This window comes from Hemiscyllium ocellatum (assembly GCF_020745735.1).
Source record: "Hemiscyllium ocellatum isolate sHemOce1 chromosome 50 unlocalized genomic scaffold, sHemOce1.pat.X.cur. SUPER_50_unloc_2, whole genome shotgun sequence".
Taxonomy (NCBI): Eukaryota; Metazoa; Chordata; class Chondrichthyes; order Orectolobiformes; family Hemiscylliidae; genus Hemiscyllium; species Hemiscyllium ocellatum.
In genome coordinates, this window is record NW_026867585.1 from 1,241 (window position 1) to 145,419 (window position 144,179).

Sequence of the window (144,179 nt, forward strand, 5' to 3'; positions counted from 1 at the left end):
GGCAGTCAGTGCGAACACCATCAGGACATTTAATAAAGACAAGCATGCACGAAAAACAGACACACACACACGCACATGTGCCGACTATATACACATACACAAACATGCACCGAATACATACACACAAACCTAGTATAAGTGCATACAAATGCACATACATGTATACACACGCGCACAAACACACACGATTCACCATGCTTCATCCTCATGGGTGCTGCAAGTGGGAGTTCGCTAATAGTTTTGAGTGTGAGCCTGACGTCAGTAATGGGAAATATGCTGGAGAATGTACTGAGGGATAAAATCTATTCATATTTGGAAAATCATGGTCTGATCAATGATAGGCAACATGGTTTACTGTGGGGAGATCGAGCCTTACCAACTTAAGAGAGTTATTTGTGGAAATACTCAAGTTGGTAGATTGAGGAACGGCTGCAGACGTGATATACATGGACTTTAGTAAGACGTTTGATGATGTTCCTCATGGAAAACTAATGGATAAAGTGAAGTGCAGGGTGTTCTCGCGAGTGGGTGAAGAACTGGTTGACCAACAGGAGACAGAGAGTAGCAGTTGAAGTGCGTTTCTCGAAATGGAGAAAGGTGACCAGTGGAGTTCCACAGGGATCAGTGCTGGGGCCAAAATTCTTTTGTAATATACGTAAATGATATGGAAGAGAGTATTGTTTGTCTGATCAGTAAGTTTGCATATGACATGAAAATTGGTGGAGTATCAGAAAGCGTAGGAACTGTCAAAAATACAGGAGAATGTTGATAGATTGGAGAATTGGGCGGGGAAGTGGCAGATGAAGTTCAATCCAGGCAAATGTGAGGTGATGCATTTTTGGAAGTCCAATTCTAGAGCAACTTATACTGTAAGCGGAAGATCTTGGGAAAATTTGATTAGCAGAGAGATCTGGGAATTCAGGTTTTTTGTACTCTGACGGTTGCTGAAAAGATGGATAGAGTGGTCAAGAAGGCATTTGGTCTGCTTGCCTTCATTGGATGCGGTACTGAGCATAAGAGCTTGCATGTCATGTTAAAATTGTACAAGACGTTGGTTCGGTCGCATTTAAAATACTGCGCACAGTTCTGGTCATCACATTACCAAAAGGATGTGGACACTTTGGTGAGGGTGCAGAGAAGGCTTGCGAGGATGTTGCCTTGTATGGAAGGTGCGAGCTATGAAGAAAGGTTGAGAAGGATAGGATTGTTTTTATTAGAAAAAAGGGGATTGAGGTCTCCAAAATCATGAAGGGTATAGACAGGATGGGAAGATATAAGCTTGTTCCCAGGGCAAAGGATTCAATAATGACAGGTTACGAGATCAAGGAAAGAGATGAAAAAATTAAGGGGATACGAGTGGCATGTACTTCACACAGATGGTGGTAGGTGCCTGAAACGCGCTGCCAGCCGAGATAGTAGCGGCAGGCACGGTGGATTCATTTTAAGTGCACCTGGACAGATGCATGCGTATGTGGGGAGCAAAGGGATACAGATGCTAAGGAATTGGGCAATAGGTTTAGGCAGTGAAGTTGGATCGGCTCATGCGTGAAGGGACAATCGGCCTTTTCCTGGGCTACAAATTATCTTTGTTCTTTGTGTGAAACTTGTGAATGAAGTGTACCTTACCTGTTGATACTGCGGAGCCTTTTCTGTTCATTGTCCTATTTGCATCATTGCGTGAATGGTCTATTTTGCCTCCTGCCATCTGTTTCAGCGAGTTTCTCAGGAGCTTGACACATAGGCCCGATAGTTGCTGAGAGTGAGAGAGACCTCTGGTTACTAGTCCTGTAGAAACATGAATTTAGATATAAAGACAAGGGAGATAACTTTACAACAAGTATTTGTGGGCATAAGAGAGGGTCAGGTATATCCTGGCTCCAAAGTTACGAATGGCATTCTCTGAGCTGAATCGTTTCGAATCTTTCCAGGTAGGTTTATCCCGATACTTGTGCGTTTTTTTCCAAAAAAACAACAACAGAACACGGGTGTCCGTGCCCCCCTGGAACTCTCTTCAACTCAGTGTCCTTGAAATTTAACCATGCAGGGCAATAATTGAGGTTTTCAAATTTGAATGCTGATTGTCCAGTATGATCTGTGTGTATCTAAACCAACCTGATTGCTGTGCGCTCCATGTCAGGTTGCTCAGGACGATCAGGTTCCTGATGAAGGGCTTATGCCCGAAATGTCGATTTTCCTGGTCCTCGGATGCTGCTTGACTTTCTGTGCTTTTCCAGCACCACACTCTCAACTTTGATCTCCAGCATCTGCAGTCCTCACTTTCTAATGTTTAGAATGTCCCATAATCACCCAAGAAAGCTGTCTGAAATAGGACTTAGCTGAAAATGTGTTGCTGGAAAAGCGAAGCAGGTCAGGCAGCATACAAGGAGCAGGAGAATCGATGTTTCAGGCATAAGCCCTTTTTCAGGAATGAGGAAAGTGTGTCCAGCAGGCTAAGATAAAAGGTAGGGAGGAGGGACTTGGGGGAAGGGCGATGGAGATGCGATAGGTGGAAGGAGGTCAAGGTGAGGGTGATAGGCCAGAGTGCGGTGGGAGCGGAGAGACAGGAAGAAGATTGCAGGTTAGGAAGGCGGTGCTGAGTTCGAGGGATTTGACTGAGACAAGGTGGGGGGAGGGGAAATGAGGAAACTGGAGAACTCTGAGTTCATCCCTGGTGGTTGGAGGGTTCCGAGGCGGAAGATGAGGCGCTCTTCCTCCAACCGTTGTGTTGCTATGGTCTGGCGATGGAGGAGTCCAAGTACCTGCATGACCTTGGTGGAGTGGGAGGGGGAGTTGAAGTGTTGAGCCACGGGTGGTTGGGTTGGTTGGTCTAGGTGTCCCATAGGTGTTCTCTGAAACATTCTGCAAGTTGGCGGCCTGTCTCCCCAATATGGAGGAGGCCACATCGGGTGCAGTGGATGCAATAAATGATGTGTGTGGGGGTGCAGGTGAATTTGTGGCGGATATGGGAGAATCCCTTGGGGCCTTGGAGGGAAGTAAGGGGTGAGGTGTGGGCGCAAGTTTTGCATTTCTTGCGGTTGCAGGGGAAGGTGCCGGGAGTGGAGGTTGGATTGGTGGGGGATGTGAATCTGACGAGGGAGTCACGGAGGGAGTGGTCTTTTCGGAACTCTGAAAGGAGAGTGGAGGGAAATATATGCCTGGTGTTGGGGTCCGTTTGGATATGACGGAAATGACGGCGTATGATACGCTGTATATGGAGGTTGGTGGGGTGGTTGGTGAGAACCTGTGGGGTTCTGTCCTGGTGGCGTTTGGGGGCTGTCATGCTTAGGCCTGTGTCCTTGCAAAATGGCACGTGAGTCCTGTTTCAACTTCTCAAATAGATTGGGAGTAACTACAGTAGAGAGTGGGCATTCGGTTAGTTGCATCACTGCCAGATTAATAATGTTTAACGGAGCTGCTGGAGAGTGTGGTGATTGACAGCTAGCTGGATTTCGACAAATATGAGTTCCCTGGTTGGAACTATTAATCTGCTTGTACCAGCAAAGTGGAAGTTTGTGACAACAGAGGTGTTATATAAAAGTAAGTTGTTGGTTGATGTAGTTTGTTTACTACATTGATAGATCGATTAACTGTATAAGTGGAGTGTTCTTCAGGAATGGAAGATCTGTGAGACAACAATAGTCTCAATCAGTCCTGGTTAGTTTGATTAATACATTTCTCGAAGAAAAACATTCCTGCAAAAGTAGTTCTCACTGTTTTCATTCTATTCAAGAAACAGAAGCTGGGTAATGTGAAGCTAAGTTTCAACACTATTCTGCCCCCTGAGCATGCTGTCTCATTCATGGCTGGTTGAACTGTGGATCTTGGAGCTGAGGAGGTTACCGAAGTTCTGAAGAGGAGACGTATTGGACGTGAAATGTTATTTCTATTTCTCACTCCACAGATGCTGCCCAACGTACTGGATCTCTCCACCAATTCCTGTGTTTGTTTTAGATTTCCAGCATCCATACTGCTGAAGAGCTTATGCCTGAAACGTCGATTCTCCTGCTCCTTGAGTGGTGCCCGACTTGTACTTTTCGACAACATCCATAATATGTTGCTTTCCTTTTTACGTTCTAAAGAGGGTTGCACAAAGACATGAAATAAATAAAGGACAATACAGAAAGTGCAAGGATGCTATCTGTCAGACCACAAATTTATGCCCATGTGCCAAGACAGAGTGGCGGGGGCGCGGGGGCTGCTGGGTGCGGGTGTGGTTTCTCTGGCAGTCTTGCTTGGAAAGTGCTGGTCGCTGAGCATAATGGTTTAATGCCAGTGAGGAGAGGCAGAGAAGAACAAAATGGTCTCCCAGTCCGCAGTCATGCCGCAGCTGTACAAAACTGGTGTTGCTGCACATGGAGTATTGAATACAATTCTGGTCTCCACATTACAGAATGGATGTGGAAACTTTGGAAAGCGTTCAGAGTAGATTTACTAGAATGCTGCCTGGCATGGATGGAAAGTCTTATGAGGAAAGGCTGGGAGACCTGAGGCTATTTTCGTTAGATAGAAAATGTTTGAGAGGTGACTTAATTGAGACATATAAGATAATCAGAGGGTTAGATAGGGTGGACAGTGATACCCCTTTTCCTCGGATGGTGATGCCTAGCACAAGGGGACTTAGCTTTAAAGTAAGGGGTGATAGATGTATGAAAGTGAAGAGGAATCAGAGTTAATGTTTCAGGTCGGGTGACCCTTCCTCAGAACTTACGATAGCTCAGAAAATGTTGTCTTTTATACAGAAGATAGAGTGTGGGGAGGGGGTAAGGACAAAAAGATAGATGGAGATACACTCCAAAGCGAGAGCAGAACACAGGAGAAAATGCTGGAATATCACAGCAGGTTTGGCAGGATCTGTAAGGAGAGAAAAGAGCTGACGTTTCGAGTCTAACAGACCCTTTGTCAGTTGGAAAGGCAAAGGAGTGCATAACATTTAGCCGAGGAGAACGCATTGCTGCTAATGGTAACTATTCGTGGCTAATAATGGGTTGAGTGTAATTGCAGATTGTGATAGCAAGGTCTGGAGTGTGGGGGGAGGACTTGATTAGATTGTCCTCACACAGCCAGCTCAAGAACAAACATCACATCTCTCCGATCCGAAAAGAAAACGGCAGTAGCATCTGGTAATTATGTATTAGGATGTAACATCAAATAAGTTCAAGCAATTTCACTGTTTATTTTTAATATTTATTGTTTTTTTTTGTTGTTAACCATGGCTCAAATGGGTAGTATGTTCTGATTCATAAGGCTGTTAGTTTAAGTTCCACTCCAGAAAATTGAGTAGTAGTCTAAGTTAGCGCCTGAAATAACACAGTGTAAGGTCTGCCTATCAGGATATGAAGGACTGATGCTGGGAGGAGGTAAAGAGTGTGTTTGTGTATTCTCTAAATAGTTATTCCAATGCTAAGTCCATGCAGCTAATGGTAATGCGAAACTGATATCGCGCCAGGGAAAATAACTCAAATGCAACATAACTAGACATCAAGTGTTTTATATTAAGCTTATTCTGTTTCTCAAGATTGAGCCGTCCTTCTGTGCCTTCCCGCCCCCACTCGGTATCAATACCATAGACTAACAATAATCAGAACAATTGGTCGCAGCAAACCACCACAAAGCATTTCAGATAGTTCCAGTGACCACAACCACAGCATATGTCCAGTTCAGCCTGGGCAGATTTCACCGTTTCCATTTACCTAGGCTGTCAGTCCAGTTTTGAGCAAGAGTTATAATGTTAGAGCCCTCATGTCATTTCAACAAGATATTAAACCGAGTATCTGTTAACCTTATCAGAGTGATATAATCGATTCCAATGTACTATTTTGAAGAGCTGGGGACTTCTGCCTGATAATCTGCATCAACAGCACCAAAGGACAAACTATCAGCTCACTAACTCATTGCTGAGAGAATCCATTTTCTATGGGGCTTTTACTGTGTGGACTGGGTGCCCAATATTACTTTGCTTCACAGCTACAAGAACCTTCTCAGCTCCAAGTAGAGCAAGACTTGGCTCTCTTAATGAATGAAACAATTCTGGGGAAAGCAGGAAAGGCCACATTTCACTCAGCAATATCGAATGAGAGTCGATGGTACATATTGAAATGGGATTTTATGAGTTGGGTTCTCTGTGGTACAGTGATAGTCTTCCTGTCTCTGAGGTAAGAGGACAGGGTTCAAGTTCCAACTACTCCAGAAGAGTATAGTAGCGTCTAAACAGATTGATTAATGTAAATAATCTCACTTCAGTTTGTTGGCCTCATTCCTGACGAAGGGCTTATGCCCGAAATGATGATTATCCTGCTCCCCGGGTGCTGCCAGAAAAGCACCACATGCTCAACAACTAAATTCAGATTGTGCCCAAATGTCATTTGAGACAGACCATGTGGTACCCACGAATATTCTTAACTGGGATTATGTGACACTCTGGTAGTTACCCGATCTTTGAGCCGGAATGTCTGTGTTCAGAGGCCCAACAGTTTCAGAGGTGGGTTCAAATATATCTGTCACAATACCTTATTCATTTTCCATTTGATCTGAGGAAATACATTGCGTTATTCTTTTCACAGCTCACAAAATAAGCACAGTATTACTATAAATGGCAATAAACGAGCAGTAATGAATCCTATAAACTAGCTATCCGTGTTATTCCAACCCTCTAGTAAACAGCCTTTACAAAGCCTCTACTTTTGCGCATTTAAGATCAATCCCTGTTGCCAGTCTCTTCCATTTCCTAACTTTCCAATTTAATAAACATAATAACACTATTGTTACAAGTACAACAAATTGTGTTATAACAATCATGTGAGATCGAACCCTGATCCATGGGTGGACCCGAATGTTCAGTCCATAGTTCCACATTTCACGATTTTCCACAATCCACCCTGACCTTAAATTTAACTGGACCACCTCTGACACCTTCCTCCCCTTCCTGGACCTCTGCATCTCCATTAATGATGACCGACTTGACACCGATATTTTTTACAAACCCACCGACTCCCACAGCTACCTGGATTACACCACTTCCCACCCTTCCTCCTGGATAAATGCCAACCCGGAAACCCAATTCCTCTGCCTCCGCGGTATCTGCTCCCAGGAGGACCAGTTCCACCACAGAACACACCAGATTGCCTCCTTCTTTAGAGATCGCAATTTCCCTTCCCACGTGGTTAAAGATGCCCTCCAACGCACCTCATCCACATCCTGAACCTCCGCCCTCTGACCCCACCACTTCAACTGTAACAAGGACAGAACGCCCCTCGTGCTCACCTTCCACCCCACCAACCTTCGCATAAACCAAATCATCCGCTGACATTTCCTCCACCTCCAAACAGACCCCACCACCAGGGATATATTTCCCTCCCCACCTCTTTCCGCCTTCTGCAAAGACTGTTCCCTTCCTGACTACCTGGTCAGGTCCACGCCCCCCTTCAACCCACTCTCCCATCCTTGACCCTTCCCATGCCACCACAGGAATGTAAAAACTGCGCCCACACCTCCTCCCTCACCACCATCCTAGGCCCTAATGGAGCCTTTCACATTCATCAACGTTTCATTTCCAATACCATTTATTGTATCCGTTGCTCCCTGTGCGGTCTCCTCTACATTGGGGAGACTGGACGCCTCCGAGCTGACTGCTTTAGGCAACATCTCCATGACACCCGCACTAATCAACCACACCGGCCTGTGGCCCAACATTTCAACTCTCCCTCCCACACTGCCAAGGACATGGAGGTCCTGGGCCTCCTGCACCTCTGCTCCCTCACCACAAGGAGGAAGAACGCCTCATCTTCTGCCACGGAACACTTCAACCCCAGGGCATCAATGTGGACTTCAACAGTTTCCTCATTTCCCCTTCCTCCACCTCACACCAGTTCCAAACTTCCAGCTCAGCACTGTCCCCATGACTTGTCCTGACTTGTCCTACTTGCTTATTTTCTTTTCCACCTCTCTACTCCACCCGCTTTTCCCCCGACCTATCACCTTCATCCCCTCTTCCACTTACCTATTGTACTCTATGCTACTTTCGGCCCACACCCACCCTCCTCTCACTTATCTCTCCACCCTTCAGGCGCTCTGCCTGTATTCCTGATGAAGGGCTTTTGCCCGTAACATCGATTTTACTGCTCCTCGGATGCTGCCGAAACTGCTGTGCTCTTCCAGCATCACTAATCTAAAATCTTGTTTCCAGCAACTGCAGCCATTGTTTTTACATAGTTGATATTAACCCTACTTTGAATCCTCTTGCAAGGATTCCTGCCTTGAAGAAGTTTTCCTCCTCTCTCTAAAAGCATCTCAGGGAGTCCCTCTAGCACTGCAACTTCCAGGTCATTTCCTCTGCCCTGAAGCTCTTCAACCATGTCCTGAAACAAACTCGCTACCACAGCCACATTTGCTTCCTCAGTGCCTGCCTCTGGAACATCTTTCAACCAGCAGAGTCCTGACCCGAACAGGACAAACAGTTCAGACCTCAGATTCATAAACACCAACAATGGTTCTACTTCAAGATCCTACGCTCCACGCTCGCAGCAATGTGCCAGCAGCCAAACTCTCTAAAGTCAGCCCTTCCTCAGCTGACAGCCACACTCTCAGAATTGCGAACGATCCACTCTATGCTACATCCTCAGGAGAATTCATACTCTCAACAAACAGTATTTCAACTCCATCTCAATCATCAAAAACTGTAAGTACAACAAACTTTTATCTACCCACCACCATAACCAGCGCTCCTCAAACATTCCAGTAGGTTCCCCTGGCCTCTTGAACTGCTCGGATGCCATGATCCATGCTGCTGCTACAGTCACCATCACCATTCTGATTAACAAAATCACTTCCGCCCCAATCATGGCCCCTCCCACAGCCACTTCCGCCCCTCACATTTCCTCTTGCACCACAATTGACATCACTTCCGCACCTCACATCATCGCTGATTTCACACGCTCAGTGACTTCTGCTCCCGCCACTGCCGTGTTTTCGCCACAACTTCTGCCCACACAAACGCCACTCACCTGCATTTTGCTGACACGCCCCCCACAGATACCACAGCCACCATCCCAGCCTACCAGAACGCTGAGTGGAACACTACCCCTGCTCATGACTCCACCCCTTTACCCCCACCACCACACTCACTCCTGTTAAAGGCTCCGCCACCACTCCCAGCTCGACACCCACCCCAGATCCCAGTTCTCGACCCTGCCGAGTTTTCACCATCCCTCCAGACCTTCCCCTCACTGAGGACGAACGATCAGTGCTCAGCAAAGAACTCATTGACATCCCTCTCCGTACATGCATCAATGAATTTAGTAAATACCGTGACGTCGAGAAATTCTCCCACCGCCTCCGCCTCCGAACTTACTTTCACAATCAGGACTCCCCCTCCTTCCGATGACCCCCTTCACCCGCCTCCAACTCACTGCATCCACATGGACACACCACGCTGGCTTATTACCGCCCTCGACCTCTTCATTCCAACAGCCTCCGGGACATTAACCGCTTCAACCTTTCTACCTCCCTCCCACACTCCAACCTCTCATCCTCGCAACGCGCAGCCCTCCAATCCCTCTGCTCCAATCCTGACCTCACCATCAAACCAGCAGATAAAGGGGGCACAGTGCTTGTCTGGCGCACTGGACTCTGCAACGCTGAAGCCAAATGCCAACTCGAGGACACCTCTTCCTACTGCCCCCTCGACCATGACCCACTCCCCATCACCAAACCATCATCTTCCAGACCATGCAGAACCTCATCAGCTCAGGAGATCTCTCACCCACAACTTCCAACCTCATAGTCCAGGAACCCCGTACTGCCCTGTTCTATCTCCTTCCCAAGATCAATAAGCCTGACCACCCATTCGACCCATTGTCTCAGCATGCTCCTGCCCCACTAAACTCCTTCTTACCTACCTTGAACTATCCTATCTCCGCTAGTCCATTAACTCCCCACAAATTTTCGAGACACCACCCATGTCCTCCACTTCCTGCAACACTTTCTTTTCCCCAGCCTGCAATGCCTCATTTCACCATGGATATCCAAACCCTCGACATCTCCACCACCATGACCAGAACCTCCAAGCACTCCGTTACTTCCTCTACTAATATCCCCAACAGTACCCTTCCTCCGATACTCTCATTAGTTTGGCGGAACTGGCTCCACCTTTGGTAATTTATCCTTCGAATCCTCCCAATTCCACCAGACCAACGAGGTAGCCATGGGCACACGTATGGGCCCCAGCTATGCCTGGCTCTTTGTTGGCTACGTAGAACAGTCGATCTTCCATAATTACACCGGCACCATTCTCCACCTCTTCCACCGCTACATTGATGACTGCATTGGCGCCACCTCGTGCTCTCGCGAGTAGGTTGAGCAATTCATCAACTTCACCAACACATTCCACCCTGACCTTAAATTTACCTGTACCATCTCTGACACCCCCTCCCCTTCCTGGACCTCTGCATCTCCATTAATGACGACTGACTTGATACCGACATATTGTGTTATAACAATCATGTGAGATAGAATCCTTATCCATGGGTGAACCTGAATGTTCAGTTCTCTATTCCACATTTCAAGGTTTTTCACATTCCACCCTGACCTTAAATTTAACTGTACCACGTCTGACACCTTCCTCCCCTTCCTGTACCTCTTCATCACCATTAATGATGACCGACTTGATACCGATATATTTTACAACCCTAGCGACTCCCACAGATGAAGGGCTTATGCTCGAAACGTCGAATTCTCTATTCCTGAGATGCTGCCTAACCTGCTGTGCTTTGACCAGCAACACATTTGAAGCTGTGATCTCCAGCATCTGCAGACCTCATTTTTTACTCTTACAACTCTTCCAACCCTACCTCCTGCAAAAATGCCATCCCGTGTTCCCAATTCCTCCACCTCCGCCTTATCTGCTCCCAGGAGGACCAGTTTCACCACAGAACACACCATATGGCCTCCTTCATTAGAGATCGCAACTTCCCTTCCCACGTGTTTAAAGATGCCCTCCAACGAACATTGTCCACATCCCGCACCTCCGCCCTTTGTCCCCACCACTTCAACGTAACAAGGACAGAACGCTCTTGGTGCTCACCTTCCACCCCACCAACATTCGGATAAACCAAATCATCCAACGACATTTCCTCCGCCTCCAAACAGGTCCCACCCGCAGGGATATATTTCCCTCCCCACCCCTTTCTGACTTCTGCAAAGACTGTTCCCTCCGTGACTACCTGGTCAGGTCCAAGTCCCCTTCAACCCACTCTCCCGTCCTTGACCCTTCCCCTGCCACCCGAGGAACTGTAAAACCTGCGCCCACACCTCCTCCCTCACCACCATCCAAGGCCCTAATGGAGCCTTCCACATCCATCAAAATTTTAACTGCACATCCACCAATATCATTTGTTGTATCCGTTGCTGCCGATGCGGTCTCCTCTATATTGGGGAGACTGGACGCCTTCTCGCAGAGCGCTTTAGTGAAAATCTCCCGGACACCCGCACTAATCAACCACACCATCCTGTGGCCCAACATTTCAACACTCCCTCCCACAGTGCCGAGGACACGGAGGTCCTGAGCCTGCTTCAACACCGCTCCCTCATCACCAGACGCCTGGAGGAAGAACGCCTCATCTTCTGCCTCGAAACACTTCAACCCCAGGGCATCAATGTGGACTTCAACATTTTCCTTATTTCCCCTTCACCCACCTCACCCCAGTTCCAAACTTCCAACTCAACACTGTCCCCATGACTTGTCCTGACTTGTCCTATCTGCGCATTTCTTTTGCAACTATCCACTCCACCCCTTCACACCCGGGCTATCACCTTCATCGCCCCCAACTCACCTATTGTGCTCTATGCTACATTCTCCCCAACCCCACCCTCCTCTCACTTACGTCTCCACCCTCCAGGCTCTCTGCCTGTATTTCTGGTGAAGGGCTTTTGCCCGAAACATCGATTTTACTGCTCCTCCGATGCTGCCTGAACTGCTCTGCTCTTTCAGCACCACTAATCCAGAATCTTGTTTCCAGCATCTGCGGTCATTGTTTTTACCAACATTTCAAGATGTCAAACATAGGCCCTGTTTACCTTATTACTGTGAAGTACTCTTTTTGAAGATGAACTGGGGACTTCTCTCTGATAATCTGCATCAACCAACATCACCCAAGGACAGGCTATCAGTGCATTAACCTGTTGCTGACAGAGTACACTTTCTGTGTAGTTTCCACTGTGTGGACCTGGAGAAACCTGTACTTGCAAGTCCCTATTCCCTGTGACGTTTGATTTCCTTCATATGCATCGCCCATTCATGGATAATATTCTTTGCTTCGAGAATGATTTCCACCCAGTTTACAGAAAATCATGAAATAGTTGGAAATTCAGAACCGTTGACCCACAGTAGATACTTGTTCTTTGGGTGGACGGGGAGAGTTATGTGGAGTTCCGCATTGGGTTCTGGCTTCAACAGGACTTGGTGACTAATGGTCAAGTAAGAGGAAATATTGTGATAGCCACACTGTGCCCGTCCTGTTTTGCATCTTGAGATTGCCATGGTGACACAGTAGGTGTCTCCTCCTGAGGTTTTGTTTATTCACCAGCAGGGTAGACAATGAGCAGCTCTCATACGAGAAAACTTCACGCTGATTTAGCCCTTCGCTGTCATTTCCTCTGGACCGTCCCAGTGATTTCGCCTTGTTGATGCAGGAACAAATATCGATTCATCTAGAACCATGGCATGGGGAGGGGAGTTTGTTCAGTGATATCCAGGTACCTTTATGGTATTTACTCACATTACAGACTTGCATTAGGGAGTGTGTCAGATTATACCCACGCTTCGGTATGTGGAGCAGTACACCAATGTAATACCAGCCCATATCGTCATCACAGTTACTCAATACCTGATCGGACTGATTGAGGTTTCTGAAGTGGCATAGGGGTATCGTCTCCTCCACGCATGTATTCAATTGCTCATCTGACACCGGAACTCTATGGGCGCCTCATTGCTACATATTCATGCTAAACCAAGACAGAAGCTAGCTAGGACATGTGCTGCAAAATGCTACGTTCTTATTGCATGCCATGCTCTGAGCAATTCTGTCTATGACCTGGCTTATGGTATTCTAGAGGGACCTCAACATTTTGATGGTGATCAGAGACACCTGCGCTGTCCATTATTACAAGACCGATCCTGATCCTGATACCTCTGTTCTATAATTACCCTCAACTGTTTCCTGGAAGGATTGTAGCTGATGATCTCCGATTTCTGCTTTATCGAGGGTGTTAAAATTTGCCATTCCTGCACAGCTAGTTCCTGGTATTAGTCTGCACCGACTCCTCCTTTTCTGTACCGATGTAAAGTCACTACGACTGAGTGGTCTCTGGAGCAAATCATCAAAGAACTGCCGGGTTTTTGGAGACACCAGACTGCCCCCATATGTCTGGCAGGTTAAACACTACTTGGTCCTGCTGATACCTAGGCACCAGTGTAACTTATTTTTCTTGTAAAACAATACAACCCCACACCGGGTTTCTCTGAGATTCACTACCCTGTGGCCTGGAGTAGTTCCTGGGATCATAGTAGTGGCCTTTAGTGGGTCAGCTCTGTACAGTATGGAAGGTCATGCACCCACTCGTTCACCCTGAGTAGAAATGACTCTGTGACCGAAATGTCAGGTTCAATCTTCCACTCTTGTCTTGTCCACTCGACCAAGCCATCATATTTCACAGAGGATGTGCACCACCCACCAAATGAGAGTCTACGGCCTACTACTCCCACAGACCAGGTAAGGAATGGATTCGCCATCATGGGCACGTCCCTTCGGTATTAACCTGCTGGAGGACTCGCTGGCTGCGTTTCTCATCTCATAGGCTAGATTGTACCTCACACAAAAATGTGGTATTTGTCAAAATGCTTAAGGATTTCTGCTCCCACATGATCATCGCCAACTAATTTCCCTCACAATACAAATCCCGGGGCCTAATCATTATGAGCCCTTCTCTTTACATGACACACCTCTGCTGATGCATTGCCAGAATTCTATTGGAGGAGGGTGATGGTAATCTCCTATCATACCTCCTTAATCAATAGTGTTCCCATTATTTCTAACTCATGAACTTGACCCCCTGCAGAACAAGTGTAACTTCTGCTCCATTTTCCAGTTTTATTCCAGACTGTGTATGTCCACGTCATTGGTCAGTTCATGTACATCTGGCTCTGGCTCCAGCCATTCATCCCTCCCCTTCAGTTGGGAGATGGGTGTTTTATCCGTTAGATTCCCCTTTTTCTTTTTCCGTCATTTTAATTTCGGATTGTGAGCCTGAGGAGTCCATCTGATCCCTTCGGGCTTCAGACTGCTGGATCTATCTTTTGTTCTGGTCGGTCTGTTCGAATAGTTCCCCGGTCTGGGTTCCAAAACCATTCCCACTGCCAATCTCCTATCTCCAGGACATCATACTCTCCTTTCATTATGTGTCTATTACGATAGTCATTTTGCACCCCGTGCTGAATGATTTTAACGGAGAAATGCGATCCCTGTCTCTCTTACTGGGGGCTGTTAACACCTGGTATATTGATGGGTTGACTTTATCGATAATGTCATATGGACTGGCAAATTGAGGGGTCAAAAATGATGTGGTTCGATGTATGGATATCAAGACTGGCTGACCGACCTGAATCAAAATAGGCTTTGTTCTGTTGCATTTCATGTTCCATATTATTAACCACTACATAATTTGCTTCTTTCATGCTCTCAACTAACTATTGTACCTATTTGTCTTTTAGTATACCGTCCACTTATGGTCCTGTTACTTTGACGACCATCAGTGGTTCTGAGCCATGCATTTTTCAAGAACGAAGCCATAGCGTTTCTCAATATCATCAGGATATAAAGGAGAACCATCAGCCAAGTGGTCTGGTGTTGCTGCACCATTATGGCCAGCATATTGTTCAAAAGATCGATTCATCCTTTTGATTATCCCACTAGGTAGGGTGTGCAGAGTATGTGCAACCTTTGTATAACCCCGAGCAGTGTCATGACATTCTGGTGCATCCCTTCATCTGGTTCAATACGCTTTGGTAAACCCCAATGAGTAAAGACCTTTCCTAACAGAATTTTCGATGTGATTTTATTGGTATCCATTTGAGTGGCAATCCCCTGTACCCATTTACTGAAGGAATTTCTTATCATCAGGATCTCCTGATATCCTCTCATGGGAGAAGGGGATCCACAAATTAATTTGTAAATTTTTCCAGGGCACCTCCACTGGGCTTATGCGCCTGATGGCTCCCTTCTTCACATATGGAGAATGCAAAGTTGCAGCCTTTCCAGTGAAACACCACAGTGAAGTAGAAACTAACAGGTTGGTGACACTGCTCAGGGTCAGAGAGGACGCGAACCTCTTATCCCCACCCATAATGTTTCATTCCCTCTCTCCATTTCTCATCCCTCCTTCTCTTCAGTACTCACCTGTTGCTTTCTCAGCTCCCACTCCCGTACACCCACCAAGTTCTCTTGTTTCTTAATGATTGGTGTTTGTCATGAGGTAAATGGACTTTTCCAGACAGAAGGACCAAGGTCAATTGAGATTTCTTCCTGCCACACTGGTTCTCCCTTGGCACCATTGTAATGGAATGGTGTACAAATCTAACAGTCCCAGTTAATTGATAGTACACAGGGAAAACAACAGGAATGTTTCAGTGGCAGTGAGAGCTTTTCAAAACAATATTTAAAAGAAACATCTACCTTACAAGTGTGACGATATCGTGGCATTGTGAGGTGTGTTTGTCTTGGCTTCTTTCGGAGACAGAGATTATGAAACAAGTGCCGAGCAGCTCGTGAGAAATTAAACAACTTGTGAAGCCTTGTTTTTTTGAAATTGAAGTTGGAACATGAGAGGCACCCTGAATGGGTAATGTCAAACTCCCACCCAAAGAACCAGGATATTTAGTTTCGCTTTCAGCAGAAGCTGCTAGATTGGTGAAAAGCTGCCACATCTGTCTTTGCTATAGCTGAAAGCTAGAGTTCTTCCCCTCTCAGTATTGTCTTTTGGTTGCTTCCTTGAATGAAGTTTTACCATTCTCCGTCTGTCTCCGTGGGTGTCCCCTAATGATCTGAGGATGTGTACATCTGGAGAAGTGAATGCGCAAAGTTGTCCATTGTTGCCAGGAATGTGTCGGTTGATTGTCGGTTGAGGGGCATGGGTTTGGGTGGGTTATTCGTTGGAGGTTCGGTGTTGACTAAGTGGGCCGAAGGAAACTGCTCTGTTCTAATATTAGCTGAGCACGTTTGTTTCTGACGTAAGATCTAGATTAGATTAGATTAGATTAGATTAGATTACTTACAGTGTGGAAACAGGCCATTCGGCCCAACAAGTCCACACCGACCCGCCGAAGCGCAACCCACCCATACCTCTTACCTAACACTATGGGCAATTTAGCATGGCCAATTCACCTGAATCGCACATCTTTGGAACCTCTCAACGGATTGCTATAATTTTGAAATTCCAAGTCAATCTTTCAGTCTGTCACCATGTATTAAATCTGACTAATTGAACATTACCTGATCCAATACATCAGAATTCTAGGTTGGATCCACAACATATTGTTCGAGGAAGCTATATGAAATCTTATTTGTGACCACCTTTGCTAAACTGACTGTCAATTGATCTGAAGGTTAATTTGCCATTGATTAATATGCTGCCTTTCTTTACATGCACCATTATCCGCTGATCTCTGTCATGCTTTATAAATCATTCCATGATCTTAAAATTTATTCCAGCACCCTCATCCTTCCTTTAGTATTTCTGGCCTCTGTCTGTATGAACTCTACATCTATTAATGATGAAGCCTATGTCTGAGTAATAGTGAAGCTTACTTACATTTTGCCATGTCTACCAACAACATGTTATGCTGTTATGGGCAATAGTACTGACCTTACTAAGAGAACTGGGAATTAAGTCGCAATTTTTCTCGCAGTGTTTCACAACAGTCTTGAATATGTTGATAGAAGGATCGACTATCAGTTCTCATTACCACCTCCTGGAGAAGCACTGCTATTACATTTACGATGAAAATGTCAACAACTCATATCGGACGCCCATCTCTTGAGAAAGCAATTCCACACTTATTTCATCTCATCATATTAAGGTGGCAGCTGCAGTATTATGAAAAAAACTCATTGGATGCGGATAAGAACAATTAACTTCAACTCAACATCATCTTTATTGTAAAATGTGTCAACTGCTGGTCATGTATTTTTGTTCATATCTTTTTGGGAGATCAGCTCTGAAAATATGCAGTCGATATGGTTAGAGTTAAGAAAAAACAAGGGACTAAAATATAAGTGGGACTAATATGCAGACCCCCACAATGCAGCAGTGATGTCGGCAATGGCACTAAAAAGGAAATTAGAGATGCAGGTGAGATAGGAATATCGGTGACGATGCGTGATTTTAATCTGCTAAACAATTAATCATAATGGCGTAGAGGAGGAATTCCTGGATTGTATGTGGGATGGTTTCCTTGAGCTCTACGTGGTGAAACCAACTAAAGAGCAGGCCATCTTGGATTGGATTCTCTGTAATGAGAAGCGAATAATTTCCAAACTAGCTGTGCAAGATCCCCTGGGGATGAGCAACCATGACATGATGGAACTTTTTAAAATCAAGATAGAGATTGAGGGAGTTGATTCTGAGACAAGGGTGTCGAATCTCAATGAATGAAATTGTGACGATATGAGGCATGAATTGGACTTGATGGATGGGTGAGAGTTACTTTAAGGGATGACAGGGCGCAGACAATGGGGAAAAAAATCAAGGAACGCATGTGAAAATTGCAACAAATGTTCCACTTGGTGTATTGCGTTCATTTTTGAATGCATCGCAATAGAAAATATGTTATTCGACTGAAAAGAGTGCTGAAGAAAATTAATTGGTTAATGCCACGATTTGTCGGAGTGTTTGTACGAGCCAGGAACTTACCATTTAATGGTTTGAAGACTGAAATGGGATCTGTGAAAGGTGTAGTAGACGATGAGAGGCATGCACTCAGCAGTTTCCCAGCGTTGAGGAATTGAGGAGGAGAGGGCTTCAGTTTAAGATGGCAGGGGAAAATGTCAACAATTCATATCTGACGTCCATCTACGGAGAAAATAATTCCACGCTTGTTCTGCCATCACCTTAAATGATCAATCAGTTCAGAATGGATTGCCATTTTCGTGCACATGGACCAATTTGGGAAAAGGCCTGTGGGAATCTCTCTAGTATACAAATCAGATACCAGAAATATTGTGGAATGCAATTTTTAGTGAGAAGGAAGAACAGGGAGCGATCAACATTGGTCCAGAAATGGTGCATGGAAAATTGATGTGAGTGAAGGTGGAGAAACCCCCAGGGCCTGATATTCTATGTGCCAGAGTAATTCATGAAGTGATTCTTGAACGGGGGGATACATTGGTTGTCAGGGTTCTGTACATTCCGGTGCAATCCCTGCGAAGTTAAGGAAAGGAAATGTCCCTCCATTATTCAAAAAAGGAGACAGACAAAAACACGGGAATTATAGACCAGTACACCTGACATCGGTTGTGGTGAAACAATTTCAAATCCACTCTCAAGGACTTTATAGCGAAACATTTAGAACAGCAGAATCAGAGAGAATGGACATGGACTAATGAAGGGGAAGTCATGTTTGACGAATCAGTTGGAATTCTATGAAGATGTACCTCGTAGAGCTGGCAAGGGGGAGTCAGTTGATATGGTATATTTGGATTTTCAGCAAGCATTTGATAAACTCCCACATAAGAGATTAGACTTAGAATCCCGACAATGTGGATAAAGCCCTTCGGCTCAACATGTCCACACTCAACTACTTCAAAGTAACCTAACTAGATTCATTCCCCAACATGTCATCCTATATTTACAACCTCAATAATGTAAATAACCTGCCCAACCCCTGAACAATCTGAACCATTTAGCATGGCCAATCCACCTAACCTGCACATCTTTAGATTGAAGGGGAAACAGGTGCACCCAGAGGAAACCCACTGAGACACGAGGAGAACATGCAAACTCCACATAGACAGTTGCCAGAGGCTGTAATCGAACCCGGGTTCTTGGTGGTTTGGGAAACAGCACCAACCACTGAGCCACCGTGCTACCTATTTTGCTGTACAAATTTAAACTCCATTGGAATGCGGGAAGTGTAATAAGATGGATAGAAACTGATTGTTAGAGAGGAAAAAAAGAGGAGGAATTTATGAGTCCTTTTCAAATTGATAGGCAGTTCACAAATGCGTGCCATAGGGATCATTGCTGGGACCCCCAGCTCTTCACAATATATATTGACGATTTAGATGAAGGGACTTAATGTAACATCATAGCGTTTTCAGATCATATCAAGTTAGATGGGAGGGTGAACTGCAAAGTGCATGCGAACATTCTTCAGCATGATCTCTACAGGTTTGGTAACTGCGCAAAACATTGGCAGATACAATTTGGAATAAATATTCGCTTTGGAAGGAAAAGCAAGACGTTAGAGTACTATCTGAATGGCTGTGTATTGGGAGAGAATTGTCTACGGTGGGATCTGGGTGGCTTTGTGCACCTATCGCTGGAGGAAGAATGCAAGTGCAGGTGATGGTAAAGAAGGCAAATGACATCTTAGCCTTCATTGAGTGAGCTGTCGAGCATATGAGTAGGAATGTGCTTTGTTTAAAATCTAATTGAAGATTTGTAGCTCGGGTATCCGTTGTTGTGGTTCTGCTCGCCGAGCTGGAAGTTTTGCAGCAAAAACTTCCAGCTCGGCGAGCAGAACCACAACAATGTGCTTTGTGTTATTCAGAGCCTTGATGAAGCCATACCTCGAATATTGCGTGCAGTTTAGTCTCCTTTTCTGAAGAAGAATGTTTTTGCTCTCGAGGAAATACAGTGAAGGTTTACCAGGCTGATTCCAGGGATGGAGGGATTGTCATATGAGGAGATTGAGTGCTTTGGAATTGTTTCCACTGGACTTCAGACTAATGGAGGGTGGACGAGTTTCAAAGAGGTTATATAATTTTAACAGGACAAGAAAGTGTAGATTAACGGAAATATTCCCGATGGCGGTTATGTACAGAACCAGTGGTCACTGTCTAAGAAATCAAGGTAGACCATTTAGGACAAAGACGAGGAGACATTTATTCACCTCAAAGACTTTTGAGCATGTGGTATCCATTACCAGAGGAAGTAGTTGGTGCCAAAATTGGAATGTACACAAGAAGCGGCAAGCTATAGCATTTGGGAAAATGGTATCAAAGGTTATGTTGATAAAGCAGGATTAGAATACTGAGCTGGATGGTCAGCCATAATGATGATGAATGGCGGAGCAGACTTGAAAGGCTGATTAGTCTCTTCGTGCTCCTATCTTTTACAATTTATGTTCAAAGAAGTCATTGTACAGAGAACTGTTGTCCAAAAGCAGTGTTTTCCGATTTCCCTCAGAATAGAACCCACTTGAAAGATAAAGTGGAGACATGCTCTCTCAAATCTCCATTACACAGCAACTCCACGATTCAAGATGTAATAGTAGAAGTGCTGATTTGCTTATTCTAAAACACATGATGCCATCCTGTTCAGCGATTGTTTGTTTATGCGTGTATGTGTGTGTTCATTTGTGTACATGCATATATTTTTCCGTGGCCACGTGAAGCACATCGTATTTCCTTGAAACCACGTTGGTTCTCAGAGGTCACCAGCGTGATTTGTCGGTAAAGATTTTGCAAATGTAGACTAGATTATGTATTCTCAAGCAATGTAACATTAGTACTTGACCACAGGATGGTATATTGGCATTCATTGTGAGAGGTTGAGGACAGGAGCAGGAATGCGTTGTGCCTTGTTCAAGTGACATTTTAAATGCTGTGTGCAGTATTCTTCTCATTATCTGAGAAATTTGTCACCGACTCTGTCTATTCCTGTTAGAATTTTTTAAGGTGAAATTTGATTCCCCCCCACCCCACATCATTTTTCTGAACTCCGGTGCAACAATCCTCACCAAGTCAATCTTTCTGCATATATTCGTCCCGACATCCCCTGAATCTGCCAGGTAAACCTTGGTGTACTCCCTTAAGAGCAAGAGCATATTCCCTAAAGAGCAAGAGCATATAATTCTTAAGCATTCTTGAAGCGGATCCTTTGATCCATCACTTGTTGCCTGGCTGAAGGAATCGAGAGTGCTGTGCTGGAAAAAGCACAACAGGTCAGGCAACATCCGAGGAGCAGATTAAAACCCTTGCCCGAAATGTCGATTTTACTGAGTTTGATTAGGTCTCATAATTTCCGTGTATCTAAATGTGGTGATGACATCATGATAGGCAAGGAGTTACATTAGCAAGAACAAATGGAGTGTCTGTAAATTAATGCAGACGTGTGAACAATTTAATGAATTGAACAGAATGTTGAAAAATTTAAACACGAATGGAACGCAGTCAGCATATCACACAAAAGGAGAGTGATTATAGGCCATCATGATGCAGTGTGTACTGGGGGGTTCACTGACCGCTTCAGACATTGTAAGTGTTGCTCGTGCTCCCTGATGTTCTCAGTGGACCCATTGCTGTCAATACACATCGGTTATTTGAAATGTTTCTTTTTAGAGGGGTGTGTTGTGAGGGGGAGGGTGATTTGAGCTATGTATCACAAAGATCGCCATTATCCAGGAAGCCATATCTTCTTTTTAATTTTGACCCGAATACGATGGGAAAGGTTGATTGTTTCTGAATGGGGAGGCTGTGGCTGCTACCGGGAAAATGTGTATTCACTAAATGCCTTGTGCATGTAAACACTGCAAAATTGGTGTAGTGAGATTTCATTCAGTTTGGCCAGCTCTCCCGCTTGACATGGGGACTTCGCCGAGGCACGCAAAGAAGAAGCTAGAAAAGGAAATGAAACTGTTTGAATTACGTTTAAAAGCAAAGGAACACTGAATAGGGATGTCTGCGTATTATCAAAAGAGAAAGAGACAGAAGAAATGAGAACTACACAGAAGAAAAGTAGAAAGAGTTTGATATTCAGAAGTTAACATCGAAGTCGAGTTTAAAGGACACGTAAGACTGTCACCTTAGTGAGCAGGATAGTGATGACGAGCAAATCTATCATAGCCTAAGCCCCAGGGATGTCTGTTTAAATTTGTGCAAGCATTGCAAAGTTCGATGAGAAGCAGGTAAATGTTTTTTCACGTGATTTCAGAAAGTGGCTAAACAAATTACGTGAATGGTAACCATATGGGATTTGTTGATCCAAACAAAGATTGTGGATACAATTCGTGAGTTACTTGCATCACTGTCAGAGGATGTATGTGGGGAAAATGAGGAGGCAAAGAATTCCATCTTAAGTGCATATGATTTAGCACCACAAGCGTACAGATGAGGTTTTGATAATCTAAGGAGGGACCCTGATCAACCATACACTGATTTTGAAAGAATCAAAGTAACATTGGTACGTGGATAACGGCATTGAAAATAGATCGAGCAGCTGAAACTCTGACAAAACCGATTATTTTGGAGGATTTCAAAGTTCTCTTCGTGATATAATGATACATTTTATAAGACTAGAGAGGGCAAAGTGTCACCGTTGTCGTTGAAAAAGCTGTTGATAACGAGTTGTTTCATCCATCAAAGTCCAACTTCCGACATCAATTTCAATCTGTGGGAGATATAACTCGTGGAAGAGAGAACTCGTTATTTGGTAAGGGAAAGTTTACATTGGGGTAAAAGGGAAAGCAATGAAGGGATACTGAAGGGCAAACGTTCAAGTGTTCTTACTGCATATTTTGACAGCGTTGGCACTTTAGAAAAAGCACTGGAAAGATGGATGTGGGTCGAAGAAGAAACCAGTGATTTCCGTTGATGTGTTGTATGACAGCACAATGGGAGCTAAAAGGTTGAACCCGAATGTACACGCTAGTTGGACCATGGTTGAGAAAGATCTCTCCTAATAATTTATTTGTGAGGGTAATGTTTACTCACATAGGCTAAGAGGAGACACATCAGGAACTTACAATTTTACGGGATACAGGAACACATCAATCTTTGGTCATGAGAACTGTTTTTTGCACAGATCTTTGCGCTCTCCCCGAAAACCACTCCTGGGGAACATAAGGGAACACTGCCAATCCTGACGTTCTCACAATGCACACTCATGGCTGCTGATGGATATAACAGAGCTGCCGCCTGTGAAGAGTCACAATGGGAGCTCCGCTAGTGGGACATAAGCTGAAAGTTGCAGTTTTGTCGGGCTCTGTCGTTTTGGAGGTTGGGAAGAAGATCTGGGGAAAGAATAAGCACCGGCGGACCTTACGCATGCATGTGTCCCCTTGTGCTCCTAATTAGTGGCTGTCCAAATGGCGCCCAATGCCCCGGCGACGGCACCTCGGCCCATTGCACCTCAGTGTGAAAGTGTCCTTCGAGTGAACCTCGCGTTGGCCCGGTGCTAGATGACCAACCACTGACATACAACGCTATTCCTGTAATTCCCCATGCTGAATTGCCCACCGTCTGAGAGTCCAGTCCTAAGCCTCATCCCACAACATTTTTTCCTGTCCAAGAGCAGTGGTAGACAGAGCAGAGTTGACGCTGGAGACCAGGAGGTTAACGGGAAGTTAATGACTTAATGCAAATTTGGGCAGTGGCTCAACCCGAGATACGATATGTGTAGTATCTCCCTCTCGCCCACCGTCTCCTAATTCGAAGAAAAATTACTCTTTCAGGTCAGGGTTATTTTTTTCTTTCTTTCTCCCTACATATTGAAGTGCATTGTATGGTTTTAGTGAGTTGAGATAAAACTAAGGCTTACAATGATAGGGGCCGTCAGACCTGATATGGAAGCTCAGGGGAGTGCCTGACATCACTAACTCTTACACTAGTAAGAAGTGTGTCCAGCTGCAGCTCTTCTTTGACAACATGGCAGCTCTGCAGCTGCGGATGGACTCACTGTAGAGCAACTGCAATGCTCTGGAGCTCGTGGATAACACGTTTCGTGAAGTGGTCATACCACAGGTGAGAATTGCTGAGGGAGAAAGTGATTGGGTGACTAAAAGGCAGAGAAAGAGTAGGAAGGCAGTTCAGATGTCCCCTGCGGTCATCTCCTTCCAAAACAGGTGTACCATTTTGGATGTTGTTGGGAGAGATGGCTCGCGAGGGAGGGAATTATTTGCCAGGATCATGGCACCGAAATGGACACTGAAGTTCGGAACTGCGGGAAAAAGACTTGTTAGGCCGGAATCATACGTGATTCTCTTGTAAGGGGATTATACATGCGGTTCTGTGGTCGACAACGAGACCCCGGATGGTATGTTACTTCCCAGGTGGTTGGGTCAGTGATGACACTGATCGGCTGCAGAGTATTGAAAGAGGAGGGTAAAGGCCATATGCTCAAATGACTGAGTAGAAGTTGCTCTGATCTCAAGTCCTTAAAGCAATCCTTCTCTTCAGTAACTCAGTGGATGAGTTGTAGATTAAACACTAGTGGGAGCGTCTTCTCCACACATACCTTCAAGCTTCTTCTAATCAGTCTTGATGTTTAACGGCCTCCTTCTTTTCGTATAAAAGAGAGTCGAGTGGCTGAATGACCTCCTCCTGTTCCTGGTGGCATATTAGAGCGGGAAATAGTACCTCCCCTTTGCTTCTGTTACAAACACGAGGCAGAAAATGGTGTCCTGCTGTTCTATGTCACAGCCGAAGGATGCTCAAATACTTCCTGAAGAATATCTGTCGCAGCTGCAAGAAGGCGAATGGCTTCCTCCTCTTCCCATGCAACAGTCTTGAGAGTCTGATGGCCTCCTCCTTTTAGTCTAACAAATGTAGAAGGATGAATGGTCTCCTCCTCTTCCTCTGTTACTGACCCATGAGTCGAATTGGACTACTCTTGATCCTGTGTAATAGGCCACACAGTTGGAACGGTATTTTACTGTTCCTCTCTACCAGACTCAAAAACCTGACTGGCCTCCTCCTCTTCCTGTAAAACAGAGTCAACAGGCCGGTTGATTTCCTCCAGTGATACATAGAAACATAGAACAAAGAAGACAGGAGCGGGAGGAGGCCTTCTGACACTTCGAGGCTGTTCCACCAATCATCACTTCCTATTCAATATCCTAAATCCTGCTTTCTCCCCATCACCTTTCATCCAATCTTCCCCAACTGTTATTTCTAGCTGTCCCAAATATATTCAATATTTTGACATCAACGTCTCCCTGTGATCTGAAATCCACAGGTTCACCACTCTTTCCGTGAAGAAATGTTTCTTCATCTCCAACTCAAATGGTTAAACCGAATCCTCAGACTGTCACTCATATTTCATCATTGGGAGCATTCTCCTTGTGTCTGGCCTGTATAGTTCTACAAGAATTATATGAGTCTCCATGAGATTCCCCCTTCATTCGTCTGAATCCCAGCGAAATCAATCCTAACCGCGTCAATGTCTTCTCGTCTGTATTTCCCGTCATACCTGGATTCAATCTGATAAACATTTGCTACACTCAGTTGAACGCAAGAGCTGTCTTCCTCAAAAAACGAGTACAAAACTGCACACGGTATTCGAGTTGTGGCCTCATCAAGGCCCTGTACAAGTGCAATAACACATCCGTAATATTCTTCTCGAAATCTCTCGCAATGAAGGCCTTAATATTATTTGCCTTTTTTACCGCCTGCTGCATCTGCATTTTTACCTTTCGCGACTGGTGCACAAAGACTCCCAGGTGCCTACCGATTGCACACATTCATGTTGCAATCTACGTTCGTATTTGTGCTTCCAAAATCAATAACCTCACGTTTTTTTAAGTTATGCTGCATCTGCCATTGGTTTGCCCACTCACCCAACTTGGCCAGATAATGCTGGAGGATCACATTTCATACACCTACGCAGATTTTGTGATGCCAATTTGTATCCTAGCCATCTCAATGCGTTTCCCCCAATTCCGTGCACTTTAATCTTGAAAAGTAATCTCTTTTGAAGGACTTCATCAAACGTATTCTGAAATTCCAAATATACAACGTCGAATACCTCCCCTTTATCAAGACTACGAGCTGTTTCTTCCGAGCATTCCGACAGACTTTTCAAACATGACTTCCCCATCATAAATACGCGCGAACTCTGTCTGATCCAGCCATCCTTTCGAAATGTGTATCCATTAATTCCCTGATAATGTTTCAGGAATTTTCCCCACTACCAATATTAGAGTTATTAGTATATATTTCGCTGGTATCTTTGTATCTCCGTCTTGGAATGTTGGAGGAACATTAGGCATCCTCCAATCTGCTGGGATTTCCCAAAGACTATAGAATCCTGGAAGATGACCTCCAGTGCATCCGTTTTTTCTAAAGCCAATTCCTTATGTACTGTGGAATGTAGATTCCAGGCCCTGCGGATTTAGCCTCCTTCAGTGCCCTCAATTTTCCCAGCACCATTTAAGTACTAATATTAATCTCCTTCTGTTCATTCTCCTGAATGAACCTTGCATTCGGCCATATGTTTGGTATCTGATTTGTGTCCCCCTTGTGAAGAGACACTAAAGTATGCCCTCAGTTTCTCGGCCATTTTTTTTCCTTATTGTACTTTTTCCTGTTTCTGTCTGTGGGGACCTGTATTGGCCATCACAAATCATTTTCTTTCCGCGTCTCCATAGAAATTATTCGTGCCAGTTTTTATGTTCCCTGCAAGCTTATTTTTGTTCTGTATTTTCCCCTTCTTAATCAATCTCTTGATTCTTCCTTGTTGGATTTTGAACTACTCTCCACACTGAGACCTTTTTTTTTCCTGGCCAAATTGTGTATTTCTTCTTTGGCTCAGATACTCTCTTTAAGTTCCTTTGTAATCCATGGATTTGCACTCTTATCAATTTTGCCATTATCGAGTCACATGGATACACCTCACGGACAGAGTTCCTTCGATCGTCTTCGTCTAAGCCAAACAAACACCCTTGATTTATGTAGACGCATTTGCCAATATTTGACCGTCGATCCGCTGTACCCTTCCTGTTCGTCTTCCCATCAAGTTCCTTTTAAATGTTGCATTGCACCAGCCTCCGCTAGTACCTCTCCCAGCTCATTCCAGACATGCAAAATCATTGCGTTAAAAGTTGCACCTTTTGTCACTTCAATATCTTTCCCCTCTCAACGTAAACCTATGCCCTCTAGTTTTGGATTCCTCTACTCCGGGAAACATTTGGTAACTCACCCTATCCATGTGTATCATGGTTTTATTCACGTTTATCAGGTCTTGCCATGATGACCCAGGTTAAATTAAACCACGGTCTGTCTAGCCTCTGACTGTAGATCAAATCTTTCAGCTCCAGAAACAGACTTAGAAACCTTTTCTACACCCTTTTACAGTTTAACAACATCCTTCATCGAGCAACGAGACTAGAATTGAACGCAATATTCCAAACGTGGCTTGAATAATGGTCAAACTAAAGACCTGCACAGCCTCAATATGTCATCCAAAGTCGACACTCAATCGACTGATCAACAAAAGCAAACGTAGAACATGTGTTCGTCAACACCCTGTCTACTTGTGACTTCACCTTCGAGGAACTGTGAACTTCCACACAGGCGACATGGTTTGTCAGTGGTTAGCACTGCTATCTTACAGTGCCAGGGGTGAGGGTTTGTTTCCAGCTTTGAATGACTGAGCGTGGAGTTTGCACATTCGCCCTGTTTATGGGTATGTTTGCTCCCAGTGCTGTAGTTTTTTTCCCGGAATCCAAAGATGTGCAGGCTAGGTTGATTATGGTAACAGAATACAATTGTGTCTGCTGGAATGGTCTTTGGAGAGTCATTGTGGACTCGATTTGGAGTATGGCCTGTTTCCACACTGCTGAGATTCAACGATTTTTAAAACGTCTATTCGTTTTGCAATATTTTTTAGGACGCTACCATTAAGTCTTAAAGTTCTGCCTTGATTTGTGTTTCGAAAATGCAAAACCTGACATTTCTCTAAAACGAACTCCATCTGTTCCTCCCCGGCCCATTGGACCTTGTGAAAAATATACCGTTGTACTTTGTGACAATTAATGTCATTGTCAACTTTCCCACAAATTTTCGTGTTATTTGAGAACGTACCAACTTTTCCATAAATATTAAAATCCAAATCAGTTATACCATTGACAAAACAAAAGTACAGTGGATCTCGCACCAAACTTTGCAGCACACCGCTGGTCACCGGCTTTCAACCCATAAATCAACCCTTCACCAACACACACTGGCTCCTATCTTCAAGTCTATTTCATGTTGAAAAGGCTTGGTCTCCCCGGATTCCATGTGATCTAAAATTACTAATCAGCCTACTGTGCAAAACAATATTTAAATCTTAGCTGGAGCTCACATCGGCAATATCCACTGCTCTGTCCTCACCAACCTTCTTCATCATTTCTTCAAACAATACTAGCAAGATAGTGAGACACGATTTCACATGCACAAGGCCATGTTGGTCATTGCTGGTCATTTCTTACCTTTGCAAAGACATGTAAACCTTTGCCTCAAAATTCCCTCGAGCATCTTGACCACTACTAGTTTAAGTTCAACGAGCAATCTTTCCCTGTTTTTTTGCCGTACTATGTTAATTAAATAATGGCACCACTTTAGCCTCTACTCAGATTTCCGGCATCTCATCCGTGGCTTGCAATGGCACAATTACCCCAGCATTTCCTCACAGATTCGCAAAAACGTCAATTAAAGATTATTTATGAAGCTGTCAATTCAGCGAGTAATATATGAGAATTGATTAAAACTCAAAACAAGTCCACACTGGCTCTCCAAAGAGCAAACCAACCCGGACTCACTTCACTACCCTATTACTCTGCATTTACCCGGACTAAACCTCATAACCTTGTGCACCTGGAAGACCCTGAGCAAATTAGCATCGCCAATTCACCTAATCTGCGCATCTTTGAATTGTGGAGGACACAGCGAGAATGTGCAATCTCCACACAGATCGTCTGTCTGAGACTGGACTGAACGTGAGCCCTTGGTTCTGTGTGACAGCAGTGCTCACCCCTGAGCCACATAGAGCACTGCCTTTGTTATAACTGGAATGATTTCGGTAAGACGGAACCCGCAATACTGTGCACAATTTTGATGCTTTTTGTAAGTGGCTACGACGGCAGCACAGTGGTTAGCATTGCTGTATCAATCACAGCTCTGCAGGACTGGGTTCGATTTCAATTTCGATTGACTGCCTGTATGGATATTATGGATTCTCTCTGTGTTTGCATGGGTTTCAGAGAATTGTTAAATTATCCTCCCACAGCCAAAAAGGTGAGTAGTTGGCCTTGCTAAATTGCCACTCGTTTTCAGATGCGTTAGCAATGGGCAAAACTGGGAAAGTTTTGGATGTAATGCTCTTCTAAGCTTTTGTCTGGAGTTTTTGCGCCAAATGGCCTGCTTTCACGCTCTGTGGATTCATAAAGAGAGTGTGTTTCCGGTGTTGAAGGCAGTTTAATCGAGTTCCATGAGGCAAATTTCGAGGGGAACGGTTTCAATTCTTCAGTAGTAACAGTTCAAATCGTGATGCATTAAAGTTTGGAATACGAATGGGTAATCTTATTTTCAAAATCATGATCTGGAAGTAACGGTGTTGGACTGGTGTGGACAAACTTGAATGTCACACAACACCAGGCGATAGTCCAACAGTTTGATATGGACGCACTGGCTTTCGGAATATCTGATGAAAGAGCACCCCTCCAAAAACGAATGTTTCTAAAGAAACCTGTTGGACTATGACATGGTGTTTTGCGATTTTTAACTTCATTTAAAGCCGTGATTTAGAAGAGGCTTCTAGGAAGGTATGGTAAAGATGCTCCCACTTGTGTTTGAATCTAGTACTCAGCTACTCAGTTAGTGAAGGGAAGGATTGCTTTCAGGGCTTGAGATCAGAGCAAGTTCTATCCGGTCAGGAATTGGTTTAGGAGAGTGCGCAAAGACGAGTGCAAAAAGCATTTCCTGCTTGATACAATTACTTGATGTTAGGAATTTAACAGTAGATTTCCTTTATCCTGTGAACTGTGCATGGGCCAGCATTGCTGCCTCTTTCAGCACTTTCTGTTGTGCCTCTGAAAAGGGATACATTGGCGTATACTATTGACAAAGCATGTCCTTTGGCAAACAAAAGCAAACGAACTGGACATAAATGCAGTCCATATCTCTGAATCTCCTATTTAGTTTTTACTGTCTCACGTACAGCTTACAATTCAGAGACCTGCAGACTGTTCCTTCAGTCACCTTCTTTTTGCCTTTGCGGTTGCTCAACTCCGTCCACACGGATTATATGCTTTCTGACCATGTATCTTTTTGACATTTAGTTTTATTTTTTCATAATTTCATATCACGGACGTCTCTGCCAATCTGCCTTTCCTTTAAATAGGTCGTATCTCCTTAGAAATTTATTTCCCACCCCTAATCCCCTTGCAGCCACATCTCTGAAATACTCATAACATTATTCATGCCAAATTCAATCTGAGCTACAAGCTCTTTTACCTTGTTTCAAGTACTGCGTGTATTTCACGACAAACGTCTCAGTGCTGTTTTAAATGTCTCCTTTCCCACATTTGTTCCTTATCTGCTGTGCCTGAAGTTAGATTTGTGACCCGCTCCAGACTCTGTCTCTCTCTATCTTGTTCCTGAAATGGTAAACATCTCTCCTGAACCCTCTATCATTTAATTAGCTTATAGTGCTTGTGACAGTATATAACTATTCTGCACACGTAGAGCCCTTTACAGTGGTCCAGTTACTTCCAGTCACAGTAGATATGAGTGGCTCATTAAATGGAACAGCTATTTCGTGCATCATTCCTGTCGTGATATGTTTACTTCACAGTTTCGTTCTTTCTGTGTTAATTTACTCGTGGTTGAGAAATAATCTACGTAGCATAAAATTTCATACCATTTTCTTTAATTTTGTTCCGAATTCCTGTTTTTCACCAAAATGCAGTACTTTTTAAAATCTATTTTATAATGAGACAAAGCATAAATACATTCATTACTTAAACAGAATAAGGTAAGCCCAATGAAATTACCACATCTACTAATTGCAAGTGAACATCGATACCGATAAAAGGTTTGAAATAACATAAAGTTTAAACCAATGAAAAAAAATTCTTTCGAGCGTTCACCATTTAATAAATGTCTCCTGAGCACATGTTTGAAGGTACTTGATGTAATCGCCCGAGTGTCGTCCTATCAGTGACAGTCAGCCGGTGGACTGAATAACTGAAAGCTCCAGTATCATGGAGCTCAGAATATATCAGATCAGCGCCGATTTTCTTGAATTGTGGCGCAGGTTTGAAGGACTGAATGACCACATGACGCACATGAATAGTGTTTCCTTGCGCATTTGAAAAGAAATGTGACTATACAGATCTTCATATCTCACAAACTGGAGGAAACTGACCTTTTTCTGATCATTGAAGTGCTTAAAAAAGTACTTAATAAGATACATATGCATTTGGAAAAGAAAACGTGTTTGACTGAGAATAGTCACCATTGCCTTGTGCATGAGAGATCACGCCTCACCAATTTGTTAGAGATGTCTGATGAAGTTGCCAGGAAGGGCAGGGCGGTAAATGTAAGCTATAAGACTTTTACCAAGGCAGATGATAAGGTTCTGCATTGTAGACTGCGCTGGAAGATTAGATCTCATGGAATACGGGGGAACTGGCAAATTGGATACACCGTGGCTTGATGGTAGAACAATAAGCGTAACTGTGGAATGATCCCTGTCGGACTGGACGCCTGTGACTGGTGAGCTTGCCCTGTTCACATTGCGTTTTGTTTAAATATATCAATAATTTTGAGGAGAATATTCAAGACATGATTAGTAAATTTTCAGATGACACTTAAATAGGAGGCATCGTGGTCAGAGAAAAAGTTGTCAGAAATTGCAGCAGGACTTTCATCAGCTTCGGAAGTGGGCCAAAAACGGTAAATAAAACTTAATAAAGATAAGTGTGAGGCGATGAATTTTGGAAATCCTAAACAAGATAGAATATTCATAATGAATAGCAATGCCGTGAGAGGTGTGCTGGAACAGACGGACTTTGGCATTCAGGTGCAAAGTCCTCAGAAAGTGGAGTTACAGCTATACAGGGCAGTGAAGAATGCTGTTGGACCACTGGCATTTACCTGTTAGGACATTTTGGAGAGAAGTTTGGAAGTTACGTTGTAGGGTGGGGAAATTGAGAACTGCAGATGCTGGATGTCACAGTCGAGTGTGTCGTGCTGGAAAAGAACAGCAGGTTAGGCAGTATCCGAGGAGTACGTGAATACTCGTTTTAGGCATATGTCCAAAGCGTCAATTCTGCTGCATGTCTGAAGTTATGTTGCAGAAGTACAAGATGTTGGGAGGAGTGCACTTGGATAATTGTATTTAGTTCTGGTCACAATGTGATACCAACGAGGTTGTTAAATTGCAAATAGTGCACAAGAACCTTACACGCATGTTTCCAGGACTCGAGCAGCCGAGTGACATTATTGGGATAGTTTGGACAAGCAAGGCCTTTTTTCATTTTTTTAGCGTGCAGGAGGCTGAGACCTATTTCAGATGATGAGAGCGATCAATACGGTGAATGCATTAATCATTTTCCTTATGTTTGTGGAATCAAGGACAAGAGGGCACCAGTTTAAACTGTGGGGGGAAAGAATAAAAGGAAACTTGATGGGCGACTTTTATACACATAGAGTGGCATGTATTTGGAATGTGATACCAGCAAAAGAGGTTAAGGCGGGTACATTAACAACAATTAACAGACATTTGGACAACTATATGGATTGGAAAAGTTTAATAGGATATTGACCAAGTGTATGGAAATAGAGTCAGAGTGGATGGAAAATTTGCTCAGTATGGATCACTTTGTGACAAAGGGTAAGTTTCCGTGCTGGAGGATTCCATGATTGCATCTCCCTCAACCAAACCCATCGACTCCCACCACCCCAAAATTCAGCGATGATTAAAAACCAAATAATGCTGATTATTTGGAAGCTAGGTGGAAGCTAGGAATTAGGAGCAGGAGTAGGGAAATTAGCTCTTCAGGTTCACGCCACCATTAGTTTAATCATGGCTGAAGTTTTTACTGTCTCACTTTATGTTTACTTTCTGCTTTTCATCAGAAACATTAATATTTATTTCTTTAATCTGTTGACTGATTCTGCCTCGGCTGCACTCTTGGGAAGTGAATTGCACAGACTCACAACAATCTGAGAGAAATAGTTTCAACTCATCCTTGTTTCGAACACACCGCCTCTTAAACGATATCTATGATCTGAACGTCCTCAACCGGGTGTTTCGATTTATTTCGCATGCCAGGTGACTCAACGACGCTCTGAAAGTTCACACAAACACACTCACAAGCACGCACAATCGTATACAAGATCACAGTCACAGTCATGTGGAAACGTTGGAATGCACTCACTCTCTCACAAACACATTCGCCAGCACGACCGCTCACATGCGTATACTTCGTCACACTCACACACATTCTATCAAGTTTACATGCGAGCACTCACACACACAGACACACACACACACACACACAAACACAGACACACACGATCACAGACTTTCCCTCACATGCATGCTCACACACATATATGTCCATTGGGTGAATTCACATTTGCAGATTTTTGTTTGCAGATAGATTGCATTTTTTTTAAAAATTCCACAAAATGTACGCAGCCAGTCTATGTTATATTTTGTATATTATATTAGAAATAATATCAGTTTGACACAAGGTTGGGAAACAGGAATTCTCTGACCGCACAAATTTAATGCATTCAAATGTTATCTTTTTTAAGCTGCTAAACCCTTCAGTAATCTCGGGAATGTGACTTGAAAGAGCTCTTGGCTTTCTATATTACTCGAAACCTGCATCCCAATTCAATGTGATTAAAGGCTTAAGAGAAATCTAGGATTATTAAATATATTGCAACAGTTGTACGATATTTTGATCTTTTGCGAAAATTCTGTGTCCTGTGGTCCTGTTACATCAGCTACCTGTCGAAGGACCTTCGCTCCAAAAGCTTGTACTTTCAAATAAACCTGTTGAACTCTGACCTGATGTTGTTTGATTCACAACTACATCTCTGACAACCTGTTCGAGATTGTCACACAAAGTGACCTCTTTCCTCGGTTCAAGTTATCAATCACCTTTAGTATGTGTATATCTCAATGTGATCCTCACTCTGCATTCTGAACTTCAATGAGACTAAGCTCAATGCATTCAATGGGTCCGCGTACCATGACCATTCCATTCCGGGAATCAACATGGAGTCTGTAGAACTGGCCTGTATCCAACTTACAGTTTCCTATTGTCATAGAAATTTGTATGTGGGGAGGCGGGGCGGAGAGTGGAAGTGAAGGACAAGCTGTTGGTATAATCCCAAATCCCCTGCAACTCTCGGGGCATGTATCTGTGTGACTCCGTCTCTGGGTGTAAACGAGGATCGCTTTGTCAAGGGAGGTTCACCTCAGAATGACGATGAATAATTCAATCTCATTGTTGTGTCATGTAAGATCACAAGGGTAACCTCTTTGACTTTTGCATTGCAAACATCAAAAAACACAAGGTTATGGTCTGAATCTGGAAACTGGGACAAAAATAGATGGATGTCTCATGAGACGGACTGCACGATGGGCTGAATGTTTCGTTCCCCATCCATAAATAACTCGAAGACAGCTAGAAAATGTTCCGAAATGAAGTGGTTTCGTTGAGAATAAATACGACAGTTTCTGTGACCTTCACTTGTAATCTCGTGGTTAGGAATGTGTGCCCCGTGTTGCAAACATATCGTGATCACAGTATTTAGATCCGATTTTCCGAAGCTGGCAGGCCATTGGAATTTTCCCAAACGTTCTTAAGGTTAACATAGAACAAAAAGATGCAGGTGCTTGAAATTTGAACCAAAGTCAACAATTGAGAGATAAACTCTGTTGACATAGCAACATTTGTCAACAGAAGCAGAATTAATGTTTCATGTCAGCAGAATCAGGAGCGATGTGCATTTTTACATGATATTACTGCAAAAATAATCAAGTTGTTATGTCAGATTATGTAACAAAATCTACCCTACCCGACAACTGTGAACGTTACAAATTCAAATGGACTTTATCGGCTGTAATATTGCTTCTGTTGACTGAAGCTGTTGAAAGGTTGTGCTGAAATGGTTACCTATCTTTCTTTTAGTTTCTGTCAGTTAGCAGCCATGTCGATTAGAGAATTGGTCCTTTCAGTGTCTACATCAAAATGCCTCCCCATTCATGTTTCTTTCTCTGTGCATCCATCTGAGGATCTTTCACATTCTCCGACTCTCTATTTCATTTCTGCTTTTTCAAAAGTCTGGCATTTGGAGCCAGTCTGAGAGTGGAGCTGCTGTGAGGCTTTGTGCCCTGTCTGTGGCATGTGTGGAACTGGACTCACTTTCTCCGAATAACGTATCTGTCGCTTTTGCCTGAGGTATGAAGTCAATTCTTCCTCAAAATATTATGATCTTTTCGAATTCTAAATAGAATTTCTAATCCAACAGTTCAAAAGAAAAACACAATTACAGACTAAACTACTACGAAAGGAGTACAATGAAATATTTCTGGTTGGCGAAGAATGATGAAGGCAGAAAATTTCGGAGATCAGCTGTTGGTATATGTGCTATTACAACAACATTCCCCGGCAAGTCTGTCATCTCTTCTTCCTCATCTCTTTATTTCCAAAAAAAGCGGGAATGTGGGATGGCTAATAAAAGTGGAGGAAACGTAAAAGTGCTTGTCAAACAGAGGAAAAGAACTCCAGATTGAATTAGTAGTTCGGTAGTAACAATATTCTCTGGTTTAAATAAACCAGGGAACAGAAGCAGGAACACCAAAACAGGCTGAAACTCAAACAAGACGCTGAGTTGACTGATGAGCAACACGTGGATTGTGAGAAGTTGGAACAGCATACCCTTGACAAAACGTACTGTTACCATTAGGACTTGAAACCACAGTCTCCTGTTCACTCTGAAGGCAATTAGCAAACTGAGCAACGGTGCCACACCACACAGCACAAGACTATCTTTCCATCCCTTCATGCAGTGCCTTAATCACTTGATCACAGTAACTCGGAAATGTGTTTTCTGTATCAATGTTGCTCAGTCAGACTTGCATTTAAACCCGCTTTTGCAAAAACAGAGCATTCACGGTGAATATTGTCCACTCAAAACGGACAGAGTAAAATAACCTCCTCTTCCATTGGCCTCATACTGATATTTTCACCTGTTTAAAGAAACAGGATAAAGAGGATGTGATCATCCTATCGGGGCCCATTAACTGTGTTAATAAAATCAGGAAACGTAACTTCAAGAGGATTAGGGTCATTCTGGCGAATTGATCAGGAGGGTTTGTGAGTCAGGTTTGTGTCATGACGATTTGGAGGTGCTGGCGTTGAGTTGAGGCAGACAAAATGGAAAATAAAGGGGACGTCAGGTTATTGTCCAACACCTTTATTCCAACAGCACAAAGTTTCGGAGCGCTGCTTCTTCATCAGGTGGTTATGGAATATAAGATCATATGACACAGAATTAATAACAAACGATTACAGTGTGATGCCACTTAAATAATAGATTGGAACAAACTGGATTGTCTGTTAAGTCGTTCATGTTTACAATGACCAAGTGAGTTTTGGCAATTTCCTATGTAAACCTTAGAAATTTTTAAACTTAAATTCTCAGGTAAACTTTAACAAGAGGTGCTATCTCAGCTCAGATACTGCATTGAAGGTGTGAGGCGGAAGTCCGTCTGTGTCCCATTGTTCTGTTGAAGCAGAAGCTGGGTGTGCCCTGTACACTAGGTTTTAAGAGACATTTGACAGAGCCAGTGAGTATCACAGTTCAGGTCCCAATGCTTGATACAATGGAACATCCTGGTATGTTACCGTTGTGTCTCTTTGGAATGCAGTAGAAGTCACCTTCACAAGAAGTACCGGAGATGTGGGCGCGGAAGGAAACCTGAAGGACTGGATCTCAGAGGTGCTGAGCACTGAAATAGAACCCCCATTCCAACTCATCCCTGCTGACCAGATATTTGAAATTAGTCTCGCCCTATTTGAGAACATTTGTCCTTTATCCCTCTAAATCCTACCTGTTGACATACCTATCAAAATGCTTTTGAAGTTTTCGAGTCATCGAGACCCTGACGCTTCCTCTGGCAATTCTTTCGACGCACTCAAAACCTTCTGTCTGAAAAACAAATGGCCTTCAGATCCCGTTTAAAATTTATGAGTCGCACTTTTAACCTGTGCTCTCAAGTTTTGAACTCGCCTGCCTTGTGAAAAAAAGACTCATTGACTGTTCACTCGATCCGTAGCCCTCATGATGTTACGAACTTCAGTAAGGCCAACCTACAGATCGAGGCTGCAGGGAAAATTATTGCAGCCGACTTAGCTTCGCGCTGCAGTCCATATCCTGCAAACTGGAAATATCTGACAAATATTTTCCTTCTTACGCCAGGTTTGTCCTTGATTGTGTGGAAGGTTGAGTGTTTGAAGTGAAGTGATGGTAGAACACTAGCCATGACGAATTTCATACTGGTGCTTTGTGATGGAGTGGGTGAGCATTTCAAGGTGCTGGATTTAAGCTCCAATCTATATCACGTCATAGTTTCGAATTCCTCCACTACCAAAACCGCAGGTGAAAGATTCGAGACAATAGCCAGCATAGACATATGCAGGCTGTGGCGTTTGCGTCTCCTTAGTATTCTGAGTCACTCAGTGATGAAAGTGGTCAAATTAGTCGCAGACTCAGAAAACAGTGAGAGCTCCTGTCCAACACGTCGTCGCCATCGTGCTTGAGTGGAATTTACAAGGCTCCTTTTGATGACAGTTTCTGTGACTCAATTGGTCAACATATTTGACCGAAAGATTCGTAATTTGAGCCAACCCCGGTAAATATCGTCAAATATTTCAGATGAAGCGTTGAGACTAGCCACGTACCGTTATTCCACTCACGAGAACTCATCTACGTTTCACGCCGATTCCACACGCAATGAGACTGGGAGGCTAAGCAGGGTGTGACCTCATTCTCTCCAATCCCCCGGTGCCAGCAGAAAGCAGCCAGTACAGCTTCAATTAGCGGCTACCTGCCTAATCCTTAACTCACTTTATGCAGACTTCTTCGTTATGGACTGCGCTCCCCCTGGGAAAGGGGCAAATGTTCCACTTTAATTTGGTAACGGCTGCAGAAAAATGTTGTAGTTCTTGGAAAGATTTTTTCAACCAAACGTCTGTCTGCTATAGTAAAATTTGTCGGCAGATAGAACAAAGAAAGTGTGGATAGTGAGGACTTCCAGGAAGATTGGATCCTCTGCAGGCTGAAACAGAAATGACGGGATTCACCATCTATCAGAGTGACGGAGAATCCGATTGGTGGCTCAAAGATGAGGGCAAAAAATATTAAAATGTTCTAGCGAATTATAAATTTCGGAACGTGAACTGAAGGAATAACAGCTGATAAGTGGAAAGTGTGAATGATGTCACTTGTGTTTGGGAGGCTGAAATGGATCCTTGGAAACTGAGTTGCCAGGTGGATTATCCTCAGAATGAAATGTGAATGGAATGAGCTGCTACCATGGTGTAGCTAGCTCAGGCGTTACAGTATGCGGTTTTTACTTTCAATCTCGTGGATTCGAGCCCCATGTGGTACCTTTGACTTTTTAATCGGATCCCAGCTCTCTGTTTCACGTTTAGTATCACCATGCATCACAGGGGCGTGCGTGCTCTTCCATCCTGCTTTTCTTCACACGTCGGTTTCTGAGTGATAAGTGTCTCCACTTTACTGGAAGTGTAAGAGTAAGTTTTTTAGTGCAGCCACTAATGAATGAAGTATCTTCCAATGGTTACAATCCAACAGTGCACTCATTAAACTACTCAGAGTCAGGAATGAGAATGGCCATTTTCTGGAGTCAGTGACGGCCCCATGTCAATTCACAATGTTCTGATGGAAAACGAAAGGAACTCCCCCTGAACGTTTCCTAATTCATACGGGAAATGCTTTTCTGATGTGCTGATTTGTGTTTACACAACAGACAGTTTATTCATAGTAGCGGGTGCCGTGATTGGTCACGAATGTGAGATTTCAGTGTTGGACAGAAGAGATCTGGAGGAATGGGAAATCATTACATTGCCAGAGCCTAGATTGATCCAGGATCTCCCATCTTCTGCTTCCGTAGCACAACATAAATTCCTGGAAAATTTCAGAAGGTCTGCAGCATCTGGGAAAGGAAAGCAGAGTTAAATTGCAGTGGAAGAGACGCTTCTTCTGTCCATGTCTACCCCGCTTTGCCTTTCTGAATGTACCCTTTTGATTGAATCTGTTCTGTCTTTCACTTACATATTCAGCGTCACTTTTATCATTTCATCTCCTAACACTTTTTTAGTGTCTAGCTTTGTTTCCTCCCTGTGCCATCTCTAAAAATGTCAAGTTCTGACTGCAGGTCATTGAGCCAAACAATTAACTCTGTTTCTATCTCCCGAAAGACCTTAGACCATAAGATATAGTAGCACATCTAGCTTGCTCTGCAAATAGATCATGGTTAATATTGTTCTCAAACCCATTCTCCAGTATTGATCCAGTAAAACGTGCTCACCTGGATTTTGGATTCACTCTCTTTCACAGCGAGTGTCTGATTCCGGCTCCCTCCATTTATATGTACAATGGTTACACCACCTATGTGCGTGACCGAGCTCCATTTCAGTCCCACATTGAAAACCTGATATCTTTGGAGCAAAAATTCCCTGCTGGGGTACAAATCGATCGGGGCTGTGGCCCAGTTGTGTTTGTTGTAGGCGTTATTATCATGTTCACCTCCCACAGAATGGATCGCTGCTTCAAATGGCCATGGAGAAAACGATGTGTGTTAACATGTTTGGAGCTTGCCATTTGCTGTTGTTGCCAGCAAATCTTGCTTTACATGTCCCCGCTCATGCCTGCTGCTGTGGTGAAAAAGAATGCAAATCCAATTAATTGTTGTGCTTGATTTCGTCAGAGTTTCCTTCTGCAAGATGCTGGATATGCGCCCATGTTTCCAAAACCTGCTTTCACTATTTTCTCGGAGCGCAGATGGCAGGCCTAATACTTTTTGTAGAGCAGAAGTACCCGTTTGCCTTCTGTGCAAAAGCGGCCCGTGTCAGATCCAGGCAGAAACATTGGTGCCGCCTTTTTACCAGCGACAGGCTTCAGGGTTGTCGTACACTGGGCTTTCTTGCAGTTCCCAGCAGCAAACCTTGTTTTAACTTTACCCCTCATCACTGCTGCCATGGTGAAAAGGAATACAATTCGAATTTAATTGCTGTGTGAATTGTTTTTATTAAATTTCTGTCATTTTTGGTCCTGAATTTGCGCCGATGTGTACAACACCGATGGTCATCCTATTCCAGAGTGCAGTTACGAATTTTCATCAGCCTCCAGGGAAAGTTATTGCATCCTATTTAACCTCACCCTACAGAGTAAACCTAGCATCATCCTTGTAAATATTTCTTCAGCAATTTCACGAGATTTTCTTTCTTTTTCAATAATGCCAATAACCTTGTGCGACATTGATCTACTTTGAATTTGCTCATCCCCATAGTGGCGAAAATGAATATAATTCAGATTAAGTGCTAACTTTGTTAGGTTTCTCTCCTCGCTGCTCCTGAACATCCGCCAATGTGTACTGCACCGGTGGCGACCCTGTTTAAGACTGCAGTTACCATACACTTATCCTTTCTGTAAAGGTAGTGCCGCATTTGCTTTCTCTGTCAAGGCGGGCCGGTTCAGGGACAAGGAGAACCCTCATCTTTCCACTGTCATCATCAATATCGAATTCCTGCCTTTGGCTTTTGGTCAAATGTTTCCCAAAGCAGACTGTGAAAGGTCTCATTGGGACGCTATCTGCCATTTGTGAAAGTGCGGAAATGAGAACCAGAAATCTCCAATCATGTATTGTAGCAGTTCAAGTATTCGAGTGTCTAAGGGCCCGGAACAATTGCAGCTCATTCAGACAACAGCAAACTCAGATGAATCTCCTGATCCGTGGTCTCTTACATTCACGAATATTAATGTGTGCTCTTGAAATCGCACCAATGTGGGAACCACCCCTGAGGAAATGACGGACAGGCTGACGAATGGCATTATCCATCTTTTTTCTTTCATATCACTGAGGAGCGGGAATATCGAAATGGGGGAAGGGATCAAGGAAATATGGGGACACTTAGCTCTGGTGGAAGATTATCCCATCTCACCGTACACTTATGCTCTGAAGTCTTGGACTTCCCCACTCCGAGAAAAGACCTTATCTATATTTCCTATTCACTCCTCGTGACTTTATAAACCTCAACAAGGTCACCTCTCTGCATCAGAGCTTGAGGGAAAATAGCATGAATCTTTTTAACCCCTCACTGTATATCAAACCCTCCAGTCGGGGCACCATGATTGTCGAGATTTTATGGTACAATTCAATATTCTGAACATCTTTCGGTTGCAGGAACATCATAAATGCTCGCAATATTCGAAAGGTACCGAACCAGTGCCTTTTACAGCTGCAACAGAAATTCCGAACATCTACGCCCAATATTTTGAACAATTCAGGCAAGCATAATAATCGCGTTCTTCACTATTCTATTTACCTGTAAATCGCCTTCCAAGGTACTATGAATCCTCACTCCAAGGTCTCTTTTTTTTTCCAGAAATACTGCGAAGGAGCTTAACATTAAAGGTAAACCCCTGCTCTGATTTGCCTTCCGAAAAATAGCATCTCAATTTTCATCTCCATCCGCCACTCCTCGGCTCATTGGACTTTACAATCAAAATCACAATGTAATCGTAGGTAATCCTCTTCTTGTCCACTACGTCTACAGTTATGGTGTCATCTCCATCTTTTTTAAACTGTACGACCTACGTTCATATTCAAATAATTTACGTTCATAATGAAAAGTAGTGTACCCATCAACTATCCTTGTGTTACAACACTGGTCACAGAACTCCAGTCTAAAAAAGAAACACTCAACCACAACCATCTGTCTTCTACCATCTGGTCAGTTCTGTCTCCAAATAGTTATTTCTATTGATTTGCTTGTGATCTAACCTTCCTAAGCAGTGTCCCATTTGAAACCTCGTCAACATCCTCCCTGATGTCCACACAGATCTCGTTCACCGCTCTGCCCTCATCAATCCTCTTTGTAGCATTTTCCGTCATTTAAATCATACACAATTATGCATCTCAGCTATTTCAACCAGGCCAGCTCAGTCAGTAGAGCATAAAACTTTAAATCTCTTGGTCGTGGGCTCAAGGCCCACTTTTGAATTGGATCTCAGTTTTCCATTCCCCTTTCTGTGTTGATACAGGACCACGCTCACTAGTTCCCATCGCTTTCATTCATAAGTCAATTTTCGGACTGAAAACATTTTTACTTCACGAGAAGTGGCGGATAAAATTTATCCAAACAGGGGATTATATAATGAATGATGCCCCATTTCAAAGCTGTCGGTCCCACTCCAACCATGAACCAAATAATCTGCTCATGGTTGCAAAACTAAAATGTCAACTTGCGGGGAATCGGGGGGGCACTGTCATTGACAGGCCCATGTCTAATGATCCTGATCCAGAATTAACGGATTCTGAAGGATTAGATCGAAATCTAAGGAAACTCCTTGAATGTTTCCCAATTCACATGGAAAGCTATCTTCTTGTCTGCCCACGCGGTTTTACACAACACACGGTTTCTTCTTGATAACGGATCTGGGACCAGAAGTGGAAGTGGGGATGGGGGCATTCGGCAGGAGCAGGGTTGTGATCTTACGTTGTTGGACCGAAGTAATCTAGTGAAACAGGATGTGAAACATTCCCAGAGCAGGGAGAGATGATTGGTCGAAGATTATTCGCTGATCGTCTCCTCCTGTAACAAAAACAGAACTTGCTGGAAAATGTCAGCAACGTTGGCAACATCTGGGAAGGGAAAGCAGAGTTAATATTTCAGGGCCATTGATGCTTTCATTTCCATATGTGTCTCCCTCTGCCTTTCTACACCCTCCCTTTTTCATTGAATACCTCCTGGCGTCCCACTTGAAATTGAGTATCCCTTTTATTATGTCCTCTCCTGCCATTTTCCCAGTCTCTAAATTTGTTTCCCACATGTCTCATCACAGCAGTTTCACCAGCTCTGACGGTAAGTTTTGGATATGAAAAAAAGATCTGTTTCTATGTCCTTGTGTGCCAGATGGCCTGATAGGCCAGAATGTAGCGGGAGTCGAACAGTACATTCAGCCTATTTCGTCTGCTCCGCCATTCGATCATGGCTGATATGGTTCTCAACCCCGTTCTCCAGAATTCTCCCCATAACACTTCTAACCCTGCATTTATAATCCAGTCTCTATCGTAGCGTGTGTCCAAATCCGGTCCACCGCTCATGTGTTTGCAACTTGTTACACCGTCTCTGTGCATGACTGAGGTCAGTATCTGTCCCGCACGGCAAACCCAATCTGCTTTGAACACTGAAATCTCCGCTGGGGGGACAGATCGATCAAGTTTGTGGCCCCACTGTGTTTCTCTAGGGGAGCTCTTATCACGTTTATCTTCTATGGGAAGGTTCCCTGCTTAAATGCAGTCAGGTGGAATGAACGATAGGCCTGTTCCTGAATAAAGCTGGTATTTATTGCTGGCCACTTTTGTCAGTAAACCTTACTTTGTATGTACAGCCCAATCCTGCTATTGTGTTGAATGAGTGCATAATAATTTCTGTGTGCGATTTTATTTGATACTTGTACTACTTACTGAATTTGCTCAGATATTTCCAGCACAATGGTGAGTATTTTTAAGAGTGCTCTGAACCTATGTCGAACTATTGTATGCAAGTGGCCTGGTTCAGAGCCGAGCTGAAACATTGTTGGTCCCTCCTTACGGGTGACTGGCATCTGGATTGTTATGGATGGGGCTTTATTGCAGTCTCGTCTGCAAATCTGGTTTTGAAGTTACTCGACCATCACTGCTCCAGTGGTGAAAACGAATACAATTTCAAATAATTGCAGTGGGAATTCTTTGTCAAATTTCCCTCCACAGTGCTCCTGGATATGCACCAATATCAACAGCACTGTTGGCAATTCTACTTAATAGGGTACAGTTGTGAACTTCGCTGCGTACCTACATTTCAGGGAAAATTGTCCCTTGCTATTCAGTCTCGCCCTGCAGTACACATCCTTCAAATCTGGAAAAATTCTTGTGAATATTTTCTGAGGTTTTTTTCATGTGATATTTTTTGTTCAATAACGCCAAGAAACCTGGACTACATCGATTGACTTGAAACAGGAAGAGAATATTTTGAACGGTTGCAAGTTTCAGTGATGTATGAAGTTCAGTGGGTACAGCTGATTTGCCGTGAATTCATTATTATATTAGCGTGAAAAGCAAAATATCCCGTGAAAACCAGGCAGGAACAACTTTGCTCCCTTTTTCCTAGTGGAAGCCTTTTGGATTCACGTTTTTGTCACTTCCGTTTTGTTGTACTAATTAGAAAATCTGACTTTGAATTTGCTCACTCATATCTGCTGTCGTAGTTAATAGGAATAAAATTCTGACAAATTGCTGTGTGACACTTTTTTCCGTTTGTCTACTCAGAGAGAGTGAAGACTGGAGATGATGAAGGACTTATGCCCGGAAATTCGACTCTCCTGCTGCTTGGATGCTGCCTGACCTACTGTGCTTTTTTCAGGGCCACACATTAAACCTGTGCGCAGGTTTGCTAGCTGAGCTGGAAGGTTCGTTTCCAGATGTTACATTACCATACTAGGTAACATCTTCTCAGAGCCTCCAGATGAAGAACTAGTGGTGTAGCCTGCATTCTATTCATATGTTTGTGTTTCCATGAGTTAGGGATGTCATTACTTGTCATTACGTCATCTCGTACGGTTATGTGATGTCATGTTGTTTTCTCAGGGGTGGAAAAAGGGTCGAAATCAATGTGTTTACTGGTTGAGTGCACAAAACATTGATTGGATCCCATTTACCACACCCTCAGAAAAAAGGAAATCACATCACCATAGGAAAGGATTTCACCATAGGAAATGACATCACCAACGCCAGGAAACGAATACATGCTGATAGAAAGAGGGCGACACTACCAGTGCTTCATCCAGAGGCTCACTGAAGATTTGACGTCGTACTGTGACGAAACGTCTGAAAACAATCCTTCCAGCTCAGCGAGCAAACGTGCATTCAGAACCTCAAACTCAACTGCAAATCTCGTCAAAACTCGCGAACTCTAAACTTCGTTTCCATTCTCCCTGTTCCCAATTATGCTACAATTTTTACACTTCGATGACCATGCAGTTTAAGGGCACAGTTACCAGGCACTCACCTTTCTCGGTCAGTAGTACCACATTTACTTTACATGCGAAGGCAGACAGATTCAGTGTCAAGGAGAAACTTCATTTGCTGGTGTCATAATGAACACCGAATTTATAATGTACGGGCGGATCAAATGTATCCCAATGTAAGCTCTTAAATGCCTCATTTTGACGCTGTCTTGCAGTTTCTCAACCTACATGAACCAAAAGCAGAAATCATTGGTTATTTTCTAGAGCGGTTCGAATGTTCGAGTTTCTTTGCACTGGGCATGTTAATGACTCATTCACTCAACAACAGGAATGAGAAGATTTACAGACTCAGATGAGCTGCTTGACTCACTCTGTTGTATGGTCACCAATATTACTGTGTGCTCGGAAATCTCAGCCATGTTGGAACTGAAACTGTGAAAATGACACAGAGACTGCGGAATGATGTTGTATACATTTCATTTACGTGATATCACAGAGTTGCAGGCAAGTCTAAGCAGGGAGGGATAGGAATGCGAGGCACAAGGAACTCTGGTGAAACACCATCTCTCTGATTCATTCAGCAATGAGAGACGTAAACATGATTCAGGACAGAGAGCTTTTCACAAACTGAACAAAGAACAACCACGTTCAGTCAGCACGTCTTTGACATCTCAGAACGTCTTTTACCCTATCACAACATGAATAGAAAATTATGATTGTGTATCGCAAAGTAAGCACCTTGTGACTTAGTATCAATTAGTGAGGTGCATCTCCTTGATTCCAACGCAGGTTTCCAAATCAGCTGGGAATCAAGGGTCTGCTAGAAAATGCATGGTTAAGGACAATTGTAAGGAAAGTTGCAGCTCGTGCTGGTGATATATTTTCAACAGATTCGCTCTATGGTCTGCCATTATCAGTTGGAGGAATTGTTTCAGTCTCTCTTCTGCAAAGCAGGTATTGTAGCTCGAAGTACGCTGCAGATATCATCAGGTACACGGGCTGCTTAACTTACCCGCTTTTGCGTGTCTGCTAGCGAGGCAGAGGAATCTCAGACGTTGGTTTCAGGTTTTAGTTTCGCAAAAGGCTTCGGTAAGAATCCCATCGCTACTAACTGTGTTAAAGGATTAGTTTGGCAACGTTTGGCACGGTTGATCTGTATTACAGGTGTACGGGTTAAAACGGAATCTTTTCCTCCAAATCACTCTGTGGTGAGGCACAACACAGCCTACATCGGGTTACTGTCCATGCTGTGTTTCCCTGGTCCATTGCTTCTCACATTCACCTCCAGATCAAAAGGACCCCGTCTTAATACAGGAGCAATGCAGACTGCGCTGCGTTTTCGAATTCCAGACAATGTGCGTTCTTCACCATTCTATCTGAAAGGGAACAAATTTCGTTGTTTCACTGCTGTTTTGAAAACAGATATTGCATTGAATCTGTTCTCCGTTTTTCATTGTGGCTAAAAGGAGGGGAATCGCCATGTGACGTTTTGTGGCATCGCTCCCATTTCCTTCATTTCTGTTCTGGTGAAGGAGGCTTGTAATCGGCCCTCTCGATCAGATGGAGGCATCAGCGCATTCTTGACTTAATCTATTCGAGACCGCAGTTGTAATCTTCACTCTTCATGATTAATTATTTTCTCGTTGCTTGACCACTTTCAAGGAAGTGGGATTGCACTCAGATTGCAGTATGTTTGGAAACACAGTTTCAAACTGCCTCACTGCCATTTGTGAGAAAAAAATCGTGACTTAGATGCTTCACACTCTCTCACAGGCGGCATTTATGCTTCAGCGTGTCTGCAAATATTTTTTTCATTGTCATTTTTGCGCCTGTCCCACGGTAAGAGCTGTCAGTGTTTGGATTCGCTAGGGAGATGAGAGGCTAACACGATTCGTGAGGTATTTCTTGTGCAGCCAAAATCTTTCACGCAGAAGTTTTGCATGTGTCACAGAGATTGGTCATTGGCATCAATAGTCCATAAAACCCAATACGGTTGAGTAGTTTAGAACCAACAACTTCCAGCAAGCCAGCCAAACGCGCTGAGTGCTATACGCTTCTGCCAAAATTTGATTCAAGATGGCGTTAGCGACTGGAGTCTATCAGTGGTGCCCAGCAGGAAAACAGACACGATGATCCAACTCGTCCCTGCTGACCAGATATCCCAAATTAATCTAGCCATATTTTGAAACATTTGTCTCCTACTCCTCTAAACGCTTTTAGCCTTTGAAATGTTGTGCACTAAATCAGGAAAATCCTTCTACACACGCAAAACATTCTATGTGAAAAACAAGTGTCCCTTCCACCATTTTTGAAACTTTACCGCCGCCACTTTAAACCGATGTTCTCTTGTTTTGACATCGCCTGCCTTGTGAGAAAGAAATACTCCTAGATTACCTAACAGTCTCCCTCATGATTTTATAAAATTCTGTGCGCGATCCCACAGCCGCGAGGCCCCAGCGAATATTGTCACAACCTATTCAGCTTTGCACTACAGTCCAAACCCTGTAACATTCTTAGAAATATTTTCTAACTTACTCCAAGTCAGTCATTGAATGTATGGAGGGATAAGTGTCTGAGGTGAAGCAACGCTTAAAAATGAGTCATGTCAAATTTGCTTGCATGGTCTCGTGTGGGAACATGGCCGAACGGCCAAAGGCACAGTGTTGTAGTTGCGGTTGCTAATGAGTTGTGTGTTTGAAACCAAACGATGTCAATAGTACAAATGCAATGCTCACAGCAGTGTCTTCTGAAAATTCTCAGAAGATGCAATGAGTTTATGAGGGGTTTCTGACTCCTCACGTCTCTGATTCTCCGAGTCTAGTATGCGGGAACATTAAAACCAGACTCGTAAAGAGCTCCTGCAGTCCAAAGCTTCTTCGCACAACTTATTTAGGGTATTTTATATGGCCAGTTCTGATGCCAGTTTCTGTGTCTCAATTGGTCAGCGCATGTATCTGAAAGCTTGGTGATTCGAGCCCATGCAGTTACAAAGCCCGAAATATGTCATATGAAGTGTTGTGACCGACCACGAACAGACAGTGCACCCACACGAACTCGTCTGTGATTTCACCGGAATCCGTGTGACGTGAGAAAGCTGCCACTGTAGCTTCATTCAGTGGTTTACTGCCCAGCCCTGAGACATAGCTCACAGAATCTCATTCGTCATGGAAGGCGCTTCCAATGTGAAAGGGCCAAAAATTCTACTTTAATTTGGTAACGGCCACAGAAGATTTTTCCGGTTCTTGGACTTTTCTGAAACCAAACCCCTGTCTCTAAAAAGAGAAGTCGAAATATTTAGGCTAGTAAATCAAAGGAAGTGTTGATTGTGTGTATCGTCAGCCAAGTGGGATTCCCTGCAGTCCGCAACAGATTTGAATGCGTTTACTGATGTAATTTCCGGATTGATTCACCGTCTGGAAGACTATCATAAAATATTCAAATATTAATACAGAATCTTAAATCCCTGAACAAGTTCTAACATGATTTGTAATGTTCTGACGTAATAACAGTGTGAGGTTAAAGGTACAGAAGGTGTTATCTGTGATCGGGAGGGATGAACTGGATCCTTGCAAATTGAGGTTCCAATAATATTATATTTAGAATGAAATGCGAAGTTAACCAGCTCTGATCCATCTCTGGCCAGCTTGGTTGCTCAATCATGCGAACCTTAGTGTCCAGGTCGGGGGCTCGAGACCCACGCTTGTAGCTTTTATTTTCTAAATGGGTCTCAGCTTCTCATTCCACCTTCATGTTCATCAAACGGCACTAAGGCGGGCACTCTCGTTCCTACTACATTTGTTCACACGTCGGTGTCTGAGTGAAAACTGTCTTCACGTTACTGAAAGTGACTTACTAAAGATGCATGATCTCCCTTTCAATGGGTTAGTTCCACGTCAACCGTGCACCAACAAAACTGAGCAGCGTCACGGAATCAAAATGGCCACTCGCTGTGGGGACTGGCAGTGACAGCTCCAAGTCAATGGTCCTGAACATTATTAACCTATTCAGAAGCTTCCTTTGGAATCTTGACTGGACTGTCCCTGAATGTTTTCCGTTTTCTACTGAAATTTATCTGCTAGAGAGCCCATTTGTGTTTACGCAATGAAGAGATTATTCTCTTTTAGTGAAATGTGGGTGGGGCAGGTTTGCATGATTTCAGTATGGGACACCCGTGATCTGGGGGAAGGGGAAGTCAAACATTCCCAGAGCTGAGATTGCTCCAGGATCAGTCTCTCATCTTCTGTTTCAATAGCACAAATAGGAATTGCAGAAGAATGTCCGATGTTCTGCAGCATCAGGGAAAGGAAAGGAGAGTTAACATTGCTGTGTCAGTGACGCTTCTTCTTTATTGCGCCCACCTACCTCTGCATTTCCACAACCTCCAATTGTACTGAAACTGCCATGCCTTCTACATTCAAACTGAACTTCTTTTTGATCTCCTCTCTGACCCATTTTCCAAGGCTGCACATTTGTTTCGGACATGTACAAGACAGTTTGTCCAGTTCCACCGGGAGATCATGGAGTCGAACAATTCAGTGTTTTTCTATCTTCCGAGATACAAGATGCTCTCGACTGGAAGATATAGGAGAATGGTTAGGCCTTTCGGCCCACCAACCTGGATGCTATTCGATCATAGCTGATAAAGTTCCCAGTCTGATTTTCCAGCATTCTTCCTGTAAGTCTCTGAATGCAGCGATTGGTAAGTACGTGGAATGAACTGCCTACTAATGTAGTGAACTCAGACACATTAAGGAGATTTAAACATTCCTTACATAAGCACATGGATGATTGTGGAATAGTGTAAGGGGATTAGCTAAGAATAGTTCACAGGTCGGCGCAACATCGAGGGCCGAAGGTCCTGTTCTGCATTGTATCGTTCTATGTTCTATGTTCTAACATGTAAAGTTCCTGGATTTAGGATTGAGTCTCTTTCCCCGCATAGATCTGAATCCTGCCCCCTCCACATGTACTGGCAGTATGTTACACAATCTCTGCGCATAACCGAATTCGGTTTCATTCCTTCATGAAAACCCCGATCTGTTCTGAGCAAAGCAATCACCACTGGGGGACAGCCTGACCGTGTCTGCGGCTCCACAATGTTTCTGTGCAGGAGTGATTATCCCATTCACCTTCCAGGGGAAGGATCTCTGCGTCAAGAGACCTAGCAGGAAGAAACATATGCTTGTTTGTTATCACATGTGGATTTCGTGCTTTCTGTTCTTGTCAGTAAGCCTTACCTGGAATATCCCTTCATATGTCTACGGTCATGGTGAAAGGGAATACTTATCATATAATTCCCACAGCGCTATTTTGCCACATTTCTCGCTTCCTCATCCTGACTATGTACGGATGTTTCCCGCACTGGCTTTCACGATTGTTAGGAGGGCAATCAGCCACTTGACTCGCGGATGCATGCACTCAATCATATTAACGTGTGCTCTGAAATCTCAGCCATGTTGGAACTGACCCTTAGGAAATGACAGGCTGCTGAATGACATTGTGTCAAATTTGTTTCCTTCATATCAAAGAGAAGCAAGAAAGTCTCAGCAGGGAGGGTTCAGAAAGCGAGGTACTTGCAGCTCTTTTGAAACACGTTCTTTCTGATTCAGCGATCAAAAAAGAAGTGTGTGGTGACTCAGACGGTTCGAAAAAACAACCATGATATGCAGTTTGCACATTTTGACGTCTCGGATCGTCTTTTCCCTTCTCTTTATATTTCAAAACAATCTTTGTGTATCTACTCTTTGTAAGCACCGTGGGCTTCAGTATGATTTAGTGAATGTGATCTCTCCGGTTCTCCAACAAGTTTTCAATTCAGCTGGCAGCCATGTGACTGTTGCGCACATATACATGAGGAAGGCTCTGCAGGAAAATGCCTGGTTAAGTAGACAGATAAGGAAACTAGACATTCAAATTGGCATACAGTTTCCAACAACCTCGCAATGTGATCTGTCATTCTCGGATTGCACTGCGAAGTCAAACGTTTAGCTGCAGGCGTTCTTTTGAGCCGTTTTTTCTTCAGAAAAAGTGCTCAAGTGCTGTCGTTTCAAATTGCTGCAAGAAATAATCTGGTGTACAGCCCGATTTGGCAAGCTTGCATGTCTAGATCTGCAGCTGAGCAGCTTAATGCTCTAGCTTTACGCGCTAGTTTCTCAGGCCTCTGGGGTTCGATAATCGCGCTGCCAGCTGCGCTGAGTGCTTATTATGACTGGTTTGACAGGAGAGTGCTGTGTTGAAGTTGGTCACAATCAAATACAATGACTTTTTTCCAAACCACTATGCGATGTGCGTTGGCATAGGCCAACAACATGTTGACATCTGCACTCTGTTTTCCTGTCGCTATGGTTCCTATCTTGAATGGCACGTTTTGACACAGATGACTCGAACTGTCCCAGAGATAGCTTTCATGTGTCTGTGAAATGCTATTCCTTGCTGTTTTTGTTTTCTTCTGCGTTAAGTGGGCGGCACGGTGGCACAGTGGTTAGCACTCTGCCTCACAGCGCCTGAGACCCGGGTTCAATTCCCGCCTCAGGCGACTGACTGTGTGGAGTTTGCACGTTCTCCCTGTGTCTGCGTGGGTTTTCTCCGGGTGCTCCGGTTTCCTCCCACAGTCCAAAGGTGTGCGGGTCAGGTGAATTGGCCATGCTAAAATGCCCGTAGTGTTAGGTAAGGGGTAAATGTAGGGGTATGGGTGGGTTGCGCTTCGGCGGGTCGGTGTGGACTTGTTGGGTCGTAGGGCCTGTTTCCACACTGTAAGTAATCAAAGTCCTGTCTGTTTTGGGAGTAGCTCGATAGCTAAAAAAAAAAATCAGTCCAAATGCTACCAGTTTGGCAAATTTTTGGTAAATATTTCCTGAGAAATTTCACGTCATTTCTTCATGTTTCAATAATGCCAACAATGTTGTATGATGTCAATCGGCTTAATACAGAAATATAATTTGGTAAACTGCTCTAAATGTCAGTTCCGTAAGAAGGTCAGTGAGCAGGGCTGTGCCATTCTGTTGTGTTTCTGGACTGCAGTGGTTATCACATTTTCTTTCAATGCGAAAGCACTCCAGCTGAAATCCGGGCATGATAGCGGTGGTAGTCTGCTGGATTGAACTGAGTTTTCTTGCTTGCTGTTCTCATCAGCAAAACTTGTTTTACATTTGCTCCCTCATAACTGCTGTCATGGTGAAAAGGAACACAATTCCGATAAAATGGTCTATGAAACTATATTATTATTCTATCCTTCTTGGTGCTGAATATACGTGGATGCATACGCCTTCGATGACTATCCCAGTTAAAATTGCAGTTACCAGTCCCTTATTTTTCTGTCCCAGTTGCACCATATTTGTTTTATGGCATTCGAAGAGGAGCAGGAAAGTTGAAACAGGGATGTAGAGGATAGCGAGGCAGAGACAGCTCTCGTCAGCTGCACTTGTTCTGTTTCTGTAGTGCATTGCTTAGCGCGTTCAAACTTCCATTTCAACAGTTCACTGGTTCAAAGCCATGCAGAAGTGGAGTTGTTACCGTTGGTAGCCTTATAGATTGTTGTGAACAGATGTTTCTTGCCTGTTATTCTCATCAGCAAACATTGCATTCAATTTGCTCGCACATGTCTGCTGCAGTGGGTAAAAGGAATAAAATTCCGATTAACTGCTGGCTGAAAGTTTACGTTGCTGAATATCCTACGATATTTATAGCACTGGCAGCTCTCCTGTTTAAGAATACAGTTAGCGGGCACTGATTCTTTCTGTAACAGTAGCACTGCATTTGTCACATGCCAAAGCGGCCTTGTTCAAAACCATGGAGAACTCTCACTTGCTGGTGTCACAGTCAATACCGGATTCCTGATGTGCGTTCTCTCTCAAATGAATCTTAACGTATGCTCTGAAATGACTCTTTGGATAATGCCTCACGATTCTCAACATGTGGAAATCTAAACTAGAAACTCTCAATCAATCTTTGGAGCAATTTATATGTTCGTGTTTCTTTGCACCGGACATGTTTCCTGTTCATTCATTCAACAAGAGGAATGGAAGAATTTTCAGTCTCAGATAAACGTCTTGACTCGTGATCTCTTACAGTAGGTAATATTGCTGTGTGCTCTGAAATCTAAGCCATATTTCAACTGAAACTGAGGGCATGATTGATAGGGTGCCAAGTGATATTGTATGCATAAATTTTTTTAATAACAGAGAGAAATGGAAATATCGAATTAGCAAAGGATACGAAAGCGAAGCATATACAGCTCTGGTGAAACACAAACGTTCTGGCACGGTATTTGTTGAGCAGTGTTTAACACATTCACTTTACACAATAAAAGTCTCTGGTGACTCAGGTAGAGGGCTTCTCACATCAGGAACAAAAACAATCATGTACATTTAGCGACTCTTTGCCATTTCGGATAATCTTTTACCTTGTGCCAATAAGTTCAGAAATTGTCTTTTGAGCATCTCTAATTAAAAACTGAGATTTAATTATATTCATTAAGTCGCTTCTCTTTGATTTCCACACAGATTTCGAATTCAACTGGCAGCCATGTGAAAGCTGTTCATGTCCTGCTGAGGAAAGCTCTGCAGCAAAATGCACGCTTATGGAAAAATATAAAGAAAGTAGAAATGCATTCCAGCACTAAGTTTTCGCCAACCTCGCAATGTGATCCGTCATTCTTGGATTCAACTGTTAACTCAGGTTGTCAAAGAAAAACTTCCTTTCACCCGTGTATTCTGCAAAGTATATGTAAATAGATGGATGATGCTCAGTATCATAGTGTGCATGGCCTACTTTGGTTGGCAAGTTTTAACATTTTGGCAGGGTGCCCGAGCTTTGTCAAGACCGATATTGTGGATCTAGCCAAGATGGAGATGTGGGTTCAAACCCCACTGCGGCCACTTGTGCTAACTTATTATTATGACAACGTTCGGCACCGATGAACTATGTTGAAGTTCTCAGCAATCAAATGCAATCAGTTGATCCAAACCAATCTGCGATGCGAGAAAACACAGAGCCTCCACGGGGTCTATGTCTACGTTTAATTCTACTGGTGGTGTGGTTATCACCTCTACGTCGAAAAGCAGTTCTTGACTCAGACGAGTCAAACTGTCCCTCACAGGCAGCACTCAGGCTTCGATGTGTCTGCAACCGACAGCATGAATGCTCCCTTTGTGACAGTTTGTTGTCGTCTGGCGTAGGAGATTATTGTGATCGCACTAGGTGAGCTCAGCGTGAGCACTGTTCCGATGCAGGCTGTGTGCTGACCCACATCACGAAGTGATTTGGAGAATTCTATTTCATTTTTTGCTCACAGTAAAGCATCCCTGTTAAACTTTGTCGCAACAATCTCTCATCGCAATTGGCCGCCGTGGGATTTAAACCCCATCCTTTTTGGATGCTAGAAATTAAACTAGACTACAGTATCAAACCAAAACGAAATCTGATCAGCCCTTGCACCAGATGCAAGCTTGCAGCAACATACCTTTACAGCGCTTGTTTTGCAGAATCAGCGGCTCAGATTAACTCCTGAAGCCGAACGGTTGACTTAACAGTGAATACTGAGAGTGACAGCCCACATTGCGAGGTTGGTGGAAAGTCGCTGCAGTAGGGAGTTGCTAGTTTCTTCGTGTTTCTCCTGAACCGGGCATTTTCTTGCAGAGTTTTCCACACTTGGACATCAGGAACTGTCACATGGCTGTCAGATGAATTAGAAAGTTGTGGGGAACTGAAGAGAGGCAATTCAGTAAATGTTACGAAAGTCCAAGTTGCTTAACAAGAGGATATTGAGAAAAGGAGTATTGAATCATGTTGAGAGGACGTAAAGGCGATCCTAGATGTGAAAGAAGTGTTTAACCAATGCCATTGTTCTCTGTTCGACGTGTGAAATGCTCTCCGTCTAAGTCAGTGTACACTTCTCTTACTGATTAGTGAGTCAGAAAGAAGGTGTTTGATCAGAACTGCATGTGACACACTTATCTAACCCTCCCTGCTAAGATTTTCCTTTTCCACTTTGGTACAGAGGGAACAAAATGGACAAAATGTAATTCGGCAGCCTGTGTGTCAATTTCCCTGTTTCAGTTCCAACATGGCTGAGACCTCAGAACACATTAATTTTCGTGAGTTAATGAGTTTGCCAGGGAAGACGTTAATCTGAGCTTGTAAATCCATTCATTCATGTTGTTGACTGAATGATCCTCAAATGCTTCTGGTGCTTGGACACACGAATATGTGAATTACTCCAAAACATGATCGAAAATTTCTAATTCCTGTTCGTATACGTTGAGAAACGACAGACAGCAACCCAATTAGGCCTTTCAGAGCAAGCTTTGGCATACATATGACAGACAGTGCGAAGAAAGAAGTCGTTGTTCACTATGATCGCAGCAAATGAGTGTTCTCCTTGACACTGAACCGGCACAGCTTCGCACACACAGCAAATGTGGTACTAGGTTAACAGAAAAAGTCAGTGCATGGCAGCTGCAGCATTAAATCAGATGCTCTTCGGGGCTATACACATCGGCGGAAATTCGGGATAGAGAGGAGAGAAACTTAACGAAGTTTCACACAACCCTTAATTGGGATTTGTATCCTTTTCATCCTTACAGCAGATAGGGGCGAACAAATTCAAAGACATTAATGTCATCCAAAATTATTGGTATTGTTGAAAAATGAGGAATATCGCGTGAAATTGCTCAGGAAATAATTCCAGCAATGTTAGCAGGTTAACACGTTTTGGACAGTAGGGCAAGACTGAAGAGGCTGGAATAGTTTTCCATGGTACTGAGGAATGCCATAACTGCACTACAGAACAGGATTGCTGTCGGTGCTATAGACCTTCACCATAATTCCGGGCCAGAGAGGACGGTAAATTAAAAAGAAAATCACAAAGGAATTCAAGGGAATTGTATTCCTTTTCAGCACTAAAGCAGTGATGAGGGGCCAAATTCAATGGTTTACTGGTGAGATCTGCAAGAAAGCCCCATGCACGACAATCCAAAAGCCTATCGCCTGGAATAACGGGACACCAATATTTCTGCCTGGCTCTGACACGAGCCGTTTTCGCACAGAAGGCAAACTGATACTTCTACTATGCACAAAGGATAGGGTCCGCCGACTGCACTCTTAAAAATAGTGAAAGCCCGTGCTGGAAAAATCCGCGCATATTCAGGATGAAGAAGTAGGAAGATGTAACAGAAATCCTGCACAATTAATTGGATTTGTATTCACTTTCAGCACAATCGCAGGAATTGGCAGCAACATACAACGTAAGGTTCACCGAGAAAAACAGGAAGCTATGAGCTCCACCCATATGAACACGCAAACATATCCATCTTTCTGCCCGAGTGTTTGAAGCAGAAATCCTTCCCGTGGAAGGTAAACAGGATAATCACGCCCCAAGAGAAAAACTTCAGGGCCACAGACTCGGTCAATCTGTCTGCCACCGGGATTGCTTTGGTCAAAACAGAGTCTGTTTTCAAACTGGGACTGAAACCGAGCTCGGTCACACAGAGAGACGGTATATATATATAAAAACTGCCAGTATTTAGATAAGATGGAGAGCTGGACTGAGAGTTGGCAACTGGAGTTTAATGTGGACATGTGCGGAGTAACTGAAGTGCAAAGTACTGGGCTAATGGTACAATTTTTGGTAGTGTAGATGAGCAGAGAGATCTCGATGCACAGGTACACAGATCCTTGAAAGTTGCCACCCAGGTTGACATGGTTGTTAAGAAGGCATACAGTGTTTTACCTTTTATTAACAGAAGGATCAATTTCCGGAACCATAAGGTTAATTAAAGCTGTTCAAAACTCTGTGCTTCTGTACTTGGAGTATTGCGTACAGTTCTGGTCGCCACATTATAAGAAGGATGTGGACGCTTTGAAAAGGATGTAGACGACATTAACTAGGATGTTGCCTGATCTGGAAGAAAGGTCTTACGAGGAAAGGCTGAGGGACTTGAGGCTGTTTTCGTTGGAGAAAAGAAGGTTGAGAGGTGACTAAATAGAAACATTTAAGATTATCAGAGTGTTAGATAGAGTGAACAGGGAGAGCCTCTTTCCAAGAATGGTGACGGTGAGCACGAGGGGGTATAGCTTTAAATTGAGGGATTATAGATATAGGACAGACGTCAGAGGAAATTTATTTACTCAGAGAGTAGTGAGGTTATGGAATGCTTTGCTTGCAACTGTAGATGATTCGCCAACTTTAAGTGCATTTAAGTCGTCATTGGACAAGCATATGGACGTACATGGAATAGTGTAGGTTAGATGGTATTCAGATTGGTGCGACAGGTAGGTGCAACATCGAGGGCCGAAGGGCCAGTACAGCACTGTTATGTTCTATATGGAGGGCGCCGAATTCAGACCCATGCTGGGAAAGAGACTTTGATCATAAATCTAGGAGGATGATGTATCAGAGAGAAAACTGGGGAATGGATTTGAGAACCATGATGGTCATGATCAAATGTCGGTGAAAGCGAGATGGTCCGAAAGGCCTTACCGTGCAACTATGTCTTGCGTTGTATGACCTCTAGTATTTGGGGAGATAGAAACAGAGTTAACGGTTTCAGTCAATGAACTCTTGTGCGAACTGAACAAAGGGGGTGTTGGGACAGGTCTGAAACAAATCTGGAGACTGGGAAAATTGTAGGAGAGGAAGTAATGAAAGATACGATGACTATGAAAGTGGAAAACAGGACAGATTCAATCAAAAGGGTATGCTGAGGAAAGGCAGAGAGAGATGGACATGGATAAAGAAAATGTCACTGGACCCCCAACGTTAACTCTGCTTTCCTCTCTCAGATCAAGCAATTTCTGTTTGTGCTACAGAAACAGAAGTTGGGAAATGGTCCTGGACCAATTTTAGTCTCTGGGAATGTCTGATTTATCTGTTCTCCCAGATCAATTCTGTCCAACAGTGAAATCTCACAATCCTGACCCACCACATCCATGTTCCCGAGAATAAACTGTTCATTGTGTAAACTCACATGGACACATAAGAAGATCATTTTCTCTGCAAATTGGGAGACGTTCAGGGAAAGTTCCCTTCAGTTTCTACAAGAAGCTTCTGAATCATTTAATTCTTGTTCAGGGCCATTTGACATGGAGCTTTCACTGTCCCCAGATAGTAATCATTCTCATTCTGAGCATTTGATTAGTGTACAGCTACTTGGGAACCCAAATCTTTAAAACTGACATCATTCATACAATTGCACCTCTCTCTGGCTGTTATAGCAAAGTGACAACACTAGGCACTCAACAACGGAGGCTTGAGCAGCCACGTTGGGCGGTGATACAGAAAGTTTAGTGGACAGCTGGGATCCAATTCGGAAAGGAAAACACACAGCATGAGGCGTAAACCCACGACCCAGGAACCTAAGAGTCTCAAGATTTACCGCTAAAGCTAGCTAGCACAGGAGAGCAAATGCTTAGATTCGCCGTTCATACTGATCATAATCCATCTGGCTTCAGAATTTGCAAGGATCCAATTCAGTCATACCATCACAAACAACATCATTCACACGTTCTCCTTCTCATTGTTATTCCTTCAGAACCTTACAATCGATTTTAGCGCTTTTTACAGCATTTAAGATTCAATATTTTTATTTTAACAGTTTTACTTCATCTTTAATCTGCTGATGTGATTGCTAATTATTCTAGCAGCCGGGGAATCAATCAGCAAATGACTTCAGTGAACCCAGTCATTTCTGTTTCAGACTATGCAGAATCCCATCTTCCTGACGAGATGTCATCCTTACAATCAACGATTTGTTTGTTCTGCCTCCCTAAAATTTTTACCACTTCTCATTTTGAATGCAAGCGTTTGTTTTAAAACACGTTCCAAGAACAGGAAAATCTTCTACAACCACCATCAAATGAAAGTAGATTTTTTGCAACTTTCACAAAAAGAAGAACCGTTCCTGTGGAATGAGTTTATGTGACCTATATCCCAGGGCTGGGCAAGAACAGGCTGATTGAAGGTACAGTGGCCGCTTTCTGCTGGCAGCAGGCGATTGTAGAGATTGGCATCCTATTAAATCCGTACAAATGTGGGGTGAACTATGGATAAGTTTTCGCGGGTGCAATACCGCTACGTGGTCAGTCTCAATGTTTGATGTGAAATATTTGAGGTGTTGTACCTGGGTGGGCTCGAACCACCATCCTTTCAGCCAAATACGCTGAATGATTCAGACACAGAAACTTTTACCACGATAAGGCATGTGCATTCCCCTAAAGCAGACAATTTGAGAAGGCTTTGGATAGCAGGAAGTCTCACTGTTTAATGAATTTGTCTCTCATATCCCTGCTTTCATCTCCGAGACGTTCAGAGGCGTGAGAAGCCACAAGCACCAAACGCACATTTGACAACTTGCGGAGGCCTTTTGCAAGCAACTGCTTGTATATTTCACCTGTGATTTTGGTTGCATTGTGACTCGAACGCACAATACAAAAGTGACTAGAGTTTCTGTCCAATGTTGTGGAAAGCTCGGCCATACTACCAGACGAGGAGATTCCGCTTCTTTTTTCAGGGCTAATGTTTCGCCTTTGCTTCACTTCTCGCAATTAACCATCTACATGATCAATGAATAATTTGATGTAATTAGTAATTATTTCTGAGGACGTTGTTAGGATTGTCGGATTTTCAATTTCGCCAAAATCTAAATAGGCTGGGATATTTTTCACTGAGTTTCTGGGCTGAGGGATGGTCTTAGAGAAGTTTATAATATTATGAGGGAGATGGACAGCGTAAATACTCAAAGAATATTTACTCACAAGCCAGGCGAGTTCAAAACGTGAGAGCAAAAGCTTAAAGTGAGACCAGTAACATTAATAAGGTATCTGAATGATAATCATTTATCACACAGGGCGTATTGCATACGTGGAATGAATTGCCATACATTGTGACAGAGTCTGGTACACTAGCGACATTTAAAATGCAACTGGATGAGTATATAGACAGGAAAGGTGTCGAGGAATAGCAGACAAATGTTGGCAATTAGGTCTAGCTTAATGTTTGATATCTGGTCAGCAAAGACCAGTTGGATTGGAGGTCCTGTTTCCGTGCTGAGCACCTGTTAGACGCTCCAGTGGCTGACACCATTTCGAATGGCTTGGTTGATGAAACTCATGGCGCTCGTCACTCAGTCAACTCGTTTGGCTAGTTTTCGTGGAAAGCACATAGTTATATAGCACCAGAAATGAAGATTTTTCGCAGTGCTGCTGGCAAAGACAATTCTCCTTGACACATTCCCAAGTTTTCTATGAAAGATTTTGGTGCAGAGAAATATATAACAAATCGTTTTAGGCCCTCAGCTGTCCAACAAATTAAGCAACTAACAGCGCTTCATGTGGAACAGATGCAAAACTGACAAAGATAAACCATTTTCACGCACACCGAAGCATGAATGCTCTCTGGGAGATACTGTGAAACATATGGATCACAAACTACACTTGCAAATTGTATCGAGGCGATTCCAAACAGTGCTTCCAAATACTCTGTAGCATTTGTGCAGAGTCACTTCCAGGAAAATGCTCAAGTAGCACATAATAGAATAGAATAATTACAAATGAAGAAAAGTGAAGGTTGCCAATCAGAGACTCGATTAGACGAGGTCAGCAACACGCTGGTGCATCCATCAGGTCGAGAAGTCAAATCACCGGCCACACTCACAAGGACAGAAATGAAGGAAATGAGAGAAATGTAGGTAGGTTTCACATCTTGAACTACCTCCTTTTAACCACCACAGATGAACAGTCAGAAAAATCAATGCAGTATCTAATTTCACAACTGCATTCAGTTTCGAAACAACGCTGAACAATGCAATTTTGCTGGAATATGAAAACGCAGCGCAGTCTCCTTGTTTCCCGGCTTATGCTGGGGCCTCTGAAGCTGGAGGCGAGTGTGGTAAGTGCAGCATTAGGGGAACAGCCTCGATGAACACTCTGTGCTGTGCCACATCGCAGCATGGTTTGGAGGAAGCAGTGATGTTGTAGTCTGTCCAACCTTAATGCAGCTAATCCTTGGTAAATGCTGCCAGCCTAATCCGTGAACACAAACTGGGATTCGAACCCATCTTTTTACCAACTGGAACCACAAACCAGCATTTTGGATGGCTGAGCCACACCAGCAGACAAGAAAACATGAAATGCTAAGCAGGATGTGCACCTGATGATGCCCTGCAGCATACTTCCAGCGACGGCACCTGCTCTGCAGAATAACCTGCTGAAAGGAATTTCTTCATGTGAAAAACTGGTTTCACAGTGAAATCCAAGAATGACAGAACACATAGCAGGGTGGTTGGAAACGTCGTGCGAGTACGAGTTTCAACTTTCCTTGCCCTTTTCCTTAACAGTGCGTTTCCCAGTTGACCCATGAGCAACTGCTACCTGACTGCCAGTTGAGTTGGAAACCTGTGTGGGAATCGAGGAGAAGCGACTGAAGAATTGTGACTAAATCACACAGTGTTTATTAAGGGATGTCAAAAACAGTTTCTAAACATATTTACGGAATGTAAACGGCGATCCGTGATGTCAAAGAGTTGCTAATTGTCCGTTCGAGTTGTGAAAGGCTCTCCCTCTTGAGTCGCTTTCACGTATCTTGTTGACGATTGAATCAGAGAGAAGGTGTTTCACCACAGCAACATGGAGCTCTATACCGTATCTCTCACTGTTCACACTTTCCTGCAACACTGTGATAACAAGAAAACAAAATATATCCGATTTCATTTTGCAACTTGTCATTTCCACAGATTCAGTTACAACATGGCTTTGCCTTCAAAGCACATTGTGGTATTAGTAAATGTATGAGAGCGTGAGTCAAGCAGTTCTTCTGACTCTGTAAATATTTTCATTCCTTTTATTTACTGGAAGAGTTGTAAATGTGCACGGAGCTTAGAAACTGATCCAAAACATGATTGTGTATTTCGGTTGTAGACTTCACAGATTGAGAAAGGGCACGCTACATCCAAGTGAGTCATTTCAGAGTTTTCTTCTGATACACTTTATAGAGAACGTTCATCAGATATCCAGTGTTCTCTGTGACACCAGCACATGAGAGCTCTCCTTGACACAGAACCGGGCTGCCGACGCATGGAAAACAAACATGGTATTACTGATACAGAAAGGATCAGTGCCCGATAACTATGACCTTAACCAAGATGGCCATTGAAGGTGTATGAATCGCCGCATATTTCAGACCAGGGAGGAGAGAAACGTGGTTGAGAGTGTGGTTTGGAAACATACCGCAGGTCAGGCCGCATCTGATCAGCAGGGGAATCGAAGTTTCAGCATAAACCTTTCACCATCTCCAGTCCTCACGTCCTCCAAGAAGGGAAGCTTAACGAAGTTTCACACAGCATGATTCGGAATTGTATTTCTTTTCAACACAGCAGTAGATATGTGCGAGCAAATGAAAAGCCAGGTTTCCTGATGAGAACAACAACCACGAAAAATGTATTGATATTGATCCAAAAGATTACCACCTGTAACAAGGGAACAAGGCCGTTTTGCCTTGATTACAACCCGGCCGTTTCTTGTCTCATATGAACTCAATAACGATGCTGCTGCTGTGCAGCCATTCCTGATTATCTTTGTGCAGCACTGAAATTGGCTGTACACAGGGAACAACAATGTTTCTGCCCGGCTCTGAACCAGGATACTTTCGCACAAATTGATACTTCAACTCTGCAGAAAGGATAAGAAATCGCCGACTGCACTCTTAAAAAGAGTGATTTTTCTGTGCTGGAAACATTCACGCAAGGCTTTTGCCCGAAACGTCGATTTCGCTGCTCCTTGAACTGTAGTGCTCTTCCAGCATCACTAATCCAGGATACCGAATAATATCACACGCAGCCATTAATAGGATTCGTATTCCATTTCACCACAACAGCAGGAATGTGCAGGGACATACAGAGCAAGGCTTACTAACAAGAGCAGCAATTAATATGCTTGGCCCATTTTCAAGCTCAAGGCTATCGTTCTTTGTCAACAACCTGTTGAATCAGGGGATCTTCCCGAGGGAGGTGAACGTGATAACCTTTCCCTGATAGACACACAGCGGAGCCACAGGCCCAATCGAGTTGGCCCCAGCAGGGATTGTTTTGCTCAGACAAGATCGGATTTGCGGTACAGGGCTGAAACCGAGCTCTGTTGCACACAGTCACGGTGTAACAAGCTGCCAGTGTATGTGGAGGTGGGCGGATTCAAACCAGCGCTGGGAAAGATACTGGATTCTAAATTCAGTCAGAATAAGTCTTCCAGGGAGAAGGCTGGAAAATGGGATAGAGAACCATATTACCCTCATCGAATGTTGTAGTAGAGTGGATCCGCTGAAAGGCCTAATCCTCCTCCTATACCTTCCGTTCTCTGGCCATCTGGCATATAAACAGGTAGAAAATGAAGCAGTTCGAAGACCTCCCGTCAGAACTGGCCAAGTGAGAGATAGAACAGGTCTGAAACAAATCCCGGGTCTAGGAAAATGGCAGGAGGGGAAATAGTAGAAAGGAAGCTCCGGATAAAGGTGGAAGTCAGCAGATATACAATAAAAAAGGGGAAGTGTGGAAAATCAGAGGAAGATGGACTTGCAAAAACAACGTCTCTGGTCCAGAAATGCTAACTCTCCTTTCTTTTCACGAATTCTGCCTGACCAGCTGAGGTTTTCCAACAATTTCTGTTTCTGTTACAGAAACAGAAGATGGAAGAATGATCCTCGAACAATCACCGCTTTCTGCTCTGTGAATGATTTCCCCTTCCCCGATTACTTCTGTCCAAAACTGAAAACTCACAAGCCTGACCCACCCTCACTACCGATACCTCGATAAAATTTGTCGTTCCATAAACCCACATGGGCGCTCAACTAGATCAATTCCGCATTAATTGGGAAAATTTCAGGAACAGGCCCCATGGGTTTCGAACAGACCCTTCTGAATCAGTTAATTTTGGTTCAGGACCATTTGACATGGAACCGTCACTGTAAATCCCCCCAGCAAGTGACCATTCTCATTTCATCACTCTAAGAGGTTTGGTTGCTGCATGGTTGAAGTGGAACCAAACGTTTTGACAGAACATTATTAATCGTATGTTTGGTTGCACCAATAAACCTTTCTCTGGCACTTCCAGTACAGATACTTTTTCACGCAGAAACTGACGTGTGAACAAAAGCAATAGGGAACAGTCAGTGCACCACGTGTTAGGGTGAAATGGAGAACTGGATCCAATTACAAAGGGAAATCATCAATGTGGAGCTCAAACACACGACCGTGTGATTATGAGTCGCATACTTTACCGACAGAGCTAGCCAGGCCTTGCAACCCCTCCTTACTTTCCCATTTCATGCTGACCATAGTTCAACTGGCACATGAATTTGTACGGATCCAGTTCATTCCTCCCACTCAGAAATACGATCATTCGCACCTTCCATTTCTCAGCTGTTGTTCCTTCAGAACATTACAATCTATTTTAGCACTTGTCCCGGCGTTTAAGATTCAATGTAAATATTTTAATATTTCACCCTCAACTTCAAGCTGGCGTTGTGATTCCCAGTCACTTTGAGAGAAGTGAATCAATTGGGAAATAACATCAGTAAACCCCGTCATTTCTGTTACAGACTGAAGGGAATCACATCTGTCTGAAGACACACAATCCTCAATGTCAAAAGATTCCTGCCTGCCGACAACATTTACCACTTCTCAAATTGACGACAGAAGTTTGGTTTAAAAGAACATTCCAATAAAAGGAACAATCTGCTGAAAAATATCACCTTTTCGTACAGGAAGAGTCTTTCCTGAGGATGAAGTTTCTTTAAGCCATGTCCCAAGGCTGCTAGAAAGCCACTAGTTGAATTTGCAGTGTCTGCTTTCTGCTGGCAGCGAGGGATTGCACAGAGAGGGGTTGCATCTTTCTGTGTGTCCCTGTCACACTGCGTGCGGATTCGCGGAGAATCATGAGTTCTCGCGCGTGCAATGTCGGTTCGTGGTCGGTATCGATACTTGATCTGAAATATTTGAGGATCTGTGTCTGGGTGGCCTCAAACCACCAAACGTTCAGTCAAATGTGCTGACCGATTGAGAGTAAGAAACCGGCACCAAAATAGGGCATGTAAATTTCCCTTTAGCAGCGTGTTGAGGAGGGGTGGGAAAGCAGGAACGCCCACCTTTTCCAGAGTCTGCTGAAAATCTTTATGCATTCATCACAGAGCCAATGCGTCTTTTTCACAATTTGGGAGAGTTCAGAGCTAGCGAGATTTTTTTTTAAGTGAGAAGGGGAGAATGAGGGATAATTTGAATCTGAGAAGTTGCAACAAAGTTAACAGGGTGGAAATTAAAAGAGTAAGTAGAGACACAAATATGTGAAAAAGTTGTTCCTTTTTGACGAGAAAGATGTTCAAGACTACTTCATTTATTGGAAAAATTGGCTGGGCAGATGAAGTGGTCCAAGGATTTATGGGTAATGTTAGTTCAGACTGAACTGGTCGGCAGAGCTAATGAGATAGTTGCCGCATTGGCAGATGAGTTGTCCAAACATTATGAACAGGTTATGCAGGAGATTTTAAGTTATTGTTAATTAGTACCAGAAATATATAGACAACTGTTCAGAAACACACAGAAGTAACCTGGTCAGATTTATGGTGGTTTTGAAAGAATTAAACATAGTCAATTTGATCATTGGATGCACACTTTGAAAATATATAGGTCATTTGAGGCTCTCAGAGAGATTATTATGCTGGCAGACTTTAAAAACCCACTTCCAGAGATGGTAAGAATTCACGTGGAGGACCAGGAATTTCTGAAAGTGAGAAGGGCAGAAGGATTATCAGATGAATTCGTGTTGGTGCATAAGGCAAGCTTCTGGTCAGAATTTTTTCCTGTGATGGATAGAAGTTAAGAGAAGCAGAGATCCTATACTACTAAGATAAGAGTCGAGCACACAGTAACGATTTTGCAATGCGTTAAAAAAGAACCTCAAAATTGTGGGAAGGACGTGAAAGGCCTCAGGAATTTCCAATGTGGTAAAGAGGGAAACGTAAAGATACCGTGCTAGTCGTTAAAGAAAGTCACTGTGCGAAAAAAAAAACAATGTTGTAAAAGAAGATCAGCTCGTGGTAGTAGTGAAGTAGTAAAGGACACCACCAAAATAGCCGAGGAGTTGCAGGAGAGTGCACAGCCTTGGCTGGGGCTGGGTCTGGAGTTTGCACCTGATCTCGACAAAGAATTCGCCTCTGTGGTTAATCATTATTCAGAAAGAATCAGGGTAGAAGGACAGGACGTTATAATTTTGAGAGATACAGGATCTAATCAGTCGCTAATCATAAGGGGTGAATGAATTGGCGCTGTTTCTGATCTGTTACCAGAGAATGTGAAAGTTGTGGAACAGTTGGACAGGAATTCAGCATTCCCCAAATATGATCAGGCTGGAGTGCCAACCTAAGATTGGAGAATTTACGGTGGGAGTGATTAACAGACCGCCAGTTTCAGGAATTTTATTTGTACTTGGGAATGATTCGGCAGGATTCAAGGTGGAAGTGACAATTCTTGTTTTGGGGAAGCCCAAGGAAGACAGGGAAACAGTGGAGTTAAAACAGAAATATCCTGATATATTTCCAGATCCCATGAATATCAATCACATCACGACGACTAAAGTAAAGAGAAAGATGAGGGAGTTGAGATTCAGATCGTGGATACCCTGTTTGATGCAATGGTGCAGGAAAATCCTGAACAGGCAGAATCTCAGACAGAAGCGTTTGGTCATGAAAGGCTAAGTGACTGGAACAGCAATACAATCGATAAAAGATATATATGTGGGTGCATACTCTGAAAAAGAGGCACATAATATACTAGAGGGTTATTATCGAAACGATGGACTGCTAAGACGGAAACAGAGACCACGGCATGTTAACACAGAGAAGAAGTAGGCCAAAGTGCACCAGATTGTTTTGTCGGTAGCACCGGTAGGAAGTGTTATGGTAGCACATGAAGTACCTGCAGGAGGTCACCTGGTCACCTAGGGGTACCAAAGACTCAGGCTAAGGTACAAGAATTCATTTATTGGAGTAGAATGCAAAAGGATGTGGTTATCTTTTGCCATCCGTGTGAAACTGCAGGTAAGCTACAGGCGGCAATAAAACCAGAAGCGTTTTTTCCCCCAGTTCCCTCATTTGAAGAACATTGCACTCGGGTTATAATGGACTATGTAGGTCCCCTCCTGCGAATTAAAATTGGGAACCAGTACTTGTTAACTATAATTCCTGTGTGTACCAGATTTCTGGACGAAATTCTTTTTAAGGAGTATAAAGGCAAAACATGTCGTAGAAAACTTAGTAGCTTTCTTCACTGTATATGGGCGACCCAGAAAGATTCAGTCGAGCTAAAGGTCAAATTTTACCGCTCGGCTGTTTAATGAGGTTATGGCTACCTTAGGTATAAAGCACATTAAATCAAGTGCTTATGATCCTGAATGCCAAGGAACTTGAGAAACGTGGCATTAGACCTTGAAGACTATGTTCAGAGAATACTTTCAGGATTACTCGAATGAATGGGATCAGGGAATCACATTCGTGTTGTTTGCCATTAGAGATGACACAAATTAATTTACTCCATTCACTGCCTTTCACTTAATGTTCGGTCATGAAGTGAGAGGCCGTTTGAAATTACTTGAAGAAAAGTTTTTAGGACCATACTCAGATATCTCAGAATCAGATTATGTATCGCCGTTGAGCAACATATTAAATCGAGTTGGTGAGTAAAATAAACAGTACCGAACACGGGCACAGTGTAGAATGGAGCAGGTAGCAGATAAAAACACTGGGAATCGCAAGTTTTCCCAAAGGAGTAATGAGTTAGTATTGCAACCAATGATAGGAGACGCCTTGAAAACCAGGTTAGTGTTCCCTATCACATGAGAAAAAGTTAGGTTAAGTAAGTTCTTTAGTAAAAATGGCAGATGGACAAAAAAGTGTCGTGCATGTCATGTGAACATATTGAAACCGTATTACACTGGAGAGAAAGAACTGGAGCAACAGGGATTAGTTATTGCCCTGAAAGTGAGGACTGACATTCAGATGATATGGATTTTGAGGAGTCTCAAAATAGATTTTAAAATAAGGAATGAGGAATGGGGTAGATTAATCAGCTATCTGTCGCTGGAGCAGAGAACATACTTGAAAAAATTGTTATTTCATATGACAGACTCCGATGGGGAGAACGAATACAATTGTACATGAGGTCGACATTGTGAATGCTGCTCCGATAAACAACACGTAGATCGGCTAAATCCTTTTAAAGCCACACAGATCCAATTGGAGGTGGAACATACGCTCGACGAGAACTGAATCGAACCAAGTCAGAGCAAGTGGAGTTCACTGATTGTCTTCGTTCCCAAGCTGAATGGAACTAAATGATTCTGCATGGATTATCGAATGGTCATTGCCATTACAAAATCGGACTAAGATCTAATTTCTAGATTGGAGGATTGTATCGAGAAAGTCGGACAAGCCAATTACATCACCAAGTTGGACTGACAGTTCCTGGCAGATGTCTTTGTCAGAGACATGAAAGGAATTTCTGCGTTTGTAATCCCAAATGGATAACGCCAGTTTATCGTGATATTTTTTGGAATGAAAAACGCGCCCGTCACATTCCAAAGACTCATGATCGCACGTGTGACCGGTTTTACAAATTGTGCAGCCGAATTGGACGATATAGTGATCTTTAGTAATTCTGAGTATGAACGCACAGTACAGTCTGCAGAGCTCTTAGGACGACTCCCAGGAGCAAAAGGAGTGATAAACTTAATTAAAACGGAATTTGTGAAACAAGAGGGGAGGTTTTGGGGGCATAATATGGGTCATGGAACGTTAATCCCATAGAACATAATGACCAACGTCAGCCAGGAATTTCTACGACCAACCTCGAAGAAAGATGTACTGCGATTCTCAGGACTCAGCGGATTCTACTAGACGTTTATTCCAAACTTCAGTCGCATAGTGGCACCATTCCGCAATTTGCTGAAGAGGAACACAACGTTTTGTTGGGCAGAACCATGCCAGGAGGCATTCTACAATTTGAATTCGACATTAACCAACAAATAAGTTTGAACTCCACTAAACTTTACAAAACCGTTTAAAGTGGCCATGATGCCAGTCTCATTGGAATTGGATCTGTACTCCTACAATATCATGAGGATGGGACTGAACTGCCAGTTGGTTATTTTACAAAAAGATGAACATCCACCAGAGGAAATATTCCCCAATCTAAATGGAACTATTGGATTTGGTACTGGCCTTCTGATATTTCAATGTGTATATTATGATCAATGTGTCAGAGACGGTTGTATGCACGGATCATAATCCACTTACATTCTTTAAACGTTTTGAAGATAAGAATACGAGACTAATTCGTTAGTCTTATTTTATAAACTTTTAAATTAAAACTCATGCATGTTGTTTGTCAGAAGAATGTAATCACAGACGTTGTGTTGCAAATTTAAGTGTTAGAGGTTAGAAGAGATTTGTCTTTATTTATTGTTTTGTGTTGATATACATACATAGTAAGTAATTATGGTGAGCTTATATTAAGGTTATGTGTATTTTAGGGTGATATGTATATAAAGTAGAAAAAAATGAAGCCATCTTTCATTATGATGGATCATTTTTTCTCAAGGGTGAAAGTGTTATGAAGATGTCGGGGCACTTTCAAGAGTCCTTAAAGCAGCTGAACTTTCGGACACAGTACTACATGTTATCTATAAGGCAACAATGTAAGACTTGGTCGAAGACCTCGATTACATCATTGACTGGAGATAAAAACGAAATTGACTTCGGCCAATTACTTTAAATTATACCCTCAAAAGAAATTACGAACTAAGTTTCAATTGAGTATATTGACAATCTGAAACGCCAAGGCACAATCCGATGCTCCGATGTATCCGACGTTTTGAAAATTGAACAGTTGAGAGGCGAACTGCCAGGTGCTGGCGTGTTTGAAAACATAATCTGTCTTTAAAGTTCATTTTCGATCACTAACGCTGTGATGCAGAAATTCTCAACAAGAGGAAGATAAAACACTGGAGGATGTGAAAAAAAGGAACTATAGCTCCCTGGTCTTCACATAAGAAGAGTTGTTTTGTAAATCTTAATGGCGAGTTATATCAGACTAGTATTATAGAAGGGAAGTTAATAGATAGGTTAGAGAAAATTTATTGCAATTGGTTGTTAGTTAATTATTCTCTGTTATTCTTCAAGAAATAAACTCATTAATATTTACTGTACTTAGTTCTGGACCACTCGATTACTTACGGCTTACTAAACTGGATAAATCTTTACTGTGTTCTTTGTTTTAAATAACGCAGGGGAGTTTATCCCGTATCGTAACACTAAGACTACTGATGATGGACTTCTGAGTGTTCATATATGAAGCAGATGAAGTAGTTAGACACAAGACTCCTTCTGAGGAGGTATTGGAGAGACATTCCGAAGCTGAGATTACTGATATGGAAAATGACAATCAGCTTCCTTCTTATCAGTTATTCTGCAAGTAGCAGAGAGTTTTCTCGCAATTAACATCAACTGTTGTTTTACCTAGGGTCCTGATTTCACACTTGGTCAAATGGTGCCTTGCTGCTAAGGGTCCTTATTCTAAATTCACTTCTGGAGTTTAAAGTCTTTAAACCAAGTCTGCAATCAGCTGAATGGTGTTGGCAGACTCAAACTTGGCATCAGTCAACAGGTTATTGCTGACTAGATACTGCTTGATGGTACAGTTGAAAACATTCACCTTCCCGTTTTCACGTTATGAATAGATAGATGAGTCGTTAATTGGCAACATAAGATGGGCCCTTACTTTTATGTGTAGAACATGCCCAGATAATATTTCACATCATATGTTCATGTCAGTGGTGCAACTGCAGCGGAACACCATTTCTCGGCAGGTGACAGTTTTTAGATATGTAAGTTGTCAGGGCACACAAACCTTGCAGTAGCCAGTGCCTCCTGTTAGTCTGTAATGTCAGGTGGAGTGAACTGATTTTGCTGTAGACAGGTACATGAAAACGTGGGGACTTTAGGAGGCGGCTGACATGGATCACCCCTCTGCACTTTTCGTTGAAGATTGCTGCAAATGCTTGAGCCTTACTCTTTGTATTGATGTGTTGAGCGCCCCTTAAGTGACGATTTAGTTGTTGGAGAGCAGCCTTCTCATCGAGTCATTCTGTGACGAAATATTCCATAACTCAGGTCTGCAGGTTTTTGGGTTGACAGAAAAAAAACAAGAAGAACAGAAATTATTGGCAAAACACTGGTTGTGCGATCACTTCGCCCCGTCCACCACTTGTGTAGAAAAGTTGTCCTGATTCGAAGCTTCACAAAGGCTTATCACCTCATATGCTTACATTCAGTGCGACTGAATACATGTTCTTTTTGACTCCTCATTAAACCAGTCTTCCACCTTCATTTCATTGGCACACCTATCTGCCTTTATAATGTTATAATTGCCTCAACTTCCACCATAGAGTCAGACATCACGGAAAGGGAAAATTCGTTCAGACATGTCCATGCCATACATCAAATTAAACTTGTCTCACCTGTCTAATCCTGGCCCACATCGTTCCATCATTTCGCTATTCATGTATTCTGCCAAATGTCTTTAAAATCCACCTCTCTAAGCTGATTCCATACATGCACCACACTCTGCATGAAGGAATTCCTCCCTCAGATCAATTTTAAATATTTTCTCTCTCACTTTAAACCTATGCCATCTAATTTTAAATTCCACTACCTTGGGAATAGTTTGGTTATTTAAAACATCCGTGCCTCTCATGATCTTATGATACTCTATGAATTCAACCGTCAGCCTCTGACTCTGCAGAGAAACAAAAGCTCCAGCTGATCCAGTGTCTCCCCGTCACTCAAACACTCTACTCAGGTATGTCAGGCAGACTGTTGATGATTGCCCATGCAAAGTATAATTGTGATACTGAGGATCATGAACCCCTCGTCGTGAGTCGTTGGATCTGTTTGAAATCTATCCCGCTTGGTACCGAGATGTTGCTAAACAACATAATGCAGTCTCTATAAATGTGGCAGGCAGATAGGTGAGAGTTGCAATGAATTAATTATTTTGTTCTGATCGTTGGTTTCCTGATGCCCTGCTGCAGTCCCGGTCCTGCAGTTTTGTCTTTTTAAACTGTCACAGCTCAGTCAGCCGTTGGTGCTGCTGAGTATCTCTTAGCGATGGACAATGAGGCCTCCAAAAAAGAGTATATTCCCTGTCCTTTCCACCTTCAATGTTGTGTTCAAGTATAGAAATTCGAGGAGTTAATTAATAATGAGTAGAATGTTTAGTACTAGGATGTTCAGCCTGATGACTTGACGTTTCATGGGCTCCAGTATTAATGTTGAGCAACTTTTATTCAATAAATAAATATTAAATAAAGTCTCTCGGAAGACTTCGCGACGGCTGGTGGGTAAGTTTGGTCGTTTATTTAATAGTTGTAAATTTAAAGTTTTCCTTTAAAAAAGCGGTAGCAGACCCGGAAGGCGCGCTAGGTTACCTGGGTAAGGTATTTTTTTCTCTCCCCTTATTTAAACGCGTAGGCGAGTCACCCGAGGCACTACACGAGTAGTGCCTCCCACCCTTCCACCTCCTCTAACCTAATAATAAGACCAATTGTGACTAGCGGGTAAGTGCTGCATTTTCCTTGTTTGTTGCTTTAGATTTAGTTGGTTTTTGTTGTTTTTTTTTAAGGAAAGCTTACTTTTAGAGGGATGGCAGTGCAGAGAGGGCAATGTTCCTCTTGCAACATGTATGAGGTGAGGGAAGCCATTAGCGTCCCTGCTGAGTACACTTGCAAGAAGTGCACCCATCTCCAGCTCCTCCAAACCCGTGTTAGGGAACTGGAGCTGGAGTTGGATGAACTGCGGATCATTCGGGAGGCAGAGGAGGTCATAGATCGGAGCTTTAGGCAAGTAGTTACTCCGAAAGTTCAAGATAGATGGGTGACAGTGAGGGGGAGTGGGAGGAGGAAGCCAGTGCAGGGACCCCCTGCGGTCATTCCCCTCAAGAACAAGTATACCGTTTTGGATACTTGTGGGGGGGATGACTTACCAGGGGCAAGCAACGAGGTTCAGGCCTCTGGCACGGAGCCTGGCCCCGTTGCTCAGAAGGGTAGGGTGGAGAAAGGTAGAGCGGTAGTTCTTGGGGACTCGATAGTGAGGGGGACAGACAGACGGTTTTGTGCGGGCGACAGGGACTCACGTTTGGTATGTTGCCTCCCAGGTGCAAGGGTACGTGATGTCGCTGATCGTGTTTTCCGGGTCCTTAAGGGGGAGGGGGAGCAGCCCCAGATCGTGGTCCACATTGGCACCAACGATATAGGTACGAAGGGTGAGGATGTCAGACAGGCTTTCAGGGAGCTAGGTTGGAAGCTCAGAGTTAGAACAAACAGAGTTGTAGTCTCTGGTTTGTTACCCGTGCCACGTGATAGAGAGTCGAGGAATAGGGAGAGAGAGCAGTTAAATGCGTGGCTACAGGGATGGTGCAGGAGGGAGGGATTCCGGTTTTTGGACAACTGGGGTCCTTTTCTGGGGAAGGTGGGACCTCTATAAAAAGGATGGGCTACACCTGAACCTGAGGGGCACCAGTGTCCTTGGGGGGAGGTTTGCTAGTGCTCTTTGGGAGGGTTTAAACTAACTCCGCGGGGGCATGGGAACCTGGACTGCAGCTTTAGGGTACAGGACCTTGAGTGTAGGGAGGTTAGGAATAATGCAGCGATCTCTAAGGAGGGTGCCTGTAACCAGAAAGGTGGATTGAAGTGTGTATACTTCAATGCCAGAAGTATAAGGAATAAGGTAGGTGAACTTGCAGCGTGGGTTGGTACCTGGTACTTCGATGTTGTGGCCATTACAGAGACGTGGGTAGAACAGGGAAAAGAATGGCTGTTGCACGTTCCAGGGTTCAAATGTTTTAGTAGGATCAGACATGGGGGTAAAAAAAGGGGAGGCGTGGCATTACTTGTCAAAGACAGTATCACAGCAGTGGAATGGACGATGGAAGAGGACTTGCCATCTGAGGTAGTTTGGGCTGAGGTTAGAAATAGGAAAGGTGAGGTCACCCTGTTAGGCGTTTTCTACAGGCCTCCTAATAGTCCTAGAGAAGTAGAGGATAATATTGCAAGGATGATTCAGGAAAAGAGTGAAGGTAGCAGGGTGGTTGTTATGGGGGACTTTAACTTCCCAGATATTGACTGGGAGAGCTATAGCTCGAGTTCATTAGATGGGTCGGTGTTTGTACAATGTGTGCAGGAGGGTTTCCTGACACAATATGTCGACAGGCCAACAAGAGGGGAGGCTATATTGGATTTGGTTCTAGGTAATGAACCAGGCCAGGTGTTAGACTTGGAGGTAGGTGAGCACTTCGGGGACAGTGACCACAACTCGGTGACTTTTATTTTAGTGATGGAGAGGGATAATCGTGCGCCGCAGGGCAAGAGCTATAGCTGGGGGCAGGGAAATTGTGATGCAGTGAGGCATGACTTAGGTTGTGTGGATTGGAAAAACAGGCTTCAAGAGAAGAACACTAATGAGATGTGGGGATTGTTCAAGGAGCAGCTACTGCGTGTCCACGATAGGTATGTACCAGTCAGGCATGGTGTAAAGGGCCTTGTGAGGCAGCCGTGGTTTAGTAAGGAATTGGAGTCCCTTGTGAAAGGGAAGAAGGCGGCATATGTAAAGATGAGGCGTGAAGGTTCAGTAGGGGCGATTGAGAGTTATAAGGTAGCCAGGAAGGAGCTAAAGAGGGAGCTAAGAAAAGCGAGAAGGGGACATGAAAAGTCTTTAGCTGGTAGGATTAGGGAAAACCCAAAGGCTTTCTTTAGGTATGTCAAGAATAAAAGGATGACTAGGGTAGGTATCGGTCCAGTCAAGGATAGTAGTGGGAAGTTGTGTGTGGAGGCGGAGGAGATTGGAGAGACATTAAATCAGTACTTTTCATCAGTATTCACTCAGGAACAGGACACTGTTGCTGATGTGAATATGGAATCACAAATAATTAGAATGGATGCCCTGGAAATATGCAGGGAAGAGGTTTTGGGAATATTGGAAAGGATGAATATAGATAAGTCTCCTGGGCCTGATGGCATTTACCCCAGGATCCTATGGGAAGCTAGGGAGGAGATAGCAGAGCCATTGGCCTGGATTTTTATGTCGTCATTGTCAACGGGAATAGTACCAGAGGACTGGAGGATAGCGAATGTGGTCCCATTGTTCAAGAAAGGGAGTAGGGATAGCCCTAGTAACTATAGGCCAGTGAGTCTGACTTCAGTGGTGGGCAAAGTCTTAGAGAGAATGGTAAGGGATAAGATTTATGAACATCTGGGTAGGAATAACGTGATCAGGGATAGCCAGCATGGTTTTGTGAAGGGCAGGTCGTGCCTCACAAACCTTGTTGAGTTCTTTGAGAAGGTGACTAAGGAAGTGGATGAGGGTAAAGCAGTAGATGTTGTGTATATGGATTTTAGTGAGGCGTTCGATAAGGTTCCCCATGGTAGGCTAATGCTAAAACTTCGGAGGTATGGCATTGAGGATAGATTAGAGGTTTGGATTAGGAATTGGCTGGCTGGAAGGAGACAGAGGGTAGTAGTTGATGGATTATGTTCATCTTGGAGCGCAGTTACTAGCGGTGTACCACAAGGATCTGTTTTGGGACCATTGCTTTTTGTTATCTTTATAAATGATCTAGAGGAAGGACTTGAAAGCTGGGTAAGCAAGTTTGCGGATGACACAAAAGTCGGTGGAGTTGTGGATAGTGAGGAAGGAAGTGGTAGGTTACAGCGGGATATAGATAAGTTGCAGAGCTGGGCGGAAATGTGGCAAATGGAATTCAATGTAGCTAAGTGCGAAGTCGTTCACTTTGGTAGGAATAACAAGATGATGGATTACTGGGCTAATGGTAGGCTACTTGGTAGTGTGGATGAGCAGAGGGATCTTGGTGTCTATGTACACAGATCTCTGAAAGTTGCCACCCAGGTAAATAGTGCTGTGAGGAAGGCATATGGTGTACTGGGCTTTATTGGCAGAGGAATTGAGTTCCGGAGTCCTGAGGTCATGTTGCAGTTGTATAAGACTCTGGTGAGGCCTCATCTGGAGTATTGTGTGCAGTTTTGGTCGCCATACTATAGGAAGGATGTGGAAGCTTTAGAACGAGTGCAGAGGAGGTTTACCAGGATGTTGCCTGGAATGGTAGGAAAATCTTATGAGGAAAGGCTGAGGCACTTGGGGCTGTTCTCATTGGAGAAGAGAAGGTTTAGGGGAGATCTGATAGAAGTGTATAAGATGATTAGGGGTTTAGATAGGGTAGATACTAAGAACCTTTTACCGCTAATGGAGTCAGGTGTTACTAGGGAACATAGCTTTAAATTAAGGGGTGGTAGGTATAGGACAGATGTTAGGGGTAGATTCTTCACACAGCGGGTTGTGAGTTCATGGAATGCCCTGCCCGTATCAGTGGTGAACTCTCCTTCTTTATGTTCATTTAAGCGGGCATTGGATAGGCATTTGGAAGTTATTGGGCTAGTATAGGTTAGGTAGGACTCGGTCGGCGCAACATCGAGGGCCGAAGGGCCTGTACTGCGCTGTATCCTTCTATGTTCTAAACTAAACTTTTCTTTTCAAATTTAAGAATATTCAATTATTTTTCACTTCAATAATAAGAGTGCATACCTAATTAATTTATTAACAATAGTGACCAGCTGATCATTGATCAGATAAAAGAGCGCAGTCAACAGCCGATTCGTGTTCAGACGAGTGAGCACACTACCTTTTGCAACGCCATATACATTAAAAATATGATTGAAAAGACCGGAAGGCAAATATACTTTTGCTGGCCCACACTGGCATCTCCAGTAAAGAGTGACAGACTCTTCAATGTATCTAGACATATGCCAAAATGGTTCTGGACAGTTAGTCAAATATTTCCTCACAGCAGACGATTTATGGGCTTTCTTGAATAAGGCAGAAATGTATGGCACGCGTTGCTCAGTGCAATAGCACAAAGTTCAATGCAATTATCATCATTTATACAAATGGCCTACCAATGAGCATGTCTTGGAAGTTTGGCTATGTTGATGAAATCAGCTCTGCCACATAAGCTTCAGAACTAGCATGTTTTCGTAAGAAGAATGGGCAAGGATGGCTTAGTCAGGAACCCTTGCTTAATGAAGGACGTTATGAATGCAATCAAAAGAAGTAAAGAAACATATGAAAAGGGTTGGCAGTCTAATCGAACAGTTCCCACGAACAAATAAAGAAAGAAGGCAGGAAATCAAGCAGGGAGTTAAGTGTGCAAGAAAAGACTATGCAATTACCTTGGTATGTAGTGTTAAAGAGAATCTCAAAGCATTTTATACATATATTAAAAACAATAGAGTGGTTAGTGAGAAGATCGGACTTGGAGAAGAAGGAGTGCTACTTGGAGATAGATAAAGTGGTCGAGATCCTTCGTAAATATAAATGGAAGATATGAAGGATAATGAGATTAGTGTGGAGCATAGTATTAAGGTCGGGCATTTTGAGATTCAGAAAAAGTCGTGTGAGGTCTCTTGAAGAGTATTAACGTTCATAAATTCACAGAGCCTGATGCTATCTAACCCAGGTTAATTACAGGTTTCAGAGGAGAATTCTGGGGCCTTGCCCAACAGCTTTGTGTCTTCATTTTTCACTGGAGAGCCCCCGAAGGATTGGCAAGTTGCTTAGAAGGGAAATAGGGATTATTCAGAAACTATAGACAAGTGGCATTCACATCAATGTTTGGGAAGGTACTAGAGGGAATTATTAGGGAAAAGATTGAGGCTCATTTGGAAAAGTCATTGTCTAATTAGGGTCAATGAGTTTGACGTTGCGCGGGGTAGGTCCAGTCTCACAAACACATACGGAATTTATCGAGAACATGACAAAGGTAATCGATTAGAGTGGAGCAGTGGATGCTGTGTACATGGGTTTTACAAGGTTTTTGACAAGGGCCCTCATAGTAGGCTCATCCAGAATACTAGATTGCATGGGATCAATAGTGGCTTGCGCGCATAGGTTCAGAATGGGCTTATCCACAGAGGCAGGTGGTAGTGTTGGAAGATTGTCTGACAGGCTGGAAGTCCATCACGAGTAAGGCTCCACAAGGATGCGTACTGACACCTCTGCCGTTTCTGATATATCTCTGTGTATTTCAATTTTGAAAAGTAAGGCTCGATCTTGCACAGTAAGTATGCCTTTCTCAGAGGGATGTCATGATGTACAAAAATCTGTTGGAATTTTTCGAAGTGGAGATCAGGTCGGTCGATGAGGGTTTGGAAATTGATATTATTTATATGGATTTCAGCAAAGACGTGAAGGAATTTGATAACTAAGTTAAGTGCACATGGCTTTCAGAGTAAATTAGAAAATTGGCTCCAAATTTGGCTCAGTCAGAAGAGACAGACGGTGTTGACAGAAGGCTGATTCTGTAATTGGAGGCTGATGTCCAGTTGGCGTACTACAAGGATTGGTGCTGGCTGTCTTATTATTTGTGATATTCATTAATATTAAAAATTAGAATGTGTGTGTGTATGTGTTGGGAGGCAGGTGTTGGGGAGACGGTTGGGATGATAAGTAAGTTTGCAGATGATATCTTTATTGTTTGGGTGGTGCGCAATGAAAAAAAAGTCTTTCATACAAGTATAGATAGATTGGTCAGAAGGGCAGAGCAGTGACAGACGAAATTTAGCCTGATGAATGTCAAGTGATGTACTTGGTTGGACAATGGAGTACTCAGTCAATGTTCGAACAATACGAAGCACAGAGTTCCAGAACAATCTTGAAATGATTGTTAACATGTCCCTGATGGCGACACGACTGATTAATAGGCTAGGTAAGAAGACATACTGGACACCAGTTGAGAAGTAGATTATAAGAGTAGAGATATTTTGTAGGAGCTGTACAGGACTTTGTAAGTTCACATTTGAAGTATGCAGTTGTGGTCAATGCACCAGCGGACGGCTGTGACAGCATTGAAAGAGTGCAAAGGAGATACGCTCGAATATTGCTTGGTGTGTAGCAATTTACTCATCAAAAGGGAGGCTGGACAAGCTCGGGATTTCGTTAACTCAGAGATCTGCGTTTAGAAGTTGATGAGGAACATGGACAGGGTGAATAGTAAGCAGTTGTTCCCCTTAGTCGAATGTCCACAAACAAACAGGCAACATTTTCAACTGAAAGGCAAAATGCTGACTGGGACTTGCCACTCGAATGATCGTGGACGTCAGCACTGTCATTCTCAGGAAGTTATTGAGATTGTAGTCCATTAAAACTGTCGAACATATTTTTGATTGACCACTTGAAATATCATAATTGTCATAGCTTTGGGCCAAGTGCTGCAAAATGTGACAAGTGTAGCTTTAGTGATATTTTGGAGGTACAGTCTAGAAGGATCGGTTCTGGATGATGCTTTCATTCTGTTTTTGCAACTTAAGTTCAAAATCATATTTTCCCTTTATTTTGAGAAAATAGTAGCTCGTGTAAGCTTATGCCGTTTTTGTGGTCAGGACTCGTTTCAGGCGCAGTCTTAGATTTCACATTCACAACCTGAATTACCCAAATATGTTGCTCACTGTGTAAACATATAGATGAAAATGGAATCGTTTTGGATAGATGAGTTTGGGATTGATTCCACACGTCAGCGCAACATCCAGGGCCCAAGGGCCTGTACTGTGCTGTAATGTTCTATGTTGTAAATCTGAAGTAACAAGGAAACCAGTGGTAGAACAGTGTGCAGCAGAACAGCTCTCAAAGAGCTGTAGAACATGAGGTATAGGATTGCAGAATAGCCTCAGGAAAATGAAGGTCATCAGTGAAACGTTTACCATAAGATTCTGTTAAGTTTGATATTGTATGAATTAACAGAAGTATTGCTGTTTGAATGTAAGTTATAATTGACAATTCAGACCTAGTAGGATCAGGTTAATAAAGTCTTCAGGGTATTAACTCCAGATGCAACTCTCAAAGATATCACACACCTACAACAAACATGTTGTTGCAATCTGTTTGGTTGGAAATGATTGTCAATAAAAAAAATGAAAATGGAATTACAGTTCCCAGTAGAGATACAATACTATTTAAAATATTGTCTCTGGAGCTGTCTAATCTCCAATTCTGAGTGAATTCTCCAATTGCGTTGGATTGCCAGCAGCGTAAATGGTGAGGTTGTTTAACCAACAGAAAAATGCAGATTCTGTTAGAAACAATCGACAGAGTATACAACATCAGTCTTGCTATTGTTGGTATTCCTGGTAAGTCTTGCTACAACATAAACTGTGTAATGCCTGCTTTAAAACATACTTATTTGCAAAAAATGATTTATAATTGTTTAATTGCCAATTTGCAAAGCTGATACCTACGCCAGACGATAGTATCCTCATTTCGTGAGTTTGGAGTGAATGGTTTGACATTTAGGAGGCTCCTCAGCAATGTGCAATATTGCCTGTTTCCCTACAATGTGCAGAATGGGTTTGCACTCCATAATGATAAAGAGTGACTGACCACTGTCTCTGGCTGGTCTAGAAAGGGTTTAACAAGACCAATCTTTCTCCCTGATTGCTCATATCCTGCTATCGGTCAGATGGGTCGTGAAACAACGTAAGTATTTGGGAAATCAACACAGATGGCTTTGAAAATTCTCTGTTTTCATCAGTCAGTAGATTTCTGAGGACAGGATATGTGGAAAGACGGTTCATCTGGCTTCTAATGAGCAGTATTAATGTGAGAGGTTAGCATTTCCAAACTAACTTTGTGGTATAATTCCACAAATGTAGAAAGAAAACGTTATCTGTCGCTCATAGGCAATCTGAATTGTTCTCTGATTGAATTTTGCATATTGTTGATCCAGAAATCGGGGATCACTGTGACTGATGCTGTTAATTATCATGGATCATTGTACTGAATGTGGACCATGATCCTCAGGCTGGACACTTTGATTCCTGTAGTCCCATGTCGCTGGGAGGATGTGTCATATAGAATTCTACAGAATGTGCATAGCTGCTTGACTTTAAATTTCTTCCTGTTATATCGGTAACTGTAAATTCAGAATTATAGTAAGTGTGTATAACTATCCAGAGAATATCCATGACTACAAAGGCACTCATTTCTGGAAATATGCTTGCTTGGAGAACTGTATTGCATGTGAGTCAATAGCCTGAAGGGAGCAGATGATTCATTTAGCAATCATTCAAAGAGATATTTCAGTTAGAATCTCACTAAATATGCGTTCATAGGCAAAGAGGAAAAAACTTACCCCAATGTTCAAGTGTCACCAGGCGCAAAAGTAAAATTTCTGAAAATATAATATGCAGAGTAGCAGTCACCAGCTGGATGAAGCAACTTATCTCATTTGTCATTGCCAAGGAAGAGTATATGACCATGTATTTTACCAGTTTCTGGTGAACTGAGTGAAAGACAATGTCTGATTAAACTCACAATCAGAACTGCATTTTGAATGAAGACATGTACTGCTTCAATTATATTACTGATCTGTTCACTGATGCAGCTCTCAATGTAGTTTAGAAATGCATTGTTTCGCCCGTGGAAAATCGTTGTCGTCGTTTGAATATATTCGGTGTTAAATTTACAATGTGAAATGTCGTATTTGACTTGACTGGATGGTTCTTTTTAACATAATGTGAAAATAGCAGAGCAACAGTGTTAATTCAAAAAGTTGTTCTCTGGACATCTAATGTTCACGTAAATATTATGTTTTGGTCTGATTAATTTTCCAACATCATTAAAAGAATTTGTGGGACATTGCTACTCTAATTCATTATGTGGGCATTAAAAAGCATAAGAGTAGCGCTAGAAACGTTGCCAACATTTCACATGTCTTTCCGATTGGATTTTGTTGAACAATTATTGAACCTGTAATTCATAATTTATCCACAGTTAATTTTACAGTTATTGCTGCCTTATGCTTTGTGATGACTGTTCTCCTTTGGAGGAAGGGATTTGTAAGAGGAACGTGCATTTGTCATTTTAAGGCAATAGAAAAACGTAGTAATAATAAAAGAAATGTAATTCAATGTTTCCACAATCAACCAACCTTCGTATAGTCAATATTATGATTATCATTGATAATTGAGTTGGAAAGCATAAGAGATAATTAACAAGACAGAACAAAGAACATGATACATTAAATACAAAAAATCATGAATTAGGCATTTGACCTTAGAAGTTGTGAATCAATTTTGCCTGCCCTCTGTATGCTTCATATCATTAACATACCTCATACATCCATTTCCTGAGTTTAATTTTTTTATCTTCCTATCATGTGAAAATAACGAACAGACAGACTCTATCGAGTGCCCAATCTCTGTCACACAATACCCATTTTTTCCCACAGTCTCTGACCTTCCAATGTAACGGCATGTTAACCAGAGGTGTGACAAACTCAGAATTTTTTGGTTTGTGTTGCCAGAAACTTTGATAACCTGTACCTCGATCAGATGCATCTATTTTAGAGTTACATGATAATGACAGAAAAGAAACGATCAGTTCTTAAATCTATAAGTTATGAAAACATATTCATAACATATACCCCTCAATAACCAGAGCCAATGGGATTGAAAATCTCTTTGGTGTCATATTGATTACAGTTGAAGCTGGTTATGGCTGTTGAAGATGAGTCATCTTAGCTACAGTAAATCTCTGCAAGAGTTCTTCAGGGTTCTGTCCTCAGCCCTAACCAACAGCAGTAACCTTAACAATATCCTTCCCTTCATTTACAAAGTGGATACGTTTGCTTGTGTTTCGTACATTTACAACTCCTTAGATATACAGAAAGTAATATATACCGTTTCAGCTCATAATTGAGAGGCAAACTTCTCCAACATTGGAGAATTTTACAATTTCCCATTGACTTAGATGGACATTAACATCACTGAATGCTGACGAGAGAAATAGAGTCGTACAGCACGGAAATAGATTCGTCAGTCTAACCAGATTCGTTGGTCAATGCTTACCAGGTTTTCCCAAACTAAACTTGTACCATTTGCCAATATTTGGCCTATATCGCTGTTATCTTTAGATATTCGCATAACTGTCCAAAGACTTTTCAATGTTGCATTTGTACCTGCATCTATCACTTCCTCAGGCAGTTAATTCCACGTATAAACACCCGTTTGGCTGAACAAGTTTGACCATTTAAGTTTCGTCATTTTAATGGTCATGGATGACTTTATATGTATGTTATGGTCTTATGCAAAGGACTAGCGAGTTTGAGCATCTTTTAAGGCAGAAAGCATCAAATTCTGTCGAGTCCAATCGGAGTGATTACATAACTGTGATTCTGACATTAATTTTCTGATCATGTGACTCCCAATGTCTTTCAAAAATACAGGTGATTCTTTGAGAACTGTTATAGTCCTGGTTCAGGTGACATGATATCAACCAAAATACATTTCAGCCAAAACCCAACAAGTATAGAGAATAGTTGATTAGTAAATTCAAGTCTCAATTTTTCTTTCTCTCTCTTTCTACAGTTAGTCTAGCGGCGATTACATTTTTATCTTGTGGCAAGTGTGGTCTTTCAATGTGCACCACTCGTTACCTGATGGCTATGGCAACGACTGATCTATTGTTCATTATTTTTGAGATCTTACTTTATAACTTTGCATACTATTATTATCCAAATTGTTTCCTTAACATCACACCCGTTTGTAGTGTTTTCTTTGCCCTGATCTGCTTGACCATTGATTGTTCTGTCTGGTTCACTGTTGCGTTTTCTTTTGATCGATTTGTCGCCATTTGTATTCATCAGATGAAAACTAAGTATTGCACAGAGAAAACTGCGACGCGAATTCTAGCAACAATCTGCATTTTCTTTTCTTTAAAGAATATTCCCAACTATTTGCGATTTGAAGCCGGAAGGATCATTAACAATATTCCATGGTACTGTTATACCAGCGACAGGTATTATGATCATGTTCATTGGGTGAGTTATACGAACATTGAAATATTTTTAACACCACTTCTCCCATTCATTTGTATTGTCTGTCTCAACATTCTGACTGTCATACATATCTTCGAGGCAGTTAAGGCACGTAAAGGATTGAACGGCCAAAGAAAAGCAAACAATGACCCAGAGATACAGAGCCGAAAGAAATCTGCGACTTTACTCTTTGCCATATCTGCCAGTTTCATCCTCCTTTGCTTTTTGTATATTTTATACATGCTAAATGTTGGATATTACTTTGATTATTTTGATCTCTTTGAACAAGTCGCATATATGCTGCGGAACCTCAGTTGCTGCACAAATGCACTTATTTACGTGGTGACACAGAAAAAGTTCAGAGATGATTTAAAGTATGCCATGAAATATTCAGTTAAAAAAATAATTAAATTGATGGAAAATCTAAGTAAATGAAAGCCAACAAGGGAATGCAGCAAATAAAGGAGTCAGGAATCCATGTACGCAATGGACTGAAATAAAAAGGTGGAATATCAATGTGATAACACTCCTTTTCCAAAAGTCATGATTTGGAGATGCCGGTGTTGGGCTGGGGTGTACAAAGTTAAAAATCACACAGCATCAGGTTATAGTCCAACAGGTTTAATTGGAAGCACACTAGCTTTCGGAGCGATGGTCTATCATCTGATGAAGGAGCGTCGCTCTGAAAGCTAGTGTGCTTCCAATTAAACCTGTTGGACTATAACCTGGTGTAGTCTGATTTGTAACTTTTCCAAACGGACAAGGAATGGCATCAACGAAGAACAAAATAAAAGAGGATGCTGTAGCAAATCCATTGTAAAGAGCTGGTGGATAAAAGCCAGAATCTACAGAAAGCTGAACAATAAAAGTGTATATGGAAGAAGAAATGGGCATGCACAAAAAAAATCTTCACTCCAAGTAACCACGAAACGGCAGTTAATGGAAGCAATCTGTTCGCATTGCGTGAACAGGACACACAGAAAAACAAATGACCTCGAGGAAATGATCACTTTTCAGTGCAGGCTGGAATTGCATCAGCAACCATGAGGTTCTGTATTATTCCTCAATGAAATCTTTGTTAAAAAAACTGGAAAAATGTTGAAAATAAAAGTTTATTTTTAAAATATAGTGTGTTATATAAAATGCAAGAATTCTTGAAAATTGGGTCTGATGTGGGCGATGGCCGAATCTTCAATATTTCAATGAAAAGATTAAGTGATTTTCATTAACTTCTGCGAGTTCAGTTGGAACGGACTCTGGATGATACCTGTTTCAATTATGGCCTCATAATGAAATATGTGGCAAATTCAAAAACACCTTTATACCATAATGATGAATTGTTTCCTTCTGCAAAACAGCAGAGATCTTGCCTGAACGTTCTCCTGAAATATCTCCTGCCTGTTAGGATCTGCATTTGGATTCGCCTTTTGCCAAATGGTTTGCCGATGGGAATTTGCAGGGATTTGAACAGCTGTGTTATGTTGTGATATTATTTCATTTGGGTTTTAAATAGTTAGGTTATTCTTAATTCTGGAATCTTTTGTTAGTGTTTCCACGAAATGTTTTAATAAAATCTGTTTTACTTTTCATGCCAAGTAGTTCAATAGTCTGCATTATTCCTTCCATGTCCATTTCACGTCTGCCTTTCAAGAAACATGCTAATGGGGCTACCTTCTTAATACGTTGCGAGGGGTTTCGTCTGGTCCATAACAGGGACAGTTTTTTGTCACTGAGCTCTCTCCACTTATGAACTCCCTCACAAAGTCGCTCTGATTTTCCACTTCCTTCGCCAATTTAAAAACTATTTTTAAATAAGTCATTCTTTGCTCACCTAATATCACATTAACTCTATTTATCACAATAAAGTTCATTTAAGGTATGTTTATAAACGTACAGTTTCACATCATGGAAAGATACCCTTCTGTCTGTACTCGCCCTTGCCAACTAGATACTCGAAATTAATTTAGACGCTTCTGCCACTTGGCCCCCAACGATCAAAGGATTTTTAAAAATATATGCCAATGGAAATACTTTTCAACTGTTGTAATGATACCAGCCCAATTTGATAGCTCATTCCAAATTTGTATCACCCTCTGTGAGAAAAGGTTACCCCTCAGGTCCCTTTTATATAGTGACCTTCTCACTTTAATACAATGGCCATCGTAATTTGGACTCTCCTACCCTGGGAAAAAACGACTTTACCTAATTTACCCGCTCCATGCTCCTCATGAGTTTATAAATCTCTTTCCATGTGTGACTAAAAATCAACAAGTTATCGATGTGAAACAAACAATTGCTTAATCCAGAAATGAATGCATTGGTTAGCCTTTCAAATGTGACTGGCTCATTCTTCACACAAGTAGCATAACTTTACAGTCTATTCGGTGTAATGAAAGCTGAAATTGTTTTCACTCTTTCAGATAAAGTTAAATGTTTGTGTCCTCCAAACAAGTCAAACGTAGAAACATAGGTTGCTTGTCCCATCTTTTAATAGTCTTCTGAACGTGGAATCAGATAGATGTCAGACTTTGTAACAACATCGTTGAATTACGCAGTATCTGTTATAGTAACACCTCTGCATTTATGGCAATTCTGGAAATAAAACGAAGGACAGCATAATCTTGTAAAAAGGGCAGCATCGTCACAATGACAATAAACAGTGGATCCAACAACAATACTTGTATTATGCTGGTCACAGGCTTCTCGTCTTTCTGTCGTTGTCTTCCTCACTGCCTTTCTCTCTTTCTATCACTTTCTCTCCCTCCTTCTTTCTCTCTCTTTTCTCTCCCTATCTTTCTTTTTCCTGACTTTAACCGCCAACTTTTACACCCCGAGTTCGCCCCACACAAGATATTGCCCACCTCGTTTCTCTCCATGATGTTTGATCTCCAATCTTTGCCCCCAACCCCATGCAGTGTCCTATCTGTCCATGATCAACCCCTCGATTTTACGCTGGGAACATTAAAGCCACTCTGTACCTCCCGGCTTATCCTATACAATCCACGTTAGTTACTCATCCCCTCCACCCCACCCCACCATCCAGGCAGTACTTGCCCCTGTACAGCAGCTTGTTGTATCCGCAACCTGTCAAAGACCACTCTTGATACCCGACTGTGGATCCACGCAGTGAACATGTGCTGACATGGGCTGGACTTTTGACTGACTGCAGTGAGGCAATGTAAGATTCCACTCTCCAGCCATCCGCTGCCACAGCACACTCCTCACAATCTCACTGAGAAAGGGAATTTATTTGGTACCTCTGCTCCACTTTGTGCCCCGAGTATTCCCCCTAATTATGTCCACACCCCATGTTTTGGGCTCACCTCTGGACTTAAATGGCTGTCCCCAGTATCACAGCCCTCCCTTCCCAATTTCCCCCGCAGGTCACCTGTCTACTTGCGACCTCCCAGTGTGACTTTAATCACGTCCACAAACTGCCCACTGAAGGACTACCGTCAAATCATTTGCAACTCCCCATACTCATCCCCAAATTGCTAACTATTTAGCATCTCACAACTTTGTCCCTCCATCAAAATCATACTCCCCCAGCACGTTTTCCGCCTTCCCTTCACTCTTATGCATCCTGATTTTATTGCAGTGTGAGTTTGGAAGAGACCGTTAAAAGTGTGGTATGGATAAATAACTGCCCTCATTTTGTGACATCCCGTTCGCTTTCGCCCCAGGGTTTCGCCTGCCCAATTATATGACACCCCACAATTTTAAGGCCCAACGACGGATTTTTATTCCCCCGATTCCTGACCCCGCATTCTTTGCCCCTTCCCTCAAGTCTTGCTCTTTCCCCCATATACTTAGCCACCCTGAATGTTGCCACACTTCTCCCATGTATTCCACTCTCCACCATTGCAGCTTTACCCAAACTGGAAGCCCACATCTTTTCTTCGTATCACTCCAACCTCTATCAAAATCTCTGTGTTTGGCGACACAGAGTGCCAACAGAGACTCACTGACTATGTAAATGGCGGTCATACTGCACAACAAGATCGCAGGCGCCCACTTCCTCCCTCACTACTCTTGACAGGGGATTTATGCAAATGTCCCAAAGAAAGTTTTCATCCACCGCCTCCGGTCCGGATATTAAGCTCCCCCCAACATTATGTTACTTCCCACAATTCCCAATCTACCATAAATTCAACGTCATCGCCACACCAAAGAAACACACTGGATTTTCACTGCAAATAAATTGGCCCCTTTCCCAATTTTCTGCTCCCCTTATGTTTCCTTCTTCATACCCATTTAACACACTCCCCTGCTAATGTGTGAATAGACCCACAGTTTTACTCTCCTCCACAGGATTTTCTAGACCACGCTTAACTTCCGTCTATCCCAACACTGCAGATCTACATGCTCTCCCTCGTTTACACCCGAACCAAATTGCCCCTCTATCCATGTCTCCCATTGATACATGAAAATCCCCTCAGTGTCCTCATCAAGTTCATTGCCCTCCCCAGCAAATCACCCCACCAACGCTGAATCTGAGCCAGTGTGCTGGAGGGACTAGGGCATGAGAAATATGCACAGATTCTGATCTACTGCGTGTCTCCATGCACAGCACGATCCCAGTACCTCTGCTCCACCTCCCCCACCTCACTGAGAAAGGTGGCTTATATCTCACTCCCAGAATCCACAGATTGAGTGTGAGAGAGAGAGAAAGCGAGAGAGGGTGGGGGCAACAGAAATGGTTAAAGGCGTTTCGAATAGTCTTCAGGCGGGAACAAGATCCTACAGCCCTGAGAGAGAAAGATGTGGAAAGCGGTGAGTGGGGATTTGAGAGATTGGGAAAGACTGTGTTAAGAGTATGGGCGGCGGAATGGGAACAGGATGGAGATGGGAAGGATGGGGAGAGATGGGGATTGAAGCAAATATATGTTGGGGAGAGAGAGAGAGGGAGAGAGAATGCGGGAGTGATGATGGGAGCTGCAGTGATAGAGTGAGGCAGTACCATCTGTGGGAACAGACTGTGCATCTAACCCCCTCAAACATTTTTGCTCTTCTTACTACCAACACGAATGGATGCCCCCATCACCCAGACAAGAACTCGCCCATTTTCGTAAAATTTGCACAGGTGGCAATTCTTTTCCCCGTGAGAGTGTGTGTGTGTGTGTGTGTATGAGATAGAGCGAGAGAGATTGTATTTTAGAATTTAGTGGGCGGCACGGTGGCACAGTGGTTAGCCACTGTCTGGAGTTTGCACGTTCTCCCCGTGTCTGCGTGGGTTTCCTCCGGGTGCTCCGATTTCCTCCCACAGTCCAAAGATGTGCGGGTTAGGTGAATTGGCCATGCTAAATGACCCGTAGTGTTAGGTAAAGTGGTAAATGTAGGGGTATGGGTGGGTTGCGCTTCGGCGGGTCGGTGTGGACTTGTTGGGCCGAAGGGCCTGTTTCCACACTGTAAGTAATCTAATCTAAACTGTGAGCAAGCATGTCTGTGTGAGTGAGAGTGACCAGATCTGTGTGTGTGTGCCCATCTGTGTGAATAGTTTGAGTGTCAATGATTCTATGATGAATCTCCTAGCTCTCTCTCACGCAGAGATGCAATCTCAAACACGAGATGACAAGTACACACATACACTAACATATACCTGAACAAACAGTAACACAGAAACACTCACACGTACATACTTATACACTTGCTCTCTCACTCCTTCTCACTCACTCTTCCACTCATTATGTGTTCAGAAGCTTTATGTATCAAATAACAGATACCAGGGCGTGAGTTACAGCATGAATCCTAATCGATGGTTCAGTGAGGATTTAAATACAGACAAACAGGTACCAGGGATGCAGTAACAGAACGGAATCTAACTGAGTTCAGGGTGATTTATATATGAAATAACAGACAATCAGAAGAGAGTTACACACAAGAAACTAATCAAGAGGTTCAGGGTGTAGACCTTTTATACAGAATAACAGATATCAGCGAGTGAGTTACAGACGTGAATCTAATCGAGACGTAGGGGGCCATTGGTACACCCAGTAACTGATGCCTTGGAGTGAGTTGCAGACAAGAAGCTAATCGAATATATCAGGGTGGTTTAAACACAGAGAGACAGATTCCAAAGAGTCAGTTAAAGACTGGAATCTAATCATGGTATAAGAGTGATTTATACCCACACTAACTGATGCCTGTGCGTTGCAGGCAGGAATCTAATTGAGCGCATCTGGCTGGTATATACACAAAGTGACAAATACCCAGAACTGTGTTACAGACTGGAATCGAATTGAAGGTTTCAAGGTGTTTTTTATTCTGAGTAACAGTTGCGAGTAAATTATTAACACGAGTGAGTTCAAAATGATAGAAATTATAGAATCATGCAATACAGAAACAGTCCTTTCAATCCAAAAGGTCAATGCCGACCAGTTTTCCTGAACTGTGCTGTTCCAATTTATAGCATTTGGTGTGTTTCAGAAACAGAATCACAGATACATGGGAGTAAGTTCCACATTGGAATCTAATCGATTGGGTTCAGGGTAGGTTTTTTTATGCAGAATAGCACATCCCCACGATTGCATTATAAATGGAAATCTGATTGTGGGTTTGAAATGGTTTATGTGCAGAATCGTAGATTAATGGAAATCATTTACAGATTAGAATTTTATCAAGGGGATCAGCGTGTTTATATTTGGAATAACTGATACTCAGAAGTGTGTAACAGACTAGAATCTAATCGAAGGGTTTGGGTAGGTTTATATTTAGAATAACAGATAAACACTTGTGAGTTACAGATTGGAATGTAATTGATGAATCAGGAGGTTTGTTTGAAAAAGAACAGGTAGCAGAATGAGAGTTCCAAACTGAAATCTAATTGTGTGCTTTGACTTGGGTTATATGTAGAGTAACTGATACCCAAAAATGACTTACATGCTAGGATCTTGTCAAGGGGTTTGAGGAGGTCAACGTAAATAGCCAGACATAGTTGGGATTGAGTTACCTGTTGGAATCCTATTCAGGAATTCTGTGTGATTTGTATATAGAACAAAATAAATCCATGATTGAGTTACAGTTTGGAATCTAATTGAGTGTTTTGAGGTGATTGGTACAGAGAATAACAGAGACCCGAGTGTGAATTACAGAATGGATTTAACCAAAGCGGTCAGCGTGGTTTGTACACAGAATGCCATTAACCCGAGAGTGTGTTATAGACTGGAATGTAGGGGAGTGTGTTATTTATATGTAGAGCAACTGGATATAAAAGCAAGAAATCAATGGACGAACAACCCACCATGGACAAACTCAACAATGAACTGACTCATACATGATTCAATTGCTTTATATGGAGATTTCCCTGTGTTCTCAAATATGGAAGAGAAACAGGCAGACAATAACACAGTGAGCAACAGGCAGGAAGGGGAAAAATGGGATTTCTGATTATTTTCTCTATATGGGTTCAGCTCTTGTCTGATGGTTCCTCACAGCACAATGATTGGATTCCTTCTACCTCTATATCATCCGTGTTTCAGCTCCTACTTTGCAACACCACCCTTGCTCCTACTTTGCAAAACTGGAACATGAAAAGCACAGGAACATCCCATCACTCTCAGCCTTCCACAACATCACAAGTTCCAAGCACAGCCATTGACGTGAAACCCACGGATGGGAAAAGGAACGTGTCAAACTACCTCAGGAGTCTCCTTGTGTTCATCATTGAGGGGAGGGTCTTAGATATCCACTCTTTAGGCTGGAACACACTCTCCTCTACTTCCATTCCCATTCCCAGAGCCTGTGTGTCTCCCTCTGCCTGGATCCAAGCTTCAGTCTCTCAGCAATCCCCCTCAGCAGGAGGAGAGAGAGAGGAGGAGGAGAGAGAGACAGAGACAGAGAGAAGTTGTAATTGATTAAATCAAATCCAAGATCTTTTGAATTAAAAAAGGTAAACAAATTCCCATCACTGACTGACTTCTCAAACCTCCTTATTTTATTAGCACTTGGCCCTTGTTTTAAACCCAGATAATGGGAGCAGATTTCACTGCGACCCAGGGGTAAATGTATTCTCACTGCCCCTCCTCGGTTTATTTTCTGAGAGAGGGGCTGATCAGTCAATCAATGGGAATGAGTTACTCCAAAATACTGTTTCTTACCCCACCCTCCCTCCCCTGTGATTAACCTGCCCCCTGCAACTGGCTTTCTGATACACCAAGGGGAAAGAAAAATATTAAAGAAGGTTTGGGCAGTTTATCCATGAAATACTCACAATGACACTTCCACTGGTCCAGGCACCTCTGTCCTTTGATCCTTCCTTCACTCGCATGTCTTCACTTCGTCTCACTCCTCCCCTCACTCGCACTCCTCCCTCTCTTTAACTCCTCCTCTCACTATGTCTCTTGTTGTTCTCTCTGTGTCTCATTCTCTCATTGTTCCCTCTCTGTCCGTCTCCTACTGTCTGTCTCCTTTGGTCACTCTCATTCTCTGTCTCCCTGTCTCACTCTATCCTCCTCTCCCTGCCCCTATCTCCCTCTCCATCCATCTGCTCAGCTTCCTCCTGCTCTCATGAATGGATTGGTCTTTCTCTCTCTCACTCTCTCTCTCTGTCTCTCTCTCTCTCTCCATTCATCTCAGTTCTGATTGAAATGCCCTACCTTCCATCCATTTAAAGTGTGTTCCTATCTCCCCACCCTGCCCTGTCGACATTAGCCCCATCGCGGTCACGTTGTGTGGGGAGGCTGAGAATAAGTAGGGGAGTCTCTGTTGCGGAAAGGAGGGATGATACACCACACCCACTAATAGAGCATCAGCAAAACAGAGTCCGAGCTGTGTACACAGACTCTTGTGATGTGTAAGGGATAGCCCGAGGGCTAAAACGTGTTCAGCAAGATCCCACAGGTAACCACAGATGTGGGACCGCTGGGGATTCCATGTGCACCATGGAAAAATCCTGTCCACAGAGCGACGTTGTCTCTAGAGCCGCCTCCAAACATGCCAATCTCGTCACTCACTCACACTGAGACAGGGGCTGGCATTGGAATCCTGCACAGCACGTTCCTATCAGCCCATGCTGAGGGAAAATGTGAGGATGTCTGTACCTTCACCGTCCGCCTTCACAACCACTCCCGCCATCCTGCCTGAATTTGGAAAGTGTGGTTCACTGCTACTGGAAAGGATAAGACTATTGGTTGTGCTTGCACAGCAAGATTCCACAGACTGCAATGTGGAAATATTTGTTAAGTTACCAATAAATGCTGACATCCTCCATTTCACTTTCGAGGATGGACATACAGACAGGGAAATACAGCCCTCCCCTACCCTCTCCCGTCACCGTCAGCTCCTCAATAAGCTATGAGCGAGTGGTTTCCTTTTAACCCTCATTGCCCCGTGGTCTTGTCTAAAACATAGATATGGCCGTCCAATGACCACAAATCCTCACATTTGTTCAGGATTCCTGACTTACCCATCCTCCCCAACTTCATCACAATCCCCCACAATATGTAAAACATTTTATGAAATGCCAACCGCACAGCAAGGTCCCACATGCAGTCTCACTGCATTCCAATAGAAATACATCACACATACACAGTTAGAACCAAAAGGTTGCAAAGTTTGAGATGCTGCACATCTGTGTGTATCTCTCTCTCTCTCTCTGTCTAGGTCTGTTTATCCCAGGCTGTTATCTTCACTCACGAGCTGAGAACGACTTCTCCTGCACTTTCAACATACAATGTCTGAACACTGGAGACCCCAACTCGCCATCCTTCGCCATTATGTGTATTCACTGCCCCTACAACACCCACCCTCCTCCCTGCTCCAGTACTCCGATCCCATTCCCGTCCTTCCCTTTCCATAATCGCTCCCTGTCCCTCTCTCCATCTTGCTTTCCCTACACTCTCTCCAATTACAGCCTTGTCTCTTTTATGCGGTCGCTCCCTTCATTTTACAAACCTGACACGTGACATTGCAGCCTTGAGGTTTTAGAAAATGGGATAGTCTGGCGAGATTGAGGGGGTCAAGGGGCAGACCCAGAATCACTAATGATGATGGAGAGTGTGAGCGAGAGACAGAAAGAAGAAGGCACAAAGAAACCTCCCAAACTATGGACAGCGGGAAAGGGAGGGAGACCCAGACTAGAGAGGTGCACAGAACAGGTTGCACAGAGCGAGAGAGAGAGGATGTGAGAGAGAGAGAGAGAGAGAGAGAGAGAGAGAGAGAGAGAGAGAGAGAATGTTAAATCCAAGCCTCTGTAAAACTACATTTTGACACAGAGCCACTTGTTGCAATGTGGGAGACTCTGCAGTTGATTTGAGCCACAGCAATATCTCAAAAGTAACAGTTGACCCTCAGATTGATTATGTGTTTCACTGAGGTTGGTTAAGGGTTCACGGATCCTGCTGTTTGACAATTTCAAACCACTTCCCATTTTCTTTTGTCTCTATGCTCTCTCTCTCTCTCTCTCAGTGTGCGTGTATCGCCAACCCCACTTCTCCATCTCCAATCTTTTTTTTCTCTCTCTCTGACTTAATCTTGTACAGGGTAATCTTTACCAAACCTTTTAAAAGACAGCCGCGTTTATATTTGACAATATTCCATGTTATAATCCAGGGCACTATTACACTGCAGTCTCTGTGCCAACAATGCGGTGGGTCATTGATTCACAGGGAGATCTCACAGTTCTTCCTGCTGCAGAACTTGCTCAAATCCCACTTTTCTATCCAAAAGTTGAATTATTCAGGGCTCCATTTTAAGAAAAAAACCCCGGTACATCTCAGGATTTAATTTTGTGTCTGACACTGTCCAGAAGAAAGTGTTTGGAGATGGATGGTGATGGGATATTGTACAGCCCCTCTCTCAGATCCTGTCTCCCTTTCCCAGCCTAGTTACAAAGACACATCTTATTCCTCTATCGTTCTCTTTTTCTCTCACACATCATTTCCCTTTGTCTGCGTTTTTGTTTTTGAAACAAAGGGATAAAATAAAACACATCACCTTGTTATGAAAGATATTTCCAACACTTCAAATATCCAAGAGCTACGCGTGGGACATTTTTATTTGTTCAAAAAAATGAATGTTCGAGGGAGAGGACAGAGAGAGACAGAGCGATAGAGGTAGAGAGACTCCGTGCAGATACTTATTTGTGCAATGATCTCATTTGATGACACACATCTGTTTTAATTCTCCCCATGGGGATTCATATCTGTCAGGAAAATCGACGTTTTGATCAGGAGCCCTTTATCGGGAATGTGCTTGTGTCAATCCCAGGGCCACATTTATTTTAATTCAAGGCTTCAATTATGATTTAAAAACAACACAGCCACAATCTGACAAGTGTCAGTTAGTCAGAGTCTCCTAAAACACAGAATCCACCAGAGGAGATTAGAAATCGTGTTAAATAAACGCACAACTCACATGGACTTCTGTGGGGTGCAGCCTGTCGACGAGGCCTCAGGCCTCAGGACCACGTCCCCCTCTGAAGAAAGTTCTTGCACAAAGGTCTCCTGACCCTAGGTGGGCAGCAAGATCCCTTGGGAAGAACGGGACTGCATTAGTTGAAAGGCAGAGGAGGAAAATCATTGGAAAGATACAGCACAGTAAGATCCCAAGTTTTACTCTCTCAGTGACACAACCTCTCAGTAAGGTCCAGACACAAATATTTTGGACCATGAGCTGAGTTTTCATGCCAAAGCCTTGGAAAAATCTTTGGAAAGATGGACTAGTTGATTAAAATTCTCACTGAGTGCAGTGTTGTCATTTGGGCAGCTGGTGCACAGCAAGATCCCACATGCAACAATGAAGGCGCAGCGAATTACTCAAATCATTTTCCCTTTTGCGTTGCTGCTTCAGTTTAATTATTTCCTGTGACCACTGAATCAAACATTACAGCGATTTCACAATCTCAAAATGCCTCTCCCTCTCTGCCCTCCTTCTGTTTCCTCTGCTCTCTCAAATTTTCACTCAATTACTCTCAATCTCTTTCTCTCACTGTCGACAGGGAGAGCGAGAGCATTTTGAAGACAAGTTACACATCAAGTTCCCAGGGTTTACAGCACACCGCTCATCCTCAACATATCAACAGTCCTAACACAGTCAACAGTTAGGATGGACCATAGTGTGGGAACAGATCTTACCAGAGATTGGGGGAGTATAGTGAGGGAATAGCATCAGATTATTACACTCTACAGTGACCTGGAACGCATTGACTTTTACTGAAAACAGTTCCCAACTTGTACGTGCCGATAGCTTCCTTCAGACGGAAATCCTCATTATTCTCTATCCTGTCTCCTGTCTCTGAGCCAATGCTGTCTTCATTCTGTCGCTGACCCTTCAGTCCCATGGGCATACATTTTTCTCACAATTCCAATTGGAGACCTTTTCACATCCAAGTCAAGGAATTGGACCCTCACAATTACATTTACTCTGTTTCCCATCAATCATCATAGGATCCATATTGCAGAAGTTAAATAATGTTTCCAGCAAAACAAACTCCCAGAGCAGAGGGAGTGCACGGTTCCATACAACGTAAAGCTCTCATTAAACTGAACCAATTTAAAACTCTAGGGTAGGTAGGGAATGGAGTTAGATACAGAGAAGCATCCCTCTAGACTGCAGCGTTTCAAATTCCCAGGCCATGAACAGCGTGGCATTAGATACTGATTAAATCTCCCACTCCCCCAAATCCTGTTCACATCAAACTCGCTCAGGGCAGTACTATTGCTGGGTTAGATACAGAATATATGCCTCTCGACAATTTCTCCTTCTGAATCTCCCAGTGATTGGAGAAAATGATGTTAGATACAGAGTCAAGATCTATCCAGACTGTCCACTTCGATCACTCTCAGGACAGCGACACTATGGGATAAATACAGTGTAAATCTCCTTCCATACTGTCCACGTCAAATACCCCCAGGACAGGCACAGCATGGGTTTAGATATAGAGTAAAGATCAATCTGCACTGTTCCTCTCAATCATGCACAGGAAGATACGATACAAAATTAAGTACAACTTGGCGCAGCATTGTAGGCTATATGGATGGTACCTTAAATTTACAAAGTGATATAGATAAACTGGGTGATAGGCAAAACTGTCAGATGGAGTTCAGTCCTACTGTCAGGTTGGACTAGAAAGAGGGAACACGTAGGAAGTTTAGAAGAATGATCCCGGACATCAGGGATCACACTCTTTGGAATGATTTTACAAATGTTTCTTCTGGAATGCGGAAGTTTAATGAGTGGTCTGATCAAAGACTTCGAAGTATAAGCAGGATGAGACGGGCAAGATCAAAATCAACAGTTCCCACTGGTTGGAGATTCTAGAACAACAGGGAGCAGAGACTGAGAATGAGGGCCCAGAGCAATCAGGAGAGATGTTAGAAAGCACTTTGACAAACAAAGGGTGGGAGAGGCTTTGAGCTCTTCTCCACAAAAAGCAGTGAATGCTGCACCAGTTGTTAAGTCAGAGAGCCATACCGTTTTGTTAAGTGAATATATTGAGGGATATGCACCACAGGAAGGAATGTAGAGATGGCCACAGATAAGACATGATCCCATTGTATGATGGAAGAGGGTCGAGGGGCTGAATTGCCTCCTTCTGTTCCTATGTTACAAACTGTCTCCATCAAGCACTCTCAGGGCAGGGAACAGGATGGGGTTCCATACAGAGCAAACAGTAACGGGGTTCCATTACTGTATCTCCATTAACCCCTTCTAACGCAGCACAGGGGTTAGACACAGAGTCAAGCTCTCTCATCACACTGTCCCCAACAACCACTCCTGGGACGGTTTCACGGAACGTTAATATTAGAAAATGCTCATTCCTTGCCCCTCAGTAACTGTGTGTGTGTGTGTGTGTGTGTGTGTGTGTGTGTGTGTGTGTGTGTGTGTGTATGTGTATGTGTGTGTGTGTGTGTGTGTGTGTGTGTCTTTGTGTGTGCATGTGTGTGTGTTTGTGTCTCTGTGCGCGCCTGAGAGTGGGAGACCAGGGTCCTGAATTAATGGGTCAGGTACTCCTGTACTCCGATATTTATTAACTAGTACACATTATTTTCTGGATCGTTGTACACAAATCACAGAACGCTAATGGGATGGTGTAGTTAAATATTAGTATGGTTTGCCAATTATTACCAGGACATGGGACTAGGGAAATGAGGATCGTGAATTATTGTTTTCATCCGTTCATTGGATGTGAGCATCACTGGTTAGGCCCAGCATTTATCCCCCATTCCCAACAGCCCTTGAGAAGGTGGGAGGAAGCTGCCTTATTGAACCGCTGCACTCCATCAAATTAATGTTTCTGGAGACACAGAATGTAACTGAAATTAAACTCTAGCTTTCTCTGTTCCTGCTCCCAATTTAATATTCAACCGTTTCGTTTATACTGAGTTAAAGACTGGAATTTCATTGGTGGTCTCAGCGAGCTTATGCATTTCCTCACACAATGGGGAGTGAGTTTCTGTCTGAAATCTAATTGAGTGGTTTGGAGGACTTTATGTGTAGAGTAACAGGTACCAGTGAATGAGTTACAGATCAGAGTATCGTTGAGGGGTGCACTATGTATAATTAAATTATACTGGGGGATCAATCTAATTGAAGAGTTTGGGGTGTTGATATATCGGATCACAGATACTTGAGAGTGAAAGACAAGCTAGAATCAACACGAAGGATTGGAAGAGGTTTAAACATGTAATACCAATAACCCAGAATGAGGTACTGACTGGAATCTTATGGAAATGGTAGGGGTGGGTTACAATTAGAATAACAGAGAAATGAATAACCAGAACCACACTCTCATGCACTATCTCAGTATTACTGTATCTGTCATGCAGAACCTCATAATCTGTCTCATACATCAGCCTAGTTTCTCGCCCTCTCTCAGAAACAGTCTCACTCTCCTCTCTCATACACAGTCTCACCATGTCTTGCTCTCTCATACACAATCTTATTCTCTCATGTACAATCTCACAATCTTTCTCACTCTCATTCAATGTCTCACTATTTCTCTGTCATCATAATGTCACTCTCCCTCACGTAATCTTGCCCACACTGTTATAGACAAGCTCACTCTCTCTCATACACAATTTTGCCAAATCTGTCATAAAGAATCACACTTTCTTAGCGTATTTTGAGAAGATTGCACCAGCGTCTGTAGGAAAACAACACATATGAACTAAATACTGAAGTACAGAAGTAATACTCCCAACATCCTCAAAGGAAGATGCATTAGAACATTAGTTCAATGAGCCATCACACACTGCAGCACAGTGCAACGACACAGATTAGACGAATGTCACCTATACAATGTCCTCAAAAAGAACGGGTATCCAATGAACACAGTCCACAGATTTCTCAGCAACAAACCCAAACAAGCAGACAAAACGATAGCCACGCTCCCCTGCATCAAAGACATCTTGGAAATGACTGCCAGACCACTCAGATCCATTGGCATCATGGAAGACAACAATATCACCAACCCACTAAAACAGCAGCTAACGACCTATACAGTCAACAAGCCAAACTAATGTCATTTACAAAATGTCGTGCAAGAACTCTAACAACTCTACATTGGGCAAACAGGTAAGAAACTAACCACCAGGAAACATGGACATCAACTAGCCACAGCAAGATATGACCCACTATCACTGGAATCCTTACATACTGATGACGAAGAACACCACTTCGACTGGGACAATTCATCCATCTTCAGACAAGCTAAACAGAGACATCCTCGAGAACTTCTCGAAGCATGGCATTCCCACCTGAACTCTATCAACAAACGCACTGAGTTAGACCCCATCTACCATCCCCTGAGAAAAAGAACAGGAAATTACTACACCACACGAAATGGCGTCACCAGAGGATGTCGTTGCACCAATCCAAGGAACCATAAACGTATGAATAAAAATTGGGCCATACCACGAGTGCCTCATCCAGAAGCTCACTGATAATGTTACCTAATATGTTAACACAATTCTGAAACCGTACCTTCCAACTCAGCAAGCAAAACTACATTCAGAATCTCACTCTCTCTCTCTTACTCAATCTCACTGTCACTCTCTCCCATACACATTTTAACTGGTATGTTTCTGGCCATCATTCCATTTTAGCACAGCACTAGCAATGGCTTTACAAATAGCGAAAAGCAAGAGAGACTGGCAACATCAATACAGTTTGAAAATATAGAATATTGATCCCAAACTAACATGTAAGATTCCCTAACACTGAACACATCGACACAGAGAGGACTGGACGGATCATGGGAATAATTGCTGAAACTCTGTCTTAGAACATTCCTGCTGTCAGTGTGACTCCCAGATGTAACTCTCATTGCCTGTCTTCTCTTTCTATGTTTCGAACAAACGTGTCTATTTTTGTCTCTCTGTGTGTGTGTGTGTGTGTGTGTATGGGATAGAGAGAGAGAGATTGTATTTTAGATTTTAGTGGGCGGCACGGTGGCACAGTGGTTAGCACTGCTGTCTCACAGCGCCTGAGACCCGGGTTCAATTCCGGACTCAGGCGACTGACTGTTCTCGCCGTGTCTGCGTAGGTTTCCTCCGGGTGTTCCGGTTTCCTCCCACAGTCACAAAGATGTGCGGGTTAGGTGAATTGGCCATGCTAAATTGCCCGTAGTGTTAGGTAAATGGGTAAATGTATGGGTATGGGTGGGTTGCGCTTCGGCGGGTTGGTGTGGACTTGTTGGGCCGAAGGGCCTGTTTCCACACTGTAAGTAATCTAATCTGAACTGTGAGCAAGCATGTCTGTGTGAGTGAGAGTGACCAGATCTGTATGTGTGTGTGTGTGTGTGCCCATCTGTGTGAACAGTTTGAGTGTCAATAATTCTATGATGGATCTCCTAGCTCTCTCTCACACAGAGATGCAATATCAAACACGAGATGACAAGTACACACATACACTAACACATACCTGAACAAGCAGTAACACAGAAACACTCACACTCACATGCTCTCATGTACACAAGTTTTCATACAGCCAAATGCACGCACACCTATGCTCTCTCACTCCTTCTCACTCACTCTTCCACTCATTATGGGTTCAGAAGTTTAATGCATCAAATAACAGATACCCGGAAGTGAGTTACAGCATGAATACTAATCGATGGTTCAGTGAGGATTTAAATACAGACAAACAGGTACCAGGGATGCAGTAACAGAAATGAATCTAAATGAGTTCAGGGTGATTTATATCAGCGAGTGAGTTACAGACGTGAATCTAATCGAGACGTAGGGGGCAATTTGTACACCCAGTAACTGATGCCTTGGAGTGAGTTGCAGACAAGAATCTAATCGAATATATCAGGGTGGTTTAAACACAGAGTGACAGATTCCAAAGAGTCAGTTAAAGACTGGAATCTAATCCTGTTATAAGAGTGATTTATACCCACACTAACTGATGCCTGTAAGTTGCAGGCAGGAATCTAATCGAGCGCATCCGGCTGGTTTATACACAGAGTGACAAATACCCAGAACTGTGTTACAGACTGGAATCGAATTGAAGGTTTCAAGGTGTTTTTTATTCTGAGTAACAGTTGCGAGTAAATTATTAACACGAGTGAGTTCGAGATGATAGAAATTATAGAACCATGCATCACAGAAATAGTCCTTTCAATCCAAATGGTCAATGCCGACCAGTTTTCCTGAACTGTGCTGGTCAAATTTATAGCATTTGGTGTGTTTCAGAAACAGAATCACAGATACATGGGAGTAAGTTCCACATTGGAATCTAATCGATTGGGTTCAGGGTAGGTTTTTTATGCAGAATAGCACATCCCCAGGATTGAATTATAAATGGAAATCTGATTGTGGATTTGAAATAGTTTATGTGCAGAATCGTAGATTAATGGAAATCATTTACAGATTAGAATTTTATCGAGGGGGTCAGCGTGTTTATATTTGGAATGACTGATACTCAGAAGTGAGTAACAGACTAGAATCTAATCGAAGGGTTTGGGTAGGTTTATACTTAGAATAACAGATAAACACTTGCGAGTTACAGATTGGAATGTAATTGATGGATCAGGAGGTTTGTTTTAAAAAGAACAAGTAACAGAATGAGAGTTACAAACTGAAATCTAATTGTGTGCTTTGACGTTAGTTATATGTAGAATAACTGATTCCCAGAATTGACTTACATTCTAGAATCTTGTCAAGGGGCTTGAGCAGGTCAACGTAAATAGCCAGACATAGTTGGGATTGAGTTACATATTGGAATCCTATTCAGGAATTCTGTGTGCTTTGTATATAGAACAAAATAAATCCATGATTGAATTACAGTTTGGAATCTAATTGAGTGTTTTGAGGTGATTGGTACAGAGAATAACAGAGACCCGAGAGTGAGTTACACAATGGATTTAACCAAAGCGGTCAGCGTGGTTTGTACACAGAATGCCATTAACCCAAGAGTGTGTTATAGACATTAATGAAGGGGAGTGTGTTATTTATATGTAGAACAACTGGATATAAAGGCAAGAAATCAATGGACGAACAACCCACCATGAACAAACTCAACAATAAACTGAGTCACACATGATTCAATTGCTTTATATGGAGATTTCCCTGTGTTCTCAAATATGGAAGAGAAACAGGCAGACAATCACACAGTGAGCAACAGGCAGGAAGGGGCAAAAGGGGATTCGGATTTCCAAATGGCATCAGATCAGGACAGTGTTAGAATTATACATGAAGAGAGCAGAAACAGCTTGGAAACGAAACTAGAGACAGGACAAATCACAGGAAGTTAACCTGCTCGTTTGATGAACCAATGACGTGTTCCCAGATTTAACCATGGATTTGTGTGGGGCAGTGAGGAAAAGGCATCAGGTTATTGTTTGTACTGAAACATTCTAATTGATCTGTGATCAGTTTCCTTTTACTGAAAACAATTCCAAAACTTGTATAAACCTTTATTTCTTGAAGTCATAGACTAAACTACTTTAGTGATTTACCACTTTCCTATTTTGAACACTCCTCCCTCCGTTTCCCCCATTCACAGAAGGTATTAGTATCATTTTTATAATGACACTATCATACTGGTTAAATGCTGCCTACCTCACACTGTTTCACTTATCTTCTGTAAAGGTACAATGACACCAACAAACACACAAAGTTACATCCTACAGCTTTGTTTATTTGCAGATGCATTGTTTCTTTTACTTGCAGACAACACACAATTTGAACTCAGAGCCGGTCAGAGTGGGATTTGATGAACACTTAATTTTGAGATGGGGCCTAGCCACACAGGATAGAGACATGGAGACATCTTTTGAAACACCCCGCTCTCCTTTGCTGATTGAATTCCAGATCCAATGGAGTCAGTCAGACATGTTAAGTGTGTTCCCGGTAGCCATTTTGTGTTAGCACACCACTGACATTGACTTAATAAATAGGGAACCGTAAGAGCGACTGGCAAAATCAATGCAGTCTGAAATATTGAACATCTGTCACACACTTACATGTCAGTTTCTCCTTTATGAAAACTTTTAAAATTCTTTGCCGGATTTGGCCATCTTTGGTTGGCTATCATTGATAGGCCATCCCTATGTACGTTTGAGAAGGTGGTGGTGAGCTGCCTACTTGAGCCACTGCAGTCCACTTGTTTTGGGTTGACCCACAATGTCGGTAGGGAGGCATGTCCAGGATTTTACCCAAAAATGTGAAGGAACTGCAGTATATTTCCAAGTGAGGGTGGTGAGTAGCTTGGAGTGGAACGTGCAGCTGATGGTGTTCCCAAGTGCCGGCTGCTCTTGTCCTTCCAGGTGGAAGTGATTGTTAGTTTTGAAGGTGCTGTCAAAGGTTCTTTGGTGAATTTCTGCAGTGCATCTTATAAATAGTACATACTGTTGCTACTGTGTGCTAGTGGTGGATTATTTGAATGTTTGTAGATGTGGTGCCAATCAAGCAGGTTGCTCTGCCCTGGATGGTGTCAAGATTCTTGACTGTTGGAGCTGCACACAACCCGGCTAGTGGGGCGTTTTCTGTCGCACTCCTGACCTATGCCTTGTCGGTGGTGGATAGACTTTGGGGTATCAGGAGGTGAGTTATTCGCCACAGTATCCCTAGTCTCTGTCCTGCTCTTGCAGCTATTGTATTTTTGGTGCGTCCAGTTAAGTTTCTGGTCAATGATAACTCCAAGGATGTTGACAGTGGGGGATTTAGTGATGGTAATGCAGTTGAACGTCAAGGGGCAGTGATTATAGTGTATCTTACTGGTGATGGTCATTGTCTGGCATTTTTGTGGCGGAAATGTTACTTGATACTTTTCGATAAAAGCCTGGATATGGTCCAGTTCTTGTTGTATCTGACCTTTAACTCGCTGAAGGAGGAGTGGGCAGATCGTGGTGAAACAATTGCTGAGATTCTGTGTCAGAATATTGCTGCGTCCATTTTGACTCCCAGATACATTTCTCCCTTATCTGATTGCGTTTCTGAATGTGAGCGAGCATATCTGTGTGAGTGAGAGAGACCGGGCCTGTGTGTTTGCGTGTCCATCTGAGTGAACAGTTTAAGTGCCAATAATTCAATGACGGAATTCCGAACACACTCTCTCTCTCTCTCTCACACACACACACAAACACACACACACACACACACACACACACACAGAGAGAGATACTCACATGGAAATGCTAATATACTCACGTGCGCTCACACTCTCATACACGCACATTTTCACACAGACTCTCCCTCTCACTAACACAACGGAAAGACACACACGTCTGCTCTCTCACTTTGTTCTCATTCGATCTTCCACTCGGAATGTGTTCGACGTGGTTTACGTATGGAACAACAGGTACGTGGGTGTAAGTTAAAACCTAGAATCTGTTCGAAGTTTTCAAGAGACAGAAGCACACAGGAATATGCACCCCGACGTTCAGAGAAACACACGCACATAGACACCAAGAAACATGCAAACTGAGAGACTGTGCAGTAACTGGCATTGCCCAGCGTTGAACCATCTGTAATACACTTTGTGTCCCATCAGCACATTCTTAGATTTTATTAATGAAATGTCGGTGAGAAGGCTGAGCAGTCGTGTGATGTCGCACAGCCTATTGTCAAGGAAGAGGTGAATCTGTTTTTAATCTCCTGATCATTTATACAATTAACGCACTCGCACAACAGATCCGTGTAATCGCTGGATGTCCGTCTGTGAGATACATTGATGATGATGGGGAGTAGCTGTGTTGTCCACAATTAGGTAGAATTAACTTGCACTGCAGCTTGCTCAGCACCACAACCACAATCATGCCCTGTCTCTAAAACCCACATTCGGTGGCAGTAGTGTGTACTATAGATAAGATGCACTGCAGACATTCCCGAAGGATTCTTACAGACCAGCTTCTAGACCCACAGCATTATTTGTGGAAAGCTGAGCACAGCAGACACATGGGAACACTAGCAGTTGACAATTCCATAACAAGCCACTCCCCACTCTGGCTTGGAAAAACATCTCAGTTCCACAAGTACAGTTGTTTGAAAGTCCTCGTACTCCCTCCCTTACATCATTGTGGGTTTATCTGCAAAAAATGAGTACCAGCAGTTCAGGACGATAACTCATCCGCAACTTCACTCGAAAAATCATATCTGAGAAATGTGTGGTTATGCAGTCAGTGATGAAACAAATACATGAATGAATCATAAAAGGGAGCTAAGGATTTAATTCCACGTTCTCCAGTGCTAAATATCTAAATAAATTGGGTCTATATTCTACCAAATTTAAAGGCAAGTTGAGAGGAATGTATCAGCTTCTGTAGAGGATTGAAAGGATAGATGATGAGAAATTAATCTTGTGGTTCTGGGAACCTGAAACACGATATCACAGTCTCATGAGTTGCTGGAAAAGCTTAGCAGTTCTGGCATCATTTGTGAAGAGAAATCAGCATTCATATTACATCATGTTGCAATAGGATCTGTACGGGCAGGAATTGAATCCGCCCTCCCCCTGTTGTTATTATGTATGATGCTCCTTACCCACCAATACAGAGGTCTGACTGCATGCTCAAACAACCACGCTCTGTACATTTCTTTGATAATAAGTTCAATATGAGGATGGAGTAAAACTAAATGCAAACTGTGATGAGTGCTGCATGTCGGGAGTCATGTTAACATAGAGTTTTAACAGCACTGAAATCAGTTTGTTCGTCTCATCATTCACACGCCGGTCTAAACGTCTGAACTCCCTCTCTAAACCTCTCCAATTACCCATAACCCAGTCTGATACATGACTGTCTATGTGGAGTTTGCACACTCTCCCCATGTCTGTGTAGATTTCCGCCGAGTGCTCTGGTTTTCTCCCACAGTCTAAAGATGGGCAGGTTATGGTGAATTGGCCATGCTAAATTTCCCATAGTGTTCAAGGATGTGTATGTTAGGTTGTTTAGACATTGGAAACGCGGTGTTACAGGGATAGAGTCGGGTGTATTTTAGGCCGAATTGCCGGTATCCATACTGGAAGGTTTCAATCGTAATTCCCAACTTCCTCGATGAATGATGTAGACTATCACCTGACCAAGTATCCATTTCGGTGTGTAAAAATTTGCTTTGATTCAAACAAAGAACTGCAAATGCTGCAGATCTGAGAGACAGCACAGAAATTGCAACAGGTCTGGTAGCATCAGTGGCGAGTGAACCTCTCGGATCCAGTGATTGTTCTTCAGTAATGAAGGCTTCTGATTGTGGTGCTGTCACAACTTCTGAGCTTCACCAGCAATTCCTTGTTTTAATTTTAGCTGCAATCCAGTTGATGATGATCACGGCCATGTTAAGTGTTTTTTTTGTAATGGGAAGGGAATTGCTAGCAGGGTGATGGTGGTATAGTGGTGGGCCTAGCTGCCTTACAAGCAGTTGCGCCGGCCATCGCAGTGTTGTGGTTTGTTAACTGACATTTAATGGAAAGGTACTGAGGGAAAACCAATGCATGAACGTTTCATTCTGAGGTAAAATGCGTCTACCAGATTGTCCTTTGCATTTAATGGTTTCTTTGAATTGCGTGTGGAACCGGGCAGCATTGCTCAGCATCTCAGAAGCTTTTCCCTCTGCTGCTTCCCAATTCTTACTTAAATATTAAATAAGGATGGTTTTGTGTTGTTCGAAAAGTGAGAGACTACTCCCGACAGGAACCTAAGACAATGTCAGAAGCCACTGGAAAAAACAGAACGGTTCCAACAACATTTGTAGTGGTGGGGAGGGAAGACGAATGTGTCAAATCTGTGCAAGGATAAAATAAACTCCAGCCTGAATGTAATCAGAGCTCCTTGTTTTACAAACCTTTTTGTAAATCCTTTCTGAATCTTTTCAAGTTTCGCAACAATCCTTCCAAGAACAGGGAGACCAGAAAGTTGTGTTTTATGGAACGTTACTTTATTGGAGCAGTTGCGTTTTCTATTCCAACAATCGTTCCACCAGTTAGTTTTACAAATAAAGTTAGGTCTGTCCAATATTTCGTTCTTTAAGTTTTTATTTATTTTAATGATAGGGCGTGGAAAGTGTGTTTTGATGCAACCCTGGCGATTTGACCATTCGAATTGCAACATCTTACCGTTGACTTGATAAAATATGTTAACGGGATCTCTACCATCTTCTTAAAGCAACGGAGTTGGTCTGGTTCATAACATCCTCAATTTCGTTAATGCATGCTCCTTCTGTCCTGATCGATGATGTTTTCCAATTAGAGGACAATACGCAGACACAATTAATCAATCTTATCTCGGACAGGAGTCCTTTGGGAATGATCTTCCTCAGGTCATCAACTGTCGGCTCAGTCAAGAACAAAGGTCACGAATCGGTGAAGACTTTGATCAGAATATTTCTCGTGATACTGAGAGGTCAGTAACAGACCGGGAGGTGGAGTGTTGGCAACAGCACAACAGGGAGAATCCGCTGTGCTCACTGACCCTTCACCCCTCAGTGCATCCACTACCAGGAATGACTGCTATCAGCCAGACTGACAGATTGTCATCAGATGCACGCACTGTCCTTCCACATCATCAGTATCACACTGCTCCCATCCTGTCTCAGCTCCTCTGCCATCTTTTATTCGGGGCGGCATTGAGCACCATTGTTGTGGTTCTGCTCGCCGAGCTGGAAGTTTTTGCTGCAAACGTTTCGTTCCCTGGCTAGGGAACATCATCAGTGCTGTTGGAGCCTCGTGTGAAGCGCTGCTTTGATGTTTCTTCCGGTATTTATATTGGTTTGTTCTTGCCGCTTCCGGGTGTCAGTTTCAGCTGTAGTGGTTTGTATATGGTGTCCAGGTCAATGTGTCTGTTGATGGAGTTTGGGGATGAATGCCATGCTTCTAGGAATTCTCTGGCTGTTCTCTGTCTCGCTTGTCCTATGATAGTGGTGTTTTCCCAGTCAAATTCATGTTGATGGTTGTCTGAGTATACACTCAGACAACCAGTAACATGAATTTGACTGGGAAAACACCACTATCATAGGACAAGCCAGACAGAGAACAGCTAGAGAATTCCTGGAAGCATGGCATTCATCCCCAAACTCCATCAACAGACACATTGACCTGGACACCATATACAAATCACTGCAGCTGAAACTGACACCCGGAAGCGGCAAGAACAAACCAATATAAATACCGGAAGAAACATCAAAGGAGCGCTTCACACGAGGCTCCAACAGCACTGATGATGTTGCCTAGCCAGGGAACGAAACGTTTGCAGCAAATACTTCCAGCTCGGCAAGCAGAACCACAACAACGGATACCCGAGCTACAAATCTTCAATCTGATTTTATTGAGCACCATGCTTTGAGCTGAGCTGTCTTAGCTTCTAATCACGATTTAAACGCCTCTAATTTCCTCAGATCCCTCTGCGGTTTCAGTTGCTCCTTGTCATCTGCCTCAATGAATAAGTTTGACAATCACCTGTCCCAATATCCCCTTCGGTTTGTCAACGTCTACTGTATTTAAAACATTGACTGTGGATACTGAAGAGCTGAGCAATAACACAGAAATTTCTCGCGAAATTTAGTAAGAGCGACGTTATTTGTGGGGAAATAACCGAGTGAACCTGAAGAGTCCAGTGATGGCTCTTCAGAACTGAAGGCATTGTGTGCTGATGCTGTCAGAGGGGCTGAGCTTCCCCAGAAATTGCTGTTCCTATTTCATCCCCATTCATTTGGTTATAGTCATGGTCTTGTTTAGTATGTTTGGGAATACTTTTCCAATTTCTGAAACAGCGCTTTTGGCATCGTTCTGGATATAGCTCTTTCAGAGCAGTTGATCCAGGTTCCAATCCTCACTGCGGCAATTTTAAAGCAACGTTAAACGGGCGAAACGCCAACATTGAAACGAATTAGTTTCAAGTCCAAGATATTTTCCAAACATGTCAAAATTAACAGAGGGAACACCTACGATGACATTCTCACAGCTGGGAAAACGATTGTAGAAAAATCTGAGACACCATGTGACACAGTTAGTGTTTTTTAACAGTTAAAATTTAAAGTTTTTTAAGCGCCTAGCGGACCCGGAAGCTGGTGTCGCGCTAGGTTACCTGGGAAGGGTTTTTTTCTTATATAAGCGCGCAGGTGAGGAACCCGAGGCACTACAGGGGTAGAGCCTCCCGCCCGCCCTCCTCCTCTAACCTAATAATAAGACCCCTTGTGGTAAGCAGGTGAGTGCTCCATTTTGCTTGTCTGTTTCTTTAGATCTAGTTTTTAAAGTTAACGTTTTAGAGGGATGGCAGCTAAGCAGTGCAATGTTCCTCTTGCAACATGTATGAGGTGAGGGAAGCCATTAGCGTCCCTGCTGATTACACTTGCAAGAAGTGCACCCATCTCCAGCTCCTTCAAGACAGTGTTAGGGAACTGGAGCTTGAGTTGGATGAATTCCGGATCATTCGGGAGGCTGAGGTGGTCATAGATCAGAGCTTTAGGGAAGTAGTTACTCCGAAAGTTATAGAGAGATGGGTGACAGTGAGGGGGAGTGGGAGGAAGCAGCCAGTGCAGGGACACCCTGCAGTCATTCCCCTCAAGAACAAGTAGACCGTTTTGGATACTTGTGGGGGGATGACTTACCAGGGGTAAGCAACGAGGTTCAGGCCTCTGGCACGGAGCCTGGCCCCGTTGCTCAGAAGGGAAGGGTGGAGAAAGGTAGAGTGATAGTTCTTGGGGACTCAATAGTGAGGGGCACAGATAGGCGGTTTTGTGGGGCGACAGAGACGCATGATTGGTATGTTGCCTCCCAGGTGCAAGGGTACGTGATGTCTCTGATCGTGTTTTCTGGCTCCTTAAGGGGGAGGGGAGCAGCCCCAGATCGTGGTCCACATTGGCACCAACGACTTAGGTAGGAAGAGGGGTGAGGATGTCAGGCAGGCTTTCAGGGAGCTAGGTTGGAAGCTCAGAGCTAGAACGAACAGAGTTGTTGTCTCTGGTTTGTTACCCGTGCCACGTGATAGAGAGTCAAGGAGTAGGGAGAGAGAACAGTTAAATGTGTGTCTACAGGGATGGTGCAGGAGGGAGGGATTCCGGTTTCTGGACAACTGGTGTTCTTTCTGGGGAAGGTGTGACCTCTATAAACAGGATGGTCTACACTTGAACCTAAAGGGGCACCAATATCCTTGGGGGGAGGTTTGCTAGTGCTCTTTGGGAGGGTTTAAACTAACTCTGCAGGGGCATGGGAACCTGGACTGTAGCTTTATGGTACAGGACCTTGAGTGTAGGGAGGTTAGGAACAAGGCATCGATCTCGAAGGAGGGTGCCTGTAAACAGAAAGGTGGCTTGAAGTGTGTATACTTCAATGCCAGAAGTATAAGAAATAAGGTAGGTGAACTTGCAGCGTGGGTTGGTACCTGGGACTTCGATGTTGTGGCCATTACAGAGACGTGGGTAGAACAGGGGCAGGAATGGCTGTTGCAGGTTCCAGGGTTTAAATGTTTTAGCAGGGTCAGAGATGGGGGTAAAAGAGGGGGTGGTGTGGCATTGCTTGTCAAGGATAGTATTACAGCGGTGGAAAGGACGATGGAGGAAGACTTGCCATGTGAGGTAGTTTGGGCTGAGGTTAGAAATAGGAAAGGTGAGGTCACCCTGTCAGGAGTTTTCTACAGGCCTCCCAATAGTCCGAGAGAAGTAGAGGAAAGTATAGCGAGGATGATTCAGGAGAAGAGTGAAAGTAGTTGGATGGTTGTTATGGGGGACTTTAACTTCCCAGATATTGACTGGGAAAGCTATAGCTCGAGTTCGTTAGATGGGTCGGTGTTTGTCCAATGTGAGGCTATACTGGATTTGGTTCTAGGTAATGAACCAGGCCAGGTGTTTGACTTGGACGTAGGTGAGCACTTCGGGGACAGTGACCACAACTCGGTGACTTTTAATTTAGTGATGGAGAGGGATAAGTGTGCACTGCAGAGCAAGAGTTATAGCTGGGGGCAGGGAAATTATGATGCGGTGAGGCATGACTTAGGATGCGTGGATTGGAAAAATAGGCTTCAAGAGAAGAACACAAATTATATGTGGAGATTGTTCAAGGAACAGCTAATGGGTGTCCTTGATAAGTATGTACCAGTCAGGCAGGGAGTAAAGGGTCTTGTGAGGGAGCTGTGGTTTAATAAGGAATTGGAATCCCTTGTGAAAGGGAAGAGGGCGGCCTATGTAAAGATGAGGCGTGAAGGTTCAATTGGGGCGATTGAGAGTTATAAGGTAGCCAGGAAGGATCTAAAGAGAGAGCTAAGAGCAGCGAGAAGGGGACATGAAAAGTCCTTAGTTGGTAGGATTAGGGAAAACCCAAAGGCTTTCTATAGGTATGTCAGGAATAAAAGGATGACTAGGGTAGGTATTGGTCCAGTCAAGCATAGTAGTGGGAAGTTGTGCGTGGAGGCGGAGGAGATTGGAGAGACACTAAATCAATACTTTTCGTCAGTATTCACTCAGGAACAGGACACTATTGCTGATGTGAATGTTGAGTCACAAGTGATTAGAATGGATTGCCTTGAGGTATGTAGGGAAGAGGTCTGGGGAATACTGGAAAGGATGAAAATAGATAAGTCCCCTGGACCTGATGGCATTTATCCTAGGATCTTTTGGGAAGCTAGGGAGGAGATAGCAGAGCCATTGGCCTTGATTTTTATGTCGTCATTGTCTACGGGAATAGTGCCAGAAGACTGGAGGATAGGGAATGTGGTCCCCTTGTTCAAGAAGGGGAGTAGGGATAGCCCGAGTAACTATAGGCCAGTGAGACTCACTTCTGTTGTGGGCAAAGTCTTAGAGAGAATTGTAAGGGATAGGATTTATGAACATCTGGATAGGAATAACGTTATCAAGGATAGTCAGCATGGTTTTGTGAAGGGCAGGTCGTGCCTCACAAACCTTATTGAGTTCTTTGAGAAGGTGATTAAGGAGGTGGACGAGGGTAACGCAGTAGATGTGGTGTATATGGATTTTAGCAAGGCGTTCGATAAAGTACCCCATGGTAGGCTAATGCAAAAACTACGGAGGTATGGTATTGAGGGTGCATTAGAGGTTTGGATTAGGAATGGGCTGGCTGGAAGGAGACAGAGGGTAGTAGTTGTTGGAATAGGTTCATCTTGGAGTGCAGTTACTAGCGGTGTTCCACAAGGATCTGTTTTGGGACCATTGCTGTTTGTCATCTTTATAAATGATCTAGAGGAGGGGCTTGAAAGCTGGGTGAGCAAGTTTGCGGATGACACGAAAGTCGGTGGAGTTGTGGACAGCGAAGAAGGATGTGGCAGGTTACAGCGGGATATAGATAAGTTGCAGAGCTGGGAAGAAAGGTGGCAAATGGAGTTCAATGTAGCTAAGTGTGAAGTCATTCACTTTGGTAGGAGTAACAAGAAGATGGATTACTGGGCTAATGGTAGGCGACTTGGTAGTGTGGATGAGCAGAGGGATCTTGGTGCCCATGTACACAGATCTCTGAAAGTTGCCATCCAGGTAAATAGAGCTGTGAGGAAGGCATATGGTGTACTGGGCTTTATTGGTAGAGGAATTGATTTCCGGTGTCCTGAGGTCATGTTGCAGTTGTATAAGACTCTGGTGCGGCCTCATCTGGAGTATTGTGTGCAGTTTTGGTCGCCATACTATAGGAAGGATGTGGAGGCATTGGAACGAGTGCAGAGGAGGTTTACCAGGATGTTGCCTGGCATGGTAGGAAGATCGTATGAGGAAAGGCTGAGGCACTTGGGGCTGTTCTCATTTGAGAAAAGAAGGTTTAGTGGAGATTTGATAGAGGTGCACAAGATGATTAGGTGTTTAGATAGGGTAGACACTGAGAACCTTTTTCTGTTAATGGAGTCATCTGTTACTAGGGGACACAGCTTTAAATTAACGGGTGGTAGGTATAGGACAGATGTTAGGGGTAGATTCTTTACTCAGCGGATTGTGAGTTCATGGAATGCCCTGCCAGTAGCAGTGGTGAACTCTCCCTCTTTATGGTCACTTAAGCGGGCATTGGATAAGCATATGGAGGTTATTGGGCTAGTGTAGGTTAGGTGGACTTTGGTCGGCGCAGCATCGAGGGCCGAAGGGCCTGTACTGCGCTGTATTTTTTCTATGTTCTATGTTCTATGTCGAATTAAGTGCCGTACTTCGAGCTGAGTTGTCGTAACTTGTGCACTTGCTCTCCAAACGGCTCCAATTCTGCAGATTCCTTTTCGGTTTAAGATGCTCCTTGACGTCTGCCTCAATGAATGACGTAGTCCGTCACTTGACCCAATATTCCCTACTGTGGGTCAAAGTCTCCGGTATTGCAAACAAAGTCCAAAAGCTCCTGTAGAGCTGAAACCCAAAATAGAGATTGTTCGGGAAACTCAGCAGGACCTAAGGGATCTGTGGGGAGAAAGCAGAGGGAACTTTTCAACTTCAGTGATTCCTCTTCAGAACTGAGGAATTTTGATGCTGACGTTGCCAGTCTTGCTGAGCTTCGCTAGCTAAACCTACTTTTATTTCAGTCCAATCCAACCCGTAATGTTCACGGTCTTGTTAAGTATGTTTGAGAATAGCAAGCACACAGCTGGCAGGGTGATTGAGGTACAGTGGGGACCTTGGCTGCTTTCTATGCAGTTGGCATCAGTTCGGTTCGCAGCCATCGCACAGAGGCACCTTTGAAGCGATTTTCAATGAAAAGCCCCGAATTGAACTCTTTGAGATCCATCTATCAGAGGATTTACAAACGTTTTAGAATAGAATACTGGCTGCTGTTACATTTCCCAAGCTGGGAAATCTCTGAGAGATTCTGTAAATGGTTATTTCAACAGTGTCTGATTAATCCAGGAGAGTCAGCATGGACTGCTCAGTGAAAGTTGCACCTTGCTCAATTTGAGACAATTCCTTTGAAGGAAAAATCTTGTTTGATGGATAGAGTGCTTGTGATGGAGATAAAATGGATGATAAGAATCGTCTTGCATTTGTTTGCCTTGGAATACTCAGTAGAGCGTTAGTCCTCCAATCTAAGCTGGTTCAAGCATCCTACGGGCACAATGTTAATTCGATTTTACCGAGACAAACACGAAACGGCATGTGCATTATTTCCGTGCTGTCATCTGTCTACTCGTCCCGAGCTCTATCTGGCAGTGTGTTCAACGAGGGAAACTGACAGGTTACATTGATCATGGTGAAAAGCAAGGACGGAGTTGTGATGTCTGGCAAATGAGCAAATTGTCAATGAGGAAATCGGATTTGTATTCCATTTGTATAATTTTTTTTTAGATTACTTACAGTGTGGAAACAGGCCCTTCGGCCCAACAAGTCCACACCGACCCGCCGAAGCGCAACCCACCCATACCCTTATATTTACCCCTTACCTAACACTACGGGCAATTTAGCATGGCCAATTCACCTGACCCGCACATCTTTGGACTGTGGGAGGAAACCGGAGCACCCGGAGGAAACCCACGCAGACACAGGGAGAATGTGCAAACTCCACACAGTCAGTCACCTGAGTCGGGAATTGAACCCGGGTCTTCAGGCGTTGTGAGGCAGCAGTGCTAACCACTGTGCCACCGTGCCGCCCATAATACTGAACTTTTTTTTATTCTCCTTTCTTAGTATAGTCAAGTTAACTCAGGGAAATGAAATGGGAAATTACCGGCGATTAGAGCAAATTTAATGAAAGGAAGGTGGTGAAATTAGCAAGGCTATCATTGCAGAAGGCCCTCACAAGTACAATGTGTGTACTATTTTGTTCAGTATTATAACGTTGTAGCATTCTATGATTCAAAATTATGATAGATTGTTCCAAATCGCCACTATCCATGCAACTTCTGTAATGGCCTGTAATTGCTCTGTTCCAGCAGCCAAAGTGGGAACTGAAGGAAATTGGGCAATTTCAAAAGACCACATCATGACAATTTTCTCGACCAGTTGAGGTTTTTCTGGCCAGATATCAGCTTCCAATAACGCAGAGCTAGTGTTCTGTTGAACAGATTTGGCACAAAAATGAAGTAATGGTGTTCTCAGTGCCTCGCTGATGTGAACACATCAAAGATCACATTGTTGTGCATTATGTCTCGTAGTTTGAGAGGTAAAACGCCAACACATGCTCCGTTGACAGTGTCTTTATCTTGAAAGCCCACACTGACATTTCAATCCGAGCCAGTGCAAAGGCTGTTCCTTACATTCCGATTGATCTGCCAGTCTGAAACAAGTTAATTTTTGTCACTGTTGTGCAGGGCACCAAGTGCGTCTCCATGCTGTTACATTCACAATGTGTTTCAATTCTCTCTGCTTCTTCTTGTGCTGTAGCAGATTCTCTTTGGTTTCGCAGCTTCTGGTTTGTAACATGACGGTTCCAGTGTGGTAGAAGAAAGTGAAGACTGCAGATGCTGGCGTACCAGTGGTGCTGGAAAAGCACAGCAGGCCAGGCAGCATCCGAGGAGCAGGAGAATCGACGTTTCGGTCATAAGCCCTTCTTCCAGTTCCAGTGTGGTCCCATGATGACCTGACCTACCAAACATTTCGGAGCCAATACAGATGTCAGCAATTGCTTATGAATTGGTGTCCAGAAGTACTTGGAGAAATGCTGCACTTATTGTGTCACGCATAGACCTAAGCAGCGAACTTTCCAAGGGATGCATGAACGCTGCACATTTTTAAAGGAATTATTCCAGGAATGCAGATATCAGCTATGGTGTTAGCTTGGAGATGCTGGGCATTTCTGCTTCGTTTGGAAGTGATTTCATTTAATAGGTGTCCTCAAAATTATGGGTCAACTAGCCCAATAAAATGGAGTTAGGCTAACCAACACATCGAGAGGAGGAAGACAAAGGGAAATGAAGTTATTTTCAAAAGAATAAGTGGCAGAATGAGATGATTCAAAAAGAAAAATAATACATTGAGGAACTAAAATGATCTGTTTTAGCCTGGCTTGGAACTAGATTATATCAGAACGCTATTGCATCAACAACTGGGAAAAGCAAATCCATGCCTCGGCAGGAGGGTGACAATGAGGGAACCTGAATTTGCCCTCCAGAGGCATTGGACTACAATGGTGTAATGACAGGAGAACTACATTTCTACAAATAATCTAGGTAGGTGTGAATTATCAGGGACATTGGTAATGACAACCCAAGGTAGAGCTATGGGAGAGGGCTCGCGACTGTCAGAGATTCATTCAATAAATGATCATGACTGACGTGACTGAGACAATGTGAGGTACATTCCCTCAAAGCCACGTTGCTGGACAAAAATTAAAAACAAATTAGAAAGCAAGTTTAGATTATAGCGGCGCATGAAGGAAGAAAATACAGTGTTAATGCAGTAAACAAATAATATATATATATACTAGAAAGCAATACAATCTCTATATAAATGCAACATTATTACAACAACAGATTGCTTCTCTGTTCATAAAATGACGACAATTACTAGTTTTTCTAATCAGACAGCGGTTACACATCGCTGCCGTTATATGATCAGGCCTTCACGTTGCTCTTTGCATTGTTGCAGTGCTCCATGAGGTAGAGTGAATGGAACTAATACAGTGGCAGTGTCCCCACCTCTGGGCCGCTGGCCATGGCTTCAAGTCTGTCTTTCCCACAGGTGTACTGTTACATCTCTGAACAGAGTGATTTAAAAAATTCTCCAGAGAGTTGACAATTTTGAGAAATGCATCCAACAACAATTAACACAGTTTCGCATTTTGAGTCTTCTCTCAATGAGGTCATCTGTTACCTGTCGCAATCCAATTTTAGTGATAAACATCTTTTGCCAACTGGGAATGATGGATTTGTCACCATCATAGCTGCAACACCGCACTCCCAGTGGAGATCACAAAAAATTAAAATAAAAACTCTGAGAATGCAACAAATTAGAGTTTAATGCTTGCATTTTTATGTACATCAAGGATTACCATTCTCTACTGATAATGCATCTGGAAATTCAGTTAGCTAGGAAAGTGTTCTACATGATTCTTGCCGTCATTGGTGTTCCTGATAATTCTCAACAATTATTTACAATTTTTACATGCGCTCGCCTCTGTTTTCCATTGTTAATTAAGATATTTGCATTCTGATGCAATATTTAAATTTATACCCACTCCCAAGTTGCTACATCATGCAGTTAGTTATATGTTTCAAATTATGTTGTTTCACTGCTTTACTATATCGTTATACTGCGTCAAATGATGAGAACTCCCGAATTGCATCTTAGACTGGAGGCTACCTTCAGTGAAGGAATGATTCGAAATGTCAGCAAGTATAGAACTGCACTGGATCTTGATCATTCGGTGCAGAGGATCTCATAAACCCAGTATTCTTACGTTCCTGCGTGTATCTATGTTTGTGCAGTTGTATTGAGACCAACGTATTTCCTCCTTCCCACTTCAGGGAGTACTGCAGTAACTGGTTTAGAACTGGTTAATCTACTTTACACAGTTTGGTTTTCAGATTTTGTTAGGTGTGAATGCTGTGGGTTGGGTCTGGGTGGGTTGCGCTTCGGCGGGTGGGTGTGGACTTGTTGGGCCAAAGGGCCTGTTTCCACAGTGTAAGTAATCTAAGAATGTTCAGAATCAGCTATCGGCTAGGGTAAGTATTGAGATGCAAGGATTAACCTTCCAATTATGGGAGTGATGAAGATTTGTAGAATAATTTTCTAATTATGGGAGTGATGTCCGTTTGAGGAATAATGTTCTTCTTGAATTGGGCAGCACAGGAGTGGACGCTTTGTCAACACGTCCATTCTCACTGAGACCAGCAATTCATTTTATGTCAAATGATCCTCGATGGTGTCCCATAGATTCCCTCCAAATATTCAGTGTTGGATGTTATTTATGAGATTCCACTTGTTCGCCATTCTAATTGGTATAGCTCTCACATCCCATAATCCGTCACTTTTCCTGAATATTCCTGTTTCACCTCTGATTCTGGACGATTTGACAGCTGTTGTAACCGCCTATCCTTCTGTTCATGCCTGCTGGATAAACTGGAGTGTATCATTAAATCTCTTTTAACTACATCACTGTCCATAGCTTCATCTGGCTAATCTCAGACTGTTCCTTTTCCCTCCCCCGCTTTGACAGCGATCCTGGATTTATTTTTACGCAATGAAGCTGGGCTGACCTCTCAGTGAGGAAGCATTTTGCAGGCAGTAATCATAACTCAAGATAAACATGGAAAAAAGATAAGGATTACGGTGAACTTAATGATTGAAACTGCTGGAAAGCCGATTATAGTAAGATCGGCTGTGATTGAACAGCGGGCAGAGAATTTAAATAAATCCATCTCAGAGCAGTGGGATGCTTTGAAGAAGGAAATAGGGAGATTACAGAGCCAACATCTAACATAAAAGAAATACTGTGAAATCTGCACATTATGAGATTTCCAGGATAATGTCACTGGGATTATGAACATTGTTGGAAATAGGAATTCAATCCAATCCATGACTCTGAGCTGATGCACTTCCCAGGATATATAACTGAAGGGAAACATTATGAATGATAGAAGTCTGGGAAGCATTGAGAATCAGACGAACCTTGGTGCACGTGAAGATGTTAAGGTAGCTGGGCAAGTCGATGAAATGTTAAGATTGTATTAGGACGTCTTTGCATTTGGAAGCCAAGACATAGAGTTTAAGATCCGGGAAAAATGTTGGCATAGTATGAAATGTTGGCTAGGCTACAAATAGAATGTTGGAGTACTTTGATTGACCGGAAGAAGGTGCAGACTTTTCATGAAGACTCCCAGGTTGTAAAGTTTTAGGAACAAAGAGAGATTGAATGGATTGGAGTGATTTTCCTTGGATCAGTAGACATTGATAGGGGACATCATTAAAAAGTATATTATTATAAAGGGCATAGACAGCAGGGAATGAACTATGTTTTCCCCTGTATGGCCAGGTTAATGACGAGGGGCATGGATGGAAAGAAACAGGAGGTGTGAATGTCTTTAATGGTGTTGGCTGGCTTCCGGCAGCACAAGATGCGTAAATTCAGTCAATGGATAGAACTTGGTTTGTTTATGATCTGTTAAGTGAAAGTGAGGACTGCAGATGCTGGAGATGAGTGCTGAAAATGTGTTGCTAGAAAAGCGCAGCAGATCAGGCAGCATCCAAGGAGCAGCAGAATCGACGTTTCGGGCATGAGCCCGAAGAAGGTTTCATGCCATTCCTGAAGAACGGCTCATGCCCAAAACGTCGATTCTCCTGATCCTTGGATGCTGCCTGACCTGCTGTGCTTTTCCAGCAACACATTTTCAGAGTTGTTTATGATCTGGCCTGTCTTCACAACTCTTTATAGTTTCTTCTGGTCCTGGGCAGAGCCGTTCGCAGAACATTGGGTACATTTCTGTTTGAGTACATTACTTTCATTCCCGCTTACTTCCTTTCATGTACTTTTATACGACCACACAAATGTGTGGAGAGGCGCACTTCTTTTAATTTAACTACCTATCCAAAAGAAATCTTCCAAAACACTGAAGTTACAATCCTTCTGTGGACAGTTTATTTTGCTGAAGGTGCACTGTAGATCCGCCCGAGCTTCTGAACAACACCCAGTTAAGTTCGAAATTCTGCCTTTGAAAACTTGCTGTACATTTTGAACTGAGTGTTGAACAGCATATTGTTAATTTTCAAACCCTTGCAGGAATCCACAATGAATGTAAATAATATCGTGTCAATTCACTGAGTTATCTTTTTGGATGTTATGTGTTGATAACTGACGATAATTACTGCAGCTTTGCATTGGTTGACAATGCTGTTTTGCGTGTGTTGCCTCTATCTCCGTGCATCCACAATGTTGATTCAACCGGTAAGATCTACTCCGCATTCTCCATTATATTTACAGATGATTGGAGTTCATGCTTGACCAGATTTACAATGATCCCACCGCCTTCTTCTTTGATTGTAAAAGTACAGTAAGCATTTGCCTCTGCCTTGAAATCACACTTAATGTTTCTGGTCCAATAGCCCTCTTTCATAGAGCAGATGAATTTCAACTACAAAGGAATAATGATCCGAGGTAGTGATAATGCGTTTTGTAAAATTGATGACCTTATTAACAATGCCAATACGTCATGAATGACAAGAAAAAAATGATCCAACTTTTAGTACATCCTTATCATGTGAAGGCGGCCAATTCTCTGACTACATTATTCATCTGTGATGACTGTTCTTGAGTGAATCATGTCTGCATATGGTGTAATTTCAACGTTGTAAATGTTACATGCTTTGTTGGGCATTTTTTATGACTGGTATCCTGGATTCGATCTGCTGTTGACCAGCTGTTTGTTTTCTATTCAACCTGGAAAATGGCTAGCTATGGGTTTACAATTTATGTCACAATTCTTTCTGACGACTGGCTGAGCTTTATTGCTGTGGTAGCAACAATACAGATTGGTTGTAAACTTATAAAGAACTGGGAACTCATTAACATTAAGTCGTTTTCCTGTTATCCTTCTGACAGTGAGTTTTGTGGCTATTATGATCCTCTGCAGGGAAAGTTCGGCTTCACTACCGGCACAACACGCTATCTGGTGGCCTTGGCACCAACAGATCTGCTGGTCATTATCAGTGAGGTCATACACTCAATAACTTGTAGTCTGCTGTGTTTTAAAACAAAATCCTTGGTATTTTAGTTTTGAGATTATCAAGTACATATCATTTTTCCTGCAGGAATAAGAGAAATTACTACACTGGCTCTCACAGGATTGGATTCCTCTCATTCACTGTGGCTCTAACCTCATTAATGCCATTCTTTTTCATTGTGGTATTCAATGTTCTGACAATCGTATGTATATTATTTAATTCAAGTCCATAAGTGACTGAGGGGTCAGAGTAAGGAAGGGAAGCAATGAAGAGTAGAACTACAGCAGTAATTTTACTCTCAGCTATATCTGGAAACTTCATAATTCTCTGGCTGCTCTATGTTTTGCATGTCCTTGGTGTCCCGGATCATTGAAATGATTCTAACTATGAAATCTTTGAACAAGTTGAGTACTTCCGTGCAATGTAAGCTGCTGCACAAACACTCTTATTTATGTGTCAAATCTGTTCATGTTCCGAGCTCAGTTCAAAAGAGACGTCACCTATCCAGTTTCAAGAGTTATAGAATTAATCAATGTATAAATCTGACAAAAACCCAAAATCCAGAGAGTGATGGGCAAGAAATGGCGACGAAGCAGCAAAGGCAACACTTTTCGAGATGCATATCTGTCGGAGAGCTCAGAGAAGATAGAATATTTAGCAGACATCATATGCAGCCACAGAAGGTGAGCACAGGGACACAGGTTTCCCAATTCAGAGAAAGAGGTAACATTTCTGTGAAAGAGGGCGACTGGACCACAAACATTAAGTGTGATTTCTCTCCCACAGATGCTTTGCAACAATTCCTGTTTTGTTTTCTTTTTGCATTTATAAGACCGGTGTAAATGAGCCAGAGACACTGCGCAGACCAAAGATCAGTGGTACAAGAGAAAAATCCATCATTTTGCCAAGATAACCAGCAGGGAAGTAAAAGGAGCAGCGTTTCTGCTTCCTCCTGTATCAGAGGAAGTGAACGAGGGTGTCAACTGCATCTCTGCCTCTTCAAATTTCTGGCCTTTCCATCCAAGAAAACACACAACGTTTGTGTTTTGAAAATAGAAATTCATGTAGATGCTGGACTGCTTCGATGTCAATAAAATTATCCCAATTGTTCATATACTTGGAATTCTCACACCACTAGCTTATGCTGGGGGTATTCTTTGTCCAGCTGCCTGTTGGGAGTGCACGGCTGATTGGGAGGTGGGAGAGATGGGGGGAAGTTGTTCATCTGGACAGATAATCTTTAAACATGATAATTGCTGCTATTAAGTATTTCAGTCCAAGGCGTCTGTCCAATGGATTGGGAGAAAAGCAGTAGACAGGAACTGAATCGGCATTCAGCACAGGGGTCAACATCATCAGTTAACAATAGATCCCATACTCCACACCTTTCCGGGATATGTCTCAAAAAGTTCTCAATCTTAGTTTTAAGTCAGAGCTTTTGGATAACTTCGAACAAGCTCTCAGCATTAAGTGTGTTTGTTTGCATTTAATTACTGCATCAATTCACGTGTTCTTTAAATCTTCCTATACCCTTTTCTTACACCATTAGTGTACATTTCAAACTCAGGCTAGACATGTCTACCGTGAGTTTATTGTCAGTAAGTGTCATGTCGCCGAAATGTCTGCCATCCATTCTGTAACTCCATGTGGTTTTCAACTGAACTGTGCTGTCTCCAGCAAATTTATGTTTTAAACTGGTCTTGGTATCAACCAGCCTTTCCCTGAATAATCAATGGGTGTGCACAATGTCTACCTCCATAAATACCTCCAGCCTGTTATCGTTCCCTATTTTTTAATCCTTCCCTGTATGGAGCATTGGTCTGTACAGCCACCTAACGGCCCACTCAGAGTGGAAGAGATTCATCGTCATTGTGAGAGACGGCCAGTGATACTGTGTGTAGAATGTGTCAATGAGCCATTGTGTGACGGAGGATTAAAACATTGATATCTTCAATGAAATGGAAATCTAACAACAGAGTTTGTCAGCAACATAACCTCACTTTCCTTATACGGGCCAGTGGAAGTAACTGATAATTATCATTCGTCCTCCTGCTCATTGACTCCACTATCAGCTCAATTTCTCATCCCATAAATTCCTCTGTTTAATGATATTCAGTAACTTCTCACTATATTCAAATGAATCCTTCTACTTGTGTTTTTTTCTTATTCCTCCGACAAACGTGAACCACATGTTATAATCATATCTTCCTCCATCACATCCTCTGACAGCTCATTTGTTTCAGTCGCAAAGTACTTGGGATGACAGGACTATCCCATGAGAGGTTAGTTTATCTGGACATGTATTCAGGAAACTGAGAAGTGGAAACCTGATCGAAATGTATCCAACTCTATCAGTTATACAGACTAGATATGGTGGGGAGGGGTGCTTTATCCTCTGGGCTGCTACTCTCAGAACAAGTATCACATTCTCAGGATAAGACCACAGCCATTTCTAATGGCGAGGAAGAAAATTATCTTCACTCAGAGTGATCATCCTGAAGAATTCTCTCCCACAGAAAGCTGCGGGCAGCACAGGTCGCTGAGTATATTCAGGAAATAAATTGTTCATGGTTTTACAGGTCATAGGCATCACGGGGTTTGGAGAGAAATTTGGATCATGGAGGTGAGCTAGAGAGTCAGACATGACCTCCCTGATGGGAGAGCAGGCTGGAAGAGCTGAATGACCTCTTGCTGCTCCTGCTTTCTGCGTATCTGTCAGTTTAATGTTGTCCTGAAAATCTCATCCCGAAAACAATGTGTATTACATTGGAGAAGCAAATCAGTAGCTGGTTTCGTTCAGACATTCCTGCACCTAGAAAATGTGATTTTTTTTCTTTGTGGAGATAATGAACAGTCAATCTGAGGATCAAATTTGTCCACAAGATTCCTGATGTCGTCTCAGTGAAGCAGTCACAGGATGACTTCCTTACTGTTGATGGCCAATTGCATGCAATAAAGATCGACACTTCATGGAACTTCCAGATTGTTCACGGTCCCTGGATTGTGATGTCCTGTGCAATTTTCTGACAATATAAATGTAGAGGAAATACATTGAATATCCTTTTTTTTAATGGAAGGCGGGACAATTATGAAATACTTTCTGTTTTATACCTGAAGATGTCTGAAAATATTTTCAGATATTTGAACTGCTTTGAAATTATTTGGCATCATCGAGGGAGTGGGAGGTAATTTCAGAAACACAGAGAGAGAGAGTTACAGACACAGACACGGAGCCTCAGATCCAGGATGAGATTGTCATGAAGATAGTTCTTAGCTCAATCAGTGACTCACGCAAGGCAAGTCAGCAGCAGATAGAAGACAAACATTTTCTGTCATAAGGAGGAAGTTTTGTTTTAATCTGACGCTCTCCTTTCCTTGGAGTTTTGGATGGGGACGATGTAAAGGGAGCTTTACTCTTCATCTAACTCCGTGCTGCTCCTACCCTTGGAGTGGTTGGTGGAGACAGTGCAGTGGGAGATTTGCTCTGGACCTAACCTCATGCAGCCCCTTTTCTGTGAGAGTTTGATGGGGACAGCATCAGGTGCTTTAATCAAAACCTAACCTCACGCCGAACATGGCCTGAGAGTTTCAAAATGTTCCACTCTATTGTTAGTATATTAGACATTTAACCTAGTAACAGACTTTAGAAGCAAAAAATGACTATTTCTCTCTATCTAATCCATCAGTTTCTGTATGACTCTCAAACTTTCATCACTTTAGATATTTCTAAATGCCAGGGACACCGTCCTGGCCTTATGTCATTTCACTATTCAGCTATAGTTCTGTGAATCTACGTTGCAGTCATTTATACACGGACTCCCAAGTCCCCACTTGTTCTTGCCTTTCCCTGTTCTCAGTGTCACTGTCAGTGCTGTGCTAACGTGAAATGGCTGCCTTGAACAAACATAAAATGGCGATCTGAGAGAAACATTTGGAATCATTTGCCCTGGCTTTGCAGATTAAACACATCTTACACTTTGTACATTATCATCTCTCGTCCTCCTGCAGATGGAAATAAAGAAAGATGTGGACAGACACATTCTCGATGTTAGAGGAGGGACAATCTAAAATAAATGGCACAATGTTAAACGGGGTGTAGGAACAGAGAAGGCTTCCGTCTGAGAGGGGCAAGTGAGTCAATTTGTTTTGCATTCATATATTCTTGCAATGTGGAAATGTCAATTCACAAATTAATGGCAAATGCATGATACAGAGAACTCTGCTATAATGTTTCAATTGATTACGATGCAGATTCCAGAATCTGTTTAAATTCAAAGCCCTGAGATAAATAAAAGTGTCAGCACTCTCTGTCTAACTTCCCAACTTCAAACAGAGAAATAAGATAGGAATATGACAGATCTCTCACTGAATTGTATGTGTGACATTCAGAATCTATCAGAGCTTTAACGTGGAGACAGACGTATGTTATCCAGAAAACAGGCATTTGTCAAGCACTACCATTACATACATTGTCTTCACATTTTGTGTTCTTCAAAAATAAATAAATTGACTTATAATTAAGCAAACCTCTGAGATAGCTTGTTTGTATTTATGAAAAAGTGCCTATGTATGTAAAGTAGCAAGTATGATGATGGGAGTATGAGTGTGACTGAAGAATGGAGAGTTTGTGTTTGGGTATGTTGAAGTGGGAGGTTGTGCCGGAGTGTGAGTTTCTGATAGATAGGGAGGTTGTAACGCTCTACTGTGTCTGTGACTACACATGGGTAACTGCATGAGAGTGCATGTGTGTGTGAGTTTGTCCGGTCAGAGTTTGTCAGAGACACTGTCAAGAAAGCTTTACTCTAATCTAATCCAGAGCTTCACATTCATGGGAATATTTTTTTTTGGAATGTTCTGTATACTGTATGAAACCCTATTCTTTCCACACCCAGTGAGTTTTAGGGGTAGAAAGTGTCCAGAGACACACACTCTGCCTCAAAGTCAGTGATATAACTGTGCTATGTGTTTGTCAGGGACAGTGTGGGGAAAAGGCTTGATTTAGTAACTGTATAACCCCGCGGTGAACATGTAGGGTTTGAAGAGCTGCCTGCAGAGAGAGCTTGACTCTGCACCTAAACCTATTCTCTACCAAAATACAGTCTGAAACAACTGCAGATGCTGTCAATCAGAAACAAAACCAGAAGTTGCTGGAAAATCTCTGCAGGTCTGGCAGCGTCTGTGCAGAGAAATCAGAGTTCATATTTCAGGCCTGGTCAACCTTTCTCAGAACCAGACCATAGAACATAGAACATAGAACATAGAAGGATACAGCGCAGTACAGGCCCTTCGGCCCTCGATGTTGCGCCGACCGAGTCCTACCTAACCTATACTAGCCCAATAACTTCCAAATGCCTATCCAATGCCCGCTTAAATGAACATAAAGAAGGAGAGTTCACCACTGATACGGGCAGGGCATTCCATGAACTCACAACCCGCTGTGTGAAGAATCTACCCCTAACATCTGTCCTATACCTACCACCCCTTAATTTAAAGCTATGTCCCCTAGTAACACCTGACTCCATTAGCGGTAAAAGGTTCTTAGTATCTACCCTATCTAAACCCCTAATCATCTTATACACTTCTATCAGATCTCCCCTAAACCTTCTCTTCTCCAATGAGAACAGCCCCAAGTGCCTCAGCCTTTCCTCATACGATCTTCCTACCATTCCAGGCAACATCCTGGTAAACCTCCTCTGCACTCGTTCTAAAGCTTCCACATCCTTCCTATAGTATGGCGACCAAAACTGCACACAATACTCCAGATGAGGCCTCACCAGAGTCTTATACAACTGCAACATGACCTCAGGACTCCGGAACTCAATTCCTCTGCCAATAAAGCCCAGTACACCATATGCCTTCCTCACAGCACTATTTACCTGGGTGGCAACTTTCAGAGATCTGTGTACATAGACACCAAGATCCCTCTGCTCATCCACACTACCAAGTAGCCTACCATTAGCCCAGTAATCCATCATCTTGTTATTCCTACCAAAGTGAACGACTTCGCACTTAGCTACATTGAATTCCATTTGCCACATTTCCGCCCAGCTCTGCAACTTATCTATATCCCGCTGTAACCTACCACTTCCTTCCTCACTATCCACAACTCCACCGACTTTTGTGTCATCCGCAAACTTGCTTACCCAGCTTTCAAGTCCTTCCTCTAGATCATTTATAAAGATAACAAAAAGCAATGGTCCCTAAACAGATCCTTGTGGTACACCGCTAGTAACTGCGCTCCAAGATGAACATAATCCATCAACTACTACCCTCTGTCTCCTTCCAGCCAGCCAATTCCTAATCCAAACCTCTAATGTATCCTCAATGCCATACCTCCGAAGTTTTAGCATTAGCCTACCATGGGGAACCTTATCGAACGCCTTACTAAAATCCATATACACAACATCTACTGCTTTACCCTCATCCACTTCCTTAGTCACCTTCTCAAAGAACTCAATAAGGTTTGTGAGGCACGACCTGCCCTTCACAAAACCATGCTGGCTATCCCTGATCACGTTATTCCTACCCAGATGTTCATAAATCTTATCCCTTACCATTCTCTCTAAGACTTTGCCCACCACTGAAGTCAGACTCACTGGCCTATAGTTACTAGGGCTATCCCTACTCCCTTTCTTGAACAATGGGACCACATTCGCTATCCTCCAGTCCTCTGGTACTATTCCCGTTGACAATGACGACATAAAAATCCAGGCCAATGGCTCTGCTATCTCCTCCCTAGCTTCCCATAGGATCCTGGGGTAAATGCCATCAGGCCCAGGAGACTTATCTATATTCATCCTTTCCAATATTCCCAAAACCTCTTCCCTGCATATTTCCAGGGCATCCATTCTAATTATTTGTGATTCCATATTCACATCAGCAACAGTGTCCTGTTCCTGAGTGAATACTGATGAAAAGTACTGATTTAATGTCTCTCCAATCTCCTCCGCCTCCACACACAACTTCCCACTACTATCCTTGACTGGACCGATACCTACCCTAGTCATCCTTTTATTCTTGACATACCTATAGAAAGCCTTTGGGTTTTCCCTAATCCTACCAGCTAAAGACTTTTCATGTCCCATTCTCGCTTTTCTTAGCTCCCTCTTTAGCTCCTTCCTGGCTACCTTATAACTCTCAGATGCTGCCCAGACCAGAAACTTCTCAGATGCTGCCAAACATGCCGAAATCTTTTCGACAACTTCGTTTTTTCCCAATTCTCTCTCTGCTCTACAAATTGATCTCCCAATTAGCTTACAGTCTTTGTTGTGCTGTATATCAGAATACCGAGAATACATGAAATTCCAGTCTGTAAGTCAATGTAACGCAAATGCATGCTGAATACCTACAGTGTTGAAACAGGCCACTTGGACTAACAAGTCCGCACTGACATTCCGGAGAGTATCCCACCAGGACTCATTCAACTACCTATCACTGTACATTTCCCTGACTAATGCACCTAACCTTCACATCCCTGAACACTATGGGCAGTATTACCTAACTTGCACATCTTTGGACTGTCAATGGAAAGCAGAGCATGCAGAAGAAACCCACACTGATACAGATAATTAACAAACTCCATATCGGCAGTCGCTCAATGCTGGAATCAAACCCAGGCCCCTGGTGTTTTGAGGCAGCCGTGCTAACCAATAAACCACCACACCACCAAATGGTTCAATTTAAGTTTGAGAGTAGGAATACAAAAAGCTGCAGGTTAATTTCTGCTACAATCATTTTCTCCAAAACTAATGTTTTATGGAGTGCAGTGGATCAATAAGGCATTTCGCTACCGTCTTCTCAAGGGCTGATGGACATGGGGGGAAAAAATGCTGGGTCCAGCCACTGATGCTCACATCCAGTGAACAAACGAAAGCATGATCCCTTTGCCTTGCTATTACCTTGCTGTCCCTGCAGAGTCACTTACTGTAATTTGATATTCCAGGACATGCAGATCCCTTTCTACATCAAAGTCCTACAACATCTATCCATTTAATTTAAGGTCTCTTTGTCGATTCGTCTGACAATCATCACACTCTACACACAATGCTTTACCCACTCACTTACCATCTCTACCTTGCTCTATGTGAGAGCAGCTTACGTCCACTTCACAATTTACCTTGTAAAATAGTTTCACCAATAATATACTCTATTCTTAGATGAAGACTGACTTGAAATGATGCCGGTTAGAAATCCCAATATCATTCAGTCACTCTCTGTCCTTTAGTCAGTGTGTCTGCCTGCTTCTCTCTGATTGTCCAGATTATCTGTGAATTGCCACATTCATCTGTTAACTTTTTAGAGTTGCTTCATGGTATCCATATACCGTGTACCATCACATCAAGCCTTCCAAACCTCCCTAGTCACAAGCCCCGGTAATGTTTGTCAAACCATCCGAATAGTTGGTGACACCAACACTAACTGTCTGTGATCTGTGTACAATGTTGTGGACAATGATGTTGAATAACTTAATAAGATCCAGAGTAAAGAAGTACTCAAAGGAAGTACTCAAAACAAATGCAATTCTACAAAGAGACTCCAGGCAAAATAATATCGGGATTTCTAAACACCAAAGCTTCAGTTAACAATATTGGATGTCAAATAAACAGGTCATTCACACACCTGGGTCAGACTCAAGACTCAATCCCTACCCTCAGATACTGAGAGGTTGTTGTATCAAACAACATACGGTATTGGAATCAAATGCAGTGTATGGGAACCGGACATAGCACATGCTATGAGGACAACTGTCCATGTGGATGTTACGAATGAGGAATCCAATTGGGAATCAAAGATGTGTTGAAGCATTCGAATAAAGAACTTAGTGATGAATGATTTGAATCGTTCTATTTTCGTTGAAAACGTTAACCCTCCTGGATGACAATTGAGAAAGACTGTGTGCCTGTGCCTGTGTATGTGTGCGTTTGTGTGTATATGTATATGCGTGCGTGTGTTTCTGTGTTGATAGCAAAGAGTGAGTTAAATTTCTGTCACTTCTCAGATTATACCTCTCTTGAAAATGTTTGCTTAGGCATCATCGAGGGAGCTTTACTTTGCAATTAACCCTGTGCTGTCACTTGATCCCAAGCTTCCTATATACTGTTTGCAAGGCTCCATTCGTTGCCTCATCTTATATGGGATAGTATCCCTTTCAGACTATCCTTCAGCCACTCAGTGACATCCAAGAATCTACAACCAGGGAGGCAGCATACTATTGGTGTCACATCGACACTGTCACAGACATCTGCCTGATCGTCTTACAATGCATTCCACTTATCACTATTGCTATCTCACTTCTTTTGTTTTCTGCATTGATTAAATTCAGAGAAGTTTCTTTTTGACTCGGAAGCAACTAATGTAACTTTCTTAGTTGAGGGAGGTAGAAATAGGAAGAACACTTTGCTGGGCTGTTGTCCAAGTAATAATGTAAAACGTTTTCATCGTTCTGTGTTTCCTCAGTTATACATGTGCTGTATTGCAGTATTGAAGTATTTCAGGGGGTGAGTGCAGCCTTGCTATTGAATAATGAAAGGTGAATAAATGATCCAGTTCTCCAAAAAACTGATTGCTTTCATTCAGGCAGTCACTGCTGCTTCCTCATCTGACTGCCAGAGGGAGTCGCTCTGCTTCGCCTCATTGACCTGGGCACGATAACCTCTTGACTCCTCCCACTTCCTCATTATCGGTCCCTTCCCTCTGGGCGCAGCCATCTTTTTGTGACGTCACCACGCAGCTGCTTGCGCCTTTGCATTACTCAGGTCAGTATGGGACTGTCAGAAATAATAGGATGGACAGGGACAGGAGCAAAGCTTCCCTAAAAAATGTGCTGCTTGTACAGCGACATGGGAGGACAACATATGTTGGTATTGTATCACTTTAAATAAAGAGGGACAGACACAGATAGTGAGACACAACTACGTTTATTCCTCAAATTTTACTTAACTTATTCATTGAACATCTCACTTTGCCACTTCTGGCCACATCTGAACAACACCCAGGACACCCTCCCCTGCCTTTGGCAGTTCTTGTGCAGGTAATCCGTCTTCCCAACAGCATTTTCAGCTCTTGAACTCCTTGTCGTCCATGGTCTAGTGGCCTCCTCTTTGCAGTTCTTGCTGAGGGTCAATTTACAGTCAGCTACCATACACACAGAAGAATGTAAAGCCTCACACTCACTCACTAATAGGACGGACGTTTTAATCATTAGCATTCAAATTATCTGTGTGGTATTTTGATAATCCCTTGCATTGCCGAAACCTGCAGGATGATGGGTTTATAGCAGAGCAATGGGAGTTGTGTATGTGGATCTTCATTGACTGCCATGTCACTCATTAACATGTCTCCATCTGCTATAATGAACAAATGATCACAAGAAATAGGAGCAGGAGTCAGGAATTCGGCCTCTCGAGCCTGCTCCAGTATTACATACAATCATGGCCGATGTCATCTATGAAGTGCTTTCAGATGTTAGATATGACTCTAGCCTCGCAGACTGCTTCGGTTCACTGTAATTCGCCTACCGTCGAAATAGATACCGTTATCTCCCTGGCCCTTCACTCAACCCTGGAACATCTGGATAGCAAGGGCACTCCATCAGACTTCGATATATTGGCTTTATCTCTGCCTTGACCAACATAATGGCGACAACACTACTCGTCAGAGTTTGAGTCCGAGGACTCTTTCCTCAACTCTAGAACTGGGTCCTCAACTTTCTGACCTACAGATCAGAATGAATAAGGATGTTTGATAACACTTCATGTACAAAAATCCACAATATTAGTACTCTGCAACGCTGTGTACTGACCCCCTTCTATATTTCTTACTCTCTCATTGAGTTCGGCCAAATTCAGCTCAAACATCATTTACAGATTTACATCCCATCACCATCGTGTAGGTTCTCAAACAACAGTGAGACAGAGTACAGCAAAGAGAGCTTAATGACATGCTGTAAAAACAACAATCTCTCCGTCAATGTCAGGAAAACAAGGAAACTGGTCATTGGCATCAGGAAGTGGACTGAAGGACAGATCCTGGTCTCTGTCATTGGTGCTGAGGTGGAGGGGATTGAGAGCTTCAAGTTCCGATGAATAAATATTACGAACAGTCTATCCATGTCAACTTTACAACCAAGAAAACACGTCAATGCCTCTACTTCCTCAGAAGGCGAAGGAAATTTAGCATTTTGGCAATGACTCTGACCAATTTTTATATTACACTGCAGGAACCATCCTATCCAGATGTATCACAGCTCTGTATGGTAACTGCTCTGCCAGTACTGTAAGAAATTGCAGAGAATCGTGAAACCAATCCAGTCAATCACGCAAATCACATTTCCTTTCAGTTGCTCAGTCTAGATTTCGAACTGCTTCAGGAAAGCAGCCAATATAATCAAAGGTCCCTCCCACCTCTGCAATACTCTTTTCCAACCTCTTCCATTGGACAGAAGATGCAAATGTTTGAAAATACGCACCAATAAATTCAGGAACAGTTTCTCCCTTGCTAATATCAAAATTATGAATGGGCCTGTCAACATTAGAGCTGATTCTTCTCTTCATCTGCTCAAAAGCCGTAAAACTGTATTCACCTGATATCCTTACTTAGGGTATGAATTATATTGAAGAGCATGCAAAACAATATTTTTCACTGTTTCTCAGCATGTATGACTATCATACAACAAACAAAATCAAATCTCCTTGCCACACGTTTAAGTCTGATCTGGCCAATAATTCCTTAAAATATGTCACCTGTAAACTGTGTGAAAGACTTCACGTATCCATTGCATCCATGCCTGTCACGATTTTGGAAGGAGCTATTTAGTCACCCTCGGCCTCAACGTTCAAGTTAAAGCAATGATTTATTGTATTGTCCACCATCATTCACGACGGGAGGTAGCAGGACTGAAGAGTTTATGTCCGATCCGGGAGTGCTGAAGACACTAAGCCTTGTCTGTTCGTTGCTTCTTATTGTTTGTGGCATACAACTATTTCTGTGTTGTAGCTTCACCAGGTTTACACCTTACTTTTAGATATACCAAGTTTATGCACTCTTGTAATCTTCATTTAACCAAGTTTGATCATTGGCTCCATGTCATAACCTTCACAGTCATCTGCTTACCCTGCCATTCCATCTCTTCGTTGTCATGTATTTGGTAAATTTGCACAGGGCATCTTGATGTCTCTCATTGATTTACACGAGGCAGAATGACTAGTTTATACTTACAGTCTCTAACACACTCATTAAAAGACAGAGCTCATAGGAACAGCTGAAACAAAAATTAGCCAGGTTTCTTCAGGATTAAAGCACCTTTTACTGCCGAGAACGGAGAGAGGTCCTGAGGGTTTGTAGACTTCTCTTTATTTTGTTCAGTGCCCCAAGCTGTTTAGCTGATTGAGAACCAATCACATTGCTGTTGGCAGTAGAAAAACGTTGTCATTGGTGAACTAGTGTCCAATCATCAATAAGTTCCCTGTTACAATGCAAAGTTCGATTCCTGAATAACTCAGTTCATGTCCAAACGCATTTAAGTCATTGGGTCACACTCAGGTGAATTGCTATTAAACCGTATAGCAATCCTCCGCTTACCATGTGTTTCTAAGGTCGACCTTTTCACATTTTAGTCCACAATTAAACTTCATTTTAAAAAAATGGTTTTTACATGCATTCGCCCTGAGATACCAAAATGCCATTTCAAAAACGCGTTTACTTTTAAAATGCATGATGCACAACTTGTCCCTTCTTGCAATGTTATGCAACATTAGCATTTCTTAAAACTGTTACGTATTTCAGCATTTGTCCCTGAGGACAATACATCTGAATTCACATTAGGTTTTCTAGTAACGTGTATAACATATATAATAAAATGGTTATTAAAAACGATTCCATCGAAATATCATGCATTGTTTATTTGAAACTTTTCAAAGAATGCCAGTGGATTACAATCTGTGTAATATTGTATTTCAGTGTTCTTTGTTGGATGGACTTCAAAGTGCTGAAGAGCTAACAGTAATCCCAAAGTCCCCTTTCCTATGGAAGAGTAGTTTTCCAATGACTGGTAGTGTTTCTAATAGAAATATCGGCCAGGTTCTCAATTCCTAATACATCATCCTGGAACAAGACAGAACTTGGACCCACTTGAAAAGCATAAAAGGCGGTTTTGAAAATACTGGAAAATGCAGGGATGGCAAAAAGAGTTTAATCGATTCGAATTGCCTTCATCGTTTCAAAATTTTCCTCGCACTCTGCTAACTAAAACACCTTTTTCTCATTTCGTTCAAAAATTTGTTAAAGGCACAGCTGTCCAACTAAACTCATGGACACATTTCCAGTAATGTCAAATATTCCAAAAATCCATTAATTTCTCATTTAGTTTTAGGAACAAGAAATTCTCTTAGTAACAGTTTTGCTCTCTGAATCACCATCTGTGCGCTTGTGTGTGCATGCCTGTGTGATTGCATGTGTACGTGTGTCACTGTAAGTCGATATGTGTTATTCTGTCTGCATGTGTCTCCGCACATCTCTCTGTATATGTGTGTGTCTCTGAGTATCTGTACGTATTTCCGTCCGACACACACACAGAGACAGACATAAAATCACACAGGCACACAGCCACACAAACACACATCAACATAACCAAAGCAATGTATCACTTCAAACACAACAGGAATATACAGAGATAAAGGTCGATGGGGGTTTAACCCCCATTTCAATGGTCTCAATCTCGAAAACAACAGAGAGCTTGTTGCACAGACTTACAGACACAGAGATACGTAAGCATGGAGACATACACTAATACACACAATGAGACACACATGTACACAGATAGACACAGATAGTCGGACAGAGATGGATGGGTAGACACACAAAGAATCATATAAGCAGGAACACAGGATAATGCACACAGGCATTCACATGCATAAACCCACACGGTGTGAAGTAAATGACACCCCCGTGCGTCTAACCGTCTGTAGCACAATCTGTGTCCCATCAGCTCATTCCCAGTTTATACAGATGAAATGTCAATGAGAAAGTTCACCAGTCGCGTGATGTCCTTCAGCCTAATGTCCGGGAAAAGGTGAAACTGTTTAAAAGTTCATGGTCATTTGTGCAACTAACAGACTCGTACACCAGAATTAGCGTAATCACTGGATGTCTATCTGTGAAATGGATTGACAGAACATAGAACATTACAGCGCAGTACAGGTCCTTCGGCCCTCGATGTTGCACCGAACTGTCATACCAATCTGAAGCCCATCTAACCTACACTATTGCATGTACGTCCATATGCTTGTCCAATGACTACTTAAATGTGCTTAAAGTAGGCGAACCTACTACGTTGCAGGCAAAGCATTGCATATCCTTATTACTCTATCATTAAATAAACTACCTCTGGCATCTGTCCTATATCTATTACTCCTTAATTTAAAGCTATGCCCCCTCATGCTTCCCGGCACCATACTTGGAAAAAGGCTCTCCCTGTCCACCCATCTCACTCTCTGATCATCTTGTTTGTCTCTCATAAGTCATCTCTCAACCTTCTTATCTGCAACGAAAACAGCCTCAAGTCCCTCAGCCTTTCTGTGTAAGACCATCCTTCCTTAAAAGGCAACATCCTAGTAAATCTCCTCTGCAGCCTTTCCAAAGCTTCCACATCCTTCTTTTCATGTGATGACCAGAAATGTACACAATACTCCACGTGCGGCCGCACCAGAGTGTTGTACAGCTGGTGCATAACCTCATGGTTCCGGATCTCGATCCCTCTATCAGTAAAAGCTAAAACACTGTATGCCTTCTTAACAATCCTGTCAACCTGGATGGCAACTTTCAAGGATCCGTGCACCTGATCTCTGCTCATAGACACTACCAAGAATCTTAACATTTGCCCAGTGCTTTGCATTCTGATTACTCCGATCAAAGTGTATCAGCTCACATTTGTTCGTGTTAATCTCAATTTGCCGCCTCTCAACCCAGGTCTGCAGCTTATCTATGTCCATCTGCAATCTACAATATCCTTCGAATCTATCCGAAACTCCATCGACTTTGTGTCGTCTGCAAATTTACTAATCCACCCTTCTACACCGCATCCAGGTCGTTCATGAACGTAACAAACAGCAGTCGACCCAACACCGACCCTTGCGGTACACCACTAGTAACTGGACTCCAGGATGAGCATTTCCCATCAACCACCACCCTCTGTCTTCTTTCAGCAAGTCAATTACTGATCCAAACTGCTATATCTCCCATAATCCAATTTTTCCGCATATTGCGCAATAGCCTACTGTGGGGAAACTTATCGAACGTCTTGCTGAAATCCATATACACCACATCAACCGGTTTACTCTCATATAGCTGTTTGGTCACCTTCTCAAAGAACTCAATAAGGTTTGTGAGACACGACCTACCCTTCACAAAACCGTATTGACTATCCCTTTCAAATTATTCTTTTCTAGATGATTAGAAATCCTACCTCTAATAACCTTTTCCCACACTTTACCAACAACTGTAGTAAGTCTCACTGGCCTATTATTACCAGGGTTGTCTCTACTCCCCTTCTTGAACAGGGGAATCACATTTGCTGTCCTCCAGTTTTCTGGCACTATTCATGTAGACAATGACGATTTAAAGATCAATGCCACAGGCTCGGCAATATCCTTCCTGACTTCCCAGAGGATCCTAGGATAAATTCCATCCAGCCCAGGGAATGATGATGCAGAGTCATTATGTTATCCATAATTAGGTCGGATTAACTTGCAGTGCAGCTTGCTCAGCACCATAGTCACAAATATCCCCTGTCTCCACCACCAACACTCAGTAGCAGCGGTGTGTACCATCGACCGGATGCATTGTAGAAATTGCCCAAATTCCTTACAGAGCAGCTTCCAGATCCATGGCACTATCGTGTGGATGACTGATCACAGCAGATACACGGGAACATCTCCAGTTGACAATTCCACATCAAGCCAGTCCCCACCCTGGCTTAGAAAAACATTTCAGTTAAACAATTGCCATTGGTTGAATATCCTGGAACTCCCTCCGTTCCATAATTGTGGGGTTATCTGTACCAAATGAATGGCAGCAGTTAAAGACAATAACTCATCGTCAGCTCCGCCAGAGCAATTATATCCAAGCAGTACGAGGTAACCCAGCGGCAATGAGCCAAACACATTAATGAATCACAAAATAAAGGTCACTATTTGAAACCCACGTGCTCCAATGCTGAGCTCCTGGATAAATTGGTTCCATATTATAGAAAATTGTAAAGCGATTTCATTTGAAAGAATCAGATTTTGAACAGGCTTGAGATGGGAGATCCTGAGAAACTGATCCTTTGGTCTGGGTTTCTGAAACAAGATAACACAGTCTCGGGAGTTGGGGAAAAGCTCAGCAGGTCTGGCTGCCTCAGCGAAGAGAAATTAGCGTTAATGTTAAATCATCCGCAGATCTTTCAGTACTTATTGACACACTCACCGGGTAAGGGGCATATCATTTGGTAGTGAGACGAGGAGAGAGCCTTTAACTTTGAGGCCTCGGAGTCTTCAATGTTCTCTCTACCTGAGGATGACTGATGCTCCCTCATTGAGTACATTTTAGATTGAATACACAAATTGCTGATGTCTCACGGATTCACGACATACGTGGATTGGGTAGGAAACTGGATTTGAAATCTAAATCCAACTCTGACTGGACTGACTGCCAGAACAAACTGAACAGTTTCAACAGGCTGTATAGACTCCTCCAGCTCAAATTTCCGGAATACTTTGATGTTCACTGAACCAATACCCAATCTGTTTAGATTTGTTTCCATGTAACAGCTTGTCATTAACTTTCTGCAGCCTCCATCTTATTACAAACAATCTCATTCTTTCTTCAGCGTAACTCCCATTCCAATTGTTCATAAGTAATTACTTTTCTAACTTGCTACCGCTCTGATTCCCCACTCGCTCATCACGCATGAGCTAACCTTTCCCTTCTCTCTATGCATGCTGCGTGACCTTATCAGATTTCTCAGCATGGTCAGTGTTTATTTCAGAGGGAAAGAAATCTCCCTGTTCCTGTTTCTGTGAGAGAAAACATTCTCCAATCCGACTTCTTGATATTCTGTTTGTTCACAGAGAAAGGAGATATCACTTTTTCCAAATTCAAATACGTGCTCAGAAGGGCATCAACCTATTGGGGTGAAATTAAAAATGAAACGCTGTAAACGTTATAAAATTCAAGAGGAAAACACGAGACGCAATTCGATCTTTAAGTGGCAGGAAATCAATCATGCGAGGCGAAAGTGAGGTCTGCAGATGCTGGAGATCAGAGTCAAGATTAGAATAGAGCTGGAAAAGCACAGCAGGTCAGGCAGCATTTGAGGAGCAGGAGAGTCGACATTTCGGGCAAAAGCCCTTCGTCAGGAATAAGGCTGGGAGCCTCCAGGGTTGAGAGATAAATGGGAGTGGGTGGGGCTGCGGAGGAGATAACTGAGAGCGCAAAAGTTGGATGGAGGTGGAAGTAGAAGTGATAGGGACGAGACGAGGGTGGAGCGGATAGGTGGGAAGGTAGATTGGCAGGTAGGATAGGTATGAGGATGGTACCGTTCTGGCAGGTTGGAACTGGGATCATGTGGGGGGCAGGGGAAAATGAGGAAAATTTTGAAGTCCACAATGATGCCCTGGGGTTCGAGGCCAAACAGACGGAAGATGAGGCGTTTTGCCTCCAGGCGTCGGGTGGTTGACAGAGTGATGGTGGAGGAGGTCCATCACTTTCAAGTTCTCGGCAGAGTGGGAGGGGGAAGTCAATCCACCGACCCCTTGTTGTTATTGCGTATGATGCACCGAACCTACGAATACACAGATCTCAGGGAATGCACAGGCAACCACTCTCAATACATTTCAAGCAGAATATGGTCAATAACAAGACGGATTAAAACAAAGTGCAAACTATGATGAATGCTGCATGTAGGGAGTCATGTTACTGTAGATCTCTTACAGCAGTGAAATCAGGCTTTTGGCCCATCATTCACACGCCAGTCTTGTTTCCCTCTCGAAACCTCTCCAGTTACCCAGATCCCTGTCTGATTGAAGACTGTCTGTGTCGAGATTGTACATTCATGCCATGTCTGCGTGGGCTTCCTCCGGTGCTCCAATGTAAGGATTCTATGACGCTATGCTCCTTCCCAGCTGCCTCTGTGCATGAAGTGGACTATCACCTGATTCAATCTCCCTTTTGTTTTCTTTCTGATAAAGAACTGCAGATGCTGCAGATCTGAGAGATAGCACAGAAATTGCTGGGGAAACACAGGACGTCTGGCAGCATTAGTCGGGAGTGAACATTTCAGATCCAGTAATTGCTTTCAGAACTGAAGGCTTCTGATTATGGTGCTGTCAGACCTGCTGAGCTTCAGAAGAATCTTTTTGTTTTAATTTCAGCCCCCATGCAGTTGGTGCTTACCATAGCCTTGTTAAGGGTATTTAGCAGCAGGGCCGGCGTTGGTGGCATAGTGGAGAGCATAGCTGCTTTTAACGCAGATGTTCTAAGTCCGATTCACAAACATCACAATGTGTGGTTTCCAAAGTGACTTTGAAAATAACGCCCTTGGAAAATTCGCGATCGTGGGTGTTGCATTCTGTGGTGAAACAGACCTGTTCAGTTGCTCCTTGCTTTTCCTGGCGATGGTTTCTGTGAATTGCTGTGTGAAAACGAGCAGCATTGCTCGGCGTCTCTGGAGCTTTCCTTTCTGCTGCTGCTCATTTCTTATTTAAATATTGGTTGCAGGTCATGGATGGTTTTGTTTTGTTCGAAAAGTGAGCGACTGCTACCGTCAGAAATCTTAAATAATTACAGAAGTCGCTCGAAACATGGTACAGTTCCAACAGCTTCTATCGTGATGGGGAGGGAGGATGAAAGGTGTCTAACTTGTTCAAGGTCAAAATGAATTCGCACCTCAAAACCTTTCGAAAGATTAAGCATTACAAAAATCGTTTTATATCTTCTCTGAATCCATTCATGTTTCCGAAAGCAGGAAGACCATAATTGCGTGGTTTATAGAATGTTACTCTATTCGAATAGATGCTGCTTTGTAGTCAAATGATGCTTCATTTCGGTAAGTTGTCGAATAGAGTTAGGTTAGTCCAATCTGTCATTTGTCTGTGCTACAACGATAGTTCTGATAAATTTTGTTTTGCCTCAAGCCTGGCAGTTTCACCAATTGAATTGCAATGCCTTAAACCTGCCTTTAGGATAAAAGAAAAAAGGGGTCAAGACCATCTTCTTAACGCTTAGGAGTTGTGTCTGTTTCAAATCATTCTCAATGTCAGTCAATAAATATCCCTACAGTCCGTAATAATGATGTTCATACAGTGGAGAAGAATAAAAAGATAGACTAATCGTCATTATCTTGGACATGGTACAGTTGCAATGATATTCCTCAGAACATTGACTGGCAAATCAGCCAACGATAAATGCCAGGAATCCAGCAAAACTGGGAACAGTACATTTCCCAGCAGATTGTGAGGTCACAAACAGAGCGGGAGCTGGAGAGTCAGGAACTGAACAACAGGGACAGTCCACTCTGTTCACTGACCCTTCACCGTCAGTGAATCCAGTTTCAGGAATGACTGCTGTTAGTCAGAATGGCAGAATGTTATTATGGAAAATAAAGAGAATTAACGCAAAGAAAGGGTTAAAACATGAAAGCCACTGGCGATCTGTTGCAAGGGATCTGTGTAATGCAGGATGAGGTAAGAATAGTGGAATGCTCTTACACCAATTAGCAGAGTAAAGTTGAGGCTGAAAGGTCACGATGGTGAAATGAGATTACACAGTAAAGTTAGTCCTCCTGTTGAATATCATTATGACAAGATTGGGAACATTAATATTTTGGACATGACGTTAAATTTCTAATTAATAGCAGAGTCAGCCTGCTTGTGACTATTGACAACAAATAACTAAGCATGACATTGGAAAAATATTAAGTAGAGACTGGAATGAAAGACAGTTGTTGCAAAATCTGACGCTAAAACCCTACCCTGATAATAGAAAAGCATTAAGTAGAGTGAACAATTGAAGCGATTATGGGAACTAACATCACTCGTTCATTGTGTAGTTATAGTGAGATACTTTGATTAATATATTTGTCCATGCTGATTCATATAACTGAAACATGGCAAAACAAAGGTAAAGACAATGAGGTTCGTGGGCATTCGAGAATCTGCTTTCTCAGTGTCACGTTTTTTGTTTGCAAATAAAAGACGTAATTGTTTAAGAGCTCTTTGCGTCTCCTCGTGATTCTCTCTATTTTCTCCACGACAAAACTTAGCAAGTCGGGAAACATCTATGCAGCGAGAATAACACACAATTTTGCAAAAATTCACGGGATCTCAGTAATATCCTACAGGTACTACTAAACCAGTTAGTTTCGTCAGGAGTATCTGTGTTTGTTTCAGATTCCTCGAATCCACAGTTGTTTGCATTAACCATGAAGACATTGCAAAAGCTTCTTAATGGTCCTTCACACGAAAAGTTTTCGTTTGAAGAACATTTTCCTGCCCCCATTAGACATACAAAACGACGGAGCAGACAAAACAGATGGAGTAAGAACAGCGAACGCTGTCGCCTCGGAGCTCTTTAACCAACAACCTTTCATTTAACAGTCGAATGCGCTGGAAGATCCAATCTAAAACATTGCCCGACCACTAAAACAGGATGTGACTGGCCTCCAATTTCAGTCTGTCCTTTCCAGAACGACAAGTGTCCTCTGTCAGCTTTGTTTATTCCAAAATAAAGCCTGACACATTCATTATGGTGACATGGGAAAAATCTGATCGCGTACACGACAGACAAACCCATGTCAATGGGAACCAGCTCAGCTCCAACTGGGACCATCTCTCTTCGAGCCTCTCCCCGTCTTGTGTGGTCCAGAGTTTTTTTTCCATTTCCCAGAATCCAGATGAGGTTTGTATTCGTCATGTACGTGAACAAGAATTAATTCAATGTCTCAGATCAGTTAGTGACCAAGAACATCAAAATTAATGTTCTGCCTTCTTTAAGAAGGGAAGGCCCTCTTGACTGTTTCTGCTCAGTCGGAAAGTTCACCCATCTTCATTCTCCTCTAACTTCCCTTCTCAAAGAGTTTCTGACCATTCACAAAACTGGTGACTGTTTTATATGTTTTGCCCCCTTAACATTTTTCCACCTGGCAAGTGATAATATTTTCCCAAAATATCATCACAAACCTCTGCCTTGCACCTTGTCCAGGAATGAGAAATCCCAGTTTTTAGAGTAATTCCCGAGGTTATCTTGGAGCAAAGAACGTTAACTGAAGATTTCATGCGTCTGTTTATCTTGATGAGAGAGTGAGCGGTGGACATTGGCACATTGAAGAGCAGGAGGAATTATTACCACTGATCAGGGTCAGTTTGCAGAGGACTGGGATTGAAGGAATGTAATTAAATGCAACACTTGTGCACAGTACATTCAAAGAATACTGCAGAAACCTGATGGGTCTGACGGTAAATGTGGAAACAGCAACAGCGATAATATTTTGAGTGTTATATATTTCTGATGAAGGACTCGAGCTTCCTAAGTCTAATCGCATGACTGTCTTGGGTCGTTGAGATGGGTTGTTTGAAGTATGCTCGAGAATACGTCTTGCAGGAGGTCATTCAAAGTATAGTTTGCAGGATTCGAACTTGCGCCAGGAAACCCAATGAATTTTTAATTCATCACTGCTTCATATGTCTTATGGAATGGGTGGTTCCAACCTGAAACTCCAACATTTGTCTTGTCTACAAGATGACGCCAGTATTTGCTGTCCCCTATTTTAGTTCAGAACGAAGGAGGAGGATGGGAGATGAAGTTGTAAAACACGCATTGATGAAAGGCAAAGTCGATGGGAATGATGCACTTTCATGTGCAGAGGGATTAATAAACGCAGCAATGGATCGAGAATGAAGAAAATGTCTTTCTAATTGTTGCAGGCCCTACACCACCACCGAAATTACAACTAATGAAGTGCTTTTGAAAAGGATTCATCATTGGCAAATCTAATGTGCAATTCATGTCTATTTGTTTATTCAAAGGTCAAAAAAGACAATGCTTCCAATACTCACAGCTGGCATTGTACGGTGCAGACCGATCTTGAGGGGGTTTTCTGCTCTGATGTTTGCCTGGGATAATGTCGAACCAGAGGGCCTCATCACAACGCAAGGGGGCAGATATGTAAGACTCAGATCTGGAGGATATTTTCACTTTCAGAGGGTAGCAAATCTGTAGAGCTGTTTACAACAGAGAGTTGTCAAGGATAGTAATAAATTTTAGGCTGACACAGATAGACATTTACTCAATTCGGGAATGTAGGACTATGGAGATAAGGCCGAAAAGGGGAGTTGAAAAGTAACAAAATCAGCCGTGATCTCATTGAAAGTTGTCGCTGACTTGATTGGCTAAATAGCATCCATCTGCTATAATGTCTTCGTTGTCATTTCGAAATGTTAAACACCATTGCAACAGACGAAAAGCAGACAGTTTAGAAGAGATGATTACAGTCAAACTCAGTCAACATCATTTGTTAAAAGGAAAAATCACACATGGCAATTTGCTAGATTTCATTGCTAACATGACCTGCAGAGTTGATCAAGGAAGCTGTTCAGTAAAATCCATTTGACTTTCTGGCAAGCAGTCAGTAAGAGGATATATAAACGTCTATTGCACAAGAAAGGAATACATGGTGTTCGGTAATAAAGCAGCATTGCCTGTCCATTGTCTCTTTAACCCAGATTCCCGAATCAGGATCAATGTGCAGTTTTCAAGTCATAAAGATATAATTAGTCATGCAGTACATCTCTATGACTCTATGGCTCTATAAATCTAGACGGTCAGTCATCAGGCTTCAATGATTTATCTCTGCCTTAATGACTTGGAATAATGGCAGAGTGAAATGTGTCCGGTTATGCTGCCAATACACAATAGTTGGTTGGGCATATTGTGATGACGTGGAA